General features: G+C 38.7%; 1 non-coding gene across 1 annotated transcript; it reads right to left on the bottom strand.

The window, feature by feature from the left end:
- Positions 1-98,438: 98,438 nt before the first annotated feature.
- On the bottom strand, positions 98,439-98,545 carry LOC145060775 (small nucleolar RNA R71). The gene has a single exon (XR_013686959.1). It is a non-coding gene; the product is annotated as a small nucleolar RNA R71 (small nucleolar RNA).
- Positions 98,546-144,179: the final 45,634 nt, after the last annotated feature.

Raw genomic sequence — 144,179 nt, 5'->3', positions numbered from 1 at the left:
CAAACAGTTCATAGGTGTATGTTTTTCCGGTTGGACAAAAACTTACACTCAACTTCGGCTCTGACTTACATCATCGGACTGATTGAAGTTATTAAAACGAACAATGTCGCTGATCTGAAATGCTTTTTCGTTATGATCAAGTGGTAGATTGCAGTCAGAAACACCCTTCTGAATTTGATGCCGAAACTTTTCAAGGTTCAGAAACGACGACAACTATGAAAAATCTCCTTCAATTTGACACAAAGAGGAAGATTGTTGGGCTTAATTGTGTTGTGTGAAATGTATGGCTTAATTGTGTTGTGTGAAATGTATGTGCTAGTATAGGTTTATTATAGCGATTTGGGCCTGTCCATTCTTGTATTTTTGCTTTAATAGTCTAGCCTATATACAGAGTGCATGCATGCATTATTAGGGTTAACGCTTGTAAAACTCTAGTTGCCGTTGTAAGCTTTCACAGAGAATTTCACGTTGAACTCTTCTAAAATCTAATGATCTTCATTATTCTTATCATTAGTTCACGTATTCATTATAGAATCTGTCGATCTATTTACGGTTTCCACACTTCCACACTAGACTTGAACCCTCAACCTCATGGAGGAATAGTGTCTCACCATACCGTAAGACCAAGTTGTTTGTTGGATCTATAATTCCACATTTACTTTTATTATTCAAGCTAAAAGTTTCTAACTCAACATAAATGTACACTATACATATTCCATGACAATTGTTAAACGTGGTGATTTATCTTCTGTTATTTACCTTCCATTCGTTTGATTTGTGTTCTATTATTTAACTTGTTAATTCCATTTTTTGCAATTAAACTTTTGTTTCTTAATTACTAATCATACCCTCGTAGTACACTAGTACTTGTACTTCGGTATATATATGAACATTATATTCAGGGTCGGCTCTACGTTATGAAAAACTAAGGAAGGGCTTAAGGCCTCCATTTTCAAAGTTTATTATGTTATATATATATATATATATATATATATATATATATATATATATATATATATATATATATACACACACACGTATTTTTGAGGATATAAAGATAAGTTGAAGCTTCGCTTGGTGATAAAAGCACTAGTTTAGAAAACTAAAAGTCTCAAGTTCAAAACCCTTTGCTTATTTAAACGACCCAAATTTTTTGGTTTGCTTGGAGCCTCAAAATTAGTTGAGCCACCCGTGATTATATTAACATTAAATGTTTATTTCGTTCATATTAACAATAAAAGTGAACTTTTATTCTGTGATCGAAAGTTAGTCAACAACTGACGCAATTAAAGAATGATTTTTTTTTTATTTCTTCTAAGAATGCAAACGAGTCAAACTATTCAAGATCAATTTTAAACGTGTTTGGGTCGTGTTTGAGCTTATTATTAGCCTTATTTAATAAACGAGCTAAAGCATGAGTTTGTGTTACAAAGTTTGATTAGACTTGCAAGCCTAAACGAGGCTACGTATATATAATTATATAAAATATTTTTATATATTTATATAGATATGTATTTAATAAATACTATTTTCAGAAATTATGTAATACCGTATACGAGCCGGACGCAAACCCGTATAATTCTTCACACACTGATCATGAGCTTCGTATTATAAGACATGAAACAAGCCGAACTCAAACTCTAGCCACAAAAAAATTAAACGATTCGAGCTCGAGCTTGGTCAGAATCACGCTCGGGATCATTTTGTGGCCTTAATTATCTCCCTTAAACTAAAATCTTATATCAAATTCTTCTTTGCTGTAACACGGAGACGGTGAAATTTCCTTATCATCAATCAATCTTTTCAATTGATTAAAAAAAAAGTGTTGTTAGAAAGGCAATTGTCGTACCTACCAAGTTCACTAAAAGGTATATTGATGACCAAAGATATAGGCGGCCGTTTGATTTATAACTTTTTCTGATATTTTCCTGTCTTAAATATCTTATTTAGATTTGCAAAAAGTTATAGAAACATCAAACATATTTTGATAAAGCCAATTACCAGTTGAGTAGTACTGTTAGATTTGAAGGATTGTCATCATGTGGAAGATTGATAATAAGCCCTCCAACATACTTTTAACATATGTTATAACAATCAATAAAAGATAAAATCAAACTCTCGAGAAGGAAAGGAGTCCGATCCAAATTATTGGTCAGATACTGAAGAAAAAAGAAAAAAAAATACCAACAAGCTTCTATATTTATCATGGTGGATCAACTAACCCTTTTTTACGACGAATGTGACTAAAAATGGGGACGGAATATACTTAGTGATGTTAAAATAAAATTATAGGAATTCTTCGATAAAATTCTAATTTTTTTATCAGATTATGCTTTAATCTAAACTAAGTTTTTTTTACAAAAAAGAAAGAAAATACTAGCTAAAATTTGGGAATAACTTTTTTTTGACCGGTTTTGTATATTTATGATGTATCCTGTCTTTTTTTTTGTTAATTTGGTCAAAATATTTGGATTTTTTAAAGATTAATTAATTTTTTACCAATATCCAAAATTTTAGGATTTTTTTTTGAAGATTACACTTGAACTAATGAACATTATTATTATGAAACTGTTTATAAACAATACACAATTTTAGACAAAACAACAAAAAAATGATCCCTATGGTATGTATTTTTTCCAAGGTTTAGTTCAAACATCATGGTCTTTTTGAGGTAGTTTGTTTGTTGGAATTAGTCATGTTAAACTTGAAAAAACTAATCTACTCTTTTTATTTGTTTCTCTATTTTCTTAAACATTTTTTCCTTATATTTAAAATTTTAAAAGTAGAAACAAATAACAGGGCACCTCTCTCTCTCTCTCTCTCTCTCTCTCTCTCTCTCTCTCTCTCTCTCTCTCTCTCTCTCTCTCTCTCTCTCTCTCTCTCTCTCTCTCTCTCACCACACATACCACTACTATCATCTTCTTTAATCTTATAGCTCAATCTTTCTTCTCCTTACCTCTTTATTCAACCACCTCTTGTATCTATATCACACACGTTTTTAATTTCTCTGTGGATAGTTAAGACCGCCATCTCTATTGAAATCAATCTTTATTCTCTTCCACATTCTCGTCATCATTCTTTTGGGTTCGATTTTTCGTAGGAAGGTTATGACATAAAAGTGAAGCACTAGGGATTTTGGTCTCCAAGTCTTGGTTTTACTTTTTGGTTTTTGTCTGATAACTACTACCTCGGTAAATAAGATATTTGTCACACCTCCAAACCAGAACGGCGGAATCGTTCGAGGGTGGATGACTTCATGTAGTATCATAACAGTTGAGTAATAGTAAAGAAAGCAAGCACAACCACCATAAATATAATTTAAAAAGTTACATTGTTGCTTGTAATACATGTTTCAAAATAAATTACATTATGATGATATAATAAGTTTGAAATTGACGCCTTAGTGTCCCTTCCCCAAAAGTTGTTGTTTAACTATATTACTGAATCCCTAAGAAATACAAGTGGTTTTGAAAAAGTGTCAACAACTAAGTTGGTGAGTTCATAAGCGTTTTTCACTAGTACAGAAGAGGTTTAATAAAGCGGTTTTTTTATTATTTCTTGATGCGGTTATTCAACCTCTTCAAAAAATATAGGATCATAAAATAGTGTTGTTTTTTGAGGCGGTTCTACAACCGCCTTAGAAAATGACCAAAACCGCGTCATAAAAATAGCTTCATAAAATAGACTTATTTTTTGATGCTGTCCAAAACCGCCTTATAAAATATAGCTTCATAGAATAGACTTATTTTTTGATGTTGTTATTGAACAGCGTTAGAAAATAAACCGCCTTTTAAAACACAATACGAATGGCAACATAAAATATCATCAATCTTTTTTTGAATCATTTGGAACATATTCAGATGAGTTCTTAGCAAACTCCATGGATTTGAAAGAATTTTCGGTTGTCAAATATGCCACTTTGGCTTGATGTTTCTTTCTTGCAAGATGTTCCAGTAAACCACGCTAAGATATGCACTAATTTTCCTTATCAAACACCTCTTATCTTTATTGCTAGCATCTCTCTTCCCAGCATCATTTCCTTCTTTACTTTTGCTTCCTTATTGTAAATATGCTCCACATCCTCTAATATAATCTTCATGCTAAATCACTTTTCTTATATCTATCGATCCTCCTTGAAAAGTCATAGAAATCTCGGTTTAAATAAAAGAAAAACAACACAAAACATGATTATGTCAACTATACTTGATGAAATCGAAAAAAAAATCACCAAATTAAATAATGATCTTTAATTGAATAATTAATGTGATCAATATTGCTTACCTTCCTTAGCCTTTTTTAGGGAAAAATACTATAGTTGGAAGAAGTTGATGCAGAAGGTGTAGGACATACTTGATTGCATTCATTTTGAGACTGAATCTTGGCACCCTGAAATCTAGTGCTACAAGGATGGAGATGTTTAGGGTTTTACACTAAGGAGAAGTTTAGTCAAAGTAAAAGAGATGACAATGGATTCTTAGGATTAAATTCTCTTTTATGAAGAAGAAGCAGAGGATTTAGTGGTTTCATCAGATGTGAAATGGAGATAACCAGTAACGTTTAAGAATATGAATGGTGGATGAAGCCATAGATTTATGAGGGGTCGGTTGGATTTCAATCACCAAAATTTTTCAGTGGGAGGAAAACCTAGGTCGGACGGAGATTAAATTTTTTTTGAAGGTGAGAGGAACTTAGGTTTGGGGGAGATTAGAATTTTTCGACCACCATAGTGGGGAAATCCGCTGAAGTGGGTGTTATTTTTTTAGGACTCGATTGTAAAAAAGGGAACTAGGTTATTTATTCGAGCATAAAGCCCAGTTTCTTATTTTAAACCGGGCATAAAGTCCGGTTTCTTATTTTAAACCGGGTCATTTAACATTTTAGTCAGAGAAGAGCTGGCGCACAATGAAAATATTAGAAAGCTAAAACGAAAATTTTAGAGGGAAAGATATGATTTGGGGCGGTTTTAGGTTTTACTGAAGCGATTTGTGTGGAATTTTGGTGGCGGCTATGGAGGGTTTTTAGAAAGCTAAAACAAAAATTTTAGAGGGAAAGACATAAAGATTTAATGATGTTATTTTATTAAAAAGAGCATCAAAAAATCCTTATTTAATAATGCTTTTACATGAAGTAGCACTAAAAAAATCATAGCGTTTTCATTTGATGCGTTTTTCAAAATATAGCATCAAAAGATAAAGATTTAATGATGCTCGTTTATAAAAGAGCATCAAAAAATCCTTATTTAATAATGCTTTTACATGAAGTAGCACCAAAAATTCTTTTTTTGATGCTATTCGTCGTAAACCGCCTTAACAAAAGCTTCTGGAAATTTATCTGGTGCTTTTTTAAAGCGGTTCGTGGATTATTTAATGCTCTATACATTTAATGAGGCGGTTTTTACCATCAACCGCCTCAAAAATAAAGAATGGTTCGCATTATTGAATCACTTGTGTAGTAGTGTTTGTATAAAAATTGTATGCCTTTTAGTATAATGTAACTGAATTTATTTCTAGAAAATCTAATATTTTCCATAAATGAATAGTAGTTTCAAAAGTTCCAAACACCAGAATACATAGGTATTTTCCATACCGAATATAGTGTAAGTAGATTTATATACGTATATATAACCATTAAGGCGTTTGATAGCTCGATAAACCAAATGTTTTAATACTTCATATGAGTTTTATAACCGTACTATTGACCTAGACTGTCTGTAACAACGTTCTTCAGGCGTTGGAATGATATGACGTTTGTCACCCCAGACCTGCCGGTCCAACTGTAGCTAACAATTTAGGTGCGAGATTGTTAATCTCGTATAGATCTATACACAAGTATTACGCTCTCCCTACAAGATATTATGGTTTATAGCACAGGACTTGAAATGCATAATTGAAGGTACGTGAAGACAAATGTCTCACAAAAGTTAGTATCAAATAGATTTATGTATGAAAAGTCCATTTTTCTTGTAAATGTAAGTATTTCTTTTTTATAGTGTTCATAGAGTGTAAAATATCATGAATATCTCATCAACTATACCTATTATAGTTTTTCAAAAGTGTGTTTCATTTGAATGATCAAACCTTGGTGTATTAACAACTTTGCATGTAAAGTATAGCATTTGTAATAACGGTATTTTACTTATTTAACATTTATACATAAAATGCAGATAAAGCATTAGAGACTGTATGTAACGATTTGCATTTTAACATAAGTTTTTCTTGCGTTTCACTTGTATTTTCCCCCCTAAAATATAGTAAAAATATGAAAATATAGGGGTATGAACTCACCTGGTAAGTGTGATGATTTGAAGAAAACGAGACTTTTCTCGGGCAGCACTTCGACCGGAAAGTGGAAAATTTCTCGGCAGTTTCGAACCTTCGGATCTTCGTCGGAGTTTGGATACGTAGTCGGGGCATCGGGGTAGTTTCAAGAGGCTCAAGAGTGAGAAAATATGAGAGAGATGTTGTCAATTAGCAAAGAAGTTCGGAAGCCTTGCATCCCATTTTATAGTGGTGGGAACTGACCTCGTAACCTGGGCGTACTCGCGTACGCAGGGCGTACGTCATGCATGACGTCTTTGTCGGATACCGGACTTCGGATTGGACGGGCTTGAAGGCTATAGGGAGACGTGGTCGATCTGAGGCCCAACATTGAGTATGCTAGGCGTACCCCCGTACGCCATAGCGTACTCCCCCTCGGTTTGTGTGCCCCAATCTTCTAAAATGCGTAACTTTCGCATACGAGCTCCGTTATTGACGTTCTTTATATCCACACATAGGTGAGAATATAAATTACAACTTTCATTTAGACTTCGTTGGAGAATTTTGAATTTATATTTAATTATATATTTTTAATAGGTCGGGACAGGAAAAGTCCGTTAAAAATTCATAACTTCTTCATTCGATGTCCGTTATCGTCGTCTTTTTACCGTTGTACTACTATTGTCGAGATTTTCAATTCTCATTTAGGTTGCATCGGTTAAAAGTCACTTGATCTTTATTTCGAGTTTTTAGTTGTCTATTGCTACTCCGAAACTTAGAAAAATCATAACTTCCTCATACGAAGTCAGATTTGGACGTTCTTTTTATGTACGTTGACGGTTTAATGATATCTACGACTTTCATTTAGATACCTAAGGCTAAAAAGTATTTTATTGAAATTTCGCGTTTTACGCTTAACAGTGTTTTACCGGTTTTGTTGCGAAATCTTCGATTGGTCATAACTTCTTCGTGATAACTCGAATTTTTGTGTTCTTTATATTTATGAAAACCTTGTTACGATATCTATTAGTTTATGCAACCCAATTGAGACCTTTGAACATTTTATTTTTGACGCTATTTTTATTATATCAAAAGTAGATTACAAATCCTTGACTTTTAGGTCATTACATTGACATGAAATATCGGGTTGTCACAATTTTGAGTTTGAGATTTCATCTTTACCCCTGTTTTCCAAAATCTAAATCTAAAATCACTTTCATCGACCCATTGCTTGCTTCCTTTCATCTTCACCCCTATGTTACTCACTTCTCAGTTTCCCATATCTGTAAGTACCCCCATCCTTCTTTAGTTGCAAAAGTAAAGAATCACAACTATAATGAATTGAAATGCAAATGGCTTACCATCCGCTCATTCTCTTTTGATGAAACGTCTTTTTTGGGAGAGAATAACGAATCCTTGTCATATTTAGGACAGTGGTGTGCGGTATGGTCCTGAATATTGTATGTTCGACATTCATGAGTAACAACGGATGTTGGATCCTTAAGGTTTTGGTCCTTGAAATCAATCAGCCTAGCTTAAAATATATCCTGTCTATCTTTAGAGCATCGATTCCACCATTCTTTACTTTTAAAATCACAAGTTTGACTTGTGCAACAACTGGTTCTAATTACAGTGGTGATGAATCTGCTGATGATGAACTTTTGATGAATCGATGCATAGGGGTAGTATTCGGAAAATGCTCTAGCGGTGGAGGCTAAAGCTGTGGCGGCGGTTCGGTTCAAGGGGTGACGGTGGTGTAGAGTCGTTTTATGGTTTTTCTTCTAAAGAATATTTCTTTCTCTTGATAAGATCAAAGAAAAAAAAGAACTATGTTCTTATCCCATTAGAGAGAGAGAGAGATAGAGAGAGTGGGAGAGAGAGAGAGAGAGAGGTTCCCCCGTCTTTATTTGTTTTTACCTTTAATAAATTAAATAAAAGGGAAAAGTATTTAAGAAAACATAAAAAACAATTAAAATGGTATATTTTTATTTTCAAGTTTAACAGGGACTAACTCCATCAAAAATTACCTCAAAAGGACCATGAAGCCAAAAAAGTTGAAGTTTGGACTAAACCTTAAAAAGCTCTAAGAACCAAACATAAAGAATTAAAATACTATAGGAGTATTTTAGCACATTATAAACTTTTCATGTACTTCTCTTACATATATTCCCATACAGACACAATGGCTGGTTTCTATAATCCCGGAGATCCCTACTTCCCCAACTAGGGGAATGGAGGGTGGATTGAGGAGGATCCCAAGGAGATGTTGGAAGAGGAGCCAGAGGAAGAGTTTGAAAAAGAGATAGAGGAAGAAGAAGACGAAGAGTCGGATGCGGAGTCCGAAGTTATCAATCCTCCCTACGTTGCTAGAGTCCCTGCACATCATTTGGGCTATAATGGACCTACATCCCGCTCAACAGAGGACCCTGAGACGTGGAGTCGACACCAGAGGCGGTGCCCACCCTTTGGTACAGAGCGAGGTTTTTATAACCACAACCATGGAGGAAATACTAACAGATCCCTCCCAATTATGATCCAGCGGATCACGGACCTTGGTGACTAAACTAGAGCAACAGTGAATCTCATTCTGGAGTTGGGAGCCGCTGCAGAGGTCACAGACGCACAGACTCAAGATTTTGAGAGAGACTACTATCCCATGGATAGACTCATTGAGGACCTTACCACCACCTGAGCGGAGGTAAAGGAATATCAGGAAAGGCATCTGGCTCTCGAGGAGAGAGTGCTCGCAGCCGAGCGTGGGTTGGCTGAGTTACAAGGCCCCTCTACTTCATCCCATGGACTGCAGAGGACTACCCATCGTGGGTAGGATTCATCCTAATCATAATTTGATATAGACTAGGTTTATGGGTATGTGTTGGTGCTACTCTTTTTCTGTTTCCTGTATGTAGGGCCGACCCTACGTCTAAGTGACTACACTATTCGGAGGGTCGTTATGCTGCAAAAATGTTTAACTTTGTTGTACTATAGACCTTTAAAAAGGTTAATTTTCTCATAACTATGTACTAGTATCTTATCATTAATGAAATGAATATGTGTTTTTATTGTGGATGTTGTTAGCTGCTATGTATTTTCTTTTTCTTTTTCTTTTTCTTTGGTATAGTAAGATTTTAATTATATGTACAAAACAACTCTCAATAACAAATAGACTCGACACATATATAAATGCGATGTTTTACTACAATAGTGTCCAAATCATAACCCTTAGCAAAGACTTAACTTCAATTCCATTTGTGGCAGAAAATGCTGCCCCAAAGATATAATAGGCGCAAGAACAATACATCGGTGCCACCACCACTACCGCCTCCCCCACAAATGGATATTGTTGTGTTCCAAGCTAGAGTGACCGTTGTTGTTGATGTTGCGGTAGCCCAAATCAGCAGTAGCAACAACGGAGGTGGAAATGGAACAAATAGTTCCAATAAAAGTGAAAATCAAGGGAACCCGAGGGAATTTACTTATAAAGACCTTTCAAGCTGCAAGCCCAAGCCCTACAATGGGAGCGGTGGCGTCATTGCTCTGACGCGGTAGTTCGAAAAGACGGAAGCAATATTTGAAATATTTGCCTGCATAGAGGAGAGCAACGTCAAGTTTGCAGCATGCACTTTTTTTCTAGTACGGCCCTTTCATGGTGGAATGGCAACATCAAAACCCTAACACTCCCGGTAGCAAACTCAATTGGCTGTGAGGATCTCAAAATCATGATGCTCGAAGGGTACTATCTAAGGGGTGAGGTACAGAAGCTAGAGCAGGAGCTTTGGAATCTCACTATGAACTGCTCTGACATCAAAGCCTACACCGCCAGATTTAGCGACCTGGCGATCCTATGCCCTAGAATGATCACATCGGAGAGAAAAAAAGTAGAACGTTTCATATGGGGACTATCTACCCAAATTCAAGGTAATGTAACTGATGCAAACCTAACAACTTTTGACAGTGCCAAGCGCCTTGCTCAAAAGCTCATTGAACATGGGGTACGGAAAGGCATAACGACTCCTGTCACCGAACAAAAAAGGGGAATGATAAAAAGAGGAAGTTTGGAAGAATGAAGATGAGTCAACCAACCCAGGAACCCGTAAAGAAACAACTAATTGTGGTGGTTCATGCCGCTACCACCCCTGCTGCACCAGCACCTACAAAGCCGTATGCAGGCACTCTCCCAAAGTGTGCTAAATGTAACTTTCACCAAAAAGGTGTCTGCCGGGAGATGCACTGTACAAATTGAAATAAAAAGGGGCACACTACCCGATACTGCAGAGCACCCACACAACATGCCACCCAACCCACTAACACTGGAGTGAGTCAAGCGTGTTATGGTTGCGTGGAAACGAGCCACTACAAGAGGAACTTTCCTAAGGCTAACAACAGAAATACCGGGGGAATAGGAAGAGTCCTAGCAATAGGACACAAGGAGGTAATGAAAGATCCTACAGCAGTTACTAGTATGTTCCTCCTCTATAACATTTACGCATGCATACTATTTGATAGTGGTGCGGAGAGAAGCTTTGTGAGTCATAAGTTTAAACATCTACTCAACAAAACCCTCAAACACTAAACGAAACATTCACCATGGAAATGGCCAACGGAAAAACTGAAACAACAAATGATATATTCATAGGATGCACACTAACTTTGAATAACCACTCTTTTCCAATTGGCTTCATGCTAGTTACCATAGGAATTTTTGATGTGATCATCGGCATGGACTGGCTAAGTCCTCACCCTGCTGACAATATATGTTACAAGAAGGTCGTTCGGGGGCGGAGGACATCATGTTTAGTATCACAACAAAGCATAGTAGTAAACAAGCAACAACATCATCCATTGCATTAATAATATAATTTAATACAAGTGTGTTCTGTGAAGTTTATAAGACACCAAAAATGTAAATCAAAATAAAAGATGAGTCTTAAACGAGCTCCATCTTCTCAAAACCTGACATCGGTACCTATCTACTGATGACCTGAGAATACAAGTTATTTTGAAAGAGTTTATCAGCTTTAAAGATGGTGAGTTCATAAGTATTTTAGTGTCATTGTTTGTATGAAAATGTTTGTAAGTGTTTGATGTATAAGTTCGTAAATGTTTGTAGTAAACATTTGTATCTCCTAGAAAATCCTATATTTTCCACTAAATGTAGCCTTATACCAAGTCATCAGATGTTCTGTATGTTTGTTTCTTGTAAGAGTATGTATTTTCCCAAGTCTGACTATCATTAACCAAAAATATAGTTTTTACATTACCGTTTATGTGAGAAGATCACAATATGAATGGAATGGGAAAAATAATAAAGTACGGTAATGTTGTATTATAGTAACTACTGGTGTACTAACTACCTTAAATTAATTTTTATTTAAGGTATAATGTGATATTATTGCACCATACTATCGACTAAAAACACTACGATGAAAGATGTCGAAAGAAATGACATTTGGCACCCGTTGACTTGCAAGTTCCACTGTAGCGAACAACAAGGTGTAGGATAGTCAATCCAGTATAGATCTATACATAAATTCATGCTCTCCCTCCAGGAGAATCTGGATACAAAACGAGCCATGGTAGTGATGCCATTCCGTGATATAATGGTTCACATTTATGTTGTAGTATTCTTGTATATGTATTGTATGTACTAGTGTAATGTATGTTCTCTCTGTCTAGTATGTTGTATGTTCTCTTTGTTTCTCATCATAGTATGTTCTCTTGTATAGTGTAGTGTACTGTATGTATTTTTTCTCGTTATAGTATTCTCTATCTGTTTCTCGTTATAGTATTCTCTATCTATTTCTCGTTATAGTATTCTCTATCTATTTCTCGTTATAGTATTCTCTATCTGTTTCTCGTTATAGTATTCTCTATCTGTTTCTCGTTATAGTATGTATTGACTCATGTATGAACTGACTCTTTGTATGATTCATTATACTAGTAATAGTGAATAGTGACTTCCTAAACTATACTTATTATAGTTTACTAGTAAAGTTGTTTGTATAACTGAGTGTGTTGAACTGAGATAAAGTATTTATGTCTATACATATATACGTAATATATAACTAAGGATCAAACAACAATCGGACAAACAACAGGGTACTCTAAATCCACAACCAAACAAGGATCAGGAAATAAAGTGTGTAATCAGTCCTAAGTCCTTCAAACCTTACTTATATAACTATATATGCATTAGACATGATTTTGACAATATATAAGTTTAAAAGAGTTAAAGGAAAAGGTTTTTCATGTAAGAACAAGTTTGATAAAGATTTTAACATGTAAAAGAGTTTTATAAACATTTTGAAGTAGTTTGATTAATAAAATAGCTAAAAGTATAGCAAATCCATTGTTTGATGGTTGTTAATCACATGTGATTGATATAATAACTATAATGTTTCAACTTGTATTCCTCTCCCCCCATAAAAACATTTAAAATTAATTAAAAGGTAGATTAAAGAGTATGAACTCACCTCTAGTGAGTGATACAAAAATATGTTTGGAAAAAGGATGTAGAGTTTCAGGTGAAACCTTGAGCACACAAAGATCCTAATAAAAATATATTGACATGTATGTGTATTTGATTAGTGTACAAACAACGAATTATAAGAGATAACACCCTAAGAGAATAAGAAACTCTTCGATTGAAGGGATACAATCACATATGATTGCATAACTAGGGTGTATGGCCACCCTATTGAGTTTACGGTCCAAAGAGGCATGACCAAAGGGAGTTCATGGTCCAAGTGTTCACGGTCTAATGAACTTATGGTCATGGAGTTCACGGCCTAAGGAGATCCAACCGTAAACTCATCAAATCTTTCATAAATGATTGTTTTCAAGTCCTTGAATCAAAGGCATTGGATTCAAGGAACACCCTTTATAATGGTTTACGGTCTAAGAAGGTGCAATAGACCATAAACACATTTTGTTCTTTAGTTTCTTGATGTTTTCTAGGTGTTTAACAAGTGATTCAAGTATATAACAAGCTAAGGGTAGTGTACTTACTTATTAGAAGCTTGTAAGGGTGATTAGGATCCAAGAACACTAGTGTGTGTTCTTGGTGTTTTTGGTGAAATGAAGAACACTTGAAGATCTATCAAAATGATGAGATTTCATGGATGAAATCATGTATAATCACTAGATATAGATGGATATCCACCAATCAAGGGAAGAAATACTTACAATCTTGAAGATCTAAGAGAAAAGTCGGATGATACTTGAGAGAGAATGAGTTATTTGGCTTGAAATGGTAAAAGTGATTGAAAATGAATAAGGTTTGAATATATAGCATGGAGTTTTTTGGCCACCTTGACCGTAAACTCAAGGTCCTGATCGTAAACTCCTTTTGAGGAGGTTTACGGTTTGCTAGATAGTTTAGAACTTAAACTGACATTTCCAAACACTGATTCCTTTGATGCACTAGTCTCAGAATACTCAGAATAGACTCTAAACAGTGGTAAAAGATAGCAATACCAGTCTAAGTTTGATAGATTTGAACGTTTATACAAGCTAGAAATTTCGGGTTGTCACATCATCCCCCCCCCCCAGTTAGAGAGAATTTCGTCCTAAAATTAGAGTTTAAGCAATTAATGTTACAAATAACTAAGCGAAAAGATGAGGATATTTCAGTTTCATTTGATCCTTGTGCTCCCAAGTGAATTCAGGTCCTCGCTTGGCGTTCCAACGAACCTTCACTATCGGGATACGGCTTTGCATTGTTTGCTGGATCTCTCGGTCCATGATCTCTACTGGTTCTTCCACGAAGTTGAGGCTCTTTTTGATCTCGATCTCGTCGAGTGGGATTACAATAGACTCGTCGGATAGGCACTTTTTCAAGTTCGAGACGTGGAAAGTAGAATGTACGTTACTTAGTTCTCGTGGGAGGTTGAGTTTGTAAGCGACAGGGCCGATTCTAGCGACAATCTCGAAAGGCCCTACGTATCTTGGATTTAGCTTTCCACGCTTTCCGAAGCGTACGAAGCTCTTCCAGGGTGAGACTTTCAAAAGAACATGGTCTCCCACCTGAAATTCCAACGGTTTCCTTCGTTTCTCTGCGTAGCTCTTCTGTTGGTCTCTAAAGGCTTTCAATCGTTCACGAATCTGAACGATTTTCTCTGTTGTTTCCCGGATGCTCTTAGGACCTGTGAGAGTGTTGTCAAGAACTCGTCCTTTAGCTAACTGGGTGTCACCCACCTCAGCCCAACATAGAGAGGATCTACACTTTCGGCCATAGAGGGCTTCAAATGGAGCAACCTTTATGCTCGTGTGATAACTATTGTTGTAGGAAAACTAGACAAGGGGAAAATGAGTATCCCATGCCTTCCCAAAGTCGATCACACGGGCTCGCAACATATCTTCCAAGGTTTGGATAGTTCTCTCACTTTTTCCGTCGGTGTGTGGATGGTAGGCTGTACTCTTGTCCAACCTCGTTCGTAGGGAACTTTGTAGAGAGTTCTAGAACCTCGAAGTGAACCTACTATCTCTATTGGAGATAATGGATATAGGAACACCATGCAGTCGTATGATCTCCCTGATGTATATTCTTGTTAGCTTCTCCATCTTGTGAGTCTCTTTGATAGGAAGGAAGTGTGCGGACTTGGTTAACCTGTCAACGATAACCCATATGGTATCGAGACCACCCATTTTCTTGGGCAACATGGTTATGAAGTCTATCGTGATTCTCTCCCACTTCCATTCAGGTATTTTCGACTGTTGAAGTAAACCTGATGGTTTCTGGTAGTCGACCATAACCTTGGCGCAAGTAAGGCATTTACTTACGAAGGTAGCAATCTCTGTTTTCATGATAGGCCACCAATATAACTTTTTCAGATCCAGATATATCTTATCTGAACCTAGGTGGATGGAATATCGAGTGTTGTGTGATTCGGTCATGACCAAGTCTTTGAAGCCACCGTGTTTCGGTTTCCAGATCCGATCCATGAAATATAAGGCTCCACCACCCTTGACTTCCAAGTTCTTATCCATCCCTCTCAGGTTTCAAAGCATCGAGCTGAGCCTCCTTAATTTGTGTGGAAAAGTGTGAATGGATAGTCATAGTCAATGATTTGACTCTACAACCAGAGTATTCTTTCCGACTAAGGGCGTCAACTACTACGTTGGCTTTGTCGGGATGATAACGAATTTCGCATTCGTAATCACTGATTAGCTCGACCCACCATCATTGTCTCATGTTGAGCTCCTTCTGGTTGAATATATGTTGTAAGCTTTTGTGGTCTGTAAAGATAGTGCTCTTCGTACCGTATAGGTAGTGTCTCCAGATCTTCAGAGAAAACACAACTACTCCTAACTCAAGATCATGCGTGGTGTAGTTGACCTCATGTGTCTTAAGTTGTCTTGAGGCGTAGGTAATGCGCTTACCTCGTTGCATCAGAACACAACTGAGCCCTTGATTGGATGCATCATAGTAGACCACGAAGTCTTCAATTCCTTTTGGGAGGGATAGTATCAGTGAGGTGCATAAGGCTCGTTTTAGCGTTTGGAACGCTTTCTATTGCTTCTCTTCCCAGTTAAAGGCCACACCGTTCTGGGTCAAAGTCGTAAGAGGTTTCGCAATTCGAGAGATGTTCTGAATGAACCTACGATAGTAGCCAGCGAGGCCTAGAAATTGACGAATTTCTGTAGGTGTCTTCAGTGCTGACCATTTCTCAATGGCTTTGATTTTGGAAGGGTCCACATGAATTCCTTCTTCACTAACAACATGACCCATAAATTTGACTCTTCGGATCCACAACTCGCATTTAGAGAACTTCGCGTAGAGCTTCTCTGATCGTAATGTTTCCAATATCTGACGTAGATTCTTACTATGCTCTTCCATACTACGATAGTAGATAAGTATGTCATCTATGAAGACGATGACGAACTGATCCAAGTAAGGACAACATACCTTATTCATTAAGTCCATGAATACTGCGGGTGCATTAGTCAATCCGAATGACATTACTATGAACTCGTAGTGCCCATAACGAGTTCGTAAGGCTGTCTTCGGGACATCCTCCTCTAGCACTCATAACTGGTGATCCCCGGATCTCAGATCTATCTTTGAAAAGTAATTCACCCCTTGAAGTTGGTCAAACAAATCATCTATGCGAGGCAAAGGGTAACGATTCATAATGGTTAGCTTGTTGAGCTCCCTATAGTCGACGCACATACGAAATGATCTGTCTTTCTTTTTGACGAATAAGACCGGTGCTCCCCAGGGTGAGAAGCTTGGTCTTATAAAGCCCTTGTTGAGCAGTTCATTAAGTTGACCAGACAATTCTTGCGTCTCTGCAGGTGCTAGACGATAGGGCGATTTGGCTACTGGTGTAGCCCCTGGAACTAAGTCTATTCTGAACTCGACTTGATGTTGTGGAGGTAATCCTCGAAGTTTTTCTGGAAAGATGTCAGGAAAATCGTGTACTACTTGGATGTTCTTAATGTCCTTCATCTCTTGGCTCACATCAACAACATGAGCAAGGAATGCGCAACATTGCTTTCACAAGTATTTTTGGGCTTGAATACTCGAGATGATACAAAGGTTCGTGCCGGGTTTATCGCCAGAGACTACTAGAGTTTTTCCAGACGACATATATAGGAGAACAACCTTTTCATAACACATGATGTCGGCACGATGTAGACTCAACCAATCGATGCCGATAATGAGATCGAAGCTTTTAATTTAGACCGGCATGAGGTCGATTGAAAATGAATGGCTATCTAGAGTTAGAGTACATCCTATGTATATACTGCTAATGCTCCCAGTCTTCCTATTAGCAATTTCTATAGTGAACTGTTCTTTAAGTGTTCGTGATTTTTGTTTAAGTAAGTAAGCAAACTTTTGGTTCACGAAACTCCTCTCCGCTCCACTATCAAACATAATGCATGCATAAGAGTACCGAGGAGAAGCGTACCAGTGACCACTGTGGGGTTAGCAACTGCTTCCTCATGGCCTATAGCCCAAACTCTTCCTACTCCACCGACATTCCATGCCTTCGGGCAGTTCCTCTTGTAGTGGCCCACCTTGCCACAACCGTAGCAAGCCAGGCCCACACCAGCGCCGGGGACTTGGTTGATTGGCTTTGTCAGAGCTTTACAGAAACAGGTAGTGTGCCGCTTCCTGTTGCAGTTAGAACATTGCATTTCCCGGCAGGCTCTTGTGTGGTGGAAGTTGCATTTGTTGCACTTGGGCAAACTTCCAGCGTACTGCTTTACTGTAGCAGCAGCGGAAGGTGCTATCGCAGCATGAACTGCCACAACTTGCTGCTTTTTGGCAGATTTCTGCTTCTTCTTGTCTTCCCAGAATTTCTGCTTGTTGGCAGCGGCTTTGGAGGGTTCTAAAATGACTAGGGTTGTTTTTGACAACGGGGTATGGACCCCATGGTCAATGAGCCGATGTGCCATTCGCTTGGCACTATCGAAGCTAGCGGGGTTTGAAGCTGATACATTCCCCTAGAATGGAGGCACCAGCCCCTAGATATACCGCTTCACCTTCTTGGCTTCAGAAGGGACGATTCCCAGACATAACGCTACCAGATCGCTGAATCTGGCAGTGTAAGAGACTATGTCGGAGCCCTTCATGGTTGGGCTCCAGAGCTCTTGCTCTAGCTTTTGAACTTCGCCCCTTTAGCAGTATTCTTCGATCATGAGTTCCTTCAGAGCTTCCCAGCCTATAGGATTTGCCACTATAAGAGATAGTGACTTGACATGGCTATTCCACCACGTCAAAGCTCGGTCTGCGAAGGTGTAAGCGGAAAACTTGACCTTGCTCCCTTCCAGACATGAACATATCTCAAAGATCGATTCCGACTTCTCGAACCATTGCGAGAGGGCAATGACTCCGCCAGTTCCATTGAAGGACTTGGGTTTACAGCTGGTGAAATCCTTGTACGAGCATTCCCTAGCGCGTACTGGAGCTTCGACAACAGTGAGAGGCACATAAGTCCCACTCCCACTAGTAACAGCCGTATTCACAGCAGCGTGAATAGCTGCGAGGTTGTATTGAGGAGTAGGAGTTGGAGTTTGATTCAGAGTTATCAGAGTAGTGCGTCTCATTGATCGACGCAGAGGCATCTTTTAACTATAAGATCACAAAGATGAAGACATTGATAAAAACTTAATAGAGAGAATGATGAGTGTGACTCATGGACTAACTCTACATAGCCCAACAACACAATAAAAGTAGGATTGAATGTAGATCTACAACTAGAATGATGAAAGCATTTGGATATTAATTTCCATGAGATTAGATATCTTTCAATAATATTTGTATTACAGATGTAACAAGTTCGGGAAAAATGACCTAGAAGTCAGTCTTACTGATGGGTTTTGAGCATTCTAACACTTCGTAAGTGTACATGCAACCCTAATAACCTTGGATCTATGTTTGTCTAATAATCATGCAAAATTGTTTTCCAAGGTTATGAACCTATCAAGCATACATGGGGTACAATTTTCTTTGTATAAAAGATAGAACTACATACCTTATTGTTGAAAGTGTTCCTTGAAACCTTGTGAGCCTAGCACCTCAAGTGTGATGCCTCAAATGCTTCACACAACACCAAATGCAAAGAATAAACTTTAGAGAATACTCTAACACATGCAAAATCAGCCAAGCCCTCTTGTTTCTTAGTGTTGCCGATTTTGGGGAGAGTTACATTGCTTATATAGTGTGTTGCATTAGGTAAATCCTAATGTTCCATGACTCTTCATTTTTTGATCCATGGGTTAACTCCATGGAGCCTCTTAGCCCACTATATAAGATATGGAAGATTTACATAATCTACCCATATATTTAATTAGTTATCTTTTGATCCCTTAATTAATTCTAAATTAATTCTTGATCAAAACTAATTAAACAATATTATTAATATATTAGAACTTATAATATATTAACAAATCATATGTGTTATTTCTCTCATTTAGTTTATCCAATTGCATGGTGCCATGCAACCGAAATGGACCGTGCCGGGTCGGGTCAAGTACTTACTAGAAATAGTTATGGACTTAGACACCTTATCCAACAGTCTCCCACTTGGATAAGTCTAATAACTATAACTGCAGTACTTCAGGAACCGATTGGCAATCGTAGCTCTTTCAAGGTCTCTCGGAACTGAAAAGATGTTGATACGTCATTTAAGATAAGGGATCATATAATCCTCTGTTCTAGATATCAGCTGGACAAGAACATGGAACAATGTAATACTTATTGTCCAGCAGTTTGTTTATCGATTTCCGATTTGTTTGACAAAGAACTTAATTGAACACATCAACTTAGTTCTGACCGGGCCCAGTACACAGGTCAAAACAAAATCATCGAGGGGCCCATATATCAGCTTCTAATCCAAGAAAGAATAGATAAACTTCGACTCATATGTTTGTTCTACCACTCATTGAAATATACACAAAAGCACGTTTTATAACATCGAGTTACCAATGCTTTTTCGTACAATCAATGTATAACCAACTCGTAAGTAACAAATCATATCTCTAGGTTTGAAGACTTATATGATATTACCGTCTCACGATCACTCGAGATAAAATTCCTTGAAGTGATTCCAGTGCGCATAGGTTGATTCCAATACTTAGAACTTATATGCACTCATGAAGTGTTGTCTTATATCCTGACACCTACAACCAACTTCATGACAGTCTTACTTAATATCTACTTCCAATATATGACCGACTTTGGAAAATTTGAATAATATGTAAAACCACAACATACTATTCTGGAAGTCAAAACATGAAAAAGAAATTATAGTAAATGATTGACAAAAGATAGTAACACTTTACGCATAATTAAACACAAATTTTATTTATCATCAAATGTCAATTACACTTTACAAATTTCATAATTTATCTAACTACTAAAACTTATATCATCCTTCAGCCCTATGCTCCGAGCATGATGGAGATGCTTAACCCTACTCAGTCCCTTCGTGAGGGGGTCTTCTGGGTTCTCATCCGATGATACCCTCTTTGCCACGAGGATTCCTTCTTCTATGCGATGTCTAATAAAATGATATTTTCTATCGATGTGTCTGGATCTCCCGTGATCCCTTGGTTCCTTGGCTAAGGCAACAACACTTTCACTATCAAAGAAAATTTCCATGGGCTCCTTTATAGCTAGTATTACTCCAAGGTCTCCTATGAAGTTCTTCAGCCATATAGCCTCCTTTGCTGTCTCGCTCGCTGCTATATACTCTGACTCACAAGTGGAATCAGCTACTGTCTCCTGCTTGGAACTCTTCCAAGTGATTGCTCCTCCATTTAGGGTAAAGACCCAGCCCGACGGAGAGCGGAAATTATCCATACTAGTCTGGAATCCAGCATCACATTACCCTACAACTCTCAAGTCATCACTCCCACCGAGGGTAAGGACCCAGTCCTTAGTCCTCTATAGGTACTTGATAATATTCTTTACCGCAGTCCAGTGAGCCTTGCCAGGGTTCCCCTGATACCTACTAACCATGCTCAAGGAAAAGGCTACATCAGGTCGAGTACAAGTCATAGCATACATGATCGAGCCTACTACCGAAGCATAAGGCACTCGACTCATTTCTGCTATCTCAGCCTCAGTACTGGGGCTTTGTGTCTTACTCAATCTAGCATTACTCTAGATGGGTAACTCTCCTTTCTTGGAGTTCTGCATGCTGAATCTCTTCAGCACCTTGTCCAAGTAGGTACTTTGACTAAGTCCAATTAGTCTTTTACTCCGGTCTCTCAAAATCCTTATCTCTAGAATATAGGTAGCTTCTCCTAGGTCCTTCATAGAGAAACACTTCCCACACCAGGACTTAACTTTCCTACAGAGTTGGGATGTCATTTCCTATGAGTAGTATGTCATCCACATACAATACCAAAAAGCTAACTATACTCCCATTAGCCTTGACATACACACAAGATTCATCTTCACTCCTAGAAAAGCCAAATTCCTTGACTTTCTCATCAAAGCAAATATTCCATGTGCGAGGTGCTTGCTTTAATCCATAAATGGATTTCTCAAGCTTACACACTCTATTAGGGTACTCGTTATTGACAAAACCTTCTGGCTGACTCATGTAAACATCTTCAGTCAACTTCCCATTAAGGAAAGCGGTTTTAACATCCATTTGCCATATTTCATAGTCATGAAATGAAGCTATGGCTAACATAACCCTAATAGACTTAATCTTGGCTACTAGAGAAAAGGTATCATCATAATCCACTCCAGCAGTTTGAGAGAAGCCCTTTGCAAGTAGTCGAGCCTTATAAGTGTGTACATTACCATCCATTTCGATCTTCTTCTTGATGATCCATTTGCACCCTACAGTCTTACGACCTGGTACATTCTCAACCAAGTTCCAAACTTGATTGTCATACATGGATTGTATCTCGCTATTCATACCCTCCTTCTATTTAGCAGACTCAGGGCCTACCATGGCTTCCGCGTAAGTGTCAGGTTCATCCAGACCTACTAGTGTCTCATCACTAATAAGTGTCTCACCTTCCGCAGTAATATGGAAACCATAGTAATGCTCAGGTGCATTCCTAACTCTCGTGGAACGCCTCAGAGGTACAGACTTGTCAATTGGCTCAACAGGAGTTTCCTCCTCAAGTTGAGGGCTAAGGTTTGAAGTTCCTTCACTACTTGACTCTTGAATTTCTTCAAGGTCAATTTGCCTCCCACTGTCTCCTTGGCTTATAAACTCTCTCTCTCTCTCTCTCTATATATATATATATATATATATATATATATATATATATATATCTCTTTTGAAAGACTCCTCTTCTTGCTACAAAGACCACATTATCACTAGGTCTGTAGAAGAGGTAACCAAAGGATCTTTGTGGGTAGCCGATGAAAATACCCCTCTTGCTTCTAGGTTCAAGCTTATCACGAGTCTCACGTCTCACGAAAGCCTCACAACCCCAAATCTTGATGTGGCCTAGTTTGGGTACTTTACCAGTCCACATCTCATGAGGAGTTTTGGCAACTTTCTTTGTAGGGACTAGATTAAGGATATGGGCGGCAGTCTCTAAGGCATACCCCCAAAATGTGATTGGTAGCGAAGCTTGACTCATCATGGAACGAACCATATCAAACAAGGTTCGATTACGCCTCTCAGCTACACCATTCAACTGTGGTGTCCTGGGAGGTGTCAATTGTGAGACAATCCCACATTCCCTAAGATAGTCGAGGAACTCTGAACTAAGATACTCACCACCTCGATCGGATTGGAGCATCTTAATGTTCATGCCCAACTGATTCTCGACTTCCTGTTTAAATTCCTTAAACCTTTCGAAAGTCTCTAACTTATGCTTGATTAAGTAGACATATCCATATCTACTATAATCATCAGTAAAAGTCAAATAATAGCGATTAGCATCCCTTGTGGCATGTTCGAAGGGTCCACACACATCCGTGTGTACAAGATCCAACAAACCTTCACCCCTCTCACAAGAACCTGTGAAGGGTGACTTTGTCATTTTTCCAAGTAAGCATGGTTCGCAACTATCATCTGACCTTAGGTCAAATGACTCCAAGACTCCATCCTTTTGGAGTTGGCCTATGCGTTTCTTGCTTATATGTCCAAGATGACAATGCAATAATAATGCTTTATCCAAGTTATAATTATTAAGAGAATCAATACAAAGAACATTATTTCCTAAGTTATCAACCACATATACAGTTTCATACACACCATCACAAGGTAATGCTTTGAAATAAAGAATATTATTAAAGAAAGCATTAATCGAACCAACTTCATTATGAAATGAAAAGGTAAAACCTTGTTTATACAATGCATGAAAGGAAATAATATTTCTTGCCATTTCTGGCGAATAACAACATTTAAACCCACTACTTAGCGATAAAGCATAAACTCCAATCTTGGTGACAGGTGAAGCTTTCCTGTTTCCCATGATCAAGTTTATTCTTCCTTGCTCCACATTCTCACTTCTTCTTAGTCCCTGTAAATAAGAATAGATATGAATACCACAACCGATATCAAGGACCCATGAGTTAGAATGGGGTGAGTTATTAGATAAGATAGTGTAAATACCTACATGGTTGGGTTTGACTTTCCCATCCTTCACATCTTGTTGGTACTTTGGGCAGTTCCGCTTCCAATGTGCCTTTTCATGGAAATAGAAGCATTCAGCCTCTTTTGGGTCAGAAGAATGAGTGATGAAACCGTTCTTGGTTCCACTTGAAGAAGAGCCATTAAGGGTCCTAGCCTTGGTACCCTTCGAAGAACTCTTTCTCTTCTTCCCTCATCCTTTCCCGATTGCCGAGACAGAGGTGGAGTTGGTAGGTGTAGGAGTAGTAACGACCGCCTTACCCTTAAGACCACTTTCCGTGGTCTTTAAGAGTCCTTGATGTTTTCTGAGAGTGACCTCTTCCTTGTTCATGTGGTATGTCATGTGGAATTGATCATAACATGAAGGTAGGGAGTGCAAAATGATATCTATTGCAAGCTCCTCGGGGAAGTTCACATTAAGCTTCAGCAAGTGGTCCACAGATATTTGCATTTTCTGCATGTGGCCCGTTATGGGTTCACCATCCTTCATTCGGGTTGTTATCATGGAGGAGATGATTTCATACCTCTCTTGTCTTGCACTTAGATGGTATCTTTCCATAAAATCTTGGTGATTTTCAAAAGGGTAGAAGTCCTCGTAGGACTTTTGGATGTCGGCTGTCATAGTGGCCATCATGATGCATGCCACCTTGGTGGAATCCCTTGCATGTGCCCTAAAGTCAGCAATCTCTTGAGGAGTAGCAATTGTCTCATCAATCTCCTTAAGCTCCTTATCGAGGACAAATTCTTTGTCCTCGTAGTGGGTAATCATTCGGATGTTTTTGATCCATTCAGTAAATTTGGATCCATCAAAAGTGACTTTCCCACACAAGTTCATTAGAGAAAAGGAGCCATTAGGATTAGAGCCAGAAGCAGCAGTGTTTGCAGACATTTGAAAAGAAGAAAAGTTTAGCTTAGAAATAGAGATAGTCCTTAATAAAACATCCAAATGTAGTATTAAGGCTAGGATCCAATCACAATATATTATACTTAGAAGAGGTATGCCGTAATCTAAGTAATAACATATTTTAAAGGTAAGTGAATGACGATTCACCAATTTCCACCAAAGACGAAATATTAAAAATATTTAATTTGCTTCTTAGAAACTCCTAGATTCTTTTGACATTCATTGAACTTTTCAATGTCATGTTTCAATCTCGAGTGTGCCCTCCAAGTTTTGTGACTGGGATGCCGAGGATCACAAAACGAGATGTGAAGTAACCATGCAAATCACTTGGTACCCTTAATGTATTACCCCTCAATCGATGTGCCGGTTAACCACACACGCTCCATCGATACTATGATAAACATTAAGTCACCCTTTACCTACCTTGTTAAGTTCAAGTTAGTGTGCCGGTTAACCACACACGCTCCACTAACGACTTAAACAAAGTGTAAAGTGTAATTCCATGGATTAGCACCTTATTCACATTTTTGCTAAAGTAACTAAGATTGGGAATTTAATAAAAGCATTTAGTTACTTTAATATATTCCTCATACTTTTAATGAGAATTATAAGTCCTTGTCCTACCCGTTCGGCTAACGACCCTCCACCAGTCAAGCAAGCGGTGGGTGAGAGCGGACACCCATTAAGTTTCCATTTTATAGGCAACAACCTTATACCCACCTTATAGACTGGCTTCGTGAATGAGGCGTACTAGCGGTAAAACGACTTTGATTTTATACATATATATTATTATTAACTTATAATATTATAAGTATAAGGGTTTAATTTTAACTTTTAAAATTGTAAGGGTTGGAACTAAAGTTTTTAATATGACTTTACTTGTTCCAAAACTTGAGAGCAAGTTTTGTAAACTTTCAAAACTTTTCATTTCTTGTAACTTATGAGTTAATTTGAGTATTAAAAATGAAGACTCTTCATTTTTATAACTCATGTGTTCTTTTAATGGTTTTAAAGCAAAGTGACTTTTGGTTTTCCATAACCTGAGGACAAGTTATGGACTCCAGTAAAACACATAATGATCTTGAATCAATCTACCACATAGGTTACAAACAATTCCTATGATCATCTAAACATCATAAGATCAAGAACATGAATATGAACACTTTCATGAATCAAAAATTACACTTAAAAATTTGTAATTTTGATGATTTGTCATTGTAAATGGATTAACATGAACATTACACCAACTAAAACAAGTTTTAAAACACCAAAACAGTTTAGGGTAATGTTACTAGTCCATTTCTAGCAACAAAAATAGAAATTCTGAAAATTGCAGCCTCTACGCGTCGAGTGCATGAACTAACTCAACGAGTAGCTTGCATTTGGTCATGGACTTGTCGACTCCCCCCATGGACTCGGCGAGTTCATACGGGTAGAAAGCAGAAAACTCGATTTTTTAAGCAGTTTGCACAAAAATTAAACAAGAAAACCTAGGCTCTGATACCACTGATGGATTTTGAGCATTCTAACACTTCCTAAGTGTACATGCAACCCTAATAACCGTGGATCTATGTTTGTCTAATAATCATGCAAAGTTGTTTTCCAAGGTTATGAACCTATCTAGCATACATGGGGTACAATTTTCTTTGTATAAAAGATAGAACTACATAACTTGTTGAAAATGTTCCTTGAAACCTTGTGAGCCTAGCACCTCAAGTGTTATACCTCAAATGCTTCACACAACACCAAATGCAAAGAATAAACTTGAGAGAATACTCTAACACATGAAAAATCAGCCAAGCCCTCTTGTTTCTTAGTGTTACCGATTTTGGGGTGAGTTACATTGCTTATATAGTGTGTTGCATTAGGTAAACCCTAATGTTCCATGACTCTTCATTTCGTTATCCATGGGTTAACTCCATGGAGCATCCATGGAGCATCCTATGGGTGGAACCCAACATGATAATCCATGGAGCCTCTTAGCCCACTATATAAGATATGGAAGATTTACATAATCTACCCATATATTTAATTAGTTATCTTTTGATCACTTAATTAATTCTAAATTAATTCTTGATCAAAATTAATTAAACAATATTATTAATATATTAATAAATCATATGTGTTATTTCTCACATTTAGTTTATCCAATTGCATGGTGCCATGTAACCCAAATGGACCATGCCGGGTCGGGTCAAGTACTTAACAGAAATAGTTATGGACTTAGACACCTTATCCAACACTTACATCAAATCAAGATGGGAAAGTTTTGACAGAACTACAACCTAACAAGACTTAACAGATTCGAAGTCTTATCCTAGATAGGAAATTTAACTAGAGTTTTTACATAGACTACGTTATATCCAAAAGAGAAAGTTGAGTAGGCTCTATCTACGACGAGAACCACTAGAATGAGTCCTTCATTCCCATATACAACGCTTCATGTCTATCATGCACCTTTCAGACATTGCCTACCGAGCTCGAAGTTCCCTGACTTCAGGTTGGGATGCAGGTAGCTCTTGCCGCAGAGCCTTATTGGCTCTTCTAGCCCTTTCCATATCTTCTTCGAGATGGATTATGCGGACTGTGATAACGCCTGAAGTGGTGTGAAATTCCATGACTCGGTCAATAGCTGCCTGACCTTGTTTAACATTCCGAGAAATCATGTGAACCATGATGGGCAGGACTCGGTCAGCTGAGCCTCCCGCGCTAATGTCATAGAAGCTTCGGTCGCCATTGTAACGTAAGGGTTGACCCTGTTCGTGGCTCCAACGATTCAAGTTTATTGCCCATAGAGGTGTGGGACTTTGAAATGTTGGTCGGGGGTTAGGGTTCAGGATTTGAGCCACTGGGGGTAGGTTGTTGACTTCTGGTTCGGAATCAGAATAATCTGAAAATCCTTATGTGAGGTGATCATCCAAAGGGATTGGATGATCCTCTTCTGGCTCTGCTTCGAGCCATCCTCCGTTACCTTGGTTAGGGAAGTACGGGTCACCGTGGGGATGCATCCAGCCATGATATCTATGCGAGAAAATGGTTAAAAGAAATAATTAATAGATGTACTAATTAGATAATTATAAGATGATCCTTATCAGTTACTTCAATGCTTGGATAGAGCATACCAGTTACATGTAATCAAAACAGGATAGACCTTCGAATAAGTGACCATAACTCCAAGTGCACAACCAAACAAAGAACAGGAAGTAAAGCAAAGATCATAAATTCTGTATCTATTATATCCTAGTCACATATAACCTTAATGTATCCACTTAGAAACTATTGACCTACTAATAAAGACCTTTTTAGTTCTCAAATAAGTAATTATAATAACACAAAATACTCCTATAGTATTTTAGGTTTATGTTATGTTCTAATGTTTTCATTGTAGTAGTGTTGGTAAGTTTTTAGACTTGTTGCAACCTCACAAGCATTCTTAGGCACATGTTAGTCAGTCCTCGGAAAAATATAGTTGTCTAGGCTATATCACTCCCAAATTAGACTATATGTCTCTAAACCTAATTGTGTTGTTCAACAATCGTAATACTTTTCTTCTATCCTAGTGACACTGACTTTAGTATGGATGCAGGTTTGTATACTTTTTAAATATTTTATTACTTAAAAGTATAAACTCTTGGTCAGAGTATTTTAATCCCGTTGTGTTTATAGTTTGTATATCTTTTATGGTTTCATATACTCGATTCACTTTAAACAATGCTCTGATACCAATCTGTCACACCCCAAAACAGGAATGGTAGAAACGTTTAGGGGCAGAGGACATCATGTACAGTATCACAATAAAGCATAGTAGTAAACAAGCAACAACATCATCCATTGCATTAATAATATAATTTAATACAAGTGTGTTTTGTGAAGTTTATAAGACACCAAAAATGTAAATCAAAATAAAAGATGACTCTTGAACGAGCTCCATCTTCTCAAAACCTGGCATCGGTACCTGTCTACTGATGACCTGAGAATACAAGTTATTTTGAAAGACTTTATCAGCTTTAAAGCTGGTGAGTTTGTAAGTATTTTAGTGTCATAGTTTGTATGAAAATGTTTGTAAGTGTTTGATGTATAAGTTCGTAAATGTTTGTAGTAAACATTTGTATCACTTAGAAAAGCCTATATTTTCCGCTAAACGTAGCCTTCTACCAAGGTATCAGATGTTCTGTATGTTTGTTTCTTGTAAGAGTGTGCATTTTCCCAAGTATGACTATCATTAACCAAAAATATAGCTTTTACATTACCGTTTATGTGAGAAGATCACAATGTGAATGCAAAGGGAAAAATAATAAAGTACTGTAGTGTTGTATTATGGTAACTACTGTTGTACTAACTACCTCAAACCAATTGTTATGTAAGGTATAATGTGATATGATTGCACCATACTATTGACCAAAAACATGATGATGAAAGACGTCGGAAGAAATGACATTTGACACCCGTAAACTTGCAAGTCCCACTATAGCGATCAACAATGTGTGGGATAGTCAATCTAGTATAGATCTATACACAAATTCACGCTCTCCCTCCAAGAGACTCTGGATACAAAACGAGCCATAGCAGTGACGCCATGCCCAGAAGTAATGGTTCACATTTATGTTATAGTATTCTTGTATATGTATTGTAAGTACTAGTGTAATGTATGTTCTCTCTGTCTAGTATGTTGTGTGTTCTCTTTGTTTCTCATCATAGTATGGTCTCTTGTATAGTGTAGTGTATTGTATGTATTGTTTCTCGTGATAGTATTCTCTATCTGTTTCTTGTTATAGTATTCTCCATCTGTTTTTCGTTATAGTATTCTCTATTTGTTTCTCGTTATAGTAGGTATTGACTCATGAACGAACTGACTCTTTGTATGATTCATTGTACTAGTAATAGTGAATAATGAATTCCTAAACTATACCTATTATAGTTTACGGTCATGGAGTTCACGGTCAAAGGAGATCCAACTTTAAACTCACCAAATCATTCACAAATGATGGTTTACAAGGGCTTCAATCAAAGGCATTGGATTCAAGGGACCATGCTTAGCCTTAGGAAGGTTAAAGGCTATAAGAACACCCTTTATAAGGGTTTACGGTCTATGAAGATGCACTAGACCATAAACACCTTTTGTTCATGTGTTTCATGATGTTTTATAGGTGTTGAACAAGTGATTCAAGTATATAACAAGCTAAGGGTATTCTACTTACTTATTAGAAGCTTGTAAGGGTTATTTGGATCCAAGAACACTAGTGTGTGTTCTTGGTGTTTTTGGTCAAATGAAGAACACTTGAAGATCTATCAAAATGATGAGATTTCATGGATGAAATCATGTATAATCACTAGATATAGAAGGATATCCACCAATCAATGGAAGAAATACTTACAATCTTGAAGATCTAAGAGAAAAGTCGAATGATACTTCAGAGAGAATGAGTTCTTTGGCTTGAAATGATAAAAGTGATTGAAAATGACTACGGTTTGAATATATAACATGGAGTTTTTCGTTCACCTTGACCGTAAACTCAAGGTCCTTACATTAAACTCCGTTTGAGGAGGTTTACGGTTTGCTAGATAGTTTAGAACCTAAACTGACACTTCCAAACACTGATTCCTTTGATGCACTAGTCTCAGAATACTCAGAATAGAATCTAAACAGTGCTAAAAGATAGCAATACGAGTCTAACTTTGATAGATTTGAACAGTTATACAAGCTAGAAATTTCGGGTTGTCACAATCTACCAAGCAGTGATACCTTGGTCATATACGGTGACAAACCCGGTACAAATCTTCGCCTCAGAAGTGTTTCACAAGAAGAACAACCCTTCTTAGCCGACGTGGTCGACAAAAAGAAAGGAGAAAAGAACATTAAAGACATCCCGGAGGTGTGCAACTTCCCCGATGTGTTTCTCGAAGAAATATCGGGAGTACCCTTGAACGACAAGTCGAATTTATAATCAACTTGATACCCGAATCCATGCCAATCGCCAAGTCGCCATACAGATTAGCTCCTACTTTCAGGCAAGTGTTGAGTTCTGATCACTATAATACTCCTATGGTGCACATGCAACCGTTAATGCTTGGAATATATGTTTTCTCTAATGATACATGCATTTTCAATTTTTCATAACATTCTCCCTAACTAGCATACAATTGAACAATTGAACAATACAACGAGTTGGATGAATTACCTCTTAGAAGGACTTGTAGTTCTTGACCTTTGAAAGCTTGAGCATCTGAAGTGTTATGCCTCTAATGGTTCATAAACACCAATATGCAAGAGGAGGCTTGAGAGAATAAGTTACTTAGCACAAAATCAACTTCGCTCCCTTAGAATGAATGGGGTGCCGATTTTGGGAGTAGGGGCATGCTTTTATAGTATTGCTAAGCTAGGGTTACATTCATGCAAACCCTAATGCTCCATGACGTTTCACATTCTTATGCTCCATGGGTTTAACCTCCATGGACTATCCATGGATTATCTCATTGGTTTAACCCATTTAAAAAATCATGGATCATTGGCCCACAGTATAAGAATCATTGATTTACATAATCAATCCCCGTATATTTAATTAGTCTCTTTTTACCATAAAATTAATTCCAAATTAACTCTTGATCAATAATAATTAAATAATATGATTTCATATTAATATATTATACCTGTAATATATTAATAAATCATAAATAACCTTATTCTCAAAAATTCATCCTATCAAATTGCACTGGTGAAGGCAACCCAAAAGGACCATCCTACAATCGGGTCAAGTACATCCCAGTTATAGTTATGGGCTTAGACACCAAATCCAACAGTCTCCCACTTGGATAAGTCTAAAAACTATAGCTGCCAATGAGACTTCAGGATTCGACTTAGCAATCATAAGCTTTTAAAAGCCCTTGTCTAACTCTGACCTAGTTAATGACGCGTACTTTAGATAAGGGATCATATATTCCTCTGTTCTCAAGATATCTATGCGGAAAAATACATGGAACATAGTCATACTTTCTCTCCTGCTATTTGTTTCCCGATTTCCTATTCATCTGACATATAACATAATTGAACACATCAATTTATTTCTGACCGGGCCCGACGCATAGTCAAAACATAATCATCGAAGGGCCCAACATATCGCTTTTAATCCTCTTAGGATAAAAGGAGTAGATAAACTTCGACATTATATGCTTGTACTGACTAGTCATCAAATCATGCACAACGACACGTTTTGTAACATCAAGTTACTGATGCGTTTTCCGTGCCATTAATGCACAACCAACTCGTAATCAACAACTCATATATCGTGGTTTGAAGACTATATGATATTATCGTCTCACAATTACTCGTGATAAATTCCATGAAGTAATTCAGGTGAGCGCGGGTTGAATCCAATACTCAAATCTTATTTCTGGAGGACTCATGAATGGTGTAGCAAACTTTTGCTATGTCTAACACCTTAGACAATCTACAAGCCAATTATTGACAGTCTACTTTCATTACCTACTTCCAAAGTATGATCGACTATGGATAGTTTGAATAATCTTATTATTCTGGAAGTCAAAACATGAAAAGTGAAACAATAGTAAATAATTCACACAAGACGGTAACTTTACTTATAAATAAAACTCCTTTTATTTAATCATCAAAGGTCAATTACAATTTAGCTATTACAAGTTGTTATTTATTTAACCAGTAAAACTAATATCGTCTGTTAGCCCAATGCCCCTTGCATGTCGCAAGTGCTTAACCCTAGTCAATACCTTTGTACGGGGATCTGATGGGTCGTCCTCTGATGATATCCCCTTTACCACGAGGTGTCCTTCTTCTACTTGATGTCTTATGAAGTGGTACTATCTGTCATCATGCCTAGATCTACCATGATCTCTCGGTTCCTTGGTTAAGGCAACCGTTCCTTCATTATCGTAGAAAATCTCCACAGGCTCCTTTATGTAAGGTGTAACTCCAAGGTCTCTGATGATGTTTTTCAACCATATCGCCTCCTTCGATTCTTCGCTTGCTGCTATGTACTCTAATTCACACCATGAATCAGCTATAGTCTCCTCCTTGGAACTTTTCCATGTTACTACTCCACCATTCAGGGTAAACACCTAGCCTGACTGAGAGCGGAAATATCTATGTCGGTTTGAAAGCCGTCATTGATATACCCTGTCACTCTCAAGTCATCACTCCCACCGAGGGTAAGGATCTAGTCCTTAGTCATCCATAGGTACTTAAGAATGTTCTTAACAACAATCCAATGAGCTTTACCAAGATTCCTTTGATATATGCTGACCATGCTCAAAGCAAAGGCCACATCAGGGCGAGTACAAGTCATAGCATACATGAACGAGCCAACTGCAGAAGCATATAGTATTCAAATCATCTCTACTATCTCAGCCTCTATACTCGCACTCTGAGTCTTACTTAGTTTGGCATTGTCTTGGATAGGTAGTTCATGTTTCTTGGAGTTCTCCATGCTGAACACTTCAACATCTTGTCCAAGTTGGTACTTTGAATAACTCCTGTTTCTCAATATCCTTATCCCTAGGATGTAAGCAGCTTCCCCACGGTCCTTCAGAGCGAAACACCTCCCAAGCTAGGACTTAACCTCCTGCAAGGTTGGGATGTCGTTTCCTATGAGCAGTATTTTATCTACATACAATACTAGAAAGCTCACTATACTCCCTCTAGCTTTGACATATACACAAGACTCATCCTCGCTTCTCGAAAATCCAAAGTCTTTGAATTTCTCATCAAAACCAAGATTCCATCTGCGAGATGCTTGTGTTAATCTATAGACGGATTTCTCAAGCATACACACTCTATTAGGGTACTTTGCATTGACAAAACCGTCTAGCCGACTCATGTAAACATCTTCAGCCAACATTCCATTAAGGAAAGCATTTTTGACATCCATTTTCCATATTTCATAGGCATGAAATGAAGCTATGGCTAGCATAACCCTTATAGATTTAATCTTCGTTACTGGTGAGAAGTTCTCATCATTGTCAACTCCATGAGTTTAAGTAAAGCCCTCCGCAACATGTCGCGCCTTATATGTGTGTACTTTCCCATCAATGTCGGCCTTCTTCTTGATGATCCATTTGCAGCCGACTGTCTTACGGCCTGGTACATTCTCAACCAAGTTCCAAACTTAATTGTCATACATGGACTGAATCTCGCTGTCCATAGCCTCTTTCCATTTTGCAGACTCGGGGCCTGCCATGGCTTCCTTATAGTTATTAGGTTCATCCAGATTTACTAGTGTGCTCTCACTGATAAATGTATCACCTTTAGCTGTTATATGAAAACCATATAGTACAGGTGGAATAGTAACTCTACTGGAACACTTTAGAGGTACAGATTCATCAATTGGCTCAACCGGAGTTTCCTCCTATGGTTGAGTTCTAGTGTTTGAGGTTCCTTCACCGCTTGAATCTTGAAGCTCTTCAAGGTCAATTTTCCTCCCACTGTCCCATTGGCATATGAGTTCTCCCTCATGAAAGATTCCTCTCCTCGTGACGAAGGCAACATTGTCACTCGGTCTATAGAAGAGATATCCAAAGGATTTTTGTGGGCAGCCGATGAAAGTACATCGCTCACTCTGAGGTTTGAGCTTGTCATGAGTCTCGCGTCTCAAGAAAGCCTTGCAGCCCCAAACTTTGATATGGTTTGACTAGGGAACCTTCCCTATCCACATCTCATGAGGTGTTTTGGAAACCTTTTTGGTAGGGACTAGATTATGGGTATGGGTGACAGTCTCTAAGGGATACCCATAAAATGAGATAGGTAACGAAGCTCGACTCATTATGGAATGAACCATGTCTAGCAAGGTTCTATTGCACCTCTCAGCCACTCAATTAAACTGTGGTGTCCTAGGTGGAGTTGTTCCTTAAAATAGTTAAGAACTCAATTCTAAGATACTATCCTCCTCGATCGGATCACAACATCTTTATCTTCCTACCCAATTGATTCTCCACTTCTTGCTTAACCTACTTGAACTTTTCAAAAGTTTATGACTTATGATTGATTAAGTAGATATAGCCATACCTGTCGTAATCATCAGTAAAAGTAACATAGAAGCGACTAGCATCCCTTGTGGCGGTTCTAAATGGTCCACACACATCAGTATGTATGAGATCCAACAGTCCTTCACCCTTTTCACAAGTACCAGTGAAGCGTGACTTGGTCATCGTTCCAAGTAAACAAGATTCGCAAGTGTCATCTGACTTCAAGTCGAATGACTCCAAGACTCCATCCTTTTGGAGTTGGGCTATGCGCTTCTTAATGACATGTCCAAGACAACAATGCCACAAGCTTGCCTTTTCCAAATCATTGGAAGAATCAACGTGTAGCACATTATTTCCTAAGTTATCTACAAGCATCACTGTTTCATATATACCATTCGAGGGTAATGCTTCTAAATAAAATACACAATTGTAATAAGCATTTGTAACACCCCAAAATTCTGGTATGTTATTTAAATATTTACTTTTCAAGTTTCCAAGAGGAACTCGACGAGTCGGTAGCCAAACTCGTCGAGTAGAGTCGGGATTTTGAGCACGTTTAAGTAGACTACTCGGCGAGTCCGCCAGTCTGGATGAAACCCTAATTTCAAGGGTTTGCACCCTATTTAAACAACTTTTTGGGACCCGAAGTCAACCCCCATCACCCCCCAGAGCATCCTTCTCGAACCCCTAGAACTCTCTTAGCTTTTTGTATTTTTTGGTGTGATTCTTTGAAGATCTTGTGGGAAAAAGGAAGGTAGATCAAGAGGAGAAGAAGGAGATCCAAGATCTTTGTGGCATTTCATAGTACAGTGAGGTATAACACAACCCTTTTCTGTTTATATGCTTTAATCCCCTTTAGAAAGCCATTAAACCTATTCTTGAACAATTTCATGGCTTGGTAGTAGCATAGAGGACTCATTGAGATGAATAGCCTTCAGATCTAACTAGGTTTGAGTTCCAGAAGCTTAGATCTATTACCTTTATGGAGCCATTTTGCATGAAAGCTCTAGATCTACTCTTATAGTGTGCTTTGAGCCTTAAAACCTTCATTTGATGTAATTTACACGTAATGTTGGAAACTTTATGTGTTAATCAAGCCCCAAGAACCCAGATCTATGAATGGAATGAACTGGTTTCAAGCCTAAGCTGAATTTGCCAAAATCAACTCAGGATAAGCCTAAGCTGAATTTGCCAAAGAGCAGGATTGGATCTTCAAACTCTTCAAGTAGAAAATCCACGGGTTCAAAACAATCCAGAAAAATTTCAAAACCTAATTTTCAGTGGATACCTAAATCTCTTTTAAAAACAACTTCAGATCAGTCACCATTCACCTCTAAATCAAAAGAAAAGAAAGAATCAAACGAAAAATCTGCGAAAGGAAAGGGTCAACCCAGGATTATGATGACCTGGGTTCCCAAAATTAAATGATTCCTCTCATCGTGCAGGGACAGTTGCGGAGGAATGTCGCCAGACATTGGTATGTCGACAACGGCTGCTCCCGACACATGACTGGAGACATATCCCAACTGCATGACATTCAAACTTTTAATGGCGGATATGTTTCTTTTGCAGGCGGAGAGGGCGGAAAATTACTCAAAGAGGAACTGTTTCAAATGGAGTGCTGAACTTTGAGAATGTTAACTTTGCTCCGGAACTGAAGCACAGCTTGCTGAGTGTATCCCAGATATGCGACAAGGGCTACTCTACTCATTTCACAGATAAGGAATGTCTGATCTTAAAGCCTGACATTGTCATCTCTGAAGATTGGATTCTTGTAAGATCTAGGAGAGATGGAAATGCCTACATTATAGACATGAATAGCAATTTCCCTGACGATGTCACCTGTCTATTCTCCAAAGCTTCTGAAAAAAAATGTGATGCTGTGGCATCGTCGTCTCGGTCATGCGAATGCAAAGAACTTGAATCGGCTTGCGAAAAATGAATTGGTCCGAGGGTTACCTGTCAAAGATTTCATTACTTTTGAAAAATGTGTTTCTTGCGCTCAAAGAAAGCATCATCGAAAACCACACGTTCCAAAGCAGATAAACTCCATAAGTCAAGTGCTCGAGTTGTTACATATGGATTTATTTGGTCCGGTTAATGTTCTCAGCATAAATCGTAACTCATATTGCCTTGTTGTGATAGATGATTACTCTCGATTCACTTGGGTTTTCTTCTTGTCCAACAAAGCTGGGATCCCTGACCTCATCAAAAGATTCATTGTGATGATAAAAAATCAGACAAACAATCGAGTGAAAGCATTGTGTACTGATAATGGAACAGAGTTCAAGAATGTTGTTCTTGATCATTTTTTCGCTGACAAAGGGATTGTGAGTCAATTCAGTTCAGTTCGAACACCTCAACAAAACGGGGTTGCTGAATGTCGAAATCGAACTCTAAAAGACGTAGCAAGGACGATGCTCTGTGATTCCAAACTTCCTGTGTTCTTCTGGGCAGAGGCAATTAACACTACATGTTATGTTCAGAATCGTGTGCTAATCAACAAAGCCAGAATGAAGACACCATACGAAATTCTATTTGGACACAGGCCATCCGTCAACCATTTCCGAGTATTTGGCTGCCCTTGTACCCCTCTTCACTTGGAATCCAACCCTAAATTCAATGCAAAAGACGATGACTGTTAATTTGTTGGATATGCTGCTCGAACTGCTTACAGGGTTTACAACAAGAAGACAAAACAAATTGTAGAATCTTTTGATGTTCGTTGGCTCGAAGAAAATGAGACAGATGCAAGAGTAGGTCCTGATTGGCTATTTGACTACACATCTCTTTTCAAATCATTCAATGTGTCCTCAGATAATCAAGAAGGATCTACATCATTTTCGAAGAACATTATTGAAGATGAAGAAGACGAAGTCGTCTACCGACCACCACTGATTTCTTCTGATCCTCATTTGGTGCCCTCTGTTCACACTGAATCTTCCGATTCCTCTCCTCAACAACCTTGTCCTAATGGTGTTGCTACTCCTCTAACTCCGGTGGAAAGAGAGTTAATGAACCACGAGACTTCTGTTGTAACTTCAAATCTGATGGAACTTCTCTTTCCAGAAAATATTGCTAAAGAGTTTGTAGCAGATCCTCCAAACGAACTTTGTTTATCTTCTGTGAATCACTCAGCAAATGATGGATCGGTTAACATTCATACTCCTCCAGTCTCTGTCAATGATATAAGCTACGAGATCCTTGCACGCACTCAATAAGATCATCAAATTGAGAACGTCATTAGCCAACTGGGCGATGGCGTTCAAACAAGAAGTCAAAGTGGGGATGTTAACACATGTCTCTACTCTTGCTTCATTTCTCAGATAGAGCCTAAATCTGTCGAAATGGCTCTAAATGATCCTAGCTGGGTTGATGTCATGCATGATGAACTGAATCAATTTGAAAAGCTCGGGGTTTGGAAGTTGGTGGAGCTGCCAAAAGGAAAGAAATCTCTTGACAATCGATGGGTGTTTCGGAATAAACAAGACGACTCCGGTGTAATTGTGCACAACAAGGCGATATTAGTGGTTCGAGGGTTTTGGAAAGTTTAGGGTCTTGATTATACGGAAGTTTATGCTCCGGTTGCTCGTTTGGAGGCTATTCGTATCTTCCTTTCTTATGCTTCCTATATGAACTTCACAGTATACCAAATGGATGTCAAGACCGCTTTCTTGTACAGCAAGGTCAAGGAGGAGATCTATGTTTGTGACAACCCGAAATTTCCATTCTGTACAAACTATATCACTTCAATAGGAGTTATAGCAGTCACAGTTAATTTTCAGACTTTTTCGCATAAGTTTGAGTAATTCAGGGTTTACACTTCAGGAGATATCAGGAGAGTGGATGAACTAGGGTTTAGTGCAACACTGTATTCCAATACTCTTTTATAGGAGAAATCATTTCAGGAATAAAAATATTTTCTGCCAAAAATATCTCAGGACTATAAATAGAATTCTGAACCAAATTCATTCATTATTCGCATTTCCAACTAGAGAAAAGCCATTTTCTCTCACACGGATCTTCGAGTTTTTATCCCAAATCGTGAGTACCTCTTTCTAGTAGTGTTAGTAACCTTAATATGTGTGTATAACATGATTTAGAAGGCTAAATCACTAGATTTAGGAGTTTACTCCCCAAGGTGTTCTTGGGAGGTAAACTCCCAAAACAAAGCCTAGACCTTCCCTTGTGTTATGCTACTACCTTAGACTCATTTATATGTGTGTTAGGGACAAGAAAACAACCAAGAAACACAAACACATGGGTGTTCACGGCCCAAGATGATCTTGGACCGTGAACTCCAAAATCTTGGATCAAAGGGTGCTTTTAAGGCCCCTAAAGCCTTAGACAGTTACTAGGAATTGTTCCCACTTAAATGAAGGACTAAAACACCTCAAAATCACCCCTTCAAGTGAGTTCATGGCCCTAATTAGGTTCTTGGGCCGTGAACATCAAACAAAGGCACCAAAGTGTGCCTAAGGCCTTCATATGCTTGGAATAAAAGTCTAGAACCTATACCACTTATGCAAGAGACTTGAAAGCATCAAAAACACCCATCCTTAAGAGTTTACGGCCGCAAACTCTAAAGGAAATGGCCTTAAGGCCGTAAAATCCTCAAAGGAGTGTTTCTATGCCTTAAACCCTTCCAAGAGTTGAACCACCAATTTGGAATAATTCTAGGGATCATTTAGAACTTCAAAACACAAAATACCACCAAGCTTGGGAGTTTACGGCCGTAAACTCAAGAGTTTACAACCATAAACTCCATGTGTGATGCTATATGGAGAGTAAACTCATTTATGGGGTCCTTTGGAACCCTAAACCGAAGTACCTTGTCCCACAATAGCTTAGATGCAATCCTTAGGGCTTAAAACACTTACATAAAGTGTTTATGTTGTTCTAGGATGTCTTAACATTATCAATTAATAATTTAAGACTAATAGAGTGCATATATGTGTGATTATATGTTCATTAGGATCGTAGTGTGTGTACAAGTTTTCACTTGACACCTAGCAGTCCTACCTCTTCAGTTCATCCGTATCACCCACAACAGGTGAGTTCATACCCCTAATCAATGTTTAAATGATTTTAAATGCTTTAATAGGGGGGGAATACAAGTAGAAAACAGCATGTTATTAAATCATCTATATGTATTTTATAACTGTGTATTCATTCAACAGATTTCACATACTACAAAATGTGATACATGAAATGGTTTTCTAGCTTTAAAATACTTTGTTATCAAATGTATTACTTTTGAAATGTTTATCAAAATGACATCAAGTCACTTTCATATTTGTTCAAAACCCTTAGGTGTCTTACAAAACCATTTTTCATTCTTGAACTAAACTACGCATATACACTTATATTCTTATATATGTATTGATGATATAGTTTACAACTTTCATTTAGTTTCTCACACCCTTGAGTAGTAAGAGTGTATAAACCTACTTGAACAACCAATTACCTTTTAGTAAATTATCATAGGGATAATTTAAAGATATCAAACATTATTCCGATTACAAGGAATCACACAAGAGTCAGTTGATTCATGAGTCTATACCAATACATTACCTGGTACATGAGTACGTTTACATATGCTTACATGATACATGAATACGCTTACATGAACACATTACAAGAGTACCTTGATGTAGATACACTTACCTGTGTATATTAACATGAATACTTGTATCTCGAATTGCGAGGATGATTTATTAGTACCTTCTGTGTAAATCTTCCTACATATCCCTAGTACCTCGGGATATCTAGATAGGACCCTATCCCTAGTACCTCGGGATATCTAGACGGGACCCTATCCCTAGTACCTCGAGATATATGGACGGGACTAACCATTCCAGAACCCATCTATTAACAACAGTGGGTGATGAACATCTACGTATGTCTAAGGTTACCACTTATATTACGAGTCGGGTACGGGACTAACCCTTCCTCCAACCTGCTGTTGCTACAGAGGACAATTGGACCATCTTTGGAGGTTCATTAGGTTATATATTTCGTGTTAGCCCCAGTATCTTGGGATGACATTTACATACGTTGTGTTAGCCTTAGTACCTCGGGATAACACTTACTTTAGTATATTTTCCTATTTACTTTATTTTGTGATATATTCATATAAACGATGAGTTAGACTAATTACTGTTCGTAGTAGTCGAAAAGAAGGAAAAACTATCATTTTACTTACACAACATTCGGGTCTTGGTAGAAGACTAAATTGTCAAAAAAAAAACATTTGGGTCTTTGTAGAAGACTACATTGTCGTAACAAAACATTCGGGTCTTAGTAGAAGACTACATCTCAAACTGATAGAAAATAAGGGATTTTCTAGGGCTTTTCATACTTACATCAACATTTTCATTTAAAGGTTTACATGACTTTTAAAACAACTTTTAGTAAGCAAGACAACGACGCTTAAATACTTATGAATTCACCAGCTTTAAAGATGATACTCTCTTTCAAAATAACTTGTACTCTCAGGACATCAGTAGACAGGTACGGTGGCCAGGTTTGAGAAGACGGAGCAGACAAGTCTCGTCTTTTATTTTGATTGTATATTTTTGGTGTCTTATTACAATGAAAGAACACACATATATTAAAACTTTACTTATAATGCAATGGATGACGTTGTTGTTTGTTTACTATTTTACACTGTTGTGATACTGTACATGACGTCCTCCACCCCTGAACGTTTCCGCCGTTCGTGGTTTTGGGGTGTGACAATGTTGACCAACCACCCGGTTTTGTTAACTCCAGACTTCCCAACCATGTTTACAAGTTAGACAAAGCTTTGTATGGCCAGCATCAAGCTCCTAGAGCTTGGTATGCTACCCTAACTCAACATTTGCTCAATCACGGCTATTCCTGAGGCACCATTGATCAAACCTTATTCCTCAAACATGTCAGTCCAGATCAAATTCTTGTTCAAATTTATGTAGACGACATTATTTTCGGATCGACAAGCCAACAGCTTTGCAAAGAGTTTGAAGCAGTGATGAAGAAGCGGTTTGAGATGAGTTCTCTTGGGGAAATGACCATGTTTCTGGGGCTTCAGGTCCAACAATCTTCAACCGGAATCCTTATTCACCAAGCAAAGTATGTGGATGATGTACTGGAGAAGTTCGGGTTCCGAGACGTGAAACCTACTCTTACACCCATGGAGGAAAGACCTCTTCTGACCCCTGATCTTGAGGGTGAATCTGTAGATCAGACGCATTATCGATCAATGATTGGACCACTCATGTATCTAACTGCTAGTCGACCAGACATAATGTTTGCGGTCTGTCATTGTGCTCGCTACCAGGCTAATCCTAAACTCTCTCATTTACTTGTTGTTAAACGGATTTTTCGGTATCTCAAAGGGTGCCCAAAACTGGGTCTTTGGTATCCGAAAAATCAAGAATTTGATCTTTACGCTTTTGCAGACAACAACTATGGAGGGTGTGAGCTTGATAGAAAATCAACTTCAGGCGGATGCCAATTTTTGGGCGATAGATTGGTTTCATGGTAGTGTAAGAAGTAGCATACCATTTCCACCTCAACAGTAGAAGCGGAGTATGTCGCTACGTCTTCTTGTTGTTCACAAGTCATCTGGATCCAACATCAGCTGTTGGACTACGGTTTGAATTTTCAAGAAACCCCTCTTTTCTGTGATAATGAGGCTGTGATCCAAATTGCCAAAAACTCGGTCCAGCACTCAAAAACCAAGCACATCGACATCAAGATTCATTTTATCAGAGAATGTTATAAGCATTCGCTCATTCGGCTAGAACAGATCCGCTCTTATAATAATGTAGCAGATCTGTTCACCAAGCCGTTTAACAAGACTCGATTCGATGTGCTGGTTAATTTTCTAAAAATTATTCATTTTGAGGATTAATTTTTTATGTACTTCATAGGATAAATTTGCACATTTTTATTTTTTTTATGCACAAATTTAGGGGGAGAAATAAAAACAAAACAAAACTTAGAAAATTTTAAAAAAAATATATATAAAATCAAAATAATAATATGTTGGTTATGGAATATGCTTGTGGGAGATGTTTTGGGAAGTGATATGATTATGTGATAATAGGCAATCTGAGTCTGCGTAACGTACCCAAATTTGAAGGGTCTATGCTCTGGTTTGATGCGTCGGTAGGCACGAAATATTCTAAATGGACATGACTAGGCAGAGTTGAACTTAAGAAATCAAATGACTTGACAAATATTGACCTAGTTAGATCCGTTTAGCCTGACAATACGACTCTCGGATAGGTTGGGCAGGGAGATATATATGGGAATCTACTCGTCACATTAATTGAACCTGTATCTGGAACAGTGGTTTAACTTTTCCTCCTAGTGCGGATTATGTCCTTAATTCTGGTATTGATGGGGCAACTGGTAAATTCTGATAAATTAGGTCTGTAGAAAATCATTTTCGTTCTTTCTGTCTGTTAGTCATATGTTACCTCCTCTGCGTGATTAGAAGAGATCCGACTTGGACTGTAACATATGCAACTCTATTTCTCTACATATTATACATATATATATATATATATATATATATATATATATATATATATATATATATGAAATTCCTCTTATCTGTTAGCCATATACTGTCTCCTTTGCGTGACTAACAATCCGACCTGGTACACAACATATGCACTATCAGTGATAATACTCTGAATCTATCTTCTCCCCTAATGATGGTCTGCTCATCCGATGTAAGGAGTACTCTGGAAGTCTTTGATTACCAAGGCATATCTGGAAGTGGGAAACATGTTCCGGTACAATTAAAATTGAACACTCAAAGATTGTCTATAGATCTCGCTGCTCAATTTAGGTGGAAAACAATATCCTTGGTCGTCGTCAGCTGAATGGTCCTTAAGATATAGTATCTAGAAACTTAGGATCAGATATAGTATCTAGAAACTTAGGATCAGATATAATATCTAGGAACTTAGGATCACATTGTCTTGTCACTTATAGTATGTCCTAATTTTGTCACAATTTTTCGTGTTTAAGTGGACAACAATATCGATGATCGACCAGAAAAAGACGTGAAGATGGAAGGTACCGACAAGCGGATAAAGGCTGTCTAAAAACTTTGATCCCAAATCATTCTTAAAGTTAGATATCATTTTATTTTTGCTAAATTTGTTCATAGTTTTCCTCTATGCAGAAATTTTAGGGGGAGAATTAAAAATAATTCAAAAATCAAACAAAAATCAGAAAATTAAAAATCGAAAAATAAAAGATAAAAAAATCCAAAAATATTTTTTGTGTGATAATTTTTCTTTTAGTTTTGTTTTGTCTTGAAAAGTGATTGCAGGTATAGATAAGACTCAAGGAGATTGTATTGATAATGTCTGAGCCAAGGCTTCATCCGTGAGCATCGAAGAATTCGCATTCGAAGGAGAAGAAATGAAGATTATTCTTTTGACATTCAATCTTTCAACCCAGAAGCAAGGTCAAGCTGTACTTGAAGATTATGTGACAGATTGCATTGAAGCCTCCTCAATCAATTTGTTGGTATCTATGAACCTGCTGAAGTGATCCAGAAGATTATTTCTCTCCGGTGTTCTCTCTAAAGATTCTCAAGCTGAAAGTGCTATCTTTCAAGAATCTTTTCATCAAGCCTCCTCACCCAATGTGCGTTCAGAGTCAAATATTGAAGAAAAGCCCAACCGCTCGAGATGAAGTCATTCATGAAGATTCATCAAGTTCATCTTGAAGCTGTGAAGAAATCAAAGATTAAAGCTGAAGCCAAAGCTCCCAATGAAGATTAACAAGAAAAAGCCAGCTACTTTTTAGGGGGAGCTTGTTGGGACAATTAGAAAAGAAAGCTATAAACCAAGTGGGAGATTGATGGGTCAAAAATATGGTTTATACTTTGTTTTTCTAGGAAAATATATTTTTATGTAATGTTGAATGTGTTTGCGGTTTGTGTGTACGGTCGTACACGTGTGTACGGCCGCACACCGTGTGTACTGCCGTACACAGGGTGTGCGTCTGTACACATGTGTATGGCTAGAGGTCCATATAAATAGAGGAGTGTATGTGAGTGTACGGTTAAGAAGAGAAGAAGGCAAGAGAAGAGAGAGAAAGTTAGAGAGAAGAAGTGTGTGTGAGAGAGAATCTACTGTAAGGAGCATCAATCATATCATCAATACATCAGATTCATGTTAATGCTTCTTCTCCTTCTCTTCTATATTGATCTGACATCATCCAATTGATTGGGATTTCGCACCATCAATTGGATCTGATTGATACACAAGCAAATTTTGGGACATACAGTTCGCACTCCCGGTGGGGGAGAGTTAGTGATTCAGGGCAAGAAGCCATAGCGCGGACCAGTTCTATGTTCAGCAGCGAGAGCAAGGCGCTACTTCCAGTAGGGTTGCGTCGGTTATATTGCCTATGTTGTAGATGCCCGGGAGAAGGCAAGTTATCAGTTGATGATGTTCTGGTTGTGAGAGACTACCCGGATGTATTTCCAGAGGATTTTCCTAGAATACCTCCCGAGAGGCAGGTCGAGTTCAGGATTAACCTAATCCCTGGTGCGGCTCCGATAGTGAAGGCACCGTATCAGTTGGCTCCCCCAGAGATGCAGGAGTTGTCTACGCAGCTGCAAGAACTGCTGGATAAGGGTTTTATCAGATCGAGTAGTTCGCCCTGGGGAGCACCGATTTTGTTTGTGAAGAAGAAGGACGGGTCACATCGTATGTGTATAGATTACCTGGAGTTGAACAAGGTAATGGTGAAGAACCATTACCCACTTCCGAGGATAGATGATTTGTTTGATCAGCTTCAGTGAGGGTCTTGGTTTTCCAAGATCGATTTACGCTCCGGGTATCATCAGATGTGAGTCAGTGATGAGGATGTGCAGAAGATGGCTTTCAGGACCCGTTATGGTCATTATGAGTTTGTGGTGATTCCGTTTGGGCTCACCAACGCTCCAGCCGCATTCATGGATCTCATGAATCGCGTGTGCAGACCGATGCTGGATCGGTCTGTGATAGTGTTCATTGACGATATCTTGGTTTATTCCAAGACCTAGGAGCAGCACGAGGAGCACTTGAGGGAGGTGCTAGAGATCTTGACGAGGGAGAGACTTTTTGCGAAGTTCTCCAAATGCGAGTTCTGGTTGCGCGAGGTGCAATTCCTTGGTCACCTCGTCAACCAGAAGGCTATTCTGGTAGATCCAGCCAAGATAGAGGCCGTGATGCAGTGGGAGGTCCCGAAGTCTCCATCTGAGATTCAGAGCTTCCTAGGTTTGGTAGGGTACTACAGGAGATTCATCCATGATTTCTCAAAGATAGCTGTACCGCTCACCCGACTGACTAGGAAGTCAGTGGTGTTTTGTTGGAGGCCTGCGCAGCATGCATCATTTGAGATCCTTAGACAGAGATTATGCGAGGCACCGATTCTTGCACTGCTAGAGGGAGTATAGGATTTTGTGGTTTACTGTGATGCTTCGATCACATGTGTGGGAGCAGTGTTGATGCAGCGAGGCCATGTGATAGCTTACGCCTCGAGACAGTTGAAGCCTCACGAGGCTAACTATCCTATGCATGATTTAGAGTTGGGGGCAGTGGTGTTTGCCCTAAAGATTTGGAGATATTACCTCTATGGGGTCCGTTGTACCATTTACACGGATCACAAGAGCTTGAGGTACCTCATGGATCAGCTGAATCTGAACATGAGGCAGAGACGATGGTTAGATGTATTGAAGGATTATGATTGTGAGATCCTTTATCACCAAGGGAAGGCTAATGTGGTGGTCGATGCCCTGAGCCACAAGGCGGCAGCAGCCCCGATCAAGGATATATGTCTAAGAATAACAGTGATTACTCCATTACTGGAGCAGATCAGAGAGGCTCAGTTCGAGGGCCTCAAGGAGGAGAGGCAGAAGTGTGAGAGGATCATGGGCCGAGTAGCTTCTTTTGACTATGACAGTCGAGGATTCTGGACCCTTCATGGGAGAGTTTGGGTGTCGTACTGGGGAGGTGTACGGCAGGTACTGATGGATGAGGCCCACATGTCTCGATTTTCCATCCAACCAGGGGTGAAGAAGATGTATAGAGATCTTTGACCCTATTATTGGTGGCCCCGCATGAAGTGGGATGTCGCCTGGTATGTGGAGAGGTGTCTGACTTGCAGGAAGGTCAAGGCAGAGCACCAGAGACATCACGGGAAAGATGCAGCTGTTAGACATTCCAGTGTGGAAGTGGGAAGAAATCACAATGGATTTCATCACGAAGCTTCCCAGGACTGCACGTGGAGTGGATTCGATTTGGGTCGTTGTGGATCGGTTGATGAAGAGTGCTCATTATATACCGATCATGGAGAGTATATCGGCGGAGAAGCTAGCCAATATTTATGTGCGAGAGGTGGTGGCACGGCATGGAGTGCCTGTATCGGTGGTGTCAGACTGAGACGTTCGTTTTACTTCCAGATTCTGGAAGCGGCTTCACGACGAGATGGGGACTCGTCTCCATTTCAGAACCGCTTTCCACCCTCAGACGGACGGGCAGAGCGAGAGGACGATCCAGACTCTCGAGGACATGCTTCGGGCATGTGTTCTAGATTTCGGTGGCAGTTGGGATACGTATCTTCCGTTAGCGGAATTTTCGTATAACAACAGCTACCATGCGAGGATTGACCGCCATCCTTTCGAGATGTGATACGGGAGGAAGTGCAGGACCCCGATCTGCTGGGGCGAGGACGGTCAGCGTGTCATTGGGAGCACCGAAGTGGTGCTCAAGACGACGGAGTTGATCCAGCAGGTTCGTAGTAGACTGAAGACTACGCAGATTCGGCAGAAGAGTTACGCCGACAGGAGGCGTTTAGACTTGGATTTTCAGGTGGGTGACATGGTCCTCCTGATGGTATCACCCTGGAAGGGTGTCATCAGATTCCGAAAGAGGAGAAAGTTGGGCCCCAGGTTCATTGGTCCTTTTAGGGTCTTAGCCCGGGTGGGTCGGGTCGCCTACCGATTAGATCTTCCGGCAGAGCTTAGCCAGATCCACAACACTTTCCATGTTTCTCAGTTGAGGAAGTGTTTGGTGGACGAGTCGGCAGTAGTACCCATGGAGGATATTCAGGTTGATAGCAGTCTGAATTATGTCGAGAGACCAGTTGCGATCTTAGATCGGAAGGTAAAAACTTTGAGGAACAAGGTAATTCAGTTACTGAAGGTGCAGTGGCAGCACCGGAAGGGTTCAGAATGGACATGGGAGTCCGAGGAGGAGATGCGGGAGCATTACCCAGAGTTGTTTCCAGATTCAACGGCTGCAGACTTCGAGGACGAAGTCTGAGTCAAGTGGGGGAGAGTTGTAACACCCCAAATTCTGGTATGTTATTTAAATATTTACTTTTCAAGTTTCCAAGAGGAACTCGATGAGTCAGTAGCCAGACTCGTTGAGTAGAGTCGGGATTTTGAGCACGTTTAAGTTGGCTACTCAGCGATTCCATATTCTGGACTCAACGAGTCCATCAGTCTGGATGAAACCCTAATTTCAAGGGTTTGCACCCTATTTAAAAACCTTTTTACGACCCCAAGTCAGCCCCCATCACCCCCCAGAGCATCCTTCTCGAAACCCAAGAACTCTCTTAGCTTTTTGTAAGTTTTGGTGTGATTCTTTGAAGATCTTGTGGGAAGAAGGAAGGTAGATCAAGAGGAGAAGAAGGAGATCCAAGATCTTTGTGGCATTTCAGAGTATAATGAGGTATAACTCGACCCTTTTCTGCTTATATGCTTTAATCCCCTTTGGAAAGCCATTAAACCTATTATTGAAACATTTCTTGGCTTGGTAGTAGCATAGAGGACTCATTGAGATGAATAGCCTTCGGATCTAACTAGGTTTGAGTTCCAGAAGCTTAGATGTAGTACCTTTATTGAGCCATTTTGCTTGAAAGCTCTAGATCTACTCTTATGGTGTGCTTTGAGCCTTAAAACCTTCATCTGATCTTATTTACACGTAAAGTTGGAAACTTTACGTGTTAATCAAGCCCCAAGAACCCAGATTTATGAATTGAATGAACTGGTTTCAAGCGGAATCGGGTATATAGTGATTGCATGTATACGACTCGGCGAGTCGTTCTTCAAACTCGACGAGTCGAATCGCGAGTCCCCTATTTTCCCCTTTTTGAGTTATGCCAAGTGGAACCAGTGAGTGAGATATGGACTCAGTGAGCTAGAGGTTAGACTCATTCGTGGAAGAACTCGGCGAGTCAATGGCCTGAATCGGCGAGTCCAAGGCAATCTTCATACCTCAATAACAGACTCGACGAGTTGTTCATACAACTCGGCGAGTCACCGTCAGAGTGTTCATATGTTGAAGGAGAGCTCGACAAGTTGTTCATACAACTCGGCGAGTCGGATGCAGATTGACTGAGTGTTAGTTTCGAAGAGGAACTCGTCGAGTCTAGGCCGAACTCGACGAGTAGTATCGGGCTGAAGCAAGAAAGTGAGAATAAGGACTCGACGAGTTGGTGACCCAACTTGACGAGTCAGGTCAACTGAATGTTGACTTTGACCGATAGGTTGACTTTTACCAATGGTAAGATAGTCTTTCTACCCTCTGTATTATTATCAGTATTTGATTGAGCGTACTTATGGAAATTGTAGCCGGGGTGAAGTCAGAGCCGCAGCAGACACATTCTGGAGCAGTTCTTTCAGCAGCTAGACTACGAGGTGAGTTTCCTTCCAGTAGGAACGGGTCTAAGGCCACAATGCCGACCCGTTTAATTAGTAGTAGTTTCCAGACATCGGTCTGATGTAGTAGTTAGAATGTTTGATGCCTTCGTGGCTCAGACAGGATTTATGTGTTATGTGTTCCGGGCTACGGCCCAATGCAGTATGCAGTTTATGTGTTATGTGTTCCGGGCTACGGCCCGATGCAGTATGCAGTTTATGTGTTCATGCTAGTTGATATGTTTATGCTATGCTCTGTTATGCTCAGTCAGCTTCCGGGCTTCGGTCCGAAGCAGAGGGCAAGGCCCTGGTTAGTTCTGGACTTCGGTCTAATGCAGTTAGTTCTGGACTTCAGTCCGATCCAGGGGACAAGGTCCCAGTCAGTTCCGGACTTCGGTCCGATGCAGTGGGCAAGGTCCAGTATGTGTTATATGTTCTTGCATGGTATGTGGTAGTTTGGGGGAGCTCACTAAGCTTTGTGCTTACGGTTTCAGTTTTGGTTTCAAGTACTTCTGCAAGTAAAGGGAAGAGCTTGGGATGATGGCATTGCACACACCACAGCTTCAATCTTATTCCTGGGAGTTTGTTTTGATTCATAGTTTGATTTGGCAAAGATGTTTATGACATTTTAGTATGAGTTGAGATATTTGACATATGGTTTCATGATATGACGAATAGTATATGATTTTTATTATTATTAAAACAAAAATATTTTGAGTCGTATTTTTCGATGTTACAGCATTAATACCACCAATTTCATTATTAAAAAAAAAAGGCAAAACCTTGTTTATACAAACTGTGAAAGGAAATAATATTGCTCGCCATATCCGCCGAGTAACAACAATTATTCAAATCTAAATCTAAACCATTTCTAAGCAATAAAGAATAAACTTCAATATTGGTTACACGCGACACTTTCCTATTTCCCATGATTAATTTTATCTTCCGATGCTCCACATCCTTACTTCTTTTTAGTCCCTACAAATCAGAACAAATGTGAAATCCACAACCTGTGTCAAGGACCCAAGAATTAGCATGTGATGAGTTATTAGATTGAATAGTGTAAATACCTGCAAAGGAGGGCTTGATCTTGCATTGCTTTATGTCCTCAGAGTACATGGGCCAGCTTCGTTTCCAGTGCCCTTTTTTATGACAGTGGAAGCACTCTGCACCCTTCAGATTGGAAGAGGGATTAGCAAAACCAACTTTCGTCCCACTGGAAGAGGATCCGTCAAGAGACTTTCCCTTGCGACTCTTGTAGGGAGCCTTCCTCTTCTTTCCTTTCCCATGTCTGATTTCCAGAACGTGGGCATAAGTAGTAGTTGGAGTAGACACAACCGATTTGCCTTTCAAGTTGCTTTCTTCATTTCTTAGAAGGCCTTGAAGCTTGCTAAGAGTGAACTCCTCATAGTTTATATGATAGGTCATACGAAACTGATTGTAACAAGAAGGTAAAGAGTGTAGAATAATATATATGGCCAACTCTTCATCAAAATTGACATTCAATTTAAGCAAGCGGTCCACAAATCTTTACATCTTTTGAAAGTGGGCCATGATGGGTTCACCGCCCTTCATTTTGGTTGTGATCATGGAGGCAATGATCGCATACCTCTCCTCCCGAGAAATTTGATGGTACCTTTACATCAAGTCTTCATACATTTCTAAAGGATAGTAGTCCTCATAGGACTTCTGCAGCTCAGCAGTCATGGTAGCAATCATTAGACACAACACCTTTGTTGCATCCCTCTCATGAGTAGTATGTTCAGCGATTTGATAGAGAGTAGCAGTGCTGAAATGAATCTCCTTAAACTCTTTATCTATGATATATTATTTATCTTCATAGCGAATAACCATTCGAATGTTTCGAATCCAGTCATTGAAGTTCAAGCCATCGAAAATGACCCTCCCATATAGGTTCATGAGGGAGAAAGAGCCTGAAGGGATTAGGTTGGAAGCATTATTTGGGATAGACATCTAAAAAGAAGAAGAACAAAGTTTAGGTTAAATAATAATCCTTAATATAACACCCAAACGAAATATTAAGGCTAGGACCCAACACAACATTCTACAATTGCGAAAAGGGATTCCGTAATCCAGTTGTAAAATATTTGAAGATAGGTAAATGAAGATTTACAATTTTCCACCATGAAAAACGAAAGTGATTATTAAGTTTTAATTGGATTGAAATTCCTAGATCCTTTGAGATTCATTGAACTTTTCAATGGAATGTTTAAATCTCGATTGTGCCCATCAAGTTTTTAACTGGGATGCCAAGGATCACAAACAAGGTGTGAATAACCATGCAAATTAGCTTGGTACACTCAATGTTAAAAATCACCTAATCAATGTGTCGGCTAACCACACACACTCCACCGATCTATGATTAACATCAAGCTACCATTTGTCACACATTCTCAGCCCATGATTAGTGTGTCAGCTAACCACACACGCTCCACTAACGACTTAACAAGGTGCAAAGTATAATTTCATGCATTAGCACCATTTTCACATTTTCCTAAAGTAACTAAGATTAGAAATTTAATAAAAGCTTAGTTACTTTATATTTATCATTATGTTTTTACTGAGGGAGAATTAATGTTCTATCCTACCCGTTCGGCTAACGACCCTGCACTAGTCAAGGAAACGGTGGGTGAGAGTGGACACCTATTAAACCACCATTTTATAGGCAGTGACCTTATACCTGCCTTATAGACCGGCTTCATGAATGAGGCCTACTAATGGTAAGACCAACTTGTCTTATATATATATATATATATATATATATATATATATATATATATTAAACTTATAATATTATAAAGTACAAGGGATGAATTTTAACTTTTAAAACTCTAGGGTTTGAAATTAAAGTTTCATTAGTGAGACTTTACAAATTCCAAAACTTGAGGGCAAGTTTTGAAACATGTCAAAACTCTTCATATCCATAACTTATGAGTTTAATTGCAATTTAATGGATGAGACATTTCATTATCCATAACTTGAGGAGTTATAGAGGTCATTAAAATTCATTTAGAGAAATTATTCAACAACTAAAATTATCATATAATTCAAGATTGATCTAGCTAAACTCATAAACAAGATAATACAAGTCAACAATTTGAAAGCAACTTTGTTTATCATATAAATCATCAATTATCTTAAAACCTTGACAATTATCTAGTAATTAGATTAAGATGATCACTATCGTATCAGAAAAAAACAGATTTGATGATTTAAAACAGTTTGTGGTAATGATCCTAATCCAATTCTGGCCAGAAACCTCGAATTTCTGTAACAAGAGCCTACAACTTGTCGAGTGCATGAACTGACTCGTCGAGTTGCTTTGTTACAGAGTGGACTCGTCGAGTCAGCCAGTGGACTCGATGAGTTCATCTATCAGATGCTAAAAATTCGATTTTTCCAAATTCGAAAACTAACCAGCATCATGTGTAACAAAAAATAATCCTAGGCTATGATACCACTGTTAGGTTTTGAGCACTATAACACTCCTATGGTGCACATGTAACCCTAAATCCTTTGGATGTATGTTTTCACTAATGATACACGAATTTTGAATTTTTCCAAAGCATTCTCCCTAACTAGCATATAATTGAACAATTGAACAATACAACTAGTTAGATAACTTACCTCTTAGACGAACTTTTAGTTCTTGAACCTTTGCAAGCTTGAGCACCTCATGTGTGATGCCTCTAATGGATAACAAACACTGATATGCAAGAGCAGGCTTGAGAGAATAAGTTACTTATCACAAAATCAACTTCACTCTCTTAGAATGAATGGGGTGCCGATTTTGAGTCTAGGGGTATGCTTTTATAGTGTTTCTAAGCTAGGGTTACATTCGTGCAAACCCTACTGCTCCATGACCTTTCACATTCTTATGCTCCACAGGTTTAACCTCCATGGATTATCTCAAAAGTCCATCCTATCAAATTGCACTGGTGAATAACCTTATTCTCAAAACTCCATCCTATCAAATTGCACCGGTGAAGGCAACGCAAAAGGACCATGCTACAATCAGGTCAAGTACATCCCACTTATACTTATGGGCTTAGACACCAAATCCATCAGCAAGAACTCTCCAGTCAATTAAGTGAATTACTAGACAAGGGATTCATAAGGCCATGCTTCTCACCCTGAGGAGCTTCGATCTTATTTTTAAAGAAGAAGGATGGATCGTATCACATGTGCATCGATTATCGAGAACTAAACAAGGTCACCATAAAAAACTGATACCTTCTTCCCTGGATCGACGACATATTCGACCAGTTTCAAGGGTCGACTTACTTTTCAAAGATAGATTTAAGATCCGGTTACCACCAACTACGGGTCCAAGAACAAGATATCCCCAAGACCGCATTCCGAACTCGCTACGGTCAATTTGAATTCGTAGTAATGCCCTTCGGTTTAACCAATGTGCCTGCGGTATTTATGGACTTAATGAACCGGGTGTGTCGACTTTACCTAGGAAAATTCATGATAGTATTAATTGATGATATACTAGTCTACTCGCGAAGTAAAGAAGAACACAGTCAACACCTGCGGCAAGTTCTGGAAACATTAAGGGCAGAGAAGTTGTATGTCAAGCTCTCCAAATGCGAGTTTTGGATCCGAAGGGTGGATTTTTAAGGTCGCGTGGTTAGTGAAGAAGGGGTACATTTTAACACTTCCAAAATCAAAGCAATCGAAGACTGGGCAACCCCAAGAACCTCAACGAAGATCAAACAATTCTTAGGCCTTGTTGGTTACTACCGAAGGTTCAACATAATTTCTCCAAGATTGCCAAGCCACTCACCGCCTTAACTCAGAAGGGTGTACCCTTCATATGTGAGAAGAAACAAGAGGTTGCTTTCCAAAATTTAAAGCAAGCTCTATGCAGCGCCCTAGTCTAGTCTCTCCCAGAAGCGACAGAAGACTTCGTGGTCTATTGTGACACATCTAATCAAGGATTAGGCTGTGTACTCATGCAGTGAGGGAAGGTCATAACCTACGCATCAAAACAACTAAAGACCCACGATTTGAACCATACCACACATGAGCTTTAGCTGGGAGCAGTCGTGTTTGCACTAAAGATCTAGAGGTACTACCTTTATGGTACAAACTGCACCATTTTCACAGATCACAAAAGCCTCCAACACATTCTAAACCATAAAGAGCTCAACATGAGACAATGGCGATGGGTAGAGCTATTGAACGACTACGAGTGTGAGATCCGATATCATCCAGGTAAAGCCAACGTAGTAGCAGATGACCTAAGCCGGAAAGAATACTCGGGTCGCCGAGTAAAGTCTCTAATAATGACCATCCATTCCCACATGTCTTCAAATTAAAGAGGCTCAACTAGAAGCCTTGAAACCGGAAAACATCACAAACGAAGCCTTGCGAGGGATGGATATGAACCTTACAGTCAAAGACGACGGAGGCTACTACCTCATGGATCGAATCTAGACACCGAAGTTAGGTGGCTACACAGAAATCGTCATGAATGAAGCAAACAAGACAAAGTCCTATACCCATCCAGGTTCCGGCAAAATGTACTTGGATCTCAAGAAACATTATTGGTGGCCGAACATGAAAGCCGAAATAGCTACCTACATGAGTAAGTGTCTGACTTGCGCCAAAGTCAAGGTAGAGTAACAGAAGCCCCCGGGATTACTACAACAACCATACATACGTGAGTGGAAGTGGGAACGGATAACCATGGATTTCATAACCAAGTTGCCCAAGACAGCAGGCAGACTTGACACCATCTGGGTGATTATCGACAAGTTAACTAAATCTGCTCAATTCCGGCCAATAAAGGAAACATACTAGATGGAAAAGCTAACCAAGACCTACATAAAGGAGATCGTGAAATTACACGGCATGCCAATATCTATTATCTCCGACAGAGATGGTAGATTTACCACATGATTTTGGCAGTCACTTCAAGAGTCCCTGGGAACCAAGCTCGATATGAGTACAACTTATCATCCTCAAACAGACGGGCAAAGCGAGAGGACCATCCAGGAATTAGAGAATATGTTAAGAGCTTGTGTGATAGATTTTGGCAAAGCTTTGTATACCTATTTTCCACTCATTGATTTCTCATATAACAATAGCTATCACACTGGCATGAAGGTCGCTCCATTTGGGGCTCTATATGGACGTAAATGCAGATCACATCTGTGGTGGGCGGAGGTGGGAGACACACAACTGGAAAACGGGAAAGTAGCCAACATCACTCTCACTGTTCCCGAGATCATCCGGAAGACAACCGAGAATATCGTTCAAATTTGGGAATGACTAAAGGCCTCCAGAGACCGACAAAAGAGCTACTCGGATAACCGATGGAAGCCCTTGGAATTCAAGTTGGTGACCACGTGCTGTTGAAGGTCTCTCCTTGGAAAGGGATGATACGATTTGGAAAGCATCGGAATCCAAGGTACATCGGACCGTTCGAGATCCTTGCCAGAATCGGTCCAGTGGCTTAAAAGCTTCAGCTACCACAAGAGCTCAGAAATGTACATCCGGTCTTCCATGTGTCTAACCTAAAGAAATGTATGTCTGATGATACCATGGTAGTCCCACATGACGAGATTGAACTAAAGGAGAATCTCCACTTCATTGAGGAACTTGTGAAGATAATGGATAGAGAAGTCAAGCGGACAAAAAAAAGTTGCATTCCCATTGTGAAAGTCCGATGGAACGCCAAAAGAGGACCTAAATTCACTTGGGAGTGCGAAGATCATATGAAGCAGAAGTACCCACATGTCTTCCGTAGTTCATGAGGGCCCACTCTAGAACTAATTTTGGGATGAAATTCCCTTTAACGAGGGGATGATGTGACAACTAGAAAATTTTGGGTCAAGCCAAGTCTAAGGGGTCTTGTGTATAAGTGTATCTACAATGTTTATCTATGTAACTTTGATAGAATGATGTTTATTGAAAGTCAAGAGGACACCATTTGTATGATTAGAGTTGATATACACTTGGAAAATTCATGTTAAAACAAGCCTTGAGTGATCAATGCAAATGAAACAAGAATCAATATAGTTATAACATAACAACATGTGTTTATGCCATTCTCGAATTTTTAGGGCCACCATCCTTGTGATGTTGATCCCTTAAAACCGAAACCATCTCTTAGTGGATGATCTAAAAACCGCAAACCCTTTTAAGGTGACACCTAGGACCACAAACCCTTTTGTGGATATCCCTAAAACCGCAAACCCCTTCAAGAAAAAGTAAAACCGAAAACCCTCCTTGGCAAGGTGATTTCGGTCACCTTAAGACCGAGAACCCCATGGGATTTCGGTTAGGTGTAGCATCCAAAGAATTGACTTGTAAGATTGGCATCTTCACTTTACATCGCTTTATCCATAAAACATCCCTACTATACATACCAATACTCACCATATTTCCATGTGACATCCCCAATTTCACGGACAGAAAAGACTAATTTAGTTTATGCTTTTAAAATAAAATCAGAGTAATCTTTTTAAAAGATGTTGCAAAATTTGTCCCCAAAACAAAACATGATAAAAATTTATCAAAACATTTCTTAAAGAAATATGTATTTTCATTATATATTAAAACCTCGGGATGTCATGTTACGATACAGACCAAAAGCATAAACAATACATTATAAGCCTTACAACAGTTATTTACGACTACTGACCTATTATCCAAAAAAAATCCCTCTTCATCATCCAAACTATGCTATGGTCCACTACCTGTAATATAAAAATCTGAGTGGGTCAGGCTTGGGAGCCTGGTGAGAATATAGGGTTTTCAACCCAAAAATAATAAATTTATTAATTTCATTAACCAACAATAAATTTATTAATTTCATCAACCAACAATAACCTTGATTACCCGTTCCCGTTATCCTCACTTTACGTCCCTAAACACCTATCACAAGGGACCTAGCCTAAAGACCATCATCGGGATGGACACTACTTCTTAGGGGATTCCTTAGCCGTACATCTCCTTAAGGCAACCATGAGGGGGATGGAGTACACCAATGAACATATATTTCACCAACACCTACAGGTTGCGAACCTGCTAGCGTTCCACTAGACTATCTAGAAAGGTCAGTGGTTGTAATCTATACTCCGCTAGATGATAAAAATAACAACAACAACATCGAGGCCTCTCATCATTTTAACACACATCAACTATTTCATCTACCCATGTTTTACCCAACATATTTGTAGATAAAAATACATATACAGTTTAAAACATGTATAAAACATTTATTCAACACCCATCTTAAATAAATAGACAATATAATTACACATAGCACATATTTTATAGAAAATACTTCATATCTATGTGTAAGATGAAAATGACTACACACTCACCTGATTTAACGGTAATCGAGCAGCACTTCGTTTCTTAAAATGATTGTTTCCAATGAAACCAGGAGCTTTAATGAAAAACCGGGCCTTGCAAAAGTTGAGCTTCAAACCGAAAAGATAAATTTCTTGGGGTCTTCGGACACTTCTGGACGTTCTTCGGGTGTTGGATATTATATCGGGGCTTCAGGGGGTTGTAAGGAAGTTTAGTGAGGTGAAAGAAGTGAAAAAAGATGAAAATGGTGTAAAAGTCCAACCAAAACCAGGAGGGTTTGCACCTCCTTTATATAGGGCGAAGCCTCGGACCGAAGGGGGAAGGGAGATATGCGCGTCGGACAGCGAGGCGAGGCAGGTGGCAGGGGCGAGACACGCGAAAACGTCGAACTAGACCTCACTCCGGTAGAATCAGCAGGCGGACACAAGGCGGTTTTCGACGTTCTTTATATGCACACGTAGGTGAGATTATACTATACAACTTTCGTTTTGACTTCGTTGGCTAATTTTGATTTTATTTTTAATATTATTATTTTTAACAGACCGGGATAGGAAAATCCTTTAAAAATTCATAACTTCTTCATCCAACGTCCGTTTTCATCTGTATTTCTACCGTTATACTACTATTGACGAGGCCTTCGATTGTCGTTTACGTTATCTAGGCTAAAAATCACTCGATCTAAAATTCGAGTTTTTAGTTGTCTACTGCTAAGGTGAAACTTAGAAAAATCATAACTTCCTCACACGAAGTCAGATTTGGGCATTCCTTTTATACACGCTCTCGGATTAACGGACACTACGACTTTCGTTTAGATCGCTAAGGCTAAAAATCACGTATCGTAAATTCACTTTTTACATCACACAGCGTCATGTCGGTTTTGTCACGAAACTTCGACAGGTCATAACTTTTTCGTTATAAGTCGGATTTATGTATTCTTTATATCTCCGGAATCCTTATTTCAACCACTACAAGTTTCTCCATAGATATCAGCTTTATCTAACATTTATTTTCGACGCTTATTTTTACCCTTAATTCATTAAATTATAATAATTAAGCATATAACACATAATAATCAAATAATACATCTTTATTACTTCAAAACAAGTTACAAAGGTTGGCTTAGACTATTACATCATCATTAAAGCCTAGCCTAGAAACACGGGCATTACATTCCATGCCATTCAAACATTTACACACCAAGTATCTAAGAATGACGTAGAAGAAACCAACATGTAATAATAAATGGGATCACCCCCTTCTCCTTTTAAGCATCGGCCGAGAGTGGGCTATCCCACTCTTCCCATTTCATTTTTGCTCAAACTTTTCTCTTCTCTCTAAAAAAAGTCATCTTCTTCAAGGATCACCATCTTAAGGCCGATATTAGAGTTTCTAGTAAGCTTCTTCGTAGATCTCAAGTGTTTTTATGCATTTTGATGTTAAATTCATCATGTTTACACACATTTCCATGTGTTAGATTACTAGGATACCAACCTTTCCAAGAAGCATACCAACTCCATACAAGAAGCTAGGCTCGAAACTCTCATCTTTCCCTTTAATCCACCCATAAAAATTTGCCAAAGTGAGTTGATACCCCCACTTTTTTGAGGGTTTTATGTTTTTAGGGGGGGGGGGGAGGGGAGAATACAAGTCAAAATTTGTTTATTACATGAACACTTGCTTGTTACTTCTTAAAAGTTGAAGTATAAACCATTATTTGTTCAAGTTATGAATATCACTATTTTTTTTACAATATTTGTGATATATTAGTTTTGGGTATGCAAAGTCAATAAGAACATCACTCATTATGTGCTACAAATATCATAAGGAAAAGTATGATTTGGAAAACTACAATTTTTTTGGAAACTTTTACTAAAAGATAGCTTTTCTAGCAAAAATGTTTACAATATACTTATTTACTATTTTGGTGGGTTATAACCAAAAGATATCATGTTTTGATTACATATTTTGACACTAGGCAAGATTACAACTTAATATTTATATAAAAGATTATATAAATAGTCTAAAAAAAATACAAGACAAACTATAATTGGTATAGTCTAGGAATTACAATACTACACTTTCATTTCCGAAGAACCATATAATTATTCAATGGTAAAATTATTTCATTTTACAAGAAAAAGGAGTCATAGTTCACGTAAATCTGTTGATGCTCTTGTGAGACATTCTCTTCACCGTACCTAACTAGCATACATTGTAAGTCCTGCATTATAACTAGAGTCTCCTGGAGGGAAAGTGAGATAGGTATGTATAGATCTATACGGGATTGACAATCCTACACCTAGATTATTCGCTATAGTTAGACCGGGAAGTCTAGGGTAACAAACGTCTACCAATTCTAAAGCCTGAAGAACGTCGTTCAGGCATATCAGTCATATTAAGCATGGTTATAATAACTCACATAGGCATTAACAAAACGATTTGGTTTATGGAGTAACTTACACTTCATTAGTTTTATAAAAAGATATAACTACATACTATTGTTCAGTACATCAATACTTACACATTTTTGGTCTTAGGGTTTAAGACTGCAGTTCACATTTAAGAGAACATTGGATTTTCTGGAAACATACATTATCATTTTACAAGGAAAATATACAAAGGAAATACATACATCTACATTTTAATTTAAGAAAACATTGGATTTTCTAGAAATATACACTATCATTTTACAAGGAAAGGATACAAAGGAAATACATACATTTATAGTTCGTATTAAAGAAAATATCAGATTTTCTAGAAGTATACAAAAATCATTTTGCACGAAAATGTTACAAATCCTTCTCACACAAAAATGCTTATCAACTCACCAAGTTAATTGTTGACACTTTTCAAAATCACTTGTATTCTTAGGAAACTAGTAGAAACGTAATCAACCCTTCTTATGGGTCGGCATCTTTGTATCATGCTTTCTACATTTCAGCAATTTGTATTCAAATTTTGAACAACCATATATTTGTGAACAATGTAATGCCTGAATTCCTAATTAATGAATGTTTGTGATGATATGATTCATGTATAATCAACTGTTATGATATTGCATAATGACGTCATCCCCCCCCCCAGGACATTTCCGTCGTTCCGGTTCGGAGATGTGACACTTATCCTCCTAACCTATGCTTTGACTTGCGTTTCTACATGGTCCTTACTTGTTTTTTTCTTGAATAAAATCACAGGGAATTTAGACATAATAGAGACTTCTTGCAAGCATCTTTTTGCTCATTTTTGAAGCTCAAAACTTTGAGCACTTGGCTCTCTATGGAGCTGCCAAATTCTGATGTTAAATCCCCTTTTCTTCTCCTCCATTCTCTTGCATTTTTATGTTAGAAAAATTCCCTTAGTCGCTTCACCTTAGAACATATATTTGGTATATATTTCTAAGGCTTATGAACAACTGATACAAGTGTATACTAGCAAGTTTTAATGGTTCTACTCTTCATTGTTGGATACTTCTAGAGAGCTATTAATTTAGAGCTTAATGTTATCTTCATCAACTTTCAACCTCCCATGAAGATCAAAGTCTTCAAATGTTGTTATGCTTTCTCTTTTATGGCTGTTTTCTCTCTAACTCTTGCAAAATGATTCCTTGGTGGTAATAAAACTAGTTTTTATTTTTGTTCAAATCTTAAGCCTTGGATTGCGTTGTTAATGCTTTTGAAATAATTTTTAAATAAAAAAACCCAACAATTGGTATCAGTGCCATTTTTTCAAGATTAGTTACATTTTTTGTTAAGTTAATGAAGTCTTTGTTTTTGGATAACATGGATGGTTTTTTCTTTACAAGAAAAACCATAAATATTTTGAATGACAACTTTAAAATTTTTATAATTTTATTATTTGAATAAAAGTTGTCTTAGAAAAATAAAGAGTTGTTTTATATAAGTTTGTATATATAAATGTGTATGATGTGCATAAACAAGTCATGAACCTTTGTGTTTTTGAATGTGTTGATTCATTTAAAATGGTTGTAATTATTTATTTATTCATATGTTATGTAATAATTAAATAGATAGTTTTCATTTGTTAAGTTTTGTAAGTAATAGATTACCTTTATAAATAGTTTATATTTATAAAAATGTAACAAAAAATGAAGATGGCTGCCATTTTGAAGATCAATAGTTTATAAACTTGATTTTATTAAAGTTTCTTAAACTTTATAAAATTATATTTATAAACTTGCTACAAAGTGTTAAAGCAAGTGGGAGCACATAACTATTACACAAGATGAAGGTCTCTCATGTCCCTTTAGGAATGGACTTAATATTTTTTGTAATAGCTCACAAAAATATTACTACTTTATGGTTTGGTTTAGGCACATATGTTATGATTGTTATGCATGCTTGTGTTGTTTTATGTTTATGTTATTATTATTATGTTATGGTTGATAAATTTGTTTTTCAAATGCAAAATTCTATTTGAACATAATGAAGATCAAAAAAGAGTTTGGTTTTAATGAAATTTACCTTTTAACATAAGATGGTAAAAATAGTTCTAAAAATAAAAACAAGCTTTATCGTTACAACAAGTAAATGGTAAAATTTTGGGATTAAATTTGTATAAAATTAAAATAGAGATTTGCAAACTTATCAAACTACAAACTGTATTTTATAAAATGAAGTTTTATTAAAAGGTTTACAAATGTTCTAAAGCGATGAAACATTGAGTTAACACTAGCTATTAAAATTCGATGTCATCACTTTTATAAAACTGAGTTTTATAAAAGAACATTGTTAAAATGTCATTTTTTCATAAAATAAGATTTTTTTAAAATATATAATGGTCTATTGAACGCATGCAATAACCATGATATAATATGTTTTTTAAACTAGAATTATAAAAACATTAAACACCCTTACAAACCTCAAATCTATGTAATATTTTTTGAAGAACATTCACACATCCTTGTATACACTAGTAGAGTAAAGGTCACCTGTAACAACCCGTTATTTTTCAAATCTGTAAAAGTCAACAAAAGTCAAACTTGCTAAATAAAAGTCTAAGATGTTGATTTGTTAATTCACTAAAGTTAAATTAATACTTTAATATGTATAAACTCTTTATTTTAAAAGTGTTACAAAAGTTGAGAAAATAATGCACTTGGCTGAGAACCCATGTATTGGGTCCTATGACTGAACCGAAAATGGCTTTGTTCCACCGAAAACGAAACGAGGCCCACCTTCTTGTCTCGGACTGAAAACTTCTTTGGCCGCAATCACTTTGGACTGAAATCAGATTCTCGGTCAGGACCGCAAACATGCTTAGACCGAAATCAATTGGACCACAAACCTTAGGCCGAAATCTCCATTGTCGGCAAAAATCTCATTCCTCGAGATGAGTTCTAGACCGAAGACCAATAATATCTAGATATTTAACTCACAAACCACTTATCTTTTCCTTCATATTTACGCAACCAAAAAGGGATCATTCTTCACTTCTACACTTACACTAATAAGATTTCCTTCCTTTCTCTCAAACATTTGATACATTTCTTACATTCCAAGAAGCTCTTGATCCATTTTCTCCTAATCATTTTGGATACGGTTAAATTATACGTGTTCTAGCCCGGGGATTCATCACGACCAAGTTGTACCCAACCAAAAACACGTATTCAAGGTGAGTTTATACCTCTAAGTTTTCACGATTTTTAAATTGTTTTAAGGGGGAATACAAGTAAAACATAAGAAATCTTCTGTTTAAAAATATAAATTTCTTATTATGTTTTCGTACCGTCAGTAAGAAATTAAACCTGAAATTTACTAAATAGGAAAAAATACCGTTACAATTGAATTTACAAATGATGTACAAAACATGTTAAGACGTAACGGTTTTCACACCAACACGAAAACAAACATATAAACTATAATAGATATGGTTTAAGGAACAAAGATACTATTTTACAAAGTTCAGGTTACAACACGAAACAAAGGATCTATTTTACCTATTATCTATAATAGGTATGGATTATGGTTTATGGAACAAAGGATCTAGTTTACAAAGTACATGTTAACATATAAACAAAAAGGTTTTCAGATAACAGATAAACAAAAAGGGTTTTCAGTTATTACTCGTAAAAACGTTAAAGCAATTTGTGAGATGTCTTCGTGTACTTATCTAAGTATTGGTAAAAGTCCCGACTTGTAACTAGAGTCTATTGTAGGGAGAGCGACATATTTTGTGTATAGATCTATCTTGGACTGACAATCCCACATCCCGACTGTTAGCTACAGTCAGGCCGGCAGGCCTGGGGTGAAAAATGTCGTTAACAATCCGACGCCTCAAAAACGTCGCGATTAGGCCGACTGGGTTAGTATGGTTATAAGAACTCAGAAGGAAAAAACAACGACTTATTTACGAATAATATATTTTCAAATAATTTTATTTGAATATTAACTTTACATTCGAATTTCAGGACAATAACCAAATTTCAACTAGTTTTACTTATGAATAAAACTAGGTATCTTTAAATCAAGTATGGGAATTATACTTGTACATTTTGGTCTAGGAACGTTTATGACTACAAACCGGTTTCATGGAAAAATATAGGATTTTCTAGGATAACATTCGTTACTTTACAATTAAACAGTTTAAAAATTTGGCTTACTAAAAACTGATAAAATTACTTACCGAAAATAATGCTTTACAATAGAAAGAGTGGAACTAAGAACTTTTTTATGAAAGATTCAACACTTATTTACAAACTAGTATAACACAAAGTACCCGTAATTGTTATTTCCATGATTCTTTAGCATATACATCAGAGTTATATATAAATAGTATCCGATAGGCATTGGGATGTGTGATTTCTGCCTTACTTCCTATTCCTTGTTTGGTTGTGGGCTTAGGGCAGAATTACCCAATCGACTGTCCGTTCGATATTACTCATATATAATTTGTATACACTAAGTAATCATAGGAGGTAACAATACGATTCATAACAATTGCAAGAATCAGAGCCTCGAATTACAAGTTATAAACATAAGAAACTTAAAATTTTTGTCCTCAAAGTACCAAGAATATGATTTATTTACTAAGAAAATGTTGGATATTTTGGAAGAATACAGTAACATTTTCAATAACAAAGAACATACCCTTTTCAAACAAAATACTTATGAACTCTCCACCTTTAATTTTGACACTTTTTCAAACCACTTGTATTCTCATGGAAATTAGTAGACAGGTACCCTCTCAGGCGTTACGAAGACGTAGCATAGTGGCATTACGTCTTATCTTTTGCTATAGTTTTATTTTCAAACAAATAATGTTTTGAACACAATGTAAAAACTATGTTATTAATACTATGGTTGTTTTTGATTTGATTACTATTATACAATTGTTGTCATACTGTACATGACGTCCTTCGCCCCCGAACGTTTTCGCCGTTCTAGTTTGGGGGTATGACAGATTGGTATCAGATCATTGTTTATAGTGAACTAAGTATATCAACCTGTAAAAGATATACAACTATAAGTACAATGGGTCGGAAGTGCTCTGACTAAAAGTATACTTTTTAAATATAACAATATTTTTATAAAAGTATATGCACATACATGCTTACATACTAGAACAAGTATCACAAGAAGAATAAAAAACAAAAGTATTTAGATATTGGACATTATAGTCAAACCTAGACAGTTATGAAATCATATTTGGGATAAAGATAGCCTAATTAACTATATTTATTTAAGATACGAGGAACATGTGTTTGGGAGTGATAGTGGTGTGGCAACAAGTCTAAAACTTACCAACTCTATATACAAAGGAATACTAGAACCAAACAACAAGTCTAAATATTTATCAACTTTGTATACCAAGAAGCTCTATAATCAAACATACAATTAAGATACTATAGGAGTATTTTAATCACTATAACTAACTTATGTGAAAACTAAAAGACCTTTACTAGTAGGTCTATAATTACTAAGTGTATACGTTAAGGTTATATATAATTGAGATTTTATAGACTTAGAATTTGTGATTTTCACTCTACTTCCTGTTCCTTGTTCAGTTGTGGCCTTAGATTAGGATCACTTATTTGAAGGTCTATTTGATCTTGGTTATATATAATATGTATACACTACAAGATTATAGAAAGACACGATAAGGATCATCCTCGTAAAAATTTATTTTTAATAAAAATGTTTTATTAATCTCGTAGATTCTTTAGACACTCTCATTCTCACTCGAACAACATAGGTAGATGTAATAACTTCACTAAAATAGCCAACAAAGGAATTGAGGTAGAACCAAAAGAGGGTTTATGAGGAGGATTCCGACAAAGGACCCAACGAAGAGAAAAGCACTAGAGAGATATTTAACGGACCTTAACCTATAAGGAACAAACTAGAAAGCACTCTATACGACACACTAGTAGTTTGTAAACTGATATAACTTAGTGAGTTATTTATTACACTACTCGCACTATGTGTTAGGTTTATCACTTCTTTCGTAACAACAAACACTAGTACATCAAGTCATAGAATTTTGTTTAAGGGTGATAACTATTAAAAATTCATAAGTTTATTCTATTTCAACTTCTGTTATGAATTGTTTACAAAACTCTATAAAAGTCAGAACATGATACGCACAAAAACAAATAACATAGTTAATGCACACACGAGTTATAGCCATTACTAAAGACTTACTATCGTTTCATTATTTTAAGCATTATGGTAGAAAGATGCCTTTCCATAGATTTATAGGGTGCGATCGTACCAACACTAATATATCAGATCACCTCAGAACTCCACAGTTAAGCATGCTTGGACGAGAGTAGTATTAGGATGAGTGAAATTAACCGTTGTACAACATCTATTTCTACTCACTACCATGAATACATCATAGGGATGTAGGTGGAAACATTGAGAATCGCACAACCAAATGAGAAAATTTATAAGTATATATACATATGAAAAATACAACGACCATAGTTACCTACGATCTCATTTCACATCATGCAACAGAATCATGTCTTCACAAGGAAATAACCGGTCAACTGACAAAACCCCGATTCTACATATAGACTTCGCTACATTCCAATCCATCGTAACAGCTGTTGTGATAGTTGTCATGGTGCAAATCAATGCTATCAACGCAAAAGAAAACGGATACAGTGTCGACAAAACAAACCGTAGTAACAACCAAGGAAACCAATGCGTGTCGGTTATCAAGGGCACCCTATACCAGAAACCTAAGAGAAAGAAACGAAAGTTCTAGAACAAAATGGAGCACAAATTCTCTCAAAGACTTACCAAGAGACAACAACTTGTGATAGCCCCTGTAGCCACAACATCTGCCACTCCAATACCAGCCAGTCGATATGCTGTAACACTACCGAAGTGTAACAAGTGTGACTACCATCAAAAGGGAGTCTGTCGGGAGTTTCATTGCAAGAACTGAAACAAGAATAGACACTCTACTCGTTTTTGTAGGACTCCGGCCCAACACATCACCTCAACCGCCGATGCTAGTACAACTCAAGTATGCCATGCATGTGGTGAAATATGACATTTCAAGAGATATTGTCTAACAGAAAGGAATGATGTAGAAGAGGGTGTATTGTAACGACAAGACATAAAGGAGCAACGAGGAACCTACTGGAATTGTTGGTATGTTTCCATTTAACAATAGCTAAGCATTAAATTTTCACAAAAGTTTTTGACAATTAAAAATTTAAAATAATAAATTGCCTTCTCATTCAAATAAAACACATCATTCATATAAAAACTAAGGATCCTTACAAGTGAGCTATGATGGCTTAGTGTAACATTAGAGTCATATATAGTTAAGGTTCTACAGGCATGGAGTGAGTGATTCCGCCTCATTTCCTGTTTCTTGGTTGATTGTGGATTTAGGCCAGAGTTACTCAGTCGAATGTCTTTTCAATCTTAAGTATATATGATTTATATACACTAAGCGATTATAGAAGGACTTTGTAGGGATCAAATTATGAGATTTTGCCAGTAATTATCGAAGTACTCTTACTACCTATACAAGCTAAGTGTGGTGCAAATATTCGCAACAGTAATAACAAGAATAAAACAGAAGCACTAAAGACATGTACAAAGAATACATTATCGCTCTACAAAAAACTCTTTTTCCTAATCGACTTAACATCGGTTACAATAAGAAGTTTCGACGTGGCCATTTGAAATAGATTGGCTTGGTCCTCACCATACCAATATCCTATATTACGAAAAGACCCTTCACTTTAACCGATCTTCTAACGAAATCTTTTCAACCTATAATGACAAACCTAACATAAACCTATGTATCGTCTCTTGCTTTAAAAATCAGAAGTACCCATGTGAGGGGTACCATGCTTTCCAAGATTACTCTATAGACAAGAAACTTAAAGTAAAACACACTGAGGATGTTCCGGAAGTCCGTAATCTTCCCGAAGTATCCTCAGCAGACCTCCCAGGAATACCACTCGTACAACAAGTCATGTTCGAGAATAGAGACTAAGGACCCATGCGGTTATCCTATCACTACTAAATGTATATGCTAGGGTGGTATATAATTAAGATTCTACAGACTTAGGATGCATAATTCCGCCCTACTTCGTGTTCCTTGTCTGGTTGTTGACTTGGGACATAGTCACCCATCTGAATGACTTTTTAGTGTTAATAATATACGACTTGTATACACGAGGTGATGATAGATGATCCAAGTATGAGTCCTACCATGAACTTTAGGGAAAAGTTGCCCAAGTCTACGAGTGGGCATGCTATTATTCAAGTGAAAGTAGACGAGTAAACCAAACCCACATCTTTTCCCTAGATCGGGAGTAGCCACTTTTGAAACAATTTCAGGAGAAAACTCCCTTTAACGGGGGGATAATGTAACAAACCGTTATTTTTCAAATCTATAAAAGTCAACAAAACTCAAACTTGCTAAATAAAAGTCTAAGTTGTTGATTTGTTAATTCACTAAAGTTAAATTAAAACTTTAATATGTATAAACTCTTTATTATGAAAATGTTACAAAAGTTGAGTAAACAAGACACTTGGCCGAGAACCCTTGTATTGAGTCCTACCACCGAACCGAAAATGACTTTATTCCACCAAAAACGCAGCCAGGCCTACCTTCTTATCTCGGACCAAAAACTCCTTTGACCGCAATCACTTTGGACTGAAATCAGATTCTCGGTCAGGATCGCAAATATTCTTAGACCGAAATCAATTAGATGGCAAACCTTAGGCCCAAATCTCCATTCTCGGCCAAAATCTCATTCCTCGGGATGACTTCTAGACCGAAGACCCATAATATCTAGTTATTTAACTCACAAACCGCCTACCTTTTCCTTCATATTTAAGCAACCAAAAAGGGATAATTCTTCACTTCTACAATTCCAATGAACGAGATTTCCTTCATTTCTCTCAAACATTAAATAAATTTCTTATATTCCAAGAAGCTCTTGATCCATTTTCTCCTAAGTATTTTGGACACGGTTAAATTATACGTGTTCTAGCCCAGGGATTCATTGCGACCAAGATGTACACAACCAAAAACACATATTCAAGGTGAGCTCATACCCCTACGTTTTCACGATTTTTAAATTGTTTTTTTTTGGGGGGGGGGGGGAGGGGGGGTTTACATGTGAAACACAAGAAATCTTGTGTTTAAAAATATAAATTTCTAATTATGTTTTCGTACCATTAGTAAGAAATTAAACGTGAAATTTATAAAATACGAAAAAATATTGTTACTATTGAATTTACAAATGATTTACAAAACATGTTAAGACGTGACAGTTTTCATACCAACACGGAAACAAACATATAAACTCTAATAGGTATGGTTTATGGAACAAAGATACTATTTTACAAAGTTCAGGTTACAACACGAAACAAATGACCTATTTTACCTATTATAAACTATAATAGGTATGGATTATGGTTTATGGAAAAAAGGATATAATTTACAAAGTACATGTTAACATATAAACAAAAAAGGTTTTCAGATAATATATAAATAAAAATGGTTTTCAGTTATTATTCGTAAAAACGTTGAAGCAATTTGTGAGATGTCTCCGTGTACTTATCTAAGTACTGGTAAAAGTCCTGACTTGTAACTAGAGTTTCTTGTAGGGAGAGCGACATATTTGTGTATAAATCTATCTGGGACTGACAATCCCACATCCCGACTGTTAGCTACAGTAAGGTCGGCAGGCCTAGCGTGACAAATGTCGTTAACATCCAAACGGCTCAAAAATGTCGCGATCCGGCCGACTGGGTTAGTATGGTTAAAAAGAACTCACAAGGAAAAAAGAACGACTTATTTATGAATAATATATTTTCAAATAATTCTATTTGAATATTAACTTTACATTCTAATTTAAGGGCAAAAACCCAATTTCAACTAGTTTTACTGATGAATAAAACTAGGTATCATTAAATCAAGTATGGTAATCATACTTGTACATTTCGGTCTTGGAACGTTTAAGACTTCAAAACAGTTTTATGGAAAAATACAGGATTTTCTAGGATAAACATCAATACTTTACAAGTAAACAGTTTACAAATTTGACTTACTGAAAACTGATACAGTTACTTACCTAAAATAATGCTTTTATATAGAAACAGTGGAACTAAGAACGTTTTTATGAAAGATTCAACACTTATTTACAAACTAACATAACATAAATTATCTATAATCGTTAATTCCATGATTCTTTAGCGCATATATCAGAGTTATATATAAATAATATCCGATAGACAGTGGGATGTGTGATTTCCTCCTTGCTGCCTGTTCCTTGTTCGGTTGTGGGCTTAGGGCAGAACCATCCAATCGACTGTCCATTCGATATTTCTCATATATAATTTGTATACACTAAGTAATCATAGGAGGTAACAATACGAGTCATACAAACTGCAAGAATCAGAGCCTCGAATCACAAGTTATAAACATAAGAAACTTATACTTTTTGGCCTCAAAGTACCAAGAATATGATTTATTTACTAAGAAAATATTGGATTTTTTGGAAGAATACAGTAACGTTTTCAGTAACAAAGAACATACCTTTTTCAAACAAAATACTTATGAAATTGCCAACTTTAATGTTGACACTTCTTCAAACCACTTGTATTCTCAGGGAAGTTAGTAGATAGGCACCCTCTCAGGCGTTACGAAGACAGAGCATAGTAGCATTATGTCTTATCTTTTGCTATAGTTTTATTGTCAAACAAGTAATGTTTTGAACACAATGTAAATACCATGTTATTAATACAATGGTTGTTGATGCTTTGATTACTATTATACAATTTTTGTGATACTATACATGACGTCTTTGGCCCCCAAAAGTTTTCGCCGTTCCGGTTTGGGGTGTGACATCACCTAACCGCTTAGTGTTATCTTTTGATGGTCGGAGTCTTTTCGCAATTTCTATAACCAAACTATCGTCCAATTACACAAATTTTTTAAATTAGATTATTTGATCGGAAATATTTTGTGAAAAAGTTCACCTACATAAGAGAGTTTCGAGTCATAGATGAGATCAAACATATCTAATAAAATTTTTTTATTAGCGATTCCATAAATCTAAGAATTATATAGTAACATATAATTGATAAAAAATATCTACCGGTTGAATTCTAATGAATGCGATAAATCATACTTAACAATTTATTTTTGCAACTTGGATCCTAGACTTTGATAATTAATGTTTTTGGAAACTGAAAGGGTATTAATTATTGAAAATTAAATATTGAAAATACTAAATGAATTTTGTTAAAAAAATTTATATATATATATATATATATATATATATATATATATATATATATATATATATAATCCACTCTCATTACCATGAACTGTCATTTTATTTAAATGACTTGATAAAACAATAACATTCAATAGATACAACTTTAATGAATGGGTTCATGTATTGAGAGACAATCTAGTGAGAGATGTGACATTGTATACACTTAAAGGTCCTAGTCCTAAACAACTTGCTTTGAGCAATAGACTTGAACATGATACCTAGTAAAGGCATCACTATGATGTTCAAGATGCTTCTAACATCACATTAGGAATAGTTATTCCTGACTTCAAGAAAGTCTTGGATAATTTACATACATGTATATCTGATGATCTAACAAGTTAAGCAATATTCCGATAAATACAATGACATTTGTTTCAAACTTATTTAAACAATGGAATGGTGCAAGGCTAAAAGGAGTCACATTGCGTGATCTAAGAAGCATATGTTTTATGGATTGAACATCTTTAAGCCCAAGAAATCCAAAAAGGCCCACATAGATGGATCATGTCTCTTTTATGGAGAAACTGCTTCTCTTATCTGAAAAGGAAAGTCTAGAAGAGACTAGTACTTCAGATATCTACTAGATAGAACTTATACTTTTCATATAACACTCAAGAACTTGGTACTTAAATTTTAAGCTAATTTTTGTATCTTATTTGCATATATTTATAGAAGAGTAATAACTTGAGCACAAGCAAGTTGGAACTACACTCTTAAAGTTTAGTTCATTATTTATGCTTAGAACATAAATTACTTGTAATATAAAACAATGTTTGATTTGGAAAAATGTATGTTTTAAAATTAACATGTTTAAATATTTATGTCTTAGTTATTTTATTTAAATGTTTGATTATTTAATTGATCATTTTTCATAACGATAGTACTCATATTCTAAAATGATTAACTTCTATTTATGAGACTAAATCTCTTAATAGGATTATAAAGTATATATCAATATTTTGATAAATAAAATCAAGTTCTATATGTAAGCAACTTAGACTTCAACTAGTTTTAAATCAAACTTAACTGTGACATTGTTATTTTTATTGCATAAATGAAATCCGCATATTCTAACTTCAAGAAAAAGGATATTTGAATGCAAATAATATACTTTATTTGACATATGTGAATCTTATTTATATATAAAGGATTCTAAATCATATTTTCACTAATATGTAGATAAAATAATTATTAAGGAACTATACATTGTGTTGTATGGCTTCCATTCTAATGAATGTCAAGATTAAGCAAAAGATACCAAAAAATTCAGCAACACTATCCAAACCTTTATGTGATCATAACGAATAAAGTTTACTTTCGAATTAGTAGAAATTATCTTCCTTTTTGCTCTTGGGATTATACCTTAATCATTATGAATTGTATCTTGAATACAATTACCAACAAATTACATATATGTACAATATTCTAAAAGGGCATTTACCTTACAAATACAAACCCACAAAGAATAAGTTCTCTTATTCTTCTAAATGTCGAGTCAGCAGAAAGCAAGCTTCTAATGACAAAGCTAGTGGGAGTCATATGAAACTTGAATTAGCTCAAGAACCATATCCTGATATAGCAATTGTTGGCACTAGTTTCAATAAGAAATTATTGAACTTGAGTAATAGGTATAACACAAGCAATTCACATTAATGGTAGAAATCATGTTTTGATATACTAGGATATGATCGTCATATTAATACTTGTTTTGTTCTATATTAACATGTTTAATCCATTAATAATCTTATTATTCTAAAAGTTCATAATCGGTTGAAATTGTGGGAGCAATTATGAAGTAAGACTAATATGAATTGGATTGGTTGAATCTCACTAAATGAAAGTATGCAAGTGTTTGTAACCAACTTTTAGAGGTGCTTGTTAGAGAACTAGTACTGGATGGACTTGCATCAAGATCAACACATAGATCGCAGTCATGAGTTACACTTGATTAAAAGGTACTATATTTGTATCCTTAACACCTGAGATACATAGTGGGACTTAAGTATAAGGAGCACTATGTTGTGATTTGGTCAAACTTTGATCCTTAACTAGGCAGCTATAAAATCCCTTTTCAAGTATGGTGTAAACTATGCAAGAGGTCTATTTTGTCAATATGGGATTTGTTTCTGTTATGTGTTGAGAGTTATATATCTAACGTGCAATACCCAAAGTTGAATTTCAAATGAGACTGAAGGATCATGTTCAACAATATGTCATTAACAAAGGGATAATTGATAAACTTAGAATAATACATCAATAGAATCATGGAGCTTTTGAGATTTAAATGTTGATGAATGACATTCTTCATCATATGTTATTGAGGAAGTGAAATGTTGTTAGATGTTCACCACTGTCTATATCAGTGCGTTCTTATGCAAGTGGGAGATTGAAATATCTTGTATGACTAATAGTAACTATAGAATGCTATTGCTAATAACATATGATCCTATAGGGCCACACCATATAACAAGTTACAATCAAATGATTATTTATTAGTATAATTTGATTATTAATAAATATATCAGCACTTTTATTTAATTAAAAAATTATTATTTCATTGAAATAATATTTTTACTAATTAGGAATTTATTATTTATGGAAATAATTTGATTATTAATAAATGTATCAGCACTTGTATATATATATATATATATATACATATATATATATATATATGTATATATAATCATGAGTTAATAGCATGGGATACACTTTTTGTCCTATTTTGTCTTGCAATTTTCGAAATCAAGGAGGAGACCAAGCATGATTCACCTTTTGAAATGTTTAATAAGTTCTACCATACTTGTAAGAGTCTTGTCCTCCTAACCCATGCTTTGACTTTCATTTTGTGTATGGTCTTCACTTGCTTTTTTCTTAAATAAAATCTAAAGGGATTAAGTCATAATAAAGACGTCTTGCAAGCATCATTTTGGTCTTTTTTGGAGCTCAAAACCGAGAGCACTTGGCTCTATACGGGGATGTCAAATTTTGATGTTAAATCACCTCTCTTTTCCTCCGTTCTCTTGAATTTTGATGTTAGCCAAAGTTCCTTATTTTCTTCACTTTATAACATATATTTGGTATATATTTTTTAGGGCTTATAAGCAAGTAACTCAAGTGTGTACTAGCATGTTTTGATTGTAACAGCCTGGATTCCCAGGTATTATTCATTTATTTATTTTTGGTAATTTGTGAGGAGACTCGGCGAGTTGGAGCCTAGACTCGCCGAGTATGATCGCGGATTTGGACACGGGTTTGCGTCCGGACTCGGCGAGTCCATGCTGTTTAATGAAACCCTAATTTCCCGGTTCTGAGCCCTATTTAAAGGACCTTATAGCCCTTCATTGCGGCTACCTTCGATCTTGAGAGCACTAGAGCATCTAAGAGTCCTTGTGAGTGAGAAAAGAGGCCATTGTCCACCATCCTTATGTGTGTTAGCGAGAAGGGAAGAGGAAGGCCAAGCTAGGAGAGTTGCGGAGCTTGGATCTACTTTAATTTTGGTAGAGGAAGCTATTTGAGGTAATATTCAGAGCTTATTCTCGTGTTTTTATTGATATAGTCAAATCTACGGTTTCTTCATGCCTTGTTTACCTTGTAATTGGAGTGTGAGAGGTCCCATGGGGAATTGGTACCTAGATCTGGACCTTAGTAGGTCCAGAGAGTCCCAAATGCTCTGCTTTATGCCTTTCCTTTTGAGTTGTGGACTTAGGTTACCATTTTAGATGTCATTTCACCAAAAGAAGCCTTGTAGGCATCGCATAGTAGTAAAAGATAGTGACTTTACGTGATGAATGAACTTGGAAGGACTAGATCTATGAGTCCTTGGGACGGATCAGACCTCATGAGCGAGTTTGAGTTGATGCATGGCATGGACTCGCCGAGTCTGAAGAACAGACTCGGCGAGTAGCATGAAGATTTCCCAGAACCACTCACCGAGAGGTCTTGCCGAGTTAAGGGATTGACTCAGTGAGTCAGGGAGAGCCAGAGTAGGTTGACAGGTGGACTGAGTCAAGCTGGAACTCGCCGAGTTGTTCTTGAGACTCGGCGAGTTGAGTCGTGGTGGCCCCACGATTCATGCTAGGTGGAACTCGTCGAGTCAGGGAACTACTCGACGTGTCAAGAGAGGATCCTAGGGAGTCAGTGAACACGTGTAGACTCGTCGAGTCGCTCTAGTGCGCTCGCCGAGTCCGGTCAAAGTTGACCGTTGACCAGAGTTGAACAGTGTTGACTTGATAGGGGTAGTCAACCTTAGTTGTGAAAGTGTTAATTAGAGATATATTGTGTTATAGGAGGATTATAGCTTGGAGGATCGAGCGCGAGTGATTTCCGGGACTTGCGAGTTATCGAGATACGCGAGGTGAGTCTTCTCACTATACTTTACCTTAAGTAGGTAACCAGAGTTATGTGACAGAGTATTTGTATGCTATATGTATGTTGTGTGTTGTACTGCATTATTTCTATGTGATTTATGCTATGCATGTTTATAGAGTTGGAACCGGATGGTCCCAGAGTTAGAACCAGAGGGTTCACAGAGTAGGGTCCACGGACCCACAGAGTTATAGCCTCGAGTGGCTAACATGTGTTATGTGTGGTATTTTGGGGAACTCACTAAGCTTCATGCTTATAGTGTTTTGTGTTATGTGTTTCAGGTTATCACAGTATCACGAGACGGCACCGGCTCGATTGTACACACCAGAGAAAGAGTCATGTTTTGAGGATCCTGGTTTATCATGCAAGTGGAAATGGAGTTATGTTTTGTAATTCGATTATGAATGAGACTTTAAACAAAGTGTTTTTAAGAATTAAATAATTATTTTAAATGAAAAATTGTTTTGAAATTTTTGGCGTTACAAGTTGGTATCAGAGCCTTGGTTGGAGGGATTCGGACGCACCTTCGGGTAAATCTGGACTCAAACTGAGGAAGTAAGGAAAGTTTTCAAAGAAATAATTTTCTCAAGCGAATAAGAGTTCAAAGAGAAAGAGAGAAAGAGCAGTGTGTACAATCAGCCAGAGCCCGAACGGTGATTTCCCAAAATACCCTTACTTTTGTGTTATAAGATATTTATGATGCACTTTATGAGATATTATTGCATGCTAGAGACAGGCTAGGTATTCCATATCTTAGGACTAGAGTGGCCTGATTTGTGATGCCTTAGCCTAGGAATTGTTGTTATATGCGATGTGCTTTTGAGTATGTGATGAGTGAGAGTATTTAGTTGGAATCCTTTAGGGATTTGAGTAGAGGACTAATCTAGGGGAGATACCTAGATAAGTACCGTGGTACTTAGAGAAAGAATAGTTAGAACCCGCGAGGGGAAGAGTTGAAGAGTTCGGTGGTACTTTCGAGGATGATCAGAGCAAGCGGAGATATCATCCAGAGTGAGTTATATATATTCTTCGATGCTCGAATGCTGCTTGCTTCGTGCTTTGTGGAACTCTCGATGATGGGAGTCAGCTACCAAGCAAATATGATGATATTCAAGAGGTAGATGGTTGGCATCATTAGGAACTCTTCAGCAGCTGATGGCAGAGAAGTGTGGGAATCTAGGAAGAGCCTAGGGAGTAACCTTAGCCAGATGAGTGCGCTGGCAGAGTGGAGAATTTCGTTGGGGAGCGAGCGCGCGACGGAATTGGTGAACGAGAAGGTCGAGCAGCTACTTAGGAGCTCCGGGATAGTCCGTGTGGAAGTATGGGTAGATGTGGCAGGTAGTATGGGCCCGTACTACTGAAAGTAGAGGACCCATACTTGATACAGGGAGTATTTTGAAGGTTCTAATGAGCGGATTGAGGAGTGATGTTATGGTTCGAGTACAATACATCGGAGCGGATTGAGGAGTGATGTTATGGTTCGAGCACTATACATCGAAGCGTATTGAGGAGTGATGTTATGGTTCGAGTACCATACATCGGAGTGGATTGAGGAGTGATGTTATGGTTCGAGTACCATACATCGGAGCGGATTGAGGAATGATGTTATGGTTCGAGTACCATATATCGGAGCAGATGGAGGAGTGATGCTATGGTTCGGGTACCATACACCGGAGCATATTGAGAAGAGATGTCATGGAATGAGTACCATGGTTCGTAGTGAATGATGCTTGTGGTTCTCCGGTTATCCGGTCACGATTGATGAGGTAGAGATCGGACGCTATGGATTTTGGGCTTGTGGGCCATGATTGAGTTCGAAGAGGCGTCCCTTGAGAGGGAGGTCGAGAGCCTATCAGAGTATTTTGATAAGGAGTTAGAGGGAGGGGAGAATTTCGGTCTGAGTTGAGCAATCAGTCGATAGAGGAGATGTCACCTTCCATGACCTGAGCGGTGCTATTTATGTTCGTGTGCAGAACATGAGAGGCCTGATGTTTAAGTTTCGGGTTTGGGGGTAAAACCTTGCAGGTTGTCATTGATGATGATTTTCCATCAGAGTATCAGGTAGCATGTGTGTTGCGAGGTAGTGATTTACCATGAGCAGATAGTCAATTGGGACTAAGACAGTCGAGGACCACGTTGCACCTATTTGAGTATAGTAGGGCGTATTGTAGAGGTATCAGTGGGGAGTCCAGTCGAGTTAATCAGTTCAGTGGTTTTTCTATCTATGTTGGGTATTGAATATGGGAGTGGGTCCCTGTTCTTGAGATGATCCATGTGTTGGAACGACGGCTGATGAGTCGAGGTGGGGAAGTATGATGATTTTGTGGTCCAGTCTATGAGTCAGTGATGTTATTGGACAGTTGAGTTGTTTGGTATGGGATTGGTACGAGAATTGGAACGACAAGAGGCAGTCGTGACGAGAAGTTCTTGAGGATTTCATCTGAGGTTCAGAGTTATGAGATCGATTGATTTCCTTAAAGGGGATTATCGGGCGTTGCGTAGCACTTTCCAGGGGCAGGTGCGTTATTGCTGGTGAATATAGTTCGTGAGGTTGTTGATGTGTCAGATAGTGATGGTTCGAACCCTAAGTGGGGGAGAACCGGGTGGTTTATTGAGAGAACCAGAAATTTGTGCAAGAGCGGTTAGGGGTTAGATGCAGAAACCTACAGCTTGAATTCATGAGATCAGGGTCATTGGTGATCAAGGAAAGGTGCAGGGCGAGATAATGCATGTAGTATATGTCTGAGAGAAGGATGGGTGTCTCCACGGCGGGTGGTCAATGGTCAGGAATCTGGTGGTGGCAGAGTCGTTTCAAGTGGAAGACTCGTAATGATGGTATGGTCAATGAGAACTTCTGGGTTGAAATATGGGTAGAAGATTGTCGAGTACGGGCTGGGATGTGTATTTTGCTTGGATTTTGACCAGTAGTGGAAAGGGTTTCGGAGGATCATCAGTGTGTTCTGAAGAGTTAGTGCCTTCCTTGTATCCCAATTGAGTGTTGGATGCACTGAAGTTGCGCATTGAGTGAAATAGGAAATTATTATGGGATTCAGAGGAAATGTATTGTTGTATGTGTATGGTGTTGGGAGTAAGGGAATCAGTGGTAGAGGCAGGACATTGTGATGCTCTGTTAGGATGTTCCGTGGTTTCCGCGTATAGTGTCCCGATTTTAGAGTTATTTAGAGTCTTGGGTTTAAGATGACTAGTGATGTATCATGTATCCACGGTTCCAGTGGGAGCCCTTCGTGTATTGTCATCAAGAGGTATTATTTAAGGGAGTGGATCTCCGCAGAGGTAGGTTCTGTGCTATGACGGTTACCGCGAGAGTCTGTAATGCATATCGGGGCAAGAGTGTGTGTAACTATCTATGATAGTCTTCGGTGCATGAGTTAGTGAACATAGTGTGGCGTTGTAATGAGAATGAGAGTATAGGGTGAAGCTACGAGGAGCCGTAGTATTCACCAGTCAGAGGGTGTTGTGATGCTATGGGGAGCCGTAGTACTCACAAGTCAGAGAGAGAGAGTCGTGATGCTACGGGGAGCCGTAGTATTCACCAGTCAGAGGGTGTTGTGATGCTACGGGGAGCCATAGTACTCACAAGTCAGAGGGAGGGAGTCGTGGTACTACGGGGAGCCGTACTACTCACTAGTTAGTTGGCTTTGTGATACTACGGGGAGCCGTAGTACTCACTAGTCAGAGGCTGTCGTAATGTTGTGAGAAGCCATAGTACCCACTAGATGGCAAGAGAGTGTGATGATGGAGTGTTCTCCGATAAGTGCATGATGCAGAAGAGTTCTAGGCTTGAGTAGCCCTAGTGTTGAGTTTTTGGAGCCTAGTGGTTAAACCGGGACGAGACTAGGGTCTCCGTCTCTGTCGGGAGGGTCAGCGAGGCGTGCGGGAGAATATGCGCAGCAGACGCCAGAGGTTAGAGCTGAGTCGATCTTCGATTGGATTGTATTTCTTTATGAGGAATAGGGAATTTCGTGACTTGCGTGTCACTGTGCCGTGATAGTGGTCACGGGGAGGAAGTTAGTGAGATGTTTTGGATCATGTTATGTGTGACCTTTGGGAGTTCAGCTGTGGGGCCAAAAAGCTGACCTGGTGCTCGGTATCGAAGATGAATATGAGAAATGAGCTAGAGTTTACCATGTTGATGTCTGCGGACACTTCAGAGCGAGCGAACGATTCAGATGCTCGAGGATATGTTTCGGGCATGTGTATTAGATTTCGGGGGGAAATTGTGGCCCGTATTTTCCCTTGGCAGAGTTTTCCTACAACAACAGCCATCATTAGTGCATCAATATGCCACCCGTTGAGCTGTTGTAGGGAAGGGGGTATTGGACCCCACTTGCTGGGGAGAGGTAGAGCAGCGTGCGATGGGAAGTATAGATATTGTGCTTCAAACGTCAGAGCAGATACAACAGGTTAGGCAGAGGTTGTTGACCGCTCAGAGTCCCTAAAAGAGTTATGCGGACAGGCGCCAGTCCAAGCTCGAATTTTTGGTCGGTGATCTTGTACTCCTGAAGGTCTCTCCTTGGAAAGGAGTGATTCGATTCAGGAAGAGGGGCAAGTTGGGGCCCCGATATATTGGTCAATTCCGAGTTATCGCAAGGGTAGGCCGGGTAGCCTGTCGTTTGGATTTGCCAGCAGAGTTGGGGCAGATTCACGACACTTTTCATGTGTTGCAACTGAGGAAATGTATAGCCGATGAGTCGGCAGTGGTTCCATTAGAGGATATTCAGGTGGACGCGAGCCTGAATTATGCTGAGAGACCAGTGGCAATCAGAGATCGGAAGGTCAAGGTTCTGTGGAACAAGGAGGTACCCTTGGATTTGGTTCAGTGGCAACATCGGAAGGGGTCCGAGATGACTTGGGAACCGAGGCGTGAGATGCGTGAGCAGCATCCAGATTTATTTTCAGAGAGAGACTTCGAGGGCGAAGTCTAGTTCTAGTGGGGGAGAATTGTAACAGCCCGGATTCCCAGGTATTATTCATTTATTTACTTTTGGTAATTTGTGAGGAGACTCGGCGAGTTGGAGCCTAGACTCGCCGAGTATGATCGCGGATTTGGACGCGGGTTCGCGTCCGGACTCGGCGAATCCACGTTGTTTAATGAAACCCTAATTTCCTAGTTCTGAGCCCTATTTAAAGGACCTTATAGCCCTTCATTGCGGCTACCTTCGATCTTGAGAGCACCAGAGCATCTGAGAGTCTTTGTGAGTGAGAAAAGAGGCCATTGTCCACCATCCTTGTGTGTGTTAGCAAGAAGGGAAGAGGAAGGCCAAGCTAGGAGAGTTGGGGAGCTTGGATCTACTTTCATTTCAGCAGAGGAAGCAATTTGAGGTAATATTCAGAGCTTATTCTCGTGTTTTTATTGATATGGTCAAATCTAGGGTTTCTTCATGCCTTGTTTACCTTGTAATTGGAGTGTGAGAGGTCCCATGGGGAATTGGTACCCAGATCTGGACCTTAGTAGGTCCAGAGAGTCCCAAATGCTCTGCTTTATGCCTTTCCTTTTGAGTTGTGGACTTAGGTTACCATTTTAGATGTCATTTCACCAAAAGAAGCCTTGTAGGCATCGCATATTAGTAAAAGATAGTGACTTTACGTGATGAATGAACTTGGAAGGACTGGATCTATGAGTCCTTGGGATGGATCAGACCTCATGAGCAAGTTTGAGTTGATGCATGGCATGGACTCGCCGAGTCTGAAGAACAGACTCGGCGAGTAGCATGAAGATTTCCCAGAACCACTCACCGAGAGGTCTTGCCGAGTTAAGGGATTGACTCAGTGAGTCAGGGAGAGCCAGAGTAGGTTGACAGGTGGACTGAGTCAAGCTGGAACTCGCCGAGTTGTTCTTGAGACTCGGCGAGTTGAGTCGTGGTGGCCCCACGATTCATGCTAGGTGGAACTCGTCGAGTCAGGGAAGTAATCGACATGTCAAGAGAGGATCCTAGGGAGTCAGTGAACACGTGTAGACTCGTCGAGTCGCTCTAGTGCGCTCGCCGAGTCCGGTCAAAGTTGACCGTTGACCAGAGTTGACCAGTGTTGACTTGATAGGGGTAGTCAACCTTAGTTGTGAAAGTGTTAATTAGAGATATATTGTGTTATAGGAGGATTATAGCTCGGAGGATCGAGCGCGAGTGATTTCCGGGATTTGCGAGTTATCGAGATACGCGAGGTGAGTCTTCTCACTATACTTTACCTTGAGTAGGTAACCAGAGTTATGTGACAGAGTATTTGTATGCTATATGTATGTTGTGTGTTGTACTGCATTATTTCTATGTGATTTATGCTATGCATGTTTATAGAGTTGGAACTGAAAGGTTCCCAGAGTTAGAACCAGAGGGTTCACAGAGTAGGGTCCACGGACCCACAGAGTTATGTGTGGTATTTTGGGGAACTCACTAAGCTTCGTGCTTACAGTGTTTTGTGTTATGTGTTTCAGGTTATCACAGTATCACGGGACGACACCGGCTCGATTGTACACACCAGAGAAAGAGTAATGTTTTGAGGATCCTGGTTTATCATGCAAGTGGAAATGGATTTATGTTTTGCAATTCGATTATGAATGAGACTTTAAACAAAGTGTTTTTAAGAATTAAATGATTATTTTAAATGAAAAATTGTTTTGAAATTTTCGGCGTTACATTGATGGTTCTACTCTTGCATGGTTGATGCTTCTAGAGAGCTCTTAATTTAGAGCTTAATCCCATCTTCATCAACTCCCAACCTCCCATGAGGATCAAAGTCTTCAAAGGTTATTATGCTTTCATTTCTATTGTTGATTTTATCTTTCTAACTCTTGCAAAATGATTCCTTTGTGGGAATAAAACTAGTTTTTAAGTTTGTTCAAATCTTAAGTCTTCTATTTCATTGTTTATGATTTTTTAACAATTTTTGAATAAAAAACCCAACATGCCGAGGAAAGAGTTTTCTTGGCCATTAAGTTATCACCAAGGTGTGACATATATTCACCATGTTATGGCCCATGTTTATTGGAAAACCTAATTCTGGCTTTCGGCCCCTATTTAAGGGAATGTTGTGGCTACATTTGCACACGCTTAACCTTAATCATTTACCTAGCCTCCAAGAGAAAACCCTAGTCTCCATTTCTAATTCTTCAACTTCTTTGTGTTTTTGTGGTGTTTTGAAGAAGAGGAAAGCAACCTTGAGCTTTCTTTCAGCAAGCAACTCTTCCCATCCAACTTGAGCATGTTTTTGGACCATTGTAAGTCCCCAAGATCCAAACTTTATGTTATTTATCTATATATCTATCCCTTTTGTCCCTAAATATTCATGGTGTGATAATATGGATGGTTGAATCTCATAAAATTGGCAACTTTATGGATGTATGTTATCATTCTAGCGACATATGTTCCAGATCTGAAGAACTATGTAGTTTTTGGTTCCATGCTCAATTTTAAGTCTTTAAGGCCATGTTTTTGACCTAAAATGGAAGGGACACGCATGTCTATAAAGCTTCTTGAAACTTTGGGTGACCAAGTCTCGAGATTTGGTGCTTAATGAGTGTCGTTATGAATTTGGTCACCCATAGGGAATTAGGGTTTGGGATTTCAACTGATTGAGGAGTCTTGATGGATAAAGTTGGAAACTTTATCCATCAAGAGCATAGGAAGGACTATATATGGACTTTGGAGCTCTCGAAGTTGTGAAATAATTGCTTAATGGATTAAGATTTCCAAACCAGTCCCCACAATGAGGCCTTAGGTTACCTCGACGTAGCGATTGGGTGGAAACCCATCTACTTTGTCGTTTAGCAGCCATGGTGTGGCCAAGGATGACCACAACACAACAACCAACCATAGTTTGACTTTTCACTTTTGGTCGTTGACCATTAACTTTGACCATGTTTGACTTTAGGTCATTTGGGGTAGGTTGCGTAGTAGATTGAGGCTTGGTGCCTGTGTATTGTACAAGTTACCTGTAGAGTCGGTATTTAGAGCAACATTCAGTTCAACTATCTTTCAGACATTAAGGTGAGTTTTTGTAAAAACAATAAATAAGATGATTGATAGATTCTATATTAATGACGTGAATTAAAGACAAGAAACACTGATCAAAAGTGTGTCGAATGATTAGATTCAAATAGCTCTAGAAGAGTTTACGGCGATGGAACTTCTCTATGAGAGTGTACCAAAACGACATTTAGCATTTGCACCAAACATAACCCTAAATGTAACATGCATGAACTATTTATGGAGGCCAGACTACTAAGTAATTCTGAATATGAACATGCCCATTTTAAAATAAACAAAATAATAAACCTTACATTTGACACAACACATAATAGACCTAACAATCTCCCCATTGTGTCAAATTCAGAAGCAATGTCTTTAGTGTCCTTGCTAAGCATCGAACATATTAAGCTTCAAGTTCAGAAGTGTGTTCCGAACACACAAGTACCATCTGATCATATCCGAGAAGCCTTTAAGGTCAACAGAAGTGTTCACTTTGCATGCTTGAGCCATAGAAAGAATGATATTCAGAGCAGCTGTAGAATATAGATGTTTGTCTTGCAGGAAGAACATAATCTTCTGAACAACTTCTCCTTCCTTTCTGTTGTAAACAACACTCCAATTCTATTTTATGTTAATTCCAACTTTCAGCTTCTAAATTTCCTTCGGTTGCTCTTTTGGCTGCAAGATCGACGTCTTTTTTAGAATCCATGCAATTTAAACGTCCATTTTCGCAATTTTGAGGACATAACAAATGAGCATCATTTTCAAATGCACTATGATAGGATGATATTTTGTTTCATATTTCATAAGGATGTTGAAAAATGAGATCCTATCATATGGGTTCATACAAGGCAGGTCTGCCAAGGTGCACTCATCCACAACGTGATTATCTCCTCTGAATCCCATGAACTGAATGTTCAGAAAGTCTTTGGTCTGAACAGGCAATTTAACCCTTACTGCACTTATCTTCTTCAAGCTCTAAGACTTGTATTGTGGCTTGCCATACTTCTCTATGTTCTCAGAACAACAAAAGAAAAACACCCTTGGTGTGATGGGAAAATCAAATTGAGATTCAACATCATTTTTCAGATCAAACAAGATCAAGGGAACCATCCAGTAGATGTTTGGGTCGTCAATAGACTTTTTCTGAATTCGCTCTACTAACCAAGGAGGAAATAACGACTTTTGAGTTTCAAGCATGAGCTTCGCATTTTTAGCCTCAGCTTCCTCTTTTTCAATGTCTTCCGAAGAGCTTGTAGATCATCTAGTTCTTTATCACGCTTCTCCATTGCAATCCTTTCGGATTCAGTCATCTTCAGATTTTCTTTAGTTTCTTCTTCCATAACACCTTTGCCTTTATCTTGATCTTTACCAGAACCAGAAGCTACATTATCCTTCTGTTCGGTTTCGGCCTTGGGCTGTTGATCCTTTTCTCACCCTTGTTTCGAAAGAGCCCCTCTTCCCAAACACCTTTAATTTGATTCGGGAAATAAAAGACCAATTGTAGCTTGTCCGGTAATTTTTGTCGAATCGAGACTATTGAGAAGGACTCACAAGTCTCAACAAGGCGCATTAGATACTGATTGATCTTGGAAACACAACTTTTGACAATTATTCTCTCATTTTTAAGATCAACAACGTGCTTGGTAGCATTTGTCAGTTTTTTTAGAAAGGATCGTGGCCTTCTTAGTTTTCTTTGCCAACTGGTCCATGATGCTGTTTTTGTTGCATTAGTGTCTAAGTTCATTACTATAATTGATATGTACTTGACCCGTTTGGCAGGGTCCATTTGGGTTGCATGGCATCAGAACAATTTGGTTAGACTTTTGTGACAAAAGGATAATTATGATTTATTAATATATTATAAGTTCTAATATATTAATACAAAATCATATTATTTAATTAGCATTGATCAAGAATTAATTTGGAATTAATTTTGTGATCAAAAGGAGACTAATTAAACATATGGGGATCGATTGAGTATATCATTCATTCTTATATATGTGGGCTTATGATTTGTAGTTATTCATGTTGGGCTAAACCCATGAAGTAACCCATGAAGTAACCCATGGATACTCCATGAAGAATACGGAAAGACATGAGTTACATGGTGTAACCCTAATAGCCACCATATATAAGGACCCCATGGCTCAAGAAATTGACACTAGTGTGGGTACATATAAGGGCTAGTCGATTTGAGCATAGGAACCTTTTCTCTTGAGTTATTCCAAGATGTTAGTGATGTTGTGTGAACCATTTGATGTGTCACACTTGAGGCACTAGGCTCTTAAGCTCCATGGAATCAAGCTACAACAAAGAGGAATGTAATTCTACTAGAATTTATATTATATGTACTTCATATTATGCTAGTTAGAACAATACCTTGGAAAATTGGTATTTGCATGTATTATACAGAAAACATATATCCAAGGTATTTAGGGTTGCATGTACACCTTAGGGGTGTTAGAATGCTCAAAACACTTCAGTTTTCAGCTGCCAAGTCTTGTTGCTGCTTTTCAATCTTTGTGAGAATAGAGGCGTTAATTTTAACATTGTCGAATTTGATTTCAGAATGAACAAGTGAGAGTGCCTCCTTCTCAGCTTGTAAAGAACTATGAAATCCTACAATCACCTTGTTCATGGCTTTGGTATTTTTATCAGAGGATCTTTGAATTCAGCCATAAAATCAGTCACCTCCTGAGATAGTTTTTCGACTTTTTCAGTCATTTCTGAAATAGTCTTTTCAGAAGCTTGAATGGTACTGGTTGCTTCATCAAGGACTTTGGCATTTGCAGTAGTGAGCAACTCAACAATAGCTTTATAAGTTGTTAGCATGTATTCAAATTTAGAGGAAGATGGAGATGTGGAAGACCCTAAAAGAGAATCTAGTTTTTCATTATGTTTCTTGAACTGCGCTTTTGTCATTAGGGCATCATCATCATCTCTATTGAGGTTGATGGTAAAGGTTCTAAACACAAAATCCGAAATAGGCTCCTAATCAAATCCAAATAAAATATCTTTTTCCTCGTTGTAAGGAGAAGTGGGAGTAGTTTGTTAAATCAAAGGCACACCGATGTTGAGATTTTACACCGTATCAGAAGCGTTGACAAAAATTTCTGAATCCCTAGTCGCCTCCGGAATGAACTTGACAATTGGATCTTCTGGTGGAGTAGTAATAAATAATGTGGTTGGAGGAGTGGAATCGGTAAAGATTATGGAGGTTAAAGGGATGAAGATCCGAGGCAGAGAAACTGCAACAAAGTCTTTTGATGTAGTGGAGGGATGGAGAAAATCGGAATTATGGTTGTGATTGGTGAGGATGGTGGAGTGTTCATCTCAAATTCACCTGTAGGAGGAATAGAGGAACCTGGTGGAGATGATACCTTCATAATTATTTTATTAGGAGTTTTTTCGGAAGTGATTACAATGTCTTCCACCTCGTTTCGGATTGTATCTTCCTCCTAAACATCTGTGAGAGTTCTTGATTCTGAATCTTCCTGAACAACCGGAGATAGAGATCCCGGTTTCTTAGCTTGCTTCTTTGTTTTCTTTGGGGCCTTAACTATTTTAGATGAAGCATATTTCGCCTTTATTTTGACTCCCCTTTTCTGTTTGTTTCCCTCATTAATCAACTTTTGTAATTCATCCGACATTAGGTGAACACCGGACGATGGCAAACTCTGATATGCATTCATAATAGCATTATCATAAGGAACCTTGACCAACATCTCTTCCAGAATTGTACCAATAAAGGCGATGTTCCTGGGATTGGACATCACAAACATAGATGTTTGGAGTGTCGGAAGTATTGCCATAACTGAATAAGTCATTAGTGGGACCTTGAAGTGGCTGAGTGCACGGTTGACTATAATAGACCAAAATCTTGCACATGAAATCTCTGTGTGGCGAGTTGATAGCTTCATTTTATTTACTTCTTTTCATTGTTTTTTAGCACATTCCATTCGCATTTTAGTTAATTCCCATGCATATTTTCCTTTTTGTTATTTTTATGACCATTTCGGGTACTTTCTAGTTTCTTGAGCATTACTGCAGATTTTAAGGAAACTAGAGGAGCGGGAGTGTGCGGGATCTTTTGGAAGGCAATTGGACTTCAAGAGCACTGGGGACGTCGTGCTTGATAGCTTTGGAGGTGATCCAGGGAGTAGGCTTGTCGATTGCTTGAAGGCGCAAAAGTGTTGAACTTTAAATTTGAAAGGGCTCGAGAGAATTCTTGAGTGTGCAAGATCGATGTTTAAGAGTTTGCAGAAATTTTGAATGATGAGGAAAGACAAATTGGGCTTTAATTGAAGAAATATTGAAGAAAAATGGGCTAGGAGCTAATTGGATTCGAACTAGGCCAATGGATTAGCTGTGGGGGCCCAAGACTTGAAGAAGCCCAAAAATCTTGTCGAAGCTCGCGGCCCGCGTAAGATTACCCGCGGCCCGCGTGGATTCCTGAGAAGGGAAATTTCGGGATTTTACTTAGAGCTCTATATTGGGAAGGTTGGTGTGCCTCTTCGGCCTTGTCTTGGAGGTCCAATTTTGAGACTTTCTCTCTGGAGTTTGGAGCACTTTTGGAGGCCAAGAACACTTGAAGAATATCTTATTTTCATCCCTTGATTCTTGTCAAATGTTTGGTACAATCTTATCTAACTTTGTTCCTTTGAGTTTAGCCATGCTTGGCTAAACAAATCTTGGTTGACTTCTTTTTAAATCCTAAGAACTTTTGTTGAATGTTGAAGAATCCATGAACTTGTTCTTAAATCTTTATGGAAATGTTTTGTGCTTTATTATATTATCACTACTAGTAGGTTTTTATTCATGGGTTTAAATGTGTTTGTGGTGATTAGTTGGTTAATTTCTTGATTAAGTAAAGGATCCTCAAATTAGCAAGAAACAAATGATTTTTGTGTTGTTTTTGCTTCACATAATCATAAAAACATTTTCTCCAACATGGTAGTGAAAACAATTGACTCCTCTTGAATTTGGTGACTTTTTGGTTCTTAATGCTAGTTGACTTTCACTAATTACATGCTATTTGGAATTAGTGACTTTGACTAAGGAAATTGTTATGAGCTTCTCTAGCCATTTCAACAATTAAGAAAAGTCTAGGTAATCTCAAGCTCCTTGGATTACTATAGCCAAATTAAGGATTTAAATCAAAGTATTGCACCATTGGATTCTAATGATATGTTCATCAAAAGTCAAAGTGAGGAAAATTTATGTCAACCATCTCTCCCTTATTGATTTTACATCAAACCCTTATTTTTGTTGAAATTGTCTATTTAAATCATAGTTAATTCTACTTTGTTTCAAGTATTTCAAAACACCAAATCCCCCCATTTTATTTTTATTGTTATTTTACAAGTATTTTTAGAAAGAGATTTTTCATTGAGTTACAAATTGAACAAATCTCTGTGGATTCGACCCCTTTACCACTATACACTATTTTAGTGTGTAATATTGAGGGTTATTATTTGTGTTGGCCTCGAAAACCACCACGAGTAGTGGATACTCTGCTCTAAATGAGTTGATCCCATAAAATTGAACCATAATCGAGATTAACACCATGGTATAGTCCGTAGACAAGGGTATCAAATAGTTTACTTGCACTGTCTGAACGTACAACCCTCTCCGAGAAACTCTTGGACACGAGAGTGAACAACCCATTCCACATTGGGGGAAGGAAGGGTTTCCTGAACTTGGACAATAAGGAAATATCCCTAGTGTAACCCATCTTATAAAACATCTCAATTAGGGCATCGGTTGGAATCCATTCTGGATCCACACGAATTCCAGGGAAAGTGAGCCCTAGAAGTTTTCTAAAGTGAGCCTTCGTTGTAGGTCGTAGAGGAGTAAGCCTTGGATGGATGAACCAATGGTACAAATTCTACCATTGTTAACGCTTGAGCTAGTGGTTAGAATTTGAGACATTCGATTATCAACTGGAGAACTTCATTGTAGCGCGAGGAATCGAGATCGATGATCATGTTTTGGCCATGATTTACAACAAGCATCATGACAGATGCTGATTGGTCAGCGAATGGATGTGTTCAAATGATCCTGCCATTGAAGTGTTGAAGAAGACGATGAACGGTAGAGAGCTTTTAGGGATTTTTTCTTTGAGGGTTTGAAAATTGTGTGTGTGGTGAGAGAAAGTGAACCGTCAAAACCCCTTTTATATGGTATGTGGTTAGTGGTGAGAGAAAACATTTTCCGTTGTAACAGAAACACATGTTATCATAAAATGGAAATCATAGAAAAAACACATAACATAATTTAGGAATTTCATTACTTCTAAAAACGATTATAATATTGTGTATACATTACACCTATTGCACCAGGCAACACAACTATCTAAACAATTACAAGATACGAGTTTCTTCTCTTTCTTCTCTTTCATGCAACATTAGCTTCACCTCTTTCTGCATCCAAGATCATATGATATGCCCTTGCTTTTGGCTTTGGCGGAATATTTGGTCTTGCTGTTTCGTTTTTCTTTGGTAAATTGTTCAAAATATGCCGACCATCTCCATATTCGTAACACTTTTTGTCATCGAATGTACAATATCTGGAATAGTGTCCTATCTTTCAACACTTATAGCAGGTCACCTTCCTAAGTGCTTCTTCTTGCCCTTTTCTCATCACCTTGCTTCACCATTTCCCCTGGGTTCCTTTCATTTGTGTTAATCTATGAGAATCTACCATTTTGTCGGACTTTGAAGGTCCTTCACCCTTCCTATTCTTGCCAACTTCAGTCTTGTCGAAAGTTCTTTGCTTGATCATATCTTCCACAGACCTTGCAGTCCAGACTACTACTTCAAAGGCAGCTACCTGCTTAACCGACACAATGTACTCCCATGGTAGCCCCTTCTCGTACCTATCGGTCATGGCTAGCTCGTTTGGGGAAATACACAAGGCGAACTAAATCTTATCAGTGAAAGCATTGGTGTACTCCTCCACAGTGAAACTCCCCTTCTTCAAATTTAGGAATTGGTTCTCTAGTTCTAGTATGTTTTGAGCAGAGCAATACTTTTGCTTGAGATGCACTAAGAACTCTGACCATGTCAGTTTCAATGGATTGTTTAGGCTTATTATCTTTCCCAATGTGTTCAACCAACGAACAGCTGAGCACTTAAACTATCTCATGCATATATGGTTTGTAACTTTCCTATACAACCGTTTTCCTATACAACCGCAGGTGATGAAAGTCTGCTCCATCTCATATATCCAGTCCATAACCCCAATTAGGTCTTTTTCCAATAAAATGAGAGGGCTTACAAGTCATGAAGTTCTTATATTTGCGTACATTCCTATCAACCACTTCATCCTGGTTGTTCCCCCAAAACATTTTTGGTTCTGCTTGACTCACGGTCACGTTATAGTCTCCTTCCTCCGACTGACCTTCTTTCAGTTTAGGCTGTACAATAGGTATAGTTGGTTCTCTTCCATTCTCTCAAATGATTCGTCTCATTTCCTCCCTCTGTTCAGCTAATAAAGCTCTGATTCTAACCATCGTAATAGGTTCATCTACCGTCATTGCTTCATGTGCATGCTCGATTATATGGGGCTCAGGCTGATGGTTTTCGTTATTGTTTCCTAATCCACTACGTTTCCTCACGATGATGTTCTATATACCCAATTAAACGTTCGATGCAATAAATTTAGATAGGGAAGGATTACATACATAATTAACCATATCACTCTGAAAAGTTATATTCCAGTTCTAATATTGTATTTAAAGGTTTAGAAACCTGAACACAAAAGATTTCCTAATTTTTGGTCGGAAACAGACCTTAAAGTAATCCACATAGGCAGGCTAAGTCATGCAATAATACAAACCATTTAGCACATAAAATCAAATTAGGCATCTTATCCTTAAGCAAGCTAGTGCTTATGTCAATTCGGTGTACTACCTAAAATAAAATAGAAACTCTCCCCACAATCATTGTATAGCATTCTAAGTTTAATTCTAGAAATCTTACAAATTCCTAGTTCGCTTAATTTAATGCTCTGATACCAATTGTGACATCCCTAATTTTACGGAAATTTTAAAAATATTATTTATGCTTATTTTAAAACACGGTATTTCTTTTATTGCGGAATTGCTCCCAAAAATATTATTTCACTGTGAGATAGTATTAACATTAAACATTTCCAAAAAAAAGTTTGATATTGATATCTTTTCAAAACTTAGGGTGTCATAACTGATACAAGGCATAAACATAAACAGACCTTACATTAATTTATATGATCTACATCTCCTTTAATCTCTCAGTGTAATGTATCTTCACATCGATACTTGTGATACAGATAACTAAATGGGCCAGGTTGGGAAACCTGGTCAGTACATAGGGTTTTGAACCCACAATATTATAGATAATATGTTTAATTATCAAACAATTAACCCAATTACTCGTCCCCTTTTTATTATTTATTCTTACCTAACGATTTATCCAAATGGTCATTGATGCGTGCAAATAGCTACACCTAATTTTAATATTTATAACCTAACTTCCTTACTAACTAAATTGCACCTAGGCAGTGTACCTTGTCAAAATTACAGAATAGTTGGGTAAGTTGGGTGTCGATCACAGGGAAGGGTGTTGACTAATTAATTTATCTACTGCTAAATTAACCTAATTGCTAACAAAGGAAGGGTTTTATCTAATTTTGCAAGTTTAGATGAACTTAATTTTTAACACACTTCAATCAATAAACAAAACATTTCTGTTATATCGAATCCGCTTTCACTCAATGGTTTATAAATTAGTCATGACAATTACTGTTGGTTACCAATTAAAACAGTAATAGAAATTTAGGTCTAAATTTACTAATATTAGCTAATTCATGTAAAACTATGCATGGTCATACAGTACCTAATTGTTAGGTCCAGCTTAGTGTTGCGTCTATTGGGCTCGTTAGCTAGTCCAAGTTTTGTCTCCAGTATGGGCCTGTCCATCCGTGAGTTTTATGTAGGGTTTTTTATAAATAGATGCTTGCATGCATCCTATAATGTAACGATTAGATAAGAATTTTCAAGCGTATTCATCGTTCTTGTTTTGTAACCCTAGAATGCTCTACAGTGGAAATTCTTAATCGAGCTCTGCTGAGGATTGAGTTAATCTAATCATTCGACTCATTCAGATCTATTCTTGTGTTTTATCTCACTGTTTTTTACGTTCTTTATTTACCTGTTACAAAGATCAAATCGATCAAAGAGTTTTTATAACTCATCACTAACGCATAATCAACTGTTTAGTGGATTGGAGCTATGTAAGATTGATTTGATAAACACAATTATGGTCATAATATAAGTTCGCTAGCACAACCTAATTCATTAATTCAAGTTCTTAACTAAGATTGGTTTGATCTTATCTCTAGTAATCTAATGTTCACTAAATTACTATGTGTTCAAGTTCATGCAGAATAATGGTCATTAACTACACAGAATAAGAATGTTAAGCAATTAAATTAACAAGTTAAGCATGCTAGGTAAACTAATCAAACACAAGACATAACCAACAAGCAAAGTCTAGATTAATTAAATAAAACCATGAGTTCCAGCTTCAGCTAGCTAATAGAAGCAGCTAGATTTAGCTGGACATCCTAGAAAGTAAACAAACAAAATCCATAATCAAAAACATAATAAGAGTATACCAAACTATGAATTAAATTATGAACTTCTTCTTCTTTGGTGTTGAAAGCCAATTTCAGAACTTCTATTCCTCTGGATTTCATCTCTAGGAACCCTTCTAAGCCAGCCAAAAGTCCCCCAAATCGTAATGGCCAAGAGTATTTATAATTCCTGATTTTTCCAGTCTCACGTCGTGAGAAATAACGTCTTACGTCATGAGCACGCATCTATCCGTGTTATACAACGTCTCTTCCATCCGGATGCATATCTTCTAGATTACTCCACTCACGTCGTGTGCCTTCAACTCTCACGTCGTGAGCATGAATTATTGTTGGATTTCTATCTTTCTTCTTTCAAGCCTTCATAATTTCATGCTTTGTCCACATTGGTCCCTTTTTTCGAAAATGCTTCACTTTGGCTGCAAACAACAATTTATCCCTATAAGTACCATAATTCCATGCAAATAACCAAAATATCAATAAAAATGTAAATTAATATTGCCTAAATATATGTATAAACATGGCAATATCAAAATACCCCACACTTATGCTTTGCTTTACCGCAAGCAAATCTGATTATTTTTAAATTAAACCTATATAACCAACATCACATAGAATGATCCAACTCAAACTCATCAATTATGCCAATACCTCAATGCGTGCATTTGTGTCTAAAATGCTTCCTAAATAACCCCTGTCAATTCTAAATATTCACAATGGTCATAAACACGCACCCGCTTCTTTTGAGAAATGCTCATTTTATGCATTCATACGAATCCATCCGCAAAAAACTCTCTAACCTCAAGGTATTTTTGTAAAGCTACCCAAGCATACATTGTTGGGATTAAAACCCTAATTGAGATTTGATGAACAAGATGCGGAAAAAATGAACAAACACAAATACGAAGATTATGTCGAATGATCATTCGATTTATTCAAACATGAGGAATAAATTACACTTTCAACATAGACTAAAGAATCTAACACTACATAAGAAACCTCACAACGTGGCGGCTACATTTTGCCTCACTCTTAACCCTAATTGTGAATAATACATGACTATTTATAGGGAAAAGACAAGTCTTGGGCTTTTAACCTAGAATTCATCAAAGGGGCCCATTGCCATCATCCACGGAGTGCTTTGAAACCCTACAATCTCCCCCTCAAAGTATGGAATGGATGACAATGCTTTAACTTCCAAAACAAGCATCTAGCGAATAAAAAGATCTGCAACGAGGAATATATGAAGCAATCCACGAATCTTGATTCTTCAATAGTCTTCAAACACGGGCTCTAGGATATATAAACCAAGCACTGAAGTAATGTCTTTAAACTTCATTTTCGAATGTAATCCCAAAGAATCTTCATGAAAACCAAACCTGCCATAAAAATCCATTTCAGAACAAAGAAACCGAATCACTTCTTGTCTTTGAAGAGCTCCCCCTCCAAGTCACAATGATCTTCAAAAAAGCTAATGGTATAAGCCATCAAAAAATATCATGTAACAACCCAAAATTTAAGATTCGTAACGCCACTTAATCGAGAAAATACAAGAAGTCGGAGATATAACTAGTCCTTAGCAGAGCTCGATAAAGAACTTCCGCTGTAAAGGATACTTCTCTGTAAAAGCTTTAGCAGAGCTCGATGAAGAACTTCCGCTGTAAAAGCTACCTTCATAATTCTACCACAAGCTTTATAAAAAATCTTCAAATTTGAAAAATTACAAATCCAATTTCAAATGGTCATACCAAATTCTCCCCCGATTTATAATCGAAAACGTGATTATGAAGCCTTCTTATGGTCATGAGAATGATCTTGAATGGATAAAAATTATTGTGCTGCCCCACGACAAAATGATATATACAATGAAGTATAAAATCCGAAAAAGTCGTGAAAACTTGTCGTTATCACGAAAAACGACTTTCCGAACCGCCAAGACTTGTTGGAATCCTTAATTTTCCAGATGAACAGTAGAAGGAAATCATAGATCTTCGTGAACAGTTGCTTGAAAAAAAATTTGATTCCAAAACGAAAAACAATAATCTTCAATAACTTCTGCAGAAAATCATCAAATCAAGAACCGATACTTCAAAAATCAATGGATCTTCAAAGACCCGCTCTGATACTTCAAAAATGCAGAAAATAAGAACAAACACAAATACGAAGATTATGTCGAATGATCATTCGATTTATTCAAACATGAGAAATAAATTACACTTTCAACATAGACTAAAGAATCTAACACTACATAAGAAACCTCACAACGTGGCGGCTACATTTTGCCTCACTCTTAACCCTAATTGTGAATAATACATGACTATTTATAGGAAAAAGACAAGTCTTGGGCTTTTAACCTAGAATTCATCAAAGGGGCCCATTGCCATCATCCATGGAGTGCTTTGAAACCCTACATACATAAACTAGAGAATTAGAAGTTTCAATATACCACACTATGGATCTCTTGAATTCTTTACTTCTTCGATATTTGTTCTTCAATTTCTTGGAATTCACCATGTTTTGTAATTTTTGGTATCTTTAATTTTTGATACTTCGAAATTTTTGATCTTAAACTTTGATACTTTTATAGCTCCAAAAATTCTTCAATCTTTCAATATTTGGTAATTTCTCTCTCTCTTTTTTTTATATAAGTATCTCACTTGTTCCACTCAAAATCTACATGCTTAAACAGGGGCGCTTTACTTCAACCCTTATTGGTTAAGGTATTAGTTTTCCTGGATACATTTCAAGTACAGGCTGCTAAACATATTGCATTCCTCAAACTAAATGAGGTTGTGTTTTTGTCCCATGATTTCACTAGAATAAAGGAGGCCACAAATGCAGTATAACGTTATCGGTTCTACTACACATTTGAGCTCTCATCAGATCATCCCATATAACACTAGTAACTACATTTCAAATTATTATTACTAGATTCAATTATTAAAAAATTTAAAATTTACCAAATTTCCTAGTAACTTTACTTTTTCGACCCCCTACACCACACTTATTACATACAACGCCCTCATTGTATGCGTAAACTAAATAAAAGCAATAAAAGGGAGAAAAAAGAACAAACTCCCCTGGGATAGTGGCATGATCGGACTGCATAAGTGTGGATGAAATGTCAATCTCGAATATGGGACTTCTAATCAGGAACTTGGACTTGAACTCGCAAAATAAGTAAATGAGCCGTCAAGCAAAAAAACGAAACTTCAATCTTCAATAAGAGTGGTGCAAGACTCCAAAGTGTGAAAAATAACATGGGAAAGCATACGCCACATTTTATTACGAAGCAAACGAGCCATAATTTTCTTCATAATAACTCCAAATGTAATGGTGCTGATCCGTGTAATGCATAGGAACGAAAAGGCTTCAATATGGTAAAAATTGAAGGCTCACGACGTGAGTGGAGTAATCTAGGAGATATGCATCCGGATGGAAGAGACGTTGTATAACACATATAGATGCGTGCTCATGACGTAAGACGTTATTTCTCACGACGTGAGACTGGCAAAATCAGAAATTATAAATACTCTTGGCCATTACGATTTGGGGATTTTTGGCTGGCTTAAAAGGGTTCCTAGAGACGAATTCCAGAGGAATAGAAGTTCTGAAATTGGCTTTCAACACCAAAGAAGAAGAAGTTCATAATTTAATTCATAGTTTGGTATACTCTTATTATGTTTTTGATTATGTATTTTGTTTGTTTACTTGCTAGGATGTCCGGCTAAATCTAGCTGCTTCTGTTAGCTAGATGAAGCTGGAACTAATGGTTTTATTTAATTAAACTAGACTTTGCTTGTTGGTTATGTCTTATGTTTGATTAGTTTACCTAGCATGCTTGACTTGTTAATTTAATTGCTTAGCATTCTTATTATGTGTAGTTAATGACCATTATTCTGCATGAATTTGAACACATAGTAATTTAGTGAGCATTAGATTATTAGAGCTAAGATCTAATCAATATTTGTTAGGAACTTGAATTAATGAATTAGGTTGTGCTAGCAAACTCATATTATGACCATAATTGTGTTTATCAAATCAATCTTACATAGCTCCAATCCACTAAACAGTTGATTATGCATTAGGTACTATATGACCATGCATAGTTCTACATGAATTAGCTAATATTAGTAAATTTAGACCTAAATTTCTAGTACTGTTTTAATTGGTAACCAACAGTAATTGTCATGACTAATTTATAAACCATTGAGTGAAAGCGAATTCGATATAACAGAAGTGTTTTGTTTATTCATTGAAGTGTGTTAAAAATTAAGTTCATCTAAACTTGAAAAATTAGATAAAACCCTTCCTTTGTTAGTAATTAGGTTAATTTAGCAGTAGATAAATTAATTAGTCAACACCCATCCCTTTGATCGACACCAGACTTACCCAACTATTCTGTAATTTTGACAAGGTACACTGTTGTGCAATTTAGTTAGTAAGGAAGTTAGGTTATAAATATTAAAATTAGGTGTAGCTATTTGCACGCATCAAGTTTTTGGCGCTATTGTTAATTACTGATTTATTTTGCTTTAAATTAATCGATCCTTGTTGTGGGGTAAAACTTGCAAAAAGTTATTTTTTAGTCTCATTTTTTTTCTTGCATTATAGAACTCACGATGTGCGCTTTATAGGCTCACTACGTGAATCCTGTGATTCCTAGTCTTTCTATTTTAGTTCAGTGTTACGTTTTTTTGTTTGTTTTACTGGAGTACATGACCAGAGGGTCCAACACACCTTTATTGCCACCACTTGAAGATCCAGAGTTTGCCCTTCACAAAAAGAAAGATAAGAACATGAAAGAAGATCAAACACAAAAGAAAACGCCCTTACAAGAACTCAAGTTTGTGTTCTCAAAGAAGTCGGGAAAGAAAACGGAAGAATTGAGTTCATCTTCAAAAGACAAGAACAAGGTTGAAGACTTAGATCAAATACCTATCCAAAACGAATCTGAATACAAATCCAAAGCCGAGTTTGGGCTTTATACAAGTGAACCCGAGAATGAGCCAAGAAACGAGATGACGAATATTGAAGAAATGTCCATTGGAGCTTATAGAAAGAGAATTTGAGACGATGTTGGTCCGGGTTTAGTACAACATGCTATTCCTACCACTGCCACATTCGAACTGAAAGGACATATCCTCGCTGCACTTAAGGATATTCCATTTTATGGAAAAGATCATGAGGATGCTTTTAAGAATTTAGATGAGGTCAATCACATTGCAGATTAATTCAATGTCTCGAATGTGAATAGAGATATTCTCTTGTTAAGGATGCTTCCTGTTACTTTTAAGGGAGTTGCTAAGGACTTGTTAAAAGCACTACCACCGGGTACAATCACTACTTGGGCTCAGATGCGTGAACAATTTTTAGACCAATTCTATCCACCATCCAAGATAGTTAAACTCAAGAAGGCAATAGCCAATTTTGAGCAAAACCCGGGGGAGTCACTTTACGAGGCATGGGAGCGCTACAAGGGGTTGTTAAGAAATTGTCCTCAACATGACCTTAACATTCAACAAGAAATGTCTATATTCTATGATGGGGTCAATGTAATGACAAGGAAACTCCTTGATTCTCAAGTACCACTTACAAAGAAAAATTCGGGCGAAGTCAAGGAATTAGTTGAAGAATTTGCTAAGCATTCTCGTGAATACCATAATCCAAGGAATGAAGGCGTAAAAGTAGTTAGGAGTGCACATTCTAAAGAAATGGCTGCTATGATGGCAATGCTAAATAATATGGACCGAAGGCTGACCCACATGGACCAGTCAATTCATGCAATTAGATTTGGTTGTGAACGATGTAATGGTCCACACATGACTAAAGATTGCCATTTGGATGAATATGGGAAGAAGAAGGCTCAAGTTTGCTACTCTAGAGGGGACAAGTGTGATGAAGACTGGAGGAAACCAAAGAAAGAGTGGCTGTCTTACGATGAGTACAAGAGGCAAAAGGAAGAGAAATATAAACAAACATGCCAAGGCTTCTACCAAAAATAGGAACCACCAACCGAGAAGAAAGTAGACTTGGAAAACATTTTGACCAAATTTATGGAAGCTTCCGAGAAAAGGCATGATGATACCGATGCAGTGCTAAACGAACACATGAAAATGATGAAAGAACAACAAACAATGATGATTAACCAGCAAGCTTCATTAAGAAATCATCAAGCATCAATCCATAATCGATGTCCAAATTGGTCAACTAACTACTTTGGTGAGCAACAAATTATCCTCATAATTTCCCGAAAAGAACGCTCAATCCCATTTAATGATGATTGATACTGAAGAAGAGGCCATCTCTCACTTCCTAGAAGCCCTAGAAGTGAAGACAAAGCCATCCGGACCAATGCCAAAGAAGACGAAGCTAAAAAACGAAATTGTTGCTAAAACACCAGACTCACGTCGTCAGCCCGCCATGCTCACGACGTGGGCTCAGTCTGAACAGAAAAATTCAGATTCCATTACCACTTATCGTCTGCCTTTACCGTTTCCTTCCCGAGCTGTTCTTATTCCACTGGAAAGAGAGCATTTGGTTTTTATTAAGCATGTGAGGGGTATCCCGATTAATACTCCTTTTTTTGAGTCCTTATCCAAAATTCCAGAATATGAAATTTTTTTACAAAACTTGTTAGACACTCGTCATCAACTAAAAAAGAATTCTAAGGAGATTCTAAGTGAGCAAAGCTCAAAAGTTGTATTAGGAGAGATACCTAAGAAGATGGGGGATCCTGGACGCCTCGCTCTTCCATGTGAGTTTGGGAATAATATGAAATTTATGCTTTAGCCGATTCTGGGGCTAGCATAAATTTGATGCCTTATTCATTTTATCAGAAATTGGATATTCAGAAGTTGAAGGCTACAAAAATGACTATTCACATGGCAAATCGTTCAGTGACACAACCGCGGGGCATTGTGGAAGATATTCTCCTAAAATTGGGAAATTTGTTTTTCCAATAGACTTTGTGGATTTGGATATGAAAGAAGGTCCCGACTTTCCAATTATTCTTGGTCTACCATTACTTAATACTGCTGGAGCCTTGGTTGATATACGTGAATCCAAGCTCACCTTGAGAGTTGGAGATGAGAAGGAATTTTTTTGAATTGAAGATGGTTTCAAGAGGAATGGTGTTCAAGAAGAGCTTTTCAATATTGATGAAGAAAATGAACTTGAAGAATTAGAGAAGCTCATTGAATAAGAAATCAAAACAATTCAAAAAGTTAAACGAACAAAACCAAGAGCATCCGTCCCGTTTTTAGTTGAAATCATTGACTACACAAATCCAAAAACTTTGATAAGTGAGGAAAACGATGATTTGTCGAGTGATCAAGACAAGGCTATTTCCAAGGAGACGGTTCCAGTGGTGTAAAAAGAGAAGGTTCCTATTGAGCTAAAGAAGAATGAAGATAAATTGGAAACACAAGGGACAAAAACGAAGCTTGACATAAACGAGGCGAAGGCTAAAAAGGAAAATTCAAAAAAGGCGTACATTCAACGTGTTCAAGCATACAAAAGGCGATGAAAGGAGCAGAAAATCCAGGTGGTGATGGACGCGTCTGAAGATTCAACGTAGGGAGGCACGGAGTCCAGCTCACGACTCCATAAAAAATAAGCGCTTCTCGGGAGGCAACCCGAGTTTGGTTTGCATTTTCTTTTATATTTTAGTTTTTCCATTTTTAAATTAGGAATTTGATCAATTCATCATCTCAAAATCTCTTTTAATGAAAAACTAAATGTGGGGGTCCTAGATTTAAAGGTATAAAAATTAAAGGTCAAAATGAAGTTTGATACGAACTCAAGATGTGAGCTCCTGCTGCTCACGATGTGAGTCCAAGCTGAGACACCGACTGTAATATTGTTACCCATTATTTTCTCTCAGTGTTAATAATAATAACCCAATAAGTATAATGGCCCATTTCAGCTCGTTCAAAATAGGTTGAATTATTTAAGCCCAAAAAAACAACAAGCTTACGATGTGAGGCTTTATGGCTCACGAATGTGAGACGGGATGAATCAGGACCACATAAATGAGAAACCAGATTAGGTTGACCTACCATTATCTTATTCTTCAGTCACTGACAGTTCTTGGTCCCCCCCACTCACGTTATATTTAAACGATTTTTACCATATACTCTTGTGCTCACGTTTGCATCACTTTAAGGTACACCATTCCTATTGTTTATGCTTAATTTTGACTTAGTTGGTTAATGTAAGGTCTAGGGTTTTGAGTTTATTTGAATGAAAAATTATTGACCTAAATGTTAGAAATTTGTGTTGCATATGGGGTGTATATGTTTAGGGTTAGGTTAGAATAAAATCCTAGCAAGAAAATAGCCTCGATTTTGTCACTGTCATACCCGATTTCCGTCTCAAGTGAGAAACTCACGACGTGAGCCTTAATTCTCACGGCGTGAGACCTGGTCTTTGAGTATTATATTTGCTGCTAATCAGTTTAATAAGCGGAATTTTGTATTTTGTTTTTCTTGTTTTGTTTGTCTTGCAGAAAATGGCTTCAAGAGGTTCCAATGAGCAATTCCAAGGGAATGTGTCGTCACGCCACAATCTATACCGTCTTCCAGTTGAGATGTCGACCAATGTTCTAACCAACTTCACGAATAAATTAGGATGGCTACACAACCGGAAGTTTGCCATTTCACCTACTATTGGTTGGATGCATTTTGAAGAAGTTGGGTTGATGGAAATGATGGCTCCTTTATTAACCAAGCATTTTGCGGTAGATGATTCCTTTTTTACCTGTAACAGGTGGAGGAACTTATTTACTATAAGTGAGCCCGTCTACCAGGAGCTTTGTGTGGAATTTTTCGCTTCTGTTTCTTTTGAAGCCACCACTTTTGATCCATTTTATCCAAGGGCTCTTGTATTCCGTCTTGGTTGTCAATGTCGGGACTGCAGTTTTGATTGAGTTTGCTTGGAGAATGGGAATTTATGAGCAGAGTGAAACACAATTGCCTGTATTTGAGCTGTTTATGAGAACGGAATCACAGGAATATTCACTGAGCATTTCGGGATCAGAATTTTGGGTATCCATTGCCAATGGGGCATTTCATTCGGGGGTCTCCCAGGAGAGTCAAATAAGATCCCCAATTCACCGTTTGCTTCATAGATTGATCAGTTTTTCCATCAACCACAAAAGACATGGCGATAAGGTCACTAGCCTTAATTTGTTCTTTCTTTGGACCATACTTACACTGGGGGTCTTCTGTAATACTTCATATCATTTGGCTAATTATTTGGGATGCAAGGCTGCTATTTCTAGAGCCGGGAGTGCCATCAATGGGGGACATTTTTTTATGCGTTTTGCAAGATCCTATGGTTTACTTGTCCCACGTTTGACCCGGACTCTGACACTAAAACCCATTGATGATTTGACTATGGGATATTTAGAGTCCATGCGGGTGGTGACAAATGAGGGGACACATTGGAGTATTTTGGGGGATGATGATGTGGTCGACCAAGACCAACCTGCACCCCAACTAAGGCCAAGAGTACGGAGGAATGTGCAAGGACGAGAGGAAAGAGGATAGCCGGTGCATCAACCCGCACCAATGGGAGGACCCAACTTTAGGGACGATATGACGGGGTATTTTGACCAACTTTTGTTAAGCATGAATTGGATTGCAGGGAGTGTGGAAAATCTTGTCCAACATTTGCATGTGGAGCAACCTCCTCACCCGGGGTATCATTACCAAATTTTCCCTAGGTGAATTGAGTATCGAGGTCAAGGGAGAGAAGGGGTTGGTACAAGTGGAGCACGGGATGAAGAAGATGACGATTGAGTTCTTATTTAGTTTTTATTTAGTTTTTCGTTTGGTTTGAATTTGTTTGGTTTTTAAACTTGTTATAGTTTGTAAGACTTATAACTTATTATGTTACTTTTAGTCCTCTTTTGGTGGCTTTATTTCAGATTTGCTTTGGAGTCTCCGAAGAAGGTCGAGTCAAGAGCGTATGTGTATAGCCAAGGGTTGTCGAGAGTCTAGAGTCGCGAGTTGAGACCCACAATTGAAAATAAGTGTGGGATGAGTCGAGAGAGAGGATAAATTTAGCAAAACTTCATAGAAATTCTGCATTTAGAAGTGTCTTTATTCATTAAGATATTGTGGTGGAATGCTAAAATTATTAAGAAGAATAGGTAGTTTTAATTTTCAGTCGCCCAGTTCTCACATCGTGAGGCTAAATTCTTCACATCGTGAGTTGGGTTACGAGGTGTTTCAGAATACATAGTTCAGTGTCTTCACATCGTGAGTCTTCTATTTTCACCATATTGAAGCCTTTTCGTTCCTATGCATTACACAAGTCACCACCATTACATTGGAGTTATTATGAAGACAATTATTGCTCGTTGCCTTCGCTGTATAATGTGGCGTCAACTCTCATGTCATGAGCGTGAATTATTGCTGGATTTCTATCTTTCTTCTTTCAAGCCTTCATAATTTCATGCTTTGTCCATTTTGGTCCCTTTTTTTTCGAAAATGCTTCACTTTGGCTGCAAACAACAATTTATCCTTATAAGTATCATAATTCTATGTAAATAACCAAAATATCATTAAAAATGTAAATAAATATTGCCTAAAATTATGTATAAATATGGCAATATCAGTCTTCACCTACATCACATTTACCTATCATCGCCTACATCACATTTCCTTATTTGTTTGTTGCTAGGGACTTTTCCTAAGGGTCATCTCCTACACCACGTAGATAGTACTATTTCGGGGATTACTCTGCCAATACGCGTCCAATGAGGGTTAGACTATCATCGCTTGAATACATAGTTGCTACATCACCTGAACTCGTAATTCATCATCTACAGGTTATGAACCTGTCGTTGTTTACAAATGACTTGTTTATATTAGTTAGTGGTCGTCATCTATACTCTGGTAGATGACTACATTCCGACATTGCAAATCAAGGTCAGGCATCTCCTAGTCATCTCCTTTTTATTATCACCTATCTACCGTCATCTATATATCAACTCCTATCTACCATCCCCTATCACTACCTGATACATATTTATAATTGTATAAAACATATATGATTAAATCAATTTATATGTCATCTCAAACTATTTTATCTAACACATAACATTTTTGGCACATATAATAAAAACATAAAGCACATAATTATCTAAATACTTAACAACAATGTGTAAGATGAAGGTAACTATACACTCACTTGATAAATGTGGATGCCTCAAAATTTGGGCAGAACCTCGCCTTAGCACTTTCAGTGACCTAAATGTATAGCACTAAGTCTTAGTCTAGTTTCGTAATCTCGACGACTGTAGTAATTATAGTCAAGATTCCTCACTAATCCAAATTCTTAAATCAAGATCTATCAAGTAAGGATCAGCCAGGTATGACAATTGGGAGGCAATATCATATCGATATATGGCCTTTCTGAAATCCAATAACCAAGACAACGTGACTATTTCGACACTTCTCCCATAAGTAGATTGATCAGTATTATAACTGGAATTACTGATAAATTTTATTAATAGGTTCGTAATAATGATTATGCCTATAAATATATGTTACACTGAAAGAATGAGAGTGTAGCTTAACATATAGAGATTTATTGGAAAAATGTATGGAAATTGCACTAACAGAGCATGTACTTACTATCTATTACTACTTCAAGGATCGCAGGTCTTTTCCACTGACTAAAACTAAGGGAAGGCAGGCTAAAAGTTTAAGGAACTCGAGAGGAATGAATTGAATATGTGTGAATGTCGAGTGGGGGCTGAAGCTCTATTTGTAGCCGAATTTGGGGTGCAGGATATGCAAATGGGATGCACGTCACACATTTTCAGGTGACATCTCCACAACCTTTCTGTACCCCGTGTTAGGCTCTCCATGGTTTGTGTTTTCACCTTCTAGAAGCATGCATCATGCACCTGGGGCGCACCGCGCATGGTGCAAAACACAGATTTTGTAAATTTCATAACTTCTTTATACTGACTTTGTTTTTGACATCCTTTTTTTACACACATAGCTCACAACAAGTACTACAACTTTACTTTAGGCTCCATCGGCTAATTCTGACTTTATTTTTAGCCCTTATTTTTATATGATTTAATGAATTTTCAAAAATCAGAACTCTCTCGTATTGATCCATCAATTAATTCTGACTTTATTTTTAGCCATATCTGAAAGAGTAATACGATTTTGATTTTGGTGACTTTACGCAAAAGTCAACCATTATGTTCATACTTTTTGATGTTTAATACTTTTTTTAATTACGTAGTTGATATGTATAACGTATAAAGTTCATATCTTCTTCATGTGATCTCAGATTTCTACGAAATTTATATCTTCAGGATCATGTGTATATTTCCTATATATATATATATATATATATATATATATGTGTGTGTGTGTGTGTGTGTGTGTGTGTTAGCACACTTATTTTTCCGATTTATGAACGATTTGGTTGATTTTTCAAAATTTTCTTTATATGAAACTTATATTATATCTTAAATGCCTAACCTAATTCTGCAGGCGTTACATAGACCATGGCAAGGACTAGATCTATGCTTTGGAGCTCTTGTAGTTATGGGAAAATGACTTAATGGATTAAGCTTTCTAGACTAGTCCCCACATTGTGGCGACTGGGTGGAAACTCGTCTGCTTTGCCTTTTAACAACGACGTGCCCAAGGATGGCCACAACGAGGCAACCATCTATAGTTTGACTTTTGACTGTTGACTTTGACTAACTTTGAATTTATGGCATTTGGGGTGTAGCACCTGGTTCCTGTTATGTATTCTATTTAAGTATTTTGCATTTTTGGCCTAGGACTCGACGAGTTGAAGGCCCAAATCATCGAGTAGAAGCGAATTTGATACATGATTTAAATGACGGACTCGTCGAGTCTGCTCCCAAAGTCGACGAGTAGACTCTGACTGGACAAAACCCTAATCTAAGGGTTTGCACCCTATTTAAGCATCTCATCCAGCCATCCTTCGTCCCTATTTCTTCCAGAAACCCCCCATAGCAAACCGTAACCGTTTTTGTAAAGAGCTAAGGCATTTGTGGTGCTTTTTGGTGATTTTGAACTCAAAGAAGTAGGAAAAGCCTAGAGGAATCAAGAGAAGACCAAGGGAGTTCACATTTGTACATCATTTGTAGTTCCCAGAAGGTATAAAGTCGATACCTTGCTTGTTCATTTGCTAGATCCCTTTTTAGGGAGGTTTAGGGCTTTTATAAGCCATTTTTGGTAACCAACCATGATTCCAAGCATGGTTGGGGTTCAAGGCTTCGGATCTATGTCCATTAAGGAGTTAGAAGGCAGAAAAGGGTTGCTTTTGCACCCATGGAAGCCCCTATGCAACTTAAGAGTCTCCTTTTGAGCCTTTTAGGCTCAAAGTCCCATAAATGCACGTAAAGTTCTTAACTTTACGTGCTAGATCGAGTTTAGGGACCTAGATCTATCATTTGGACAAGAGTTGTACACCAGAAATCGAAGAAATAGACTTGGACACTATCGACTCGGCGAGTCGTTCTTGGGACTCGGCGAGTCCAAGGTTAGACTCCACTTTTCTGTTACGGGTCAAAGAGACCCAGTGGAGTGGTGGAAAGGTTTTAGAGGGTCTGGGGGAGTGACCCAACGTATTAGGATAAGCCATATTCCTGGAGTTCATAGGACTCAGTGAGTGCATGAGCAGACTCGGCGAATCCAAGGCAATCTCCCAAATCTTGAAGTTGAACTCGACGAGTTGCTCATACAACTCGGCGAGTCGAGGGCAGGACTTTTTCATAGGATGAAGATGAACTTGACGAGTTGTTCATATAAGGATAGGATTGCTTGAGATCGTTCCCTTTTGTCTGAATGTTGCTTGCTTTGTGCTTTGTAGGACTCTGAGTGATGGGAGTTAGCTATTAGGTGAATACGTTAAAGTCACATGTGATCAAGGTTGGATAATCATAGAGGATTGGATTTGACCCTATTTCGCAGTTGTTGTTTGAGTCCTAACCGTTGTATGGATGAGTCCCTTACACGAAGGATTATCCGGGCCTCATTGCATGTGATTGTATTCAGGTAATGGCTAATTGGAATTACAAGGACGACTTCAGAAGCTGAGGACTGGTTAGGGTGGAGTCAGAGGTACCCTAGGGAGAGACTAGGATGGGAATAGAAGAGATCAGTAGTAGTAGAAGAGACTTGGTGGAGTCGAGGCGGTTCTTGAGGAAAGTACGGATAGATGTGGAAGGTAGTATGGGCCCATACTACTGAAAGCAGAGGAACTATACTTGAATCGAGGAAGGTTGAGGCAAGACTGGGGAACTTATGATGGATCTGATCCCTCTAGATGTATCAGTATCACTGACGGTTGTCATTATATATTGCAGAATGGTGGTACTACGTCCGAGGCCAGCAGTTGGCAGCTAAGGAGAGGGATCGGGTTCGGGCTCAAGTTCCAAAACCAGTGGATGAGAGGCTACATGAGTTCATCGCGTCCGAGACCACTAAAGGCATCCTTGATGCGACCACGATCATCTTTGGGTCGGTCAAGGAAGGGATTGTCGAGCTGATGGAGGATCACCTCCGGGCGTTCAGGAGCGACATGGCGACCAGCCAGTTAGGATCACACACACTGTCCTTGAAGGACTTCAGGGGCAGTGGTGTGCCAGATTTCCATGGGGAAAAGGACCCCATTGCAGCCAGGCAATGAATTGCAGACATTGAGTCTGCACAGTTGACCAGCTTCTTCCCTGAGGGGTCAAAGGTGAGATATACAGAAGGGTGCTTGAGAGACAGGGCCAGAGATTGGTGGGAGTTGGTTGGTGAATCTCAGGGAGCCTTAGCTGTTGAGACTATGACATGGCCGGATTGTTCAGGGCTGAGTTTCACATCTGCGGTGGAGCTTCAGCAATTGGCTCGTGAGTTCCTGGATATGAGACAGACGACGGTGACTGTGGCGGAGATTACCGCCAAGTTCCGGGAAAGGGCATTACTGGTGCCCCAGTATGCGGGAGATGAGGACATAAGGAGGACCCGCTATCATGACATGCTGCGAGCCGACATTCGGGAGCATGTTAGTTTTTCAGCTTGTGCTACCCTAGATTCCATGATTGCCAGGGCAGGGGAGAGGAATTTGATCTGGATCACATCCGGAAGAGGAAGGTAGAGGAGGGGCAGGTGACTGGGGCTTCGGGGAAGAAGCCCAAGGGATCAGATGGTAGCCCGAAAGGCCAGTCAGGACAGGGTCGCTGCAGGAAATGCGGCAGGCCACATGAGGGAGCTTGTAGGTTGGGATTGTCGGGATGCTACAAGTGCGGAAAGACGGGGCACTTCAACAAGGATTGTACTGCCCCTGCACCTACTGTTCAGACATCCGAGTTGATGTGTTTCCACTGCAACCAGAGGGGCCATAAAAGGCGAATTGCCCCCAGTTGACAACATCAGCAACACCAGTGATGGTGCCAGCCTCAGCGACCCTGCGGATCACTGATGGCCGGTAGGGGAAGTCAGAGGCTCCAGTGGTGAGGAGTCGGGCCTTCCAGTTGACCACCGAGGAGTCGGGCCTTCCAGTTGTCCACCAATGTGGTGATGTGTATGATTCTTTCTCCTTGATCTAGTTATATAATGTGTATGATATTGATATATGTTCTGTATGTACATGTTTAGGATCGTTCCATGTGAACGGTATTCCGGTACATGTGTTGTTTGATTCGGGTGTCACTCGATCTTTTGTATCTCTTGCGCTCAACAAGAGGTTTTTTGTGTCTTCAGGCATGTTGGATTACCCTTTAGAGGTAGAGATTGCTGATGATCGATCGGTGCGAGCAACAATAGTTTTCCGAGATTGTGTGTTGAGGTTATTCGAGGAGTGCTACCTGGTAGACTTGGTTCCCATTCCGTTGTGTAGGAACAAGGTGATTATAGGCATGGACTGGCTAATCCCTAATGGGGCGGTGATAGATTGTGCACAGTAGCTAGTATGAGTCAGGACCCCAGGTGGGGGAGAGTTGGTGATCCACGGCGAGAGAGCACAGCGTGGACCCACAGTGTGTTCAGCAGCAAGGGCTAGGTGCTACCTACAGCAAAGTTGCGTTGGATATGTCGTGTATGTTATGAATACCCGGGAAACGGGTAAGGCGATGGTGGGTGATGTGCCCGTGGTACGAGAGTTTGCGGATGTATTCCCTGAGGAGTAACCTGGGATATCTCCGGAGAGGCAGGTGGAGTTCAGGATCGACCTAGTCCCTGGTGCGGCTCCGATTGCCAAGGCACCATATCGGTAGGCTCCTCCCGAGATGCAGGAGTTGTCTATGCAGCTACAGGAGCTGCTAGACTAGAGATTCATCAGGCCGAGTAGCTCACCTTGGGGAGCCCTGATTCTGTTTGTCAAGAAGAAGGACGGGTCGAAATGCATGTGCATAGACTACCGGGAGTTGAACAAGGTAACAGTGAAGAACTGTTACCCACTTTCGAGGATTGATGATCTCTTTGACCAGCTTCCGGGAGCATCTTGGTTCTCCAATATTGATCGGCATTTAGGATATCATCAGATGAGGGTCATAGAGGAGGATGTATAGAAGACTACGTTCCGGACATGCTATGGCCACTATGAGTTCGTGGTGATGCTTTTCGGGCTTACCATTGCTCCTGTCGCGTTCATGGATCTCATGAACCGCGTGTGCAGACCGATGTTGGATCGGTCTGTGATAGTTTTCATCGATGACATCTTGGTTTATTCCAAGACGCAGGAGCAGCATGAGGAGCATCTGCGAGAGGTTTTGGATACCCTGAGGAGGGAGAGCTTGTACACCAAGTTCTCCAAGTGTGAGTTCTGGTTGTGCGAGGTGCAATTTCTTGGGCAACTTGTTAACCAGAACGGCATTCTGGTCGACCCGGCCAAGGTGGAGGCCGTGATGAGATGGGAGGTTCCGAAGTCTCCATCATAGATTCGAAATTTCCTGGGGTTGTCCGACTACTATCACAGATTTATCCAGGATTTCTCCAAGATAGTCGTACCCTTGACGCGGTTGACGAAGAAGGCCATAGTCTTTCGATGGTGGCCTGAGCAGCAGACATAGATTTCCCGTGCAGATTATCAGCAACTACTCTTTTAATGTGAGTTACCTTCTAGTAACGGTGGGTCTACGACCAGAATGTCGGCCTACCAGTACGAGTTGCATGTTAGATGACCGTCTTTGTGATATCATCTAGGTTTGCTACTACCTGATATGTTATATGCTGGCATGATATGTTATATGTGACAATAGTAGAGTTCGGTTGTTAGGAACGAAGGGTAGGTCAGGCACCCCATATATTTCTGACAGTATGTGATAATATGTTTATATGGTAGCATGATACGTTATATGCGATAGTAGCAGTAGGGGGTGGAATAGTCCCTGAAGGTCGGTTGTTAGGACCGACGGGTAGGTCAGCACCCCAGAACGGCTTCGCACGGGTTGGTCAATGTCACACCCCAAAACCACGAACGGCAGAAACGTTCAGGGGTGGAGGACGTCATGTACAGTATCACAATAGTGTAATATAATAAAGAAGCAACAACATCATCCATTGCATTACAAGTAGAATTTTAATACATGTGTGTTCTTTCATTGTAGTAAGACACCAAAAATATACAATCAAAATAAAAGACAAGTCTTGTCTGCTCCGTCTTCTCAAAACCTGGTCATCGTACCTGTCTACTGTTGACCTGAGAATACAAGTTATTTTGAAAGAGAGTATTAGCTTTAAAGCTGGTGAATTCATAAGTGTTTAAGTCTCATTGTCATGCTTATTAAAATCTATCATGGAGGCCATGTAAACCTTTAAGTGAAAATGTTGATGTAAGTATGAAAAACCCTAGAAAATCCCTTATTTTCTATAAGTATGAAGTGTAGTCTTCTACCAAGACCCGAATGTTTTGTTATGACTATGTAGTCTTCTACCAAGACCTGAATGTTCTATAAGTATGAAGTGTAGTCTTCTACCAAGACCAGAATGTTTTGTTATGACTATGTAGTCTTCTACCAAGACCCGAATGTTCTATAAGTATGAAGTGTAGTCTTTTACCAAGACCCGAATGTTTTGTAAGTAATATGATAGCTTTTCCTTTCTATTGACTAGTACATAGAGTACTTGGCCTAACTCCTCGTTTATGTGAAAGTATCACAAAATAAAGTAAACAGGAAAAATATAATCATGTAAGTGTTATTGTCTCGGATTAGAAGGACAAACACGACATCGCCGAAGCGAAAGATAGACCCTATGGACACCCGAAGAGTGTCCCCTCATCCACTGTAGCGGCCGCAGGGTGGAGGGAGGGTTAGTCCCAACATCGATCTCCTAATATCGATCGTTAACCTAATGATCCTCCGAAGATTCACATCTCATCCACTGTTGCAACAGTTGGACAGAGGGATGGTTAGTCCCGTCACTGACTACTAAGTAAGTAACAACCTTAAACATCCGTAGACATTCATCGACCACTGGTGCTAATCAGTGGGGTTCGGAATGGTAAGTCCCGCCGAATCATCCCATTGAACTGGGACAGGAAAGATAATTTACACAGTAAATACTAATAAATCATCCTCGTAGTTCTAAGTACAAGTATCCAGGTAAGTAAATATAGGATAATGCACCTAAGTAACAATGTTCCTGTATGGTATTCATGTAATGTGTTCATGTAAGTGTAATCATGTATCAAGTAAGTATATGTAAACGTACTCAGGTATCATGTAATCAACTGTAATTGTACTCATGTATCAGGTAATGTACTGGTATAGACTCATGAATGAACTGACTCTTGTGTGATTCCTTGTAATAGGAATAATGTTTTGTTTCTTCTAACTATCCCTATGATAATTAACTTGAAAGTAAGTGGTTGTTTAAGTAGATTTATGCACCCTCGATACACTAGGGTGTGGGAAACTGAACGAATGATGAAAACTATAATCTCTAACATATAAATGAACATATGCGCATAAGTATAGTTTGATTCAAGAAGGTAAAATAATGGTTTTGTAAGATATCTAGGAGTTTTGAACAATAATTAAGAGTGACTTGATGTCATTAAACATTTCAAAACTAATAATTTTTTTATCAACGTATTTTAAGATAGAAAACCATTTCATGTGACACCTTTTGAAATATGTGAAATCTACTGAGTGAAAACACAGTTATAAAATACATAAGATTGATTTAATAACATACTGTTTTCTACTTGTATCCCCCCCCCCCCCATTAAAGTATTTAAAATCATTTAAAACATTGATTAAGGGGTATGAACTGACCTGTAGTTGGTGATTGGGATGAACTGAACGGTATAGGATTCCTAGGTGTCAAGCGAGGACTTGTACACACACTACGATCCTAATGAACATATAATCACACATATATGCACTCAATTAGTCTCAAATCACTAATTGATAATGTTAAGACATCCTAGACATAATAAACACTTTATATAAGTGTTTTAAGCCCTAAGGATTGCATCTAAGCTATTGTAGGACAAGGTACTTGTGTTTAGGGTTCCAAAGGACCCCATACATGAGTTTACTCCTCATATACTAACACACATGGAGTTTATGGTTGTAAACTCTTGAGTTTACGGCCGTAAACTCCCAACCATGGGTGTATTGTGTGTTTTGAAGTTCCAAATGATTCCTAGAATCATTCCAACTTGGTGGTTCAATTCTTGAAGGGGTTTAAGGTCTAGAAACACTCCATTTAGGAGTTTATGGCCCTAAGGGCATTTCCTTTGGAGTTTACGGCTGTAAACTCCCTTGGAATTGTGTTCTTGTTGTTTTCAAGTCTCAAGCATAGGTGGTATAAGTTCTAGGCTTTTATTCCAAGTATATGAAGACATTAGGCACACTTTGGTGCCATTCTTTCATGTTTACGGCCCAAGAACAAAGTCTTGGCCATAAACTCACTTTTATAAGTGATTTTGATGTGCTTTGGTCCTTCAATTAAGTGGGAAACAATTTCATGTAAAGGTCTAGGGCTTTAGGTGTCTTAAAAACACCCTTGTGTCCATTTCAATGGAGTTTACGGCCTAAGATTGCTCTTGGGCCGTGAACTCCCATGTGTTTGTGTTTCTTGATTGTTTTCTTGTCCTAAAAACATATACAAATGAGTCTAGGGTAGTAGCATAACACAAGGAACAATCTAGGCTTGGTTTCGGGAGTTTACTGCCCAAGAACACCTTGGGGAGTAATGTCACACCCCAAAACCACGAACGGCGGAAACGTTCTGGGGCGGAGGACGTCATGTATGCATCACAACAAATGTAAAGTAGTAAACAAGCAACAACATCATCCATTGCATCAATAGTATAATTTTAGTTACTAGTGTTTTCTTTCATTGTACAAGATATGATAATAACTTATCAAAAAAAAAGGAATAAAAGACGAGTCTTGACTGCTCCGTCTTCTCTGAACCTTGTATCGACACCTGTCTATTTGTAACCTGAGAATACAAGTTATTTTGAAAGAGTAGATCAGCATTTAAGCTGGTGAGTTATAAGTATTTAATTTCATTGCTTTGATTAGTTGATATGAAAGACTGGTAAATGAATGATGAAACATTTAGTATAAGTACGAAAAGCTCTAGAAAATCCCATATTTCCTACTAGTATAAAAGTAGTCTTCTACCAAGACTCGAATGTTTTGAAAGTAGTCTTTTACCTAGACCTGACTGTTTTGAAAGTACGCATCTCTTGAAAATGTGATGGTTTTTCCTTGTTTAACTCTTATTAGTAGTCTCTTAAGTATACCTGAAATGGTATCAACCTAGAACATCCGTAGACTGTTCATTTACCTCTGTTGCTAACAGCCAGGTTTAGGAATAGTTAGTCCCTTATGTATACCCACGATGGTATCAACGTAAAACATCCGTAGATTGTTCTTTTACCTCTGTAGCTAGCAGTGGTTGTCGGAATGGTTAGTCCCTCAAAGTATGATGTGGTACTAGGAGATAAAGTCCCAGTCTATCTCGTCGATGATGTGATTGAATCATAAGGCAAAGATAGAAAGGCGAACAATATAACCGTATCTAGACATATAACATGTAATAGTAATTTGCCATATAATGTCTATGTAAAAGTATTCATGTATAAGTATTCATGTAAGAGTATTCCTTCATATAACATGTAGTAGTAATTTGCCATATAATGTCTATGTAAAAGTATTCATGTATAAGTATTCATGTAAGAGTATTCCTTCATATAGCATGTAGTCTAGACTCATGAATGAACTGACTCCGGTGTAATTTCTTGTAGTAGTGATAATGTTTTGTTTACTCTAAACTATTCCTATAACAGTTTACTAAAATGTAATTGATGAGTGTCCAAGTAGGTTTATACACCTTTGCTACCCAGGAGTATCGAAACTAAATTAACTGGTGGAACATTTATGACCATATATGTATACATGATATATAACTAATATTTAAACGACCTTCGGAGGAGTACCCGATATCCCACCAGACCACATCCAAATCGAGGAAAAGGAAACAGGGTGGATAGCCTTTCTAAGTCTTTTAAACATTTCTTATATAACTATACATATAGAGGCATGCAATTTATAATATAAAAGCATAAAGAAGTTTTGTAAACAAAACATATATATGTATATGGTTATATATATGTATAAATTTTGAAAGATGATTTGGTATGTTTCGAAATTGTTGTTCATATTCTTACGTTTTTATTAGAAACTTTGCATGAAATAATCCTTAAGTTTGATACTAAAGACCTTTTTGAACTTATCACTTTTGTAAAAATGGTAATTAAACATATTTAAATGATTGTGTTTTAACTTCCTTAATGTATAAACATTGCTAAAAAAATGTTAGAAGGTGTTAATAAATGTATAAACCACTTTTGACAGTTTTACCCTTTACTGTCCCTGTTTTTAGAAAACTCATATAAAAATCCTCGTAAGTCAAAAACTGAATCCGTCACCTCTGAGAGTTTATAAAATGAGTCTACTTTGTTCCTAATTTTTATTATGATTTTTAGTGGTCTCAAACTAGTGTGAAAATGAACATCTTCACAGACTGGTCCGAAATCACTTCTGAAATTACAGGCAGTTTTATAAAAATCGCCATAAATTGTAGAAAAATCGTATGAACGCGTGCGAGTAGTCATTAGAAAGGTATAAACTTGAACTATTTGCATATTGTACAGTTTTGAAAGATATTAAGTTTAAGATGGTCAAAACAGTCCGTGAACAGGACTCAACTTTTCTGTAGAAAGCTGTCATTTAAATTTAAGTTATGTTTAGTGTTCTAACTTGTATTCCCCCCCTTAAAACTTGAATAAAACATGAAAATGTAGGGGTATGAACTCACCTTATGTGAATACTTGAAGAATGGAAAGTTGAAGATGAACTTTTGGTTGTTGGTTTGATGCTCCAAAACAGCCACTCTTTTGGCTATGTTGCTGTCACGAAAATTTCACAACAAAAGTGCAAGAAAAAGGGTAGTTTACTCACTGTTTTGAATCAATAATTTTGAGTATCAAAACAAGTAACTTCCAGGGGTATTTGGTGGTAAAAATATCAAGCAAAAGGAAGGTGTAGATGGGTGAAATGGTGGCTGAAACACAAAAGGGACAGCAGCCCTTTAGTTCATGGTTTTGATGGCTTTGGAAGGAAGTTCTTGTGCTTGAAAATGAGATGAAGGTTGAGAGTAATTCCCTGGAGTATTGGCTGGTCAAATGAGGGTAAAATGAAGATGAAATTTCGTGATTATGAAGGAGGAAAGAGTGGAAGAGGATAAGGGGACAAAACCTAGACTAGCTTGTGATGGGATGTGAGTTTAAGTGATGTGATCTTGTCTAGCCACTTGCTTGGGTGGTTGTTTAGAGATAGAGTTAGTTAACTAACTAACTACTAGTTATTTAGTTAGTTAGGAGTTCTATTTAAGGAGAGGGAAGGTCTTAATCTCGAAAATTAGAAGAGGGATTAATAAGCATTCTTAGTAAAATGTCTTAAGTGATTAAGCACTTATTAGTTAAGTTGGCACTTATCTCCACCAATTCTCTTATCTTAATTGATTTAGACATCATAAAACTTACATGAAATCATTTTAATTCATGACTTATAACTAGTCATTCACTAGATAATAATACATATATACAAATACATACATGTATACTTAGTATAAAATAACAATGTAGTTTTTGTGTATTTGAACTTTAATGTTTATGTTTTATTCTTTTTATTCAAAAACACTTAAATACATTTTAATTATACCTTATAATAATTCATTTTATATTTTAATTTATTTAAATATAAAATTTATTGAGCAATGTATAATTTCGTGACATTTAACCGGTTAACCATATCGTTAAACACGTTTTGTCACTTTGGTTCGTATATTTGTCAAATTTAGATCCTTCACATCTATTAAGCAAACGATTTACATAGAACCTAACTTACTTATCAACTAGAGACATGTTGATACAAAAATTAAGTTTGTTGCATTTAAATGATGTTATATGCTAATTTCACAAACCGGTGATGGTTCGATGTCATACATCATAACGAAATTTATCAATAGTTACTTGTTTTATATTTCACAATAACTTATTTAAATAAAAGAGGTTAAATTCCTTCAACCATTCTTAATAAAATATTCATATTGCTTAATAATCAAAAGATAGCATCGTACGATCGTTCCTATTTTTACCAATTGTTACAAGTAAACTCCTAGATCTAATGATTTAGCCATCTAAATCATGTTATAAGTGATGGGTTTTGAGCATTCTAACACTTCCTAAGTGTACATGCAACCCTAATAACCTTGGATCTATGTTTGTCTAATTATCATGCAAAGTTGAATTCCAAGGTTATATTCCTATCTAGCATACATGGGGAACAATTTTAACTTGAATCATAGATAGAATAACTTACCTTGTTGTTGCTTATGTTCCTTGAAACCTTGTGAGCCAAGCACCCCAAGTGTGATGCCTCAAATGCTTCACACAACACCAAATGCTCTTGGAAAGACTCTTGAGATAACACACACTTCTCAAAATCGGCCAAGCCCTCTAGTTTCTTAGTGTAGCCGATTTTTGTGGAGAATATGATTCTTATATAGTGTTGACACATCTAGGGTTACACCATGTAAACCCTAATGTGTCATGACTCTTCATTTCCATGACCCATGGGTTTGTAACTCCCATGGAGCATCCATGGAGCATCCTATGGGTAGAACCCAACTTGATAATCCATGGAGCCTCTTAGCCCACTATACAAGATATGGATGATTTACATAATCAACCCATATATTTAATTAGTTATCCTTTGATCACTTAATTAATTCCAAATTAATTCTTTGATCAACTAATCAAATTATATTATTAATATATTAGAACTTATAATATATTAATAATCTCCAAGTGTTATTTCTCTCATTTAGTCTATCCAATTGCATGGTGCCATGCAACCCAAATGGACCATGCCGGGTCGGGTCAAGTACAAGCCCGAAATAGTTATGGACTTAGACACCTTATCCAACAGTCTCCCACTTGGATAAGTCTAATAACTATATCTCTAGTACTTCAGGAACCGATCGGCAATCGTAGCTCTTTCAAGGTCTCTCGGAACTGAGAAGATGATGATACGCCATTTAAGATAAGTGATCATATAATCCTCCGTTCTAGATATCAGCCGGACAAATACATGGAACATTGTCTTGCTTATTGTCCAGCATTTGTTTCCCGATTTCCGATTTCTTTGACATAGAACTTAATTGAACACATCAACTTAGTTCTGACCGGGCCCGGTACATGGGTCAAAACAAAATCATCGAGGGGCCCAGATATCAGCTTCTAATCCAAGAAGGAACAGATAAACTTCGACTCATATGTTTGTTCTACCACTCATTGAATTACACACAAAAGTACGTTTTGTAACATCGAGTTACCAATGCGGTTTCGTACAGTCAATGCATAACCAACTTGTAAGTAACAAATCATATCTCTAGGTTTGAAGACTTATATGATATTACCGTCTCACGATCACTCGAGATAGAATTCCATGAAGTGATTCCAGTGAGCGTGGGTTGAGTCCAATGCTCAGAACTTATGAGCACTCATGATTGTTGTAGCCTTGTCCAAGACCTCTACAACCAAACATGACAGTCTTGATTCATATCTACTTCCAACATATGACCGACTGTGGAGGTTTGAATAATATGTTATACCAAACAAAATTATTCTGGAAGTCAAAACATGCAAAAGAAATATAGTAAACGATTGACAAGAGATAGCAACACTTTACTCATAAATAAAACATCTTTTATTCATCATCTAATGTCAATTACACTTTACAAATTTCGAGATTATCTAACTACTAAATCTAATATCATCCTTCAGCCCTATGCTCCGAGCATGCTGAAGATGCTTAACCCGAGTCAATCCCTTTGTGAGGGGATCTGCCGGATTCTCATCTGATGATACCCTCTTTGCCACGAGGTGTCCTTCTTCGATCCGATGTCTAATGAAATGGTATTTTCTGTCGATGTGTCTGGATCTCCCGTGATCCCTTGGTTCCTTGGCTAAGGCAACAGCACTTTCACTATCACAGAAAATTTCCATTGGCTCTTTAATAGCTGGTACAACTCCAAGGTCTCCAATGAAGTTCTTCAGCCATATCGCCTCCTTTGCTGCCTCGCTAGCTGCAATATACTCTGATTCACAAGTAGAATCTGCCACTGTCTCTTGCTTGGAACTCTTCCAAGAAATTGCTCCTCCGTTTAGGGTAAAGACCCAGCCCGACTGAGAGCGGAAATTATCCCTATCAGTCTGGAAGCTAGCATCACTATACCCTACAACTCTCAAGTCATCACTCCCACCGAGGGTAAGAACCCAGTCCTTAGTCCTCCGTAGGTACTTGAGGATATTCTTTACCGCAGTCCAGTGTGCCTTGCCAGGGTTCGCCTGATACCTGCTAACCATGCTCAAGGAAAAAGCTACATCGGGTCGAGTACACGTCATAGCATACATGATCGATCCTACAGCCGAAGCGTAAGGTGTTCGACTCATTTCTGCTATCTCAGCCTCAGTGCTAGGGCTTTGTGTCTTACTCAATCTGGTGTTACTCTGGATGGGTAACTCTCCTTTCTTGGAATCCTGCATGCTGAATCTCTTCAGCACCTTATCCAAGTAGGTACTCTGACTAAGTCCAATTAGTCTTTTACTCCGATCTCTCAAGATCCTTATCCCTAAAATATAGGCAGCTTCACCAAGGTCCTTCATAGCGAAACACTTCCCAAGCCAGGACTTTACTTCCTGCAAGGTTGGAATGTGGTTTCCTATGAGTAGTATGTCATCCACATACAATACCAAAAAGCTAACTATACTCCCACTAGCCTTGACATACACACAAGATTCATCTTCACTCCTAGAAAAGCCAAATTCCTTGACCTTTTCATCAAAGCAAAGATTCCATCTGCGAGGTGCTTGCTTCAATCCATAAATGGATTTCTCAAGCTTACACACTCTATTAGGGTACTCGTTGCTGACAAAACCCTCTGGCTGACTCATGTAAACATCTTTAGCCAACTTTCCATTAAGGAAAGCGGTTTTGACATCCATCTGCCATATTTCATAGTCATGAAATGCAGCTATTGTGACATCCCCAAAATCACGGCCAGAAAAGACCGGTTTGTTTATGCTTTGTTTAAAAATCAGAGTTACATTTCAAATGAAAGTGTTGCGGAATTTGTCCCAAAACAAGATATGATAAAGATTTATCAAAAGCATTTCCATAGAAATGTATTTCATTAAAAGACTTGGGATGTCATGTTCGTACAGATCAAAAGCATAAACAGTACAATATAAGCCTTACTACATTATTTCATATCTACAGGCCTATATCCGTAATCCCTCGTCCAAAACATCACATCTATGCTCATGCGCCACTACCTGTAATACATAAAACTGAGTGGGTCAGGCTTGGGAGCCTGGTGAGCACATAGGGTTTTCAACCCACAATAAATAAGTTTATTAATTTCATCGATCAACAATAACCCGATTACCCGTTCCCGTTATCCTCACTTTACGTCCCTAAACACCTATCATAAGGGACCTAGCCTAAGGATCATCATCGGGACGGACACTACTACTAAGGGGATTCCTCAGCAATAAATGTCCTAAAGGCAACCATGTGGGGGATGGAGTACACCGGTGAACACATCGTTCCAAACACCTACAGGTTGCGAGCCTGCTAGTGTTCCACTGGACTGTCTAGAAGAGTCCGTGGTCGTCATCCATACTCCGCTAGATGACAGAAACAACAACATCAACATCGAGGCCTCTCATCATTTTATCACGCATCACCTATTACATCTACCCATGTTTTACCCCAACATTTTCGTAGATATAAAATACATATACAGTTTAAATCATTGAAAACATGTATAACAACGTTCATCCAACATAGATAGCAAGTAATCAGATAATATGCACACATAGCATGTAATTTATAAAATACTTCATATCTATGTGTAAGTTGAAAGTAACTATGCACTCACCTGATTAGGTGGTGACTCAGCACTCGGACAGCTCTTCGATACTCTCAAAACGATATTCCTTCGATAAAACATAGTATCGATACCACTAGGGTTTAGTTTAACGATAACCGCGACAAATTAATTAGTCCGACTATTATTAAGCGTTAATAATACTCGATATAACTCATAATAATAGCCCAAATAATTATTTTAAGGACCTAATAACATTCCTATAATTATTTGAAAGCTATATTAAAAATTGCGTAAGCGTAGCACACTTACAGCGGATTTTATCGAGAACCAGGACTTGATTGGAGCAACGTTTCGAAACCGAAAAACTCCTTTTTCTCGGGACTCCGGGAGCCTCGGGGCTTCCCTAGGGTGCTAAGGGGCTTAACTAGGGTTTAGAGGTGTTTTGGGGTTGTAGAGAGAGAAAGAAGTTAGAGAGAGAAGTGAAAAAGGTGTGAGAAATGAAGGAAAATCGGCCCCTTTATATAGCCCTGCGAGGCCTCGGTACGCTGGGAGTACTTCGGACCTACGCGGGGCGTAGTCATCGGATAGGAGCGCCACCTAGGACCAGCTGGCTAGCACTCCGGAAGAGATAAGGGCGAGGGTACGCGGGGCGTACTGGCTTCGGACGCGGAGCGTACAGCGAGGGCAGGTGTCATCATCCGAAGCGCGTTCCTTCATCAGCGATGGGCGGCCCAGATGCAGCCACGTCATCATCCTCGCAACAGACTTCGCATTTTCACACTTCAACTTTAAAAATTCGTAACTTTCGCGTACGACCTCCGTTTTCGACGTTCTTTATATCCACGCGAAGGCGGGAACGTACTCTACAACTTTCGTTTAGACTCCGTCGGCTAATTTTGGCTCGATTTTAAATTTTATATTATTAACGGGCCGGGACACGATTGGTCCGTTAAATCCTCATAACTTCTTCATCCGACATCCGTTTTCACCCATCTTTTTCTCGTTACGCTACCCTTAACGAGATCTTCGATTCTCGTTTAGGTCGTGTTGGCTAAAAACCGCTCGATCTAATATTCGAATTTCGGGCTGTACACTGCTATTCCGAAACTTCGAAAAATCATAACTTCTTCATACGAAGTCAGATTTGGGCGTTCTTTTTATCGATGTTCTTATTTTAACATATTTTACGACTTTCGTTTAGATAGCTAAGGCTAAATCTCGCTCTATCGTAAATTTACTATTTACGCTTCCCGGTGCCGTGCCGGTTTTACCGTAAAACTTCGACGGGTCATAACTTCTTCGTTATAACTCGGATTTCGGCATTCTTTATATGTACGGAAAACTTGAGACATATTCTACAACTTTATGTAGAGATATTGGGATTATCTTATACTTTAATTTTGACGCTTATTTTTATTATTTATTAATTATACATTTATAATTAAATTATAAGCACATAAATACACATAATTCACATAATACTCAAATATTTCATCTTTATTACTTCAAAAAGAGTTTACAAGAGTTGACCTAGACTATTACATTGACAAAAATGCTTAGCCCTGAAACCCGGGCGTTACAGCTATGGCTAACAGAACCCGAATAGACTTAATCTTGGCTACCGGAGAAAAGGTCTCATCATAATCCACTCCAGGAATTTGAGAGAAGCCCTTTGCAACCAGTCTAGCCTTATAAGTGTGTACTTTACCATCCATGTAGGTCTTCTTCTTGAAGACCCATTTGCACCCTACTGTCTTACGACCTGGTACATTTTCAACCAAGTTCCAAACTTGATTGTCATACATGGATTGTATCTCGCTATCCATAGCCTCTTTCCATTTAGCAGACTCGGGGCCTGCCATGGCTTCCTCGTAGCTGTTAGGGTCATCTTGACTTACTAGTGTCCCATCACTAATAAGTGTCTCACCTTCTGCAGTAATATGAAATCCATAGTAATGCTCAGGTGCACTCCTAACTCTCGTGGAACGTCTCAGAGGTACAGATTTGTCAATTGGCTCAACAGGAGTTTCCTCTTCAAGTTGAGGGCTAGAGTTTGAAGTTCCTTCACCGCTTGATTCTTGAATTTCTTCAAGATCAATTTGCCTCCCACTGTCTCCTTGGCTTATAAACTCTCTTTCTCGAAAGACTCCTCTTCTTGCTACAAAGACCACATTGTCACTAGGTCTGTAGAAGAGGTAACCAAAGGATCGCTGTGGGTAACCGATGAAAATACACCTCTCGCTTCGAGGTTCGAGCTTATCATGAGTCTCGCGTCTCACGAAAGCCTCGCAACCCCAAATCTTGATGTGGTCTAGTTTAGGTACTTTACCAGTCCACATCTCGTGAGGAGTTTTGGCAACTTTCTTTGTAGGGACTAGATTAAGAATATGGGCGGCAGTCTCTAAGGCATACCCCCAGAATGAGATTGGTAGTGTAGCTCGACTCATCATGGAACGAACCATATCTAACAAGGTTCGATTACGCCTCTCAGCCACACCATTCAACTGTGGTGTCCTGGGAGGTGTCAATTGTGAGACTATCCCACATTCCCTTAGATAGTCGAGGAACTCTGAACTAAGATACTCACCACCACGATCGGATCGAAGCATCTTAATGTTCCTACCCAATTGATTCTCGACTTCCTGTTTAAATTCCTTAAACCTCTCGAAAGTCTCTGACTTATGCTTGATCAAGTAGACATATCCATATCTACTATAATCATCAGTAAAAGTCAAATAATAACGATTAGCATCCCTTGTGGCATGTTTGAATGGTCCACACACATCCGTGTGTATAAGGTCCAACAAACCTTCACCCCTCTCACATGAACCTGTGAAGGGTGACTTTGTCATTTTTCCAAGTAAGCATGATTCGCAACTATCATCTGACTTTAGGTCAAACGACTCCAAGACTCCATCCTTTTGGAGTTGGCCTATGCGCTTCTTGCTTATATGTCCAAGACGACAATGCCATAATGATGCTTTATCCAAGTTATTATTAGTAGAATCAATACACAAAACATTATTTCCTAAGTTATCTACAACAGATACAGCTTCATACACACCATCACAAGGTAATGCTTTAAAATAAAGAACATTATTAAAGAAAGCATCAATAGAACCAACTTCATTATTAAATGAAAAGGTAAACCCTTGTTTGTACAAAGCATGAAAGGAAATAATATTTCTTGCCATTCCTGGCGAGTAACAACATTTATTCAAATCTAAACTAAACCCACTACTTAGCGATAAAGTATAAACTCCAATCTTGGTAACAGGTATAGCTTTCCTATTCCCCATGATCAAGTTTATCCTTCCTTGCTCCACAACCTCACTTCTTTTTAGTCCCTGCAAGTCACAACAAATATGAATACCACACCCGGTATCAAGGACCCAAGAATTAGAATGGGGTGAGTTATTAGAAATGATAGTGTAAATACCTGCATGGTTGGGTTTAACTTTCCCATCCTTCACATCTTGCTGGTATTTTGGGCAGTTCCGCTTCCAATGAGATTTTTCATGGCAATAGAAGCATTCAGCCTCTTTTGGGTCAGAAGAAGGAGTAATGAAACCTTTCTTGGTTCCACTTGAAGAAGAGCCATCAAGGGTCCGAACCTTGGTACCCTTAGAAGAGCTCTTTCTCTTCCTCCCTCGACTTTTCCCGATTGCCAAAACCGGAGTAGAGTTTTGAGTAGGAGTGATAGCAACCGACTTCCCCTTAAGACCTGATTCTGCGGTCTTGAGAAGTCCCTGAAGTTTGCTGAGGGTGACTTCTTCCTTGTTCATGTGATATGTCATGCGGAATTGATCATAGCACGATGGTAAGGAATGCAAAATAATATCTATTGCAAGATCCTCCGGGAAGTTCACATTAAGCTTCAGCAAACGATCCACATACCTTTTCATTTTCTGCATGTGGCTCGTGACGGATTCCCCGTCCTTCATTATGGTTGTTATCATGGAGCAGATGATCTCATACCTCTCTTGTCGTGCACTTTGATGGTATCTTTCCATCAAATCTTGGTGCATGTCATAAGGGTAGAAATCCTCATAAGACTTTTGGAGTTCCGCTGTCATCGTGGCCATCATGATTCAAGCCACTTTCGTAGCATCCCTTTCATGTGCCCGAAATTCAGCGATCTCCTGAGGAGTTGCAGTGGACTCATCAATCTCCTTAAGCTCCTTGTCAAGGACATATTCTTTGTCCTCGTAGCGGGTAATCATCCTGATGTTTCTGATCCACTCATTGAAGTTGGATCCATCAAAGGTGACTTTCCCACATAAGTTCATAAGGGTAAAGGAGCCATTAGGATTAGAGCCAGAAGCATTGTTGAAAGACATCTGAAGAAAAGAGGACAAGATTAGTTTAGATATAAGAGAGTCCTTAATAAAACACCCAAATGTAATATTAAGGCTAGGATCCAATCACAATAGAATATAACTTAGAAGAGGTATGCCGTAATCTAAGCTATATCATATTTGAAAGGTAGGTGAATGACGATTCACCAATTTCCACCACGAAAACCGCAATATTTTAGTATTAGGTTTTTGAGTGGTTCTTAGAAATTCCTAGATTCTTTGAGATTCAATGAACTTTTCAAAGGCATGTTTCAATCTCGAGTGTGCCCTCCAAGTTTTGTGACTGGGATACCGAGGATCACAAAACGAGGTGTGAAGTAACCATGCAAATCACTTGGTACCCTTAAAGTTTATCACTCAATCGATGTGCCGGTCAACCACACACGCTCCATCGATACTATAATAAACCCTAAGTCACCCTTTACCTACCTTGTTAAGTCCAAGTTAGTGTGTCGGTTAACCACACACGCTCCACCAACGACTTAATCAAAGTGTAAAGTGTAATTTCATGGAATAGCACCTTATTCACATTTTTCCTAAAGTAACTAAGATTGGGAATTTAATAAAACATTTAGTTACTTTATAATATTCATCATACTTTGAATGAGAATTAATAAGTCCTTGTCTTACCCGTTCGGCTAACGACCCTCCACCGGTCAAGCAAGCGGTGGGTGAGAGTGGACACCCATTAAGTCACCATTTTATAGGCAACAACCTTATACCCACCTTATAGACCGGTTTCGTGAATGAGGCGTACTAGCGGTAAGACGACTTTGTTCTTATACATATATATATAATTATTAAATCATAATAATATAAGTATAAGGGTTGAATTTTAACTTTTAAAATTCTAGGGGTTGGAACTAAAGTTTTAACTTAACTTTACTTGTTCCAAAACTTGAGGGCAAGTTTTGTAAACTTTCAAAACTTTTCATTTCTTGTAACTTATGAGTTTAATAGAGTAATAAAATGAGGACTTTTCATTTTTCCTAACTCTTGTGTTCTTTTAATGGTTTTTAATCCAAGAGACTTTTGGTTTTCCATAACTTGAGGACAAGTTATGGACTCCATTAAAACACATTATGATCATGAATTAATCTACCACATAGGTTACAAATAATTCCTATGATCATCTAAACATCATAAGAACAAGAATATGAATATGAACACTTTCAAGAATCAAAATCACATTTAATCTTTGTAATTTTGATAACTAGTTGTTGTAAATGAGTTAGAAAAGACATTACACCTTCTAAAACAAGTTTTCAAGTACCAAAACATTTTAGGGTAATGATTCTAATCCATTTCCAGCAACTCAAGTCGAAATTCTGCACTCTGTCGACCCTACTCGCCGAGTGCATAAACCTACTCGCCGAGTAGGTTGAAGATACACATGAACTCGACGAGTCCTCCCCATGGACTCGCCGAGTCCATCAGTCAGACAGCAGAAATTTCGACTTTCTTCAACTTTTAAGCACAAATAACAAACAAACAAGCCTAGGCTCTGATACCACTGATGGGTTTTGAGCATTCTAACACTTCCTAAGTGTACATGCAACCCTAATAACCTTGGATCTATGTTTGTCTAATTATCATGCAAAGTTGAATTCCAAGGTTATATTCCTATCTAGCATACATGGGGAACAATTTTAACTTGAATCATAGATAGAATAACTTACCTTGTTGTTGCTTGTGTTCCTTGAAACCTTGTGAGCCTAGCACCCCAAGTGTGATGCCTCAAATGCTTCACACAACACCAAATGCTCTTGGAAAGACTCTTGAGATAACACACACTTCTCAAAATCGGCCAAGCCCTCTAGTTTCTTAGTGTAGCCGATTTTGGTGGAGAATATGATTCTTATATAGTGTTGACACATCTAGGGTTACACCATGTAAACCCTAATGTGTCATGACTCTTCATTTCCATGACCCATGGGTTTGTAACTCCCATGGAGCATCCATGGAGCATCCTATGGGTAGAACCCAACTTGATAATCCATGGAGCCTCTTAGCCCACTATACAAGATATGGATGATTTACATAATCAACCCATATATTTAATTAGTTATCCTTTGATCACTTAATTAATTCCAAATTAATTCTTTGATCAACTAATCAAATTATATTATTAATATATTAGAACTTATAATATATTAATAATCTCCAAGTGTTATTTCTCTCATTTAGTCTATCCAATTGCATGGTGCCATGCAACCCAAATGGACCATGCCGGGTCGGGTCAAGTACAAGCCCGAAATAGTTATGGACTTAGACACCTTATCCAACAATAAGCACATAATAAGCTTTCTAACACTACTAGAAAGAGTTACTCACAATTTGGGATAAAAACCCGAAGATCCATGAGAGAGAAAATGGCTTTTCTCTAGTTGGAAATGTGAATAATGAATGAATTTGGTTCTCAATTCTATTTATAGTCCTGATATATTTTTGGCAGAAAATATTTTTATTCCTGAAATGATCTCTAATATAATAGAGTGTTGGAATAACAGTGTTGCACAAAGCCCTAGTGCACCCACTCTCCTGATATTTCCTGAAGTGTAAACCCTGAATTACTCAAACTTACGCGAAAAGTCTGAAAATTCACTGTGACTGCTATAACTTCTATTGAAGTGATATAGTTTGTACAGAATGGAACTTTCGGGTTGTCACAGTTAGCACCCTAGAAGGGCTTGACATGGGTAGGTCAGCACCCCAGAATGGACGTACCCGGTAGGTCGGGCACCCCAGAATTGCCCGACAGTGTGTATGCTATGTGATTGTATGGTATGTGGTACGATGGGGGAACTCACTAAGCTTCATGCTTACAGTTTACAGTGTTGGTTTTAGGTACATCTTTAGCAAATGGGAAGGAGTTGGCGCAGTAGTAACACATCATACACACACGCATTGATTTTCCGCACTTGAGATATTTAGGGATTGTACTCTAATATGTTGCTATTTTATGATTTGGGTTTTCAGACATGATATGTTGATTTACGAAATGATATATTTCTATGTAGTTTTATTATGAATGTTTTTATACTCAGTTAATTAATATGAAACATTTGGACTCGAAATTTGGGATGTTACAAGTTTGAGACACTGAGACAGAGATTGTGCGAGGCGCCAATCTTAGCCCTGCTAGTGGGAGTAGAGGATTTTGTGATGTACTGTGACGCATCTATTACGGGTTTGGGCGCAGTACTGATGCAGAGAGGACATGTCATCGCCTACACTTCGAGGCAATTGAAGCCTCACAAGGCGAACTATCTAACGCATGATTTGGAGTTGGGGGTTGTTGTGTTCACCCTCAAGATTTGGCGTCACTACCTTTACAGGGTCCGTTGTACCATTTACACGGACCAGAAGAGCTTAAGGTACCTCATGGATTAGTCGAATCTGAACATGAGGCAGCGTTGGTGGTTAGACGTGGTGAAGGATTATGATTGCGAGATCCTTTACCACCTGGGGAAGGCCAATGTGGTGGCCGATCCAATACATTTTCATGCCGATGACAGTACTGACTCCATTATTGGAGCGTATCCGAGAGACCCAACAGAAGGCCATGAAGGAGGAACATCGGAAGAGCGAGCGCATAGTGGGTCAGGTTTCCTCCTTCGACTTTGATAGTCGAGCGTTATCGACTCTACACCGCAAGGTGTGGGTTCCATACCATGAGGGTGTGCGCCAGGTCCTGATGGAAGAGGCGTACAAATCCCGATTCTCCATTCATCTCGGGGTGACGAAGATGTATAGCGATCTTCGTCTAGACTATTGGTGGCCCTGCATGAAGCGGGATGTAGCATGGTATGTGGAGCGATGCTTGACTTGCAGGAAGGTCAATGCCGAGCACCAGAGGCCACACGACAAGATGCAACTGCTGGATATTCCCCTGTGGAAGTGGGAAGATATTACCATGAACTTCATCACCAAACTTCCCAGGACCGCGAGGGTAGTGGATTCCATATGGGTCATCGTGGATCGCTTGACTAAGAGTGCCTATTTCATAGCGATCCAGGAGAGTATCTCGGCCGATAAGTTGGTCGACATCTACATTCGAGAGGTGGTGGCTTGACACGGAGTGCCAGTCTCCATGATTTCTAATAGGGATGTTCGGTTCACTTCCAGTTCGCGAAGAAATTCCATGATGAGTTGGGTACTCGTCTGCACTTTAGCACTGCATTTCACCCGCATACAGATAGTCAGAGCGAGCGGATCATCCATAATCTGTAGGATATGATGCGGGTGTGTGTGTTAGACTTCGGTGGTAGTTGGGATACTTACCTCCCATTGGATGAGTTCTCGTACAACAACAGCTACCACGCGAGTATTGGCCGTCCTCCCTTTGAGATGTTATACGGGAGGAAGTGTAGGACCCTGATATGTTGGGGCGAGGTTGGCCAGAGGGTCATGGGGAGCACCGAAGTGGTGCTCAAGACGACAGAGAGGATTCAACAGGTCCAAAGCAGGCTTCAGACTGCTTAGAGTTGGCAAAAAAGTTATGCCGACAAGCGCCGATCAGACCTGGAGTTCCAGGTTGGGGATATGGTTCTCCTGAAGGTGTCGCCATGGAAGGCGTCATCCGATTGGGTCCCAGGTATATCAGACCCTTCAGGGTTATAGCTCGGGTAGGCAAAGTGGCGTATAGGATGGACCTGCCAGCCGAACTCAGTCGGATTCATAGCACTTTTCACGTCTCCTAGCTACGGAAATGTTTGGTGGACGATTCGGAAATGGTGCCTTTAGAGGATATTCATGTCGATGACAGACTGAATTACATTGAGCGGCCTATGGCGATCCTTGACCGAAAATCGAAGGATCTGAGGAACAAGAGGGTCGAGCTGGTGAAGGTGCAATGGCAGTACCGGAAGGGCTCGGAATGGACTTGGGAGCCGGTGGATGAGATGATGGAGCATTACCCAGAGCCTTTCCAAGATCGAGCAGCAGACTTCGAGGACAAAGTATAAAATAAGTGGGGGAGATTTGTAGCACCTGGTTCCTTTTATGTATTCTATTTAAGTATTTTGCATTTTTGGCCTGGGACTCGGCGAGTTGAAGGCCCAAATCGTCGAGTAGAAGCGGATTTCATACGGGATTTAAATGACGGACTCTTCGAGTCGGCTCCCAGACTCGACGACTAGACTCTGACTGGACAAAACCGTAATCTAAGGGTTTGCACCCTATTTAAGCATTTCATCCAGCCACCCTTCGTCCCTATTGCTTCCAGAAACCCCCCATAGTAAACCTTAACCGTTTGTGTAAAGAGCTATGGCATTTGTGGTGCTTTTTGGTGATTTTGAACTCAAAGAAGAAGGAAAAGCCTAGAGGAATCAAGAGAAGACCAAGGGAGTTCAAGTTTGTGCATCATTTGCAGTTCCCAAAAGGTATAAATTCGATACCTTGCTTGTTCATTTGCTAGATCCTTTTTTGGGGAGATTTAGTGCTTTTATAAGCCATTCTTGGTAACCAACCATGATTGCAAGCATGGTTGGGGGTCGAGGCTTCGGATCTAGGTCCATGATGGAGTTACAAGGCAGAAAAGGGCTGCTTTTGCACCCATGGAAGCCCCTATGCAACTTAAGAGTCTCTTTTAGATCCTATTAGGCTCAACGTCCCATGCCTGCACGTAAAGTTCGTAACTTTACGTGCTAGATCGAGTTTACGGACCTAGATATATCATTTGGACAAGAGTTGTACACCAGAAATTGAAGAAATAGACTTGGACAGTATCGATTTGGCGATTCGTTCTTGGGACTCAATAAGTCCAAGGTTAGACTCCCCTTTTCTGTTATGGGTCAAAGAGACCCAGTGGAGTGCTGGAAAGGTTTTAGAGGGTTCAGGGGAGTGACCCAACGTATTGGGATAAGCCATAGTCCTGGAGTTCATAGGACTCGACGAGTGCATGAGCAGACTCGGCGAGTCCCATGCAATATCCCAACTATTGAAGATGAACTCGGCAAGTTGTTCATACAACTCTTTGATTCGAGGGCAAGACTTGTTCATAGGATGGAGAGGAACTCGAAGAGTTGTTCATACAACTCGGCGAGTCGGATGAAGGTTCATTCGGGGTTGTTTTAGAAGGAGAACTTGTCGAGTCGTTGCCAAACTCGACGAGTAGAGGCGTGAAGAAGGACAAATGAAAGGATAGGGACTCGGCGAGTCAGGTCAACTGGAAGATGACTTTGACTTTGACTTGGACTTGGTCAGGGGTAAAATGATCACTTTAGCCTAAGAATAGATATCAGACTCTGACTAAGTGTTTTTTGGGGATTATAGCCGGAGGATTTCCGGAGCAGCAACAGATAGAGATTTCCCGTGTAGATTATCAGCAGCTACTCGTTCAAGGTAAGTTACCTTCCAGTAGCGGTGGGTCTATGGGCACTATGCTGGCCCAACAGGAGGAGTTGTATGTTAGATGATCGTTTTTGTGATATCATCTATGTTTGCTACTACCTAATATGTTATATGCTGGCATGATATGTTATATGTGACAGTAGTAGAGTTTGGTTGTTAGGACCGAAGGGTAGGTCAGCCACCCATGATATGTCTGACAGTATGTGATAATATGTTTAAATGATGGCATGATATGTTATATGTGATAATAGCAGTAAGGGGTGGAATAGTCCCCGAGGGCCAGTTGTTAGGACTGACAGGTAGGTCAGCACCCCAAAATGGCTTGACACGGGTTGGTCAGCACCCCAGAAGGGCTTGACATGGGTAGGTCGGTACCCCAGAATGGTCGTACCGGGTAGGTCGGGCACCCCAGAATGGCCGTACAGGGTAGGTCGGGCACCCCAGAATTGCTCGGCAGTATGTATGCTATGTGATTGTATGGTATGTTGTATGATGAGGGAACTCACTAAGCTCCGTGCTTACAGTTTATAGTTTTGGTTTCAGGTACCTCTTTAGAGAAGGGGAAGGAGCTGGCGCGGTAGCAACACATCATACACACACTCATGGATTCTACACACTTGAGATATTCTGGGATTGTACTCTGAGATGTTGCTATTTTATGATTTGGGTTTTCAGACATGATATGTTGATTGACGAAATGATATATTTCTACGTAGTTTTCTTATGAATATTTTTATACTCAGTTAATTAAAATAAAATTTTAGGACTCGAATTTTGGGATGTTACATGGGGTATTTTGAGTAGTAGATTGGGGCTTTGTCCTTGTGTGTTGTACAAGTGACCGTAGAGTCGGTACTTGGAGTAACATTCAGTTCAACAATCTTTTGGACATTGAGGTGAGCTTTCCTCACTATAGTTGTGGGTCGAAGGCACCAATGTCGTCCCACTAGGTTATGTATCCTGGTATATAGGATGAGGTTATGTTGTTTATACGTTAGACTGTTAGATTTGTAGGATTACATGTGCTTGCTATTTATATGTTAGACTGGTAGATTTATATGATTACCTATACTTGTTGGTTATTGATTATATTGTATATCTCGGCATATTTTTATTTTAATGGGTTGAGGTGGTCATGCTTTGTGCTGAAGGTTAAGATACTCGAGCGGTCCACTTGATATTGTAGGCCTAAGGGAGTGGTCCAGCTTAAGCTGTAGGCTCGAGAGCGGTCCAGCTTATAGCTGAAGGCCTGGTGGCAGTCCAACCTAATATTGTCGTTTTGGTTGCATGCAGTGTATTATGATGTTGTGTAGGGTACATTGGGGGAACTCATTATGCTTTGGCTTATAGTGTGATGTTTTTGTTTCAGATACTCAGAGGACAAGGACAAGGCGAACACTTGATTGTATACATCATCCTTGATTTTATATGACTTATAATTTTGGGATATTCTGATTCATGTTAAGGTCTTGAGAAACTATGTTTTTTTTTTTTTTGTAACTATTGGATTTAGCAATTGTTTGAAAAATGAAATTTTTTGTCATGAGTTTGGATGTTACAGTATGCAAGTTGTGTGATAGTTAGGTTCAAAAACATAAAACGAACACCAACATAGTGCATCTCATCATGACATCTATAATGATATATAAGAGGAACGTACTCAAAGTTGTCAACAAATAATATTATAGGTGGAGGTACTTTGTATACGTTTCCATTCTACAAATATATTTCTTTTGTTTATAATAAGAAAATGTGTTATGTTTGTTGGGCTGAAGATTATTTTGATGTTGCGTCTTTTGGGCTCGTTAGTTTAGCCTTGTATTCTCCGGTTTGGGCCTGTCCAACCGAGAGCCTTTTATGTATTGTATATAAGTTAAATGCTTGCATGCATATTAGGTTAAGATTGCTGAGATTATCGAAATAGCGATTCATCAAGAGTACAATATTTTTCTTTAATCGTTCTTGTAATCTTCTAATCCTCTACAGTTGATGTTCTTAATCGAGCTCTTCTGAGGATTTTATTTAATCATTCGACACGTTTGATTCAAGCTGTTTTGTTCTTATTATTGCGTTCTTATTATTTTACACTCATAAACTTGTTCAAGATCTAATCGATCTTCATAGATTAAAAGTCGTATTAATCCCATCAATTGGTATCAGAGCGGGAGGCTGTGTAATCGATACACATCTTTTCTGTGAAAAAGATTTCCATTAGGGTTTTTCCGCATTCATCAATACTTATTGAGCCGTCATATTAATTGACCTATCTTGATATTTATTGTTTTGCCCTAATCTGCTTTATTACAAGTCTGATCTTTGAACAGGTTTTTACGATCATAATGGACGCGACGCAATCAAACCCTATTAATATTTCCAACAGCATCGGTTCAACGACAAAGATTCCGATCTTATACACCCATGACTATGAAGTATGGGCGCATCATTTTGAAGACTACGTGATTGGATCGGAGGATAATGGGTACCTCATTTGGGAAGCCATCATCAATGGACCGTTTTCTCATTCTGCAACATCCAGAATCATTAAGACACAAAAAGAGTACAACGATCTGCTTAAGGATGTGAAGGATATTGCACAAGATGAAAAGGACAAATTCCAGTGCAATATTAAGGCGTTAAGGTTGATCAGATTCGCCCTTCAGTCTGACACGTTCAGATTGGTTAGCTCATGTACGACGGCAAAGGAAGTTTGGGATAGACTTCGTGAACTGTATTCTACAGACGAGGATCTTGAACATTCTATCCAAACCTTGCTTCTATTTGAGTTTGGAGAATTCAGGAAAGGGGCCGAAGAAACAGTGACCCAGACATTTGATCGCTTCAATCATCTTCTCAGCAAGATGATCAAACACGATATTGAAAGGAAGCTTATTGAACAGAAGGTTACTTTCTTGAATGGATTGAGGTCTGAATGGAGAGCAGTGGTTTCGACAGTCAAAGCTCATGAGCAGTTTAAATCATACTCTTTAGCAAAACTGGTGGGTATTCTGAAGTCCCAAGAGAAGATTGTGGTTCAAGAAAAGAACGTTGTTTCTAGTCTTGGTTCGTTGGCCCTCCTATCTAAAAGTAAAGCTGTGATGGAGGATGAAGAGCTCAACTTGGAAGAATATGACCTCACGACTGAGGATTATGCCATGATGGTATCCAATCCTAAGAGGTTCATAAAAAAGAGATTCCCCAGCAACAAAAACCGAAACTGGCAGGGGAGTTATAGCTCAGAAAAGGTGAACAATGAACCGAAGGCTGAGGAGCCCAAGAAGGAACCGAAGGCAGATGGCGATTCCGGAGTAAGCTGTTTCTACTGTGGTGGCAAAAACCACTACGCTAAGGACTGTGTTCTTAAGAAGATGGCTGAAAAGGACGATGGGAATGATGAGGAAGCTGTGCTGCAGAAAAGACTGGATGAGTTGAGAAAGAAGAAGTCTACCGCTAAGCCTTCTATTAATGCTCTTATTGTGCAGGGTTCGGTCAATGACGATGAGTTCGGTAGCACAGAAGTTTGGTCTACTGACTCAGAAGACGAAGAAGTAAGGAAGCCTACTCATGGAAAGGCTTATGTGGCTAAGGAGGAAAGCAGTGGAGGAAAATGCTTCATGGTGACTGACGTATCTCAAATGAGGGGATACAACACCGATGGAGGAAGTGATGGACCGAAGGTACAGGAGGATATGTGCTTTACGGCCAAACCACTCAGCCAACAGTTCAATGAGCTCGATGAACTGATAAAGAAGGTACAATCTGTTTTTATTTCATCTAAAGTACCACCATCCTCATATGAGAAAGAACTAAAAATTGTTAATACAAGAATTTCTCATTTAGATAGTAGCTTAACTCAAACTCGAGTCATCAATTCTAACCTGACTGATCAATTAAGCAGGGTGGCGTCGAAGAGTGAAGAGCGGCGAATGTGGATTGAGTTAAAAGAGTCGGAATTAGTTAAAGTTAAAGACGAAAACATTTATTTGCAGAGAGACAATTTAAAATTGTTAAAACAACGAAATGTTTTTTGTTTAATAGCTAAACGTTTATATTCCAATATTACTCAACTTCACTTGGATTGTGAGATAGGCCAAAAGATCCATCGCATGATTTTGCCCTTCCTAGAATTTAAGGAGGATGAAATCGATTCCGAAGCCTACAATTGTGAAAGTGTGATATCGTCTGATGATGTCAATCCAACCTACATGTATGGACTGGACAAAATTGAGTCCTTCATTAAATCCAAAGACCACAAGGACATGCTCAAAAATCTTTTGGACGAAAATGACAGACTTAAACTGAGAACCGAAACCATGCAAAAATTTGACTCTCTAAACGCCAACGTAAGCTCAGAAAACAAAATTGATGTTGAAAATGCATCTGAGCTTAAAGAGGACGAAAACATGAGTGAAATTTCTGTAGAGGATACGGTTGACTGCTCAGAATTTGTTAAAAGCGAAACTGAAAACCATAAAAATCTAATTTCTGAAAATTCTGTGGAGTTCGCTAGATTGTCCAAACAAAAGTCCCCGAAACTAGTAGAAAAAGCTGTTGTGTATCAAAAGGTCAGGACCACTCCGAATCAAGTATACAAAGTGACAGGAGTAACCGAACATCAAAAAGCTGAGCTCACAGATATTGTAAACGAAGACAATGCTGATGGCTGTGATGCGTACTTCTGGGAAGCTCCAATAGATAATGGAAACGAAACCGTTGGGCTATCTGAAAGAACCTCCTGGATGAGAAAAGGGAGATACATACCTGAACCATTGAATAAGCCCGATAATTTCAGTGAGCCAAGCACCAGTGGTACGAAAAATATTCCTCAGGAGGATGGGAGATCAGCAAAAGAAGACATTCCCTCTACTCCAACAGCACAAAGTGAAACCTCTTCAGACATTCCTTCTACTCCCTCAGTGCAAACTGGATCTTCTTCGGATATTCCCTCTGCTCCCTCGGCTCAAAGTGAAACATCAAAGGAACCAACCAAGGAGAAACCGAAAACGAAAGCTAATGTTCATCATCAACCTAAGCAGATGAGGGATAGGAAGATTGAAAGAAACCAAAGATACAGGAAGAACCTTTCTGAAAGGAAACAATTCTGGCACTCCCAGAATGCATACTACTCACACCAAGACAAGAATCTGAAGTATGAAAACAATCCTATAAGAAAGCCTGAATGTTCCAACAACCGAAGGTCAAGGTTCGGTTCACAAGAGAATACCAACCGAAGGCAAAGGTTCGGTTCTGAAAAGGACTTCAACCGAAACCAAAGGTTCGGTTCCAAGAACAACTCCAACCGAACACAGAGGTTCGGCTCTAAAGTCAAAAGGGAACAAGACTCGAAGGTTAGTCCCTCCAATGATCAAAAGCAAAAGGGTCACCTAGAGTCATCAGCCAGGCAGTCCTCTCCATCCAAAACCTCTCATTCTAACTCTTCTCATTCTTCTAATTCTTCTACTTCCACCAATTCATCTCCATCTTGCTCTAAAGCTAATCCCGCATGCTCTCAAAAACCTCATTCATCAGCCGAACAGAAGGGAAAGCAGAAGGTCGATGAATCCAAACCAGAGTCCAAAACGAACACACCTAATGCCAACAAAATAAAAGTCTTTACCATTAAAAAGAAAGATGAAACAACTCTAATAAAACGAACATATCTAGTTGACATCTCTCTTACTATTCCCGTTCCCATGAAAAGCTCACATGGACCCAAGAAACTTTGGGTTCCTAAATCTGATTAATTTTTGCAGGTTATAAGTGACGAGCAGTTTGACGAAGAAGGGTACATCGACAGTGGCTGCTCGCGTCACATGACAGGGAGGAAAGAGGAGCTCAGGGAATACAGATCTCTTGCAAATGGTGGCAACGTTAAGTTTGGAAATAATTCTTTCGGCACCATAAAAGGATACGGGATGATAACGAATGGTGACTTTACAATAAGGAAGGTGGCTTATGTGGAAGGACTCCAACACAACCTCATCAGTGTATCTCAGCTTGTTGGAGGTACAGGTCTCAAAGTCTCATTCGATGATGAAGGTTCTGAAATCATAGAGAAAAAGACAAAGAAAGTGATTCTCAAGTCAGAGCGAAAGGGTGAAATGTTTCCTCTAAACATGAAACCCATCAAAGGAAACCCAGCTATATGCCTGTTATCAAAAGCTCAATCCAACGAAAGCTGGTCGTGGCACCGAAGACTCTCTCATCTCAATTTCAAAGATATCAACCGACTTGTCACTGGAGGTCATGTTAGAGTTCTTCCATTGCTCAAGTTCGACAGAGAGCATTTGTGTGCCGCATGCGAAATGGGAAAGCAGAGTCGTCAAAGTCACCCATCTGTAATCAACACAAAAGTTGTTGAACCACTCGAATTACTTCATATCGATTTGTGTGGTCCTTCATCTATCGAAAGCATCGGTGGTAGCAAGTATATTCTTGTTATCGTTGATGACTTTTCACGATTTACATGGGTTTTCTTTCTAAAGCTCAAATCTGAAGCGACTCAAAAGCTGAAAGTGTTTATCAAGCTAATTGAAGTCCAGCTCAAGAAGGTCGTTCGCAACATCAGGAGCGACAATGGTCTTGAATTCAAGAACAGGGAGTTTGAAGAGTTTCTTGCAGAAAAGGGAATTAGTCACAATTTCTCAGCTCCCTACACACCACAACAGAACGGAATAGTTGAAAGACGAAACCGATCTTTGTGTGAAGCTGCCCGAACTATGCTAAGTTTCGCTTCCTTACCTCTTTATTTTTGGGCTGACGCTATTTCTGCTGCTTGTTATACACAGAACAGGTCCTATCTCAATAAGCGATTCACGCTCACACCATATGAGATAATAAATAACAGAAAACCCAATGTGAAAATTTTCCATGTGTTTGGCTCAAGGTGTTTCATCTTTAACTCTAAAGAACACCGCAACAAGTTTGATGTCAAAGCCGACGAGGGAATCTTTCTGGGTTACTCACTCACATCCAAGGCGTACAGGGTCCTAAACAAACGTTCAAGAAGGATTGAAGAGACATACTATGTGACTTTTGATGATAGCTATGTCAAAAAGCTACAGGCCATAGAAGTCACTGCCGGGGAAATCTTTCCTCAAACTGGCCAAGTCACAGTCTCGATCGCCAATTTATACGAGAAATTCCTGGAACTCTTTGATGAACCGGAAAAAGCTTCTCTCTCAGAAGCCGGTGCAGCTGACAACAAAGTTGATCATATGAAGCAAATTGTCGAAGATGCTGCAAGAAGAATGCATGAAGGAGAATCGCGCACTGATGAATCTCCATCCAACAATGCCTCAGTCGAGGGGGAGCCAAGTTCTCATGTTGAGGGGGAGCCAAGCTCACAAGTCCAGGGGGAGCCAAGCTCTACTACTTCAACCGAAGGTCCTTCACCAACCGAAGGTGCCTCTCCAACCGAAGGTGCTTCAACACCTGAAAGTCCTGCACCACAAGAAACCCCTGAATCTCATGTTTCTCAAGACTCATCATTTGAGGGGGAGCATGATGATATGACGCTTGATTACGATCGCCAATCTGAACCAGAAGAAATGATCAACGCTGAACTAGATCCAACCTTTGATCCGAATTACCCTCCTCTTACCAAATGGACCAGAGATCATCCTATCTCTCAAGTAGTTGGTGATGTATCTGAAAAGGTTCTGACCCGATCTCAACTGAAGGCAAAACAGACATCCTTATTTTCAAAGGTTGAGTTTTGTATGTTTAACTCATTCGTATCAAAAGTTGAACCGAAGACAGTGGACACTGCCCTCGATCACTCTGATTGGGTTCAAGCAATGCAAGACGAACTGAACGAGTTTGAAAGGAATAAAGTCTGGCGCCTAATTCCAACTCCTCCAGATGCTTCGGTTGTTGGTCTCAAATGGGTTTTTAGGAACAAAATGGACAAGGAAGGTAATGTCATAAGGAACAAGGCTCGTCTGGTGGTTAAGGGATACTGTCAGGAGGAAGGGATAGACTATGAAGAGACTTTCGCTCCCGTAGCTAGGCTAGAATCCGTTAGAATATTTCTGGCTTATGCTGCTCACAAAAACTTTGAGGTTTTCCAAATGGACGTTTAAGTGTGCATTTCTCAATGGAGAACTCGAAGAAACTGTATATGTGGAGCAACCTCCTGGGTTCGTGAACGAAAGGTATCCAAATCATTGCTATATTCTGGATAAAGCTGTGTACGGCCTTAAACAAGCTCCGAGAGCCTGGGACCCGAAGGCATCTTTATTAATCAGGAAGCTTACACGAAGACTCTCCTAGCGAAGTTTGGCATGATGGGAGACTCAAAAGTCAAAGTCCCAATGGCATTCAGCACCAAGCTTACCCCATCTCTAGACAAACCGGCTGTCGATATCACACTCTATCATCAAATGATAGGCTCACTGATGTATCTAACTGCTAGCAGGCCTGATATCATGTTTTCTGTGTGTTATTGTGCTCGATTTCAGGCAAACCCACGTGAACCTCACATGCTTGCAGTGAAGAACATCTTACGCTATCTCAAGCGAACCACCTCCTTAGGTCTATGGTATCCATCCAATTCCGGCTTCTTTGTTCAAGCCTATTCTGATGCTGACCTTGGAGGATGTGGACTCGACCGTAAAAGCACAACTGGTGGCTGTCAATTTCTTGATGGGAAATTGGTCAGCTGGCAATCCAAGAAACAAACATGTGTGTCGCTGTCTACTGCCGAAGCGGAATACATTGTCGCTGCATCCTGCACATCACAAGTGATTTGGATCCAGAGTCAACTTCGAGACTATGGACTCAATATGAAGAAGATCCCACTATATTGTGACTCTGAAAGTGCAATTAGGATCTGTCATAACCCAGTGCAACACTCTAAAACCAAACACATAGCACTGAGGTATCACTTCATCAAAGATCATGTGGAAGATGGAAATGTCGAAGTTCACTTTGTAAGAACCACTGATCAACTGGCTGACGTCTTTACCAAAGCTCTTCCTGAAGCATCATTCAACAAAATATTGCAAGGGCTAGGTATGATGGAATCAGAGTCAGTACCTCACACTACCTCTCAACCTCAAACGTAAGAAGCGAAACCAACCGAACGTTCGGGTTCGGTTCAACCATCTGCCTCGCTCATTACTTCAAAGGTAGTTTTTCTGTGTTGTATATTTCTTGTACAATTTTGTTTTTCTTTGTGTTAAATATATTTATTTCTTATATATCTAAATTCCTTCATTTCTCAAAATTTTCCAAAACAGAAACCAACCGAAGGTTCGGGTTCGGTTTTCAAAATTTTGTGGAACCGAAACCAACCGAAGGTTCGGGTTCAGTTTTCAAAATTTTGTGGAACCGAAACCAACCGAAGGTTCGGGTTCGGTTTTCAAAATTTTGTGGAACCGAAACCAAACGAAGGTTCGGGTTCGGTTTTTCAAAATTTTGTGGAACCGAAACCAACCGAAGGTTCGGGTTCAGTTTTCAAAATTTTGTGGAACCGAAACCAACCGAAGGTTCGGGTTCGGTTTTTCAAAATTTTCTAGAACCGAAACCAACCGAACGTTCGGGTTCGGTTTTTCATTTTTTTTTTCTTAAAGTTTTTTTTAAGTTTATTTTAGTCTTATTTTTTTTTTTGTCTTTTATTTTTATTTTTTTTTTCTTATAACTTTCAAAAACTCCAAAAATATTTTAATTAATTTTTCTTGTGTGCTTATTTGTTTATGGGGATATATTTGTTGACTTCTTACGTGTCCCTAGAAGCATGCTGCTGTATGTGTCCCAAGCCTCATAAGATTTTCAATAATAGCCTTCATGACCTGGTATACACAAACCTTGTCTTCCCAATAAGGCTAACCCATTTATTCTAATCGTGAGCTACCTCACTCTCTTCTCACATGAGTTAAGAGTCTCCTGCTTGGTCCTTATTTTCGCAGCAGAGGTACTATGTTTTCTTACACCATCCCCATTACTCTTCTCCATTACATTCATTTCATCAACGTAACCCTTGAGACTCTCACAAATTACCACTGAGGTTTATGGTTACACAACATCTGTGTTTATGATCTCAGTTTCGTGTCACTACGAGCTGAGTGAAACCCAAAAGTCAACACCAATGAATTGATGGTGACCAATTAATTTGATCAAGTTTTCACCGATGCATTGACGAATGTACCCTCAAGGAATCTCAATTTTTCTTTTGCGTGATTCCAATGAAATTGTTACACACCATAACATTTCTTCCCAAGGAATCCAGTTTTACATTTTTTTTTATCTGAGATTTCATATTAATCCAAGCCACTATAAAATCAACTCCTACCTACTTGTTCAACAGACTTCACCGGTCTCACAAGTACTTTGTTCACTTTCATTCTTATATCAAGAATTGAATTGATGCATCAAAGCGAAACCACCCTTATTTAGCCTAATTAAAAGAAGCCTTTCAACATTTATTAATAAGTGTTTGATCGTAATTCAACGGGATTCTGCACTAACACTTTGAGGTCTCTCTTGACTTTGAAGGAAGAGATTCGTGCCCGGGATCATCAGTTTCGTGTCATTATTGACATCACAAAATATCCTTAAAAGAGTTGCTTTATTTCTTTTTCTTTTACACTCTTTGCACGAAAATCTTTGATTTTCCCAAACTCCGTTACTAATTATTTTACAGGCTGGATTATTACTGGATGGTTACTAATGAAGTTGTGGTCAAAAATTAGCCACGTGGGTCATTAATTGAAAACAGCCGTTTAAAAGGGGAAAAGACAAAAAGTTGCTGACTCGGCGGGAGTTAAAAGGATAGAAATTCAAACGACGGTAAAAGGAGGGCGCGTGAATTTGAAACGGCCGCGCTTTTTCTGACACTTAAAGGACGCGTGTGCGATATTGAAGCGTCATTAATCTGGCATTAGCAGCGCGTGTGGAAACGGAAACGATTTCTCTCTCTGAAACGGCGCTTGTTGGGTAGCGTGATCCTAGGAATCTGACACTATCTTTCCTACGTGATCATCGCATAGAAGATATGAAACGATTTTTCTCTCTCCAATCCATCACTATAAAAGGAAGTCTACAACACCATTTACCTTTTTACTGCTTCCGGATTTTCTAAAGAACAAAAACCTCCAAAGCGCTTCACTGTTCATCTTCTTCTCCAAACCTGCAACAATGGCTGAATCATCTTCTGTTCATGCAACCTCACAGATTCTTCCCATCCGACCCCAACAATGTCTTGTCATTGATCTTAACCCATTGGCGTATGATTCGTATATGTCGCCGGTCATAGAATGCCTCAAGTACTCCCAGCTTGCTCCTGCACTGTCAAGGATTGAAACGGTGCCAATGGTGGCCTTATCTCAGGTCTATGCGACGGCTTACTATGACAAGGCTGTCGACCGGGTATTTTTCCAGCTTGCAGAACACAAGACCTCTGTATCACGCCAACGGTTCTGCACTATGCTAGGGTTTGCCGTTGACCCTTCGCGAGTTCATCCGGAGACGATTCCGGTTGGGATGCTGTTTGGCATGTTTTACAACATGGGATATACAGAAGTTCTCTCCTCCGTCCCCAAGTTCAAAAAGTCTTGCTTGCCGCCACTGTGGAATGGCTTATTTACAGTCCTATTCAAGGGTCTGTCAGAGAGGAGCTCAGGATCTGACGGTGCAAGTCGTCTTTTCCTTTCGATAATGTATGGGGTGTACAACGGGATAAACCTGGACTATGGGTTTGTCCTATGGCAACAGCTAATTCAGAGCCTCTCTTCTTCTTCCCGACACTCTGAGGTGTCGTTGGCCCGATTCTGGATCTTGATCACACGATGGGCCATGGACAAGTTCAATGTTCCCACAGCCGATGGTGCATCGATGTCTTCTATTGGTACGTTTCATACCAAGAAGATCATCGTATCCGATGCATCAAAATTTTCTTTCATTGGCTCTATCCCGGAGTCGATGTATGCCAATGTGCCCGCTGATAGCAGACTGATCAGGACGATCAAGGAGTTTAGGCCAACTGGTCCGAGGGAATTGACACCGGACATGCTGCGATCGATTCATGACGCCGATAAACCGGTGGCCAAGGGGAAAAAGGCAGACAAGGGCAAGCAAATGTCCAAAGCTTCAAAGGGACCTTCTCCCGAGAAGCGAAAACAACCGAAGGCTGCTTCATCCCCACAGCCGAAAAGGAGGAAGACCCAACAGAAGCGAAAGCTCGTCATTTCCTCCTCTTCAAGCGAATCCGAAGGTGGGAGTTCGGACTCTGACGGATCACAAGGAGACGAAACTCCTCAACGAGGCAACACACCACCTTGGTCCCCAACCCCAGAGATGGAACTTCATCAATCCCAGTTCCTTCACCTCCACCGACTATTCCTATTTCCATTCCCACCATAAACCCCACTAATCCCCCAACCTCTTTCCCTATACCACCACCCATTTTCACCACATCAACCTAAACACCACCAGTTGCCCAAACCCCACCTGTAACCGAACCACCACAAACCGAAACCCAAACTCAACCACCACCCGAAACTACCCCACCCCACACTCAAACTCAACATACCCCAACCACAACACCCCCAGCTTCTCCACCCCCTCCATCTCCAGAAAATGCCTCTGATGGAGGCGATACTTATCTCGGCGGGGAACACATGAACTTTGATTCGGTCTACTATAGTCCGTTTCAAGTTCAGAGTGACGAGGAGGATGATGCTCCGGTGACAAAGAAGCATCTTCGCGAGCTTAACAAGAAGGTTGATCAACTTCTCACCTCCTCTTCCAACCAGCAGTCATCTTTATCTGAAGCTGCCCTTCAGAAGATCGTTGACGCCTTCTCCAGGGCTCAACATGATTCCGTAGCCTCAGCAACTGCTGCTATTGATGCCTCCACCCGAGCCTGTGAGGCAGCGACCGAAAAAGTCGAGAAACTATTCTCCGACGCTTCTGTCCTGCTGAAGTCTTTGCAGGAAAGCGCCGACGCCACGAAGACGAC

The sequence above is a fragment of the Lactuca serriola genome, chromosome 6 (assembly GCF_051521515.1).
Source record: "Lactuca serriola cultivar US96UC23 chromosome 6, Lser_US96UC23_V15, whole genome shotgun sequence".
Lineage (NCBI taxonomy): Eukaryota > Viridiplantae > Streptophyta > Magnoliopsida > Asterales > Asteraceae > Lactuca > Lactuca serriola.
This window is presented reverse-complemented; position numbering and strand designations above follow the sequence as displayed.